The sequence below is a fragment of the Mugil cephalus genome, chromosome 3, assembly GCF_022458985.1.
Source record: "Mugil cephalus isolate CIBA_MC_2020 chromosome 3, CIBA_Mcephalus_1.1, whole genome shotgun sequence".
NCBI lineage: Eukaryota > Metazoa > Chordata > Actinopteri > Mugiliformes > Mugilidae > Mugil > Mugil cephalus.
The window spans coordinates 12966618-13080977 of NC_061772.1; the positions used below are offsets into that span (position 1 = coordinate 12966618).

Genomic DNA, 114360 nt, shown 5'->3' on the forward strand with positions numbered 1-114360 from the left:
TTTTGATTACCAGTAGCAGCTTATCAACATATATAATTTGCTGCTTTTTACAATGGGAGAAAATTAATATTGAGCAGAATTACGTTCAAGTTATCGTTTGGTTTAGCCTCCAACACAGTTCAGATTTTTCATGTGGCCCCCTGTAGAAATTAATTGCCCAGCCCTGGTCTAAGGGGTGGGGCATTTCCCTGAAATCCCTCTCTCTCTCACACACACACACGATTTTTACTTTTTTAGAATTGATTACGATTTCTCGTGAAAGCGGACTTGGTATCGACATTTTGATGTGAAGATCGTATCTAAAAAATAAACACACGTCTACATAGGAAGTATCGACGTTCCCGGATCGATACGCACATCCCTACTACGTGCGTCGTCGAAAGTCTACCGGCCTCACGTTCATTCATAAGAACAGCAGGTACAGCTCCAGGGGTCCCTGTTCGCCGCCGTAATCTACTCATTTGCAAACATGGCGGGTTACCTCAAGGCTCTGACCAGCGTCTCCAGGAGTGCGGCCGCTGCACTGTCTCAGACCCCCGCGGCGGTGTCTCCGGCTGCCAGCGTCTGCCTCCACAGGCTGCAACAGAGGAACTGTAAGTCAGCGTCGACTAAAACCACAACTACACCACTCAAAATGTACCTCGGTGCGCTTTTTCCTGCTCGGTCAAAAACCATTAATGTGGTTACCACGCAGTGTGGACGGACGGAGTTCGGGTGTTGTGTAAGAGAGTTGTGTGAAAAGGCATGTGACCCTGGAAACAGGTAGCGAGTTGAAGTTGGCGTCATGCCATCAGTGAATCATACATAACGAGATCCTGAACATTTAAATGTCCCACCGTCGGCCTGTTGATTTAAAGCAGCTTAATTCACCCCTAAATTACAGATATTCAACAACTGGCAAACTTTGAATAGAAAGACATGCTAATTTGTTCTATAAATCAGTATTTGTGCATTCCAGCTACAGCAGATCTGATACTGCATGTTCAGAATGTATAGAAATCTCAGGAAATTGCAGCAGGCGCCAGCTTGTCTTGGCACGTCCACGTTTTGTAAGGTACAAAAAGTGCTTGGCGGGTGGTAAATGTTATCAAAGACCTCATAAACCCAAGGCCGACGTCTACAGACAGCTAGGTGTCACTATCTCAGTGAGAGGGGAGCCGGAGGTAGCTGAACCAACCTATGGGTGTGGTGTGAGTCATCATCAGACAGGTGTCACAGGTGCGACAAGGCAACGAAACATTGTCACATCAGGTCGTTGATCAGGTTTTCTAAGTGGCCCCTAGTTGGGAGACAAATCAGTGAATGCAGCCTGCAGCGACGGAAACATTAAAAATGAAGAGATTCATCCTCCGGCTACATAAAAGGGAAATGACCTGACTGTGTGCAAACTTTGACCTACCTTTTACCAATTTCCAATGTGCTCGCCTGCCTGCAGCTGTAAACTACACTGAAAGTTAACGCACATGTTTCAGATGGAACGAAGCGGATCAAGGTGGACCAGCCTGTGGTGGAGATGGACGGAGATGAGATGACTCGCATCATCTGGGAGTTCATCAAAGAGAAGGTACAGTAAATCGGACAAAGTGCTAACGCTTGAGTGTCTTTTCAGTGACTCAGTCCTCCACTTTAACAGCTATAATGATGCTCGTATCCACAGTTGCACATTAAAATAACACATTAATATCTTGTGCAGCTCATCCTGTCCAACGTGGATGTTGAGCTGAAGTATTTTGACCTGGGTCTGCCTTACCGGGACCAGACGGACGACCAGGTCACCATTGACTCAGCTCTGGCGACGAAGAAATACAACGTGGCGGTCAAGTGTGCCACCATCACCCCCGATGAGGCCAGAGTTGAGGGTAGGACTCGCTGTGTGCAGTTGCACGCCGGCTCCTTGGCATTACAACATTTGCATCGATACCAATGTTTTGCTTCTTCAAGTAAGCGGAAGCTGATCTTATATTCTTCTCCATACATTTCCTTGCAGAGTTTAAACTCAAGAAGATGTGGAAGAGTCCAAACGGGACCATCAGGAACATCTTGGGCGGCACAGTTTTCCGCGAGCCAATCCTCTGTAAAAACATTCCCCGCCTGGTTCCTGGTTGGACACAAGCAATAACAATCGGCAGACATGCTTTTGGCGATCAGGTAAAAAGAAAGAGAAGAAAAAGAAAGGATGTGTGTTTTGAAAAAGGTACAATCTCTAAATATATTTCTTGCTGCTCCTTTTCAAACTGATCTTTGTATAGTCTTTCTTTTTTACTTTTTGATCAAAACAAATATCCATTCATTCTCACAGTACAGGGCCACGGACTTTGTTGTTGACAAGCCAGGGAAGTTTAGGATGGTTTTTACACCAGCTGATGGGAGCAAGGCGAAGGAGTGGGAGGTGTACGACTTTCCCGCAGGAGGCTGTGGGATGGGGATGTACAACACTGATGAGGTACGGGTAGAATTTATAGATTTAATCAAATCTGTTTAGACACAAAGCATTCTCAGGTGTTACTAACATTCTGTGCCGTCATCTTGTTTAAAACCTTATTATTTTAACAGTCCATCAGTGGATTTGCTCACAGCTGCTTCCAGTATGCCATCCAGAAGAAGTGGCCTCTGTACATGAGCACCAAGAACACCATCCTCAAGGCGTACGATGGCCGCTTCAAAGACATCTTCCAGGACATCTTTGAGAAGTGAGACATTCAGCGCACGAGTATTTGGACACTTGACATTACACGAGGAAAATCCTCATTTAATTGTTATCTCATATCTCCAGCTTTTTTGTCTTTTCTTTTTTTTTTAATCAGCTCATTTAACAACCATCAAGCTGCTAAATTTTAGCTGCCATGTGAAGTCTTTGTATATTCTGTCTGTTTTAGGGAGTACAAGCCAGAGTTTGACAAGCTGAAGATCTGGTATGAGCACCGGCTCATTGATGACATGGTGGCTCAGGTCCTGAAGTCGTCTGGAGGATTCGTTTGGGCCTGCAAGAATTACGACGGAGACGTCCAGTCAGACATTCTGGCTCAAGGTAAGTGCTGCTTCACGCTGGACGTCAATGCCGCATGTCCTTCGCTGCGTGTGAGCTTAGGTGCTTGTGTGTTCTCCCTCTAACGGCACGGTTTTTTGTGTGTGTGTGTGTTGTGTGCAGGTTTTGGCTCTCTGGGCCTCATGACCTCAGTACTAGTGTGTCCTGATGGTAAGACTATTGAGGCAGAGGCTGCACATGGAACCGTCACCAGGCACTACCGTGAACACCAGAGAGTAAGGAGCACTAGGTCACTCAGCGAGACAGCGGAAGAAATAGGAAAAAATACTATGTGCATGTTTTGCTGTGGACTCATTTAATGCTTTGATTTTCCATTTACAGTGAGATTTTTAGTTGTTTTTGAGTTTAGTGGTGGTGATTAAAATTAAGAACTAATTTTAACAACCAACATTTACTGTCTGATTGCAGGGAAGACCGACCAGCACCAACCCCATCGCTAGCATCTTTGCTTGGACTCGGGGATTGGAACACAGAGGAAAACTGGATGGAAACCCTGATTTGATAAAGTATGTTTTTTTTTTTTCTTGTTAACTGGCCCTGTTCCCTTACGTGACATTTCCATAGCATCATATTTATTTGCACCATTGCTCCCCAGGTTCTCCCAAACTTTAGAGAGAGTGTGCGTGGAAACCGTGGAAAGTGGTGTGATGACCAAGGACCTTGCAGGCTGCATCCACGGCTTGGCCAAGTGAGTGTACAGTTTCAGAGCTGGTGTATGTGGTGGACGATGTTTTTGTCTGATGCTTTTACAGAAGGACAGATTTGATGATTTATGATGTATCTAACCCTTGCACTGTGATCTTACAGCTGCAAGCTGAATGAACATTACGTCAACACGTCAGACTTCCTGGACGCCATCAAGAACAACCTGGACAAAGCCCTGGGAAATTAAAACAGAGGACACTCTAGCCAATGAAGAGAGATGAACCCTGTCTGTTGGATTTTAGCCCTTTTTTTTTTGTTTTGTTTTATCCTTCACTTGTATAAACAATTGGGTCCAGTTTTGAAGGAAGCAACTTCAGGTTTTGGTGCCATTTTTATATTTGTATAGCTCACTCACACACTACTGCGTGCCTTTGCCTTTCCTATTGCCATTTTTGTCACGCACAAATTGAATGATTGTACTGTATGAATGAATATTAACGATAATGTTAACTTATGATGGCATTTTCAAAAAAAAGTTTTCACGTATTTTCACGTCTTCATGGAACATGTACAGATTAGAACAATAATGTCATGTCTTGCACAGTTAATAAATAACATCTAATCACTTAGTAACAGGGAGAGTGCAGAGTTGCTTTTTGGAACTTCACTTCAGTGCGTTTATCTCAAATTTTAGCCCCGTTATCAGCACAGAATTATTCGGGGTGCGGTTAGATTCGTGTGTCCTTCGGGTGGGTGGGGGACCTATAGCGGTTCTTCAGTTAAATGGAAAATCCAGATGTCAAACTGAGAAGCACTTGGAAGAAAAGACGTCCACACGCAGTTCCAGTTCTCCTTTTAATTTCATGCACTTGCTCACATGAGACCTCCTGTCCAGCTGTGCATTCATGCAGCGTTGTGTGCTCATTTAGTAGCCATTATATGCACCCTGCAGTGCATGACAGCGAGTAGTGTTAGCGCCAGCAGGAGGGCGAACCTGGTGGGAGTTTTGGCAAAGCTTTTAGCTGTGACAGCTACAATGTGTCACCAGCAGATGTCGACAAGTAGTCGGCCAGTGGGGGTATGGTGGTGCTTATTCTTGTTTTTATTTTCAATAGATATACCGCCTTAAACATATTAACTATCTGTGACTGACACGGATTGTGGCCTGAATTCCAGCCGCGGGTTGTTACTGGTGGTTGTATCGATGTTTCTAACGCAGAATAACCAAGACATTCAACAGTCCAGCAGGTGGACTGTCAATCATACGTTACCTGAACGGACCTTCCAGCGATGACTGCCAGAGTAATTAATAGGATCTCCTCCAGACCTCACTGGTGGCTGCCTAACACTGTAAAGCTGAAAGAAATGTGAGCATTCGATGACGTAAACACTGACTTATTATTACTGACTGTTCATCCCCTCAAAAGTCTTGGCAGACATTAACTTTATAACCAACCCCTGACTAGAGAATGTGCTATTCTCTTGTCTTTTCTTTCAGTCACTATAAAGTCAAAGAGAAGAAACAATTTTCCTACATCAAAAAAAAAAAAAAAGAATAGCAGAAATTAGCATTTAGATTACTCTTTTCTAACTTTTAAAAATTTCCTCCTGGAAGAACATTCATGAAAGAACCTCACGCTTAATACCATGCACGGCCTTAAAAGAGCCATGTACAGGGGCCAAGAGGGCAGTCTAATGTTTTTTTTTTAACCTTTTCTAATGTTTTTGTTTGAACAACAATGTGTCGTCTTTCAGTCTTTCAGCAGAACACTAACAGCAGCTGACCTGGTGAAATGCTGAAGCAGGACTTGTGTTAGTGATACGGCATTAACAATAAATTCCACACATACCTTTTTGATTTCTGACTCAGTAATGAACCAAGAGGTTGTTTTTGATTTAATAGTTTTTGTTTGTTGGACTGTATGTACCTGCATACTGTATGTCCAATGATATTTCAGTTGTTAACATTCACACTGAGAGTCATGTAAACAACATAATCCATTTAGGACATTTAGGATCTATGACATGAGGAATAAACTGAAATTCATCTTAACTTGGGCTTTTTTTGTGTAGCTTGCGACAAAGGGCTTATTCACAATCAGTTGCTACATAAACCAACTAACCCACATATAAAAAGCAATTGCATTTGCACAAATATCAAAAATATAAGATATAAGAGGAAGAGTCCATCACTAAGCCGGGGTGCATCCTCCTGAGACAATGAATTTCATAGCAATTCATCAAATAGTTGAGACAGGCAGAGCTGCGGTGGCACGAGTGTGGCTAAAAAAAAAAAAGAATATGAGGATTACCCCTAAACAGTGACAGATTAAAACGCCAGTCTTCATCGTTTAAACTAGAGAACCTTTATTAAATAATTCATGGTCAATTTCCATGAGGTCTCCGTTTGATATTTCTCATCTCAAAAAAAGAACTAGTAGACCATTCCTCTGGTTTAGTGTGCATATCAAGGCTGACCTGCATGGCAGGACAGGGGGAACTGACCTTTTTCCCCAAAACAGAACATTTCTGAGGAGCAGGACAAGCGTCAGTCCACTATCAATTCAATCCGTTCAACATCTAGCTAAGCAGGACTTCCAAATAATTCATTTTCATCTTTTGTAACTACAGACTGAGTTTTGTTTTCACAGTTTCTTTTTTCCATTGAGGGGATTTTTGTTTTCTGAATAAACTGAATCAAAAGTGAAGTGAACCTTGTCCTGGATTTAATAATGCTGTAACTATAAACAAAGAAACTCCAAACTGCTGATTCTCCGCACAAACTGCTCATTCTTCAACTTCTGACAACTGTCAAATATCCAAAAACTTACAGAGAAAGTACATCTGTTTCGAGTTCAATAATATTGCCATTACGGGGGTTTGAGCCCACGCTCTTCCTCCCCCGCCCCAGATCCGAGCTCTTCTCCTGTAGGCAATTTAGTTCACTTTTACTGAAAACAAGCCTTCACAGGAAAATAACAAGTTCCAATGAAAAAGTGCTTTGCATTGTTCACTCAGTAATTCAAAAAAACTAGAGCGGTATATTCACTACACGGGGTCAATTGTTAATGTGAAAGCAAAAAAAAAAAAAGGCGGGTAAACAGGCTGCATGTTGCAGAAACATTTGTACAATGAGAGGGCTTTACATGCCGGCAATGTTGTCTCCAGGTTTTTAGCCGACATGGGACAGTAGCAACTTTGGTAGCAAGTGCCCTGATAAAAGAAAAGGCTACAATGTCCTGTGCAAAAAGCACAACTGCACTGAAAGCTGGACCTGTGTCAAATATGAACTGGGGACGGGTCACTACAATTAGGAATTGTTAAGAGCATCCAAACCTATGAATATGTTGTGACTATGTATCAAAACTTGGATATACAGTGAGTAAATAGCTGACGAGGTGGAAGCTTAGTTGCAAAAAGTTTCTAGCTGGCACTTTCAGTCAAAAATATAAGGGCATACATTGGTTGTGAATGACAAAAATGGTAAACGTATTTCTATCACATCAAATGTAACCGATGGATCTGCAACTCTTTTTTTTTCTCTTTTTTTTCTCAGATAACATGATACATACACACAACATACAGATTTGACTGTCCGCCAGTGAGAGTCTTTTGAGTCAGTAAGCTTAGCGATCCCAAAAAAAGGAGCTCCAGACAGCACCAACAGTTTCAGTGTCTCCGTTACGAGCAACAGAGTTGAAACGTCTTTGCTTTCAAGTGCTTCTCCTTCCTGGCCGCCCATCATAGTTCGTCAGGTCTGGCTCTTCTGGAAGGAGGCCAAAACGAAAAGAAAATATCCCCTATCCCCGAGTCTCCCGAAGCCGTCGAAACAATGCTGTAATTTCCTTCTGCCTTCAAAATAAAAGAAAGTCAACACGTTCTCCGGTTCAACCAACACTCAAGGTGTAGCGTAGCTGCTTGTATCCTTCCCAAAATTGTAATACTCCTCCATGTCGTCCATGTTGGCTGTAGTGAGTTTGGTGAGGTTCTGGGAGCCACCATTGTCCATACTATCCGGTGATGTAAAGCTGAAGTTCTGTCCTTCATACTCCCCCTGGCTTTCCATTTCCGGAAGAACTTCTGAAAAACACGAAAAATGTTTTAGATTACACAAACATTTCCAATGGTACCTTTAATTAAAAAAATATTCTTGTTTTGAATTTTTATTTTTATTATGGGGATGTCGCAAATTCGTTTTGGGAAATCAGGCAGCGATCGAAGCGACAGAAAGCAATGTGGAAAGCAAGAAGGAGAGCCTGAAGAGCAGTCGTAGTGATTAACTTTACCCTATGGAGGGCAGTAATATGCCCTGTAGCGCTTAGACAAAAACCCAGAAAAAGAAGAAGAAAATATTTTATTTACAATTATCTGCGTTTACTGCTGATATGAAATGAGTTACATCCAAATCACACACACGACGCAATGACTTTTATGAACAGCTGAGATGTTGATAAAAGTAATAAAATATCTCTTCCAGGTTCATTTAAAACAGATTAAACAGATTAGTTTGCAATGAGTTGAACAATTTATTTATTTTCTTTCAGTTTAAATCACTCTAGTATTTGGTTGGTTGGTTTGAAAATCTACTCATGTGTTATTAATTAATTAATAATTTATTAATTACTGTTAAGCTGTCTCACCATTCAGGCTCCTCTGATTGTTGAAATCATGTGATACACAAAAAATACTTTAAATTGGATGGAATTATTCACTGGATTTCTACATTTAAAAAGCCTTAATATAAAAGCAAAACACCTATTTGGTTTACAGACTGTAGCTGCTAGAGACGCCCTCTGGATGATTGGTACAAAACAATCCATCAAATTTTCATAATGGAAAGAATCATTTCACCATGAAGCTGCAGGAAACTAAATTTGAGGAAACGAAGGGGAAGAACTACATTTATCCCAGACGCCCTTCCTTTGTTTAACGTTTTATTTATTTCTAATTTATTTTATGTTATTATTTTCACAGTATATTGTTATTTGTCACACCGTCACCATCAGTTTATCGTTTATTGTACGTTGTTTATTTTCTCTCGTTTCTATTTTGTATATAGCTGCTGGAAAAACAATTTCCCTGAGGGAGTCATTCCAAGGGATCAATAAAGCTGAGTCTAAGTCCATTTGTATGTATATTAAATTTCATTATGGCGAATATGCCCCATGTTCTGTTCAACGTTGCAGAAATCCTTGGCACAAACCTGTGCGTGCACGTAGTTTTACACTGCACGTACTAAGAGGTTGATGGAGTGAAAAGATTTTCAGAGCCTGAAGACATTCTTGTACCACTCAATGTAATTAAAAAAAAAATTCTGAAACAGGCTTTGGCTAAAGTTGGCAGCATGATGACTGCAGTGTCAATATCTCTGTATTCAAACCATAGACTGTATAAAGACGGACAGTGGAATAGCTCCTCGTAAGTGAAGCTAAAACTATGAGAGCTCCCCCTGGTGTCTGGCTGCAGTATAGGTCATAAGCTCCACCTAAAACACTGAAATGCACATCAAATTTTTTTCCAAGGATGGTTTCTGTGATTTTATGTGGTTAATATAAAGTTGATGGATGTTCAAGGTTAAATTTTTTGGTTTTACTTGACGATATAGTAACAAGATGACATACTGGAAACCACCGGTTGCTATGCCAACCGCTCCATGAAGCGCAGAAGTACAGTGTATAATCGTTGTAGCTGGTGGAGGTAGAGTAGAGTGTAGTAGAGTTAATTAAACAAAAACGCGAGTGAGTCTAGAGGAAGTGTGGTCGGGTTATCGATGCCGCGGCTCCGTGTGGCTCCACTCTAGGACCACAGCGCGAAAACTCTGGCTCCATAATGGCAAGATGCCGCTGCCCAAATCCCCGGGAAAATACTGTCAGTTTGGCCAGTGCAAAGAAGTGGGGACACACCGTCCATATTTAAACAGTCTATGGTCCAAATAAAAACAGATCTTACCTTGTCCTTCTGGAGACACGTCCATTCCATGTTTGACCTTCATGTGCCTGCTGAGGTTTCCCTTCAGGTTGAACTTACTGGTGCAGTAAGGACACTTGAAGGGCTTACTGCCAGCATGGAGGTGCATGTGGCCCAGCAGGTTGTACATTCTGTTGAAAGACTTGCCACATACCTGGAAAAAATACACAACAACAACTATTTAAAACGAGGACACTTGTGAGCACAGACACGAACAGAAACAACATACACTGAAAAATGTACTAGTAGATGGTAGTTAGTGATGAAAACTGCTCTTTGAGAGCTGCCACGAATGCCTGTGATTTTTCATTTTCATTTTTAGCAAAGTCACTGATATCAATTTGTTAATCCCTTATGAGCTGCCTCTGGAAGCATTTTCACATAATCCTGTCACATTAAATTAAATCCAACAGAACTCAGACGCATCAGCACATCTCATTTCACACCAGTTAATAAGAAAGTCGTCCAGCGGCTCCCGTCGCTTACGAGTTCAAATACCTTGCATTTGAAAGGCTTCACAGGCAGGTGGACGATCATGTGGGTCTTGAGCGTCTGCTTCTGGATGAAGCTCTTGAAGCAGACGTGACACTGGAAAGGTCTGACGCTGTTGTGGATGAGCATATGCCTCTTCAGGTTGGCGGACAAGGTGAACTCTCTGGAACACACGTCGCACTTGTGGCCTTTCATCCCCTGCAGGGTGCAAACGAAAGAGTGAGGGGCAGTCGAATACGCAAATCACTGCTGCAATATTTCCTTATTTACAAAAAAAAGTGAGACAGAAGTGGATTGGCTGCTTCATTAACAAGTTTTCAGACAATGAGAGAGATGAAGTGAGAAACGTGGAGGGAAAATACTGACAAAAGCACTGAGAGCTAAGAGCGACAGGTCACACCAGTGTCTCTCATTTGTCCTGTTTGTCCACACAGTCACAGCCCATGGAGACAAATCCAACTACTTCCGTCGCATGAATCTGCGTCCAAACGTGCACTGTCCTCAATCTCATATGCTTATATTTAGTGTGAAAGACACCGTTATCTAAAAGTCCATAAACGTGCTAACAAATCATACAGGTGCTAGAATTACCACCACGTGGTCGTGTGCCTCCGTCAGCCAGTCAAACTGAAGTTATGACAGTCTTTCCAGACTCGTACAACTAATGTAGTGAAAACTCTGGAGGAAGAAGTGGAAGTTATCACTATATTGACATGGATGATTCCAGAGAATGATTTCCACTGACAAACACGCTGTCCACACACTGAGAATATTTATGAAGAGGAGTGATTAAGAGCTTCATCACAGCAACAGCAATCACATGAAGGAGTCCATCCACGTGATGGATGTGTTCCTGTGGTGTTCACTAGAACTAGTATGAATGGTTAACACCAAAACGAAGCTTTGTATAACTACAGAGGTTCCTTGAAAAGCATTATAATCCAGTGCTTGTTGTCTTGGCATTATCCAATAAATAAATACATATTGGAAATGTAGCTCAAGCTCAAATCACATCCCACAACTATCAGGGGTTTATTTCTCCATAGAAAGACTACAACTGGTTTCTATCTGTAAAAACGCCTAATTTAATGTCATCTATTGCAACGTGGTAGATTTTTTTTTATCCATAAAACAGCAGGAAATGTGCCACTTTCCGGTCCAATGTGCAGGAGAAATAGCAAGTCAAAACTTTACTCTAATAGACAGAACAGCTGGTTATCAGCTGATATCATGCCATGCACATACCATGAGAGGTATAATGTTATTCATATCCAACCCGTGAGATCATTTCTTTGACCATGTCAAAAACTATGGCAGCCATTTTAGATCTAGCCAAAGAGATTACTACCGTCCAGATGAAAAAAAAAAAAAAAAAGCCCCTTCTGCTGCCATGATATTCTCAACCACACGCCACAGGAAATATTTAAACATGGAGAAACAGGTCACAAGAGAGGACGGCTCACAAACATCTAAGGCCTTGAGGCTTGTCTAAATGAATGCTGCTGCCTCATACACTGCACTCTGCAGTCAATGTCAGCGCAGGAAGACATAGGACTCAATTAGTGGATTCTGGGTTACTGAGAGGCACGAATATGCACTACAGGTCAGCGGTGGGTCGAGAGATGGTGTTTTTCTAAGCCGGTGAACTGGCAGACTGTCCGGTTGCCCCACTGTCTGCACAACAAATGGTTGTGTTGCTGTTGTCCACCAGGGGGAGCAGTGGGCAGCCAGGAAGCTCAAATACAAGCCAGGGAAGAAAACACTCCCCACTGAGAAATGCCCTCAACACTCCCGCCTCGACGATGAGCTCTGGATTTGGTTGCCCCACTAGAAATGGAATTTAAGTAAATCCTCATAAAGAAGCATTTTCATTTGTCACGATGTGGAATATTTGTCTGTCCACTATCTCTTTGTCCATCTGCAACAGTAAATACTGGAAAAGACAAGAGTTGCACTTGTAAAATGTTGCACGTGTAAAATTAATTGTGCTCTCCTCCCTCCTCACCTGCATGAATGTGTGCAGAGCAGGGGGCACTGAGCAATTACAGACATTTCATTCTGACGAGGGCTATAATGAGGGCTACACGAAGACGCTCAGCTTCGAGGATGTGCAGATTGAGATTTTTGGTAAAATGCAACACTCAGCAGACAGATTTATTCTGCTCCTCATTTCCCTTGCTTTTTGAATCTAAATGTCTCTAAATGAAGATGATGCTTTTTTCCAATGATGAGGCAGAAGCACCTGTGCAGGAAAACGGCGCGCGGTGCAAAAACACATTCGGAATATAATTTATAAGAGAATGAACACAATTTGTAGAATGTCTGAATGCTCAGTCCTACTTTGTTAATAATGAACAAACCTCATTCAAGAGCTAGAAACTCAATTTTCTTGATGATGTCCTGGGGACACACATCCTGGAGCTCGCTCTATTGAGTAGTGAACGGGTGATTAACTGTACTCAGACTCCCTCCATGCAAAAATCACATTTCCTCGTCAAGACCTGTTAACACTGCAATGATAAAAGCCTCATACTGATGAGAAATCTATAGCAAAGCCTGTCCTTTCTATGTTTGTGATGAAGCGGCATCCATATTTTTCCGGATTAAAATTTAGGCTGGCTGCTTAATTTGTCTATGTTCCACAAGGACATTTTGTTGCATCTGTTGTGACCTCAAAAGTTTTTGTCCAAACAAATATTCAACAAAACACGCAGGAAAAAGAAGCACAGAGGATGAATGCCTGCTAGGCTAAGTGCTGTTACCTTTCTGCCCGTATTTCAGTGAGTAAATGACAGAAGATCAACTGAGGTGAGGCCTTTGGTGAACACATGTCCTTCCCTTTGATAATAGCCCATTCTTTGCACCCATTTGCTTCATCTCTCCACTATCATTTTCCTTTAATCGACAGTTTAATGATCATATACAGGTAACATTTAAATTATATCTGTAACTCGAGCGGTCAGGAAGATTAAGGTTGGAGTGGAGGTGTCGGACGGTGGTGCTAGTACCTTATGAGTGAGCGAATGCTGACGTAGGTGGTGGAGCTGCACAAACTCCAGGCCGCACTGGGAGCAGGTGTAAGGCCTCGGGCTCTGGTGCTTCAGGAGGTGGTTCTGGAGCTGACTGCGGTAGGCAAAGGACTTGTTGCACTCGGTGCACTGAAAGGTGTGGGGGCCCTGGTGGCTGGCCTGGTGGCGTTTAAGGTGGGCGTAGGTGGGGAACTCCATGCCGCACTGCGAGCAGACGTGGCAGCGGCCTCGCTCGTGCTTCACCTCATGCGCCCGCAGTTCACTGGGGTAGGCGAAGCCGCGGCGGCAGAAGCGGCAGCTGTACGGTTTGACGTCGGTGTGTTGGAGCATGTGCCGCTTCAGGTGGCTGGTCTGGGTGAAGCCCTTCTTACAGACCGTGCACTTGTGGGGCCGGGTGCCTTGATGGGTTAGCAGGTGGGTTTGGAGGTGGCTGGGCTGCTTGAAGAGCTTGCCGCAGTGTGGGCAGGCGTGCGGTTTGATGCCGTTGTGGCCCAGGATGTGTGTGACCAGGTTGTACTTGGAGGTGTACGACTTGTCGCACATGCGGCACTTCCAGCGCTTCAGACCATCTCCCACGTCCACGCAGTAGGACTCGTCGATCTGGATGTTGATGTCCAGCCGGTCTACTCTGCGGCCTCCGTGTCGACGAGGGGGCTGGTGCTGGGGAGGCTGCTGGTGCTGCCCTCCAGCGGTTCCATCTGTCCACATCATGCTCTGGCTGCTGTCTTCGTACTCGCCCCCCATTCCCATTTCCGTTGAATCATAGCTGCCCACTTCACTAGTCTGGAAGTAGCTGCTGATGGCTTCCTCCTGCTGCGTGGGTTTCATCATCGCGTTCCCCTGGTGCTCTACATCCTCCTCATCCTCTCGGCCGCTGCGACCGTGGGCCCCCATCGGGCGCTGCCCCGGGAGCCCTCTGTGGCCTTGCTCCGCCGGTCTGTGCGGCACCTGGGGTGGAGGAGGATGGACGTGTGTGTTGGCTTGCTGTTGGTTGGTTGCGTCCCGCTCACATTCTGCACAGTTCTTGTTGGCGCCTCTCAGGGTGGCCGGATCAACTTGGACCAAACCACCCCTGGGAGCCATATTGTTCAGAATGTGGACACAGGAGGACATTCCAGAGTTCACCCCTTCCCCTTTCACGTGGGACGAGGACACGTCGCCGCCGCCTTGGAGGCCGTGGCGATCGGGGCCGACCATTTTCGTGTCCGGGTGCTGGGGTGGCCCCTGCTGCCACCTCCTCTGACTGCAGCTGGGTTGCATTTGACCGTCTTCTCCCAAGTTGTCTCCTAGGTAATCTCCGTTGGCTCCGATAAGCTGGTCCGCGTACTCGTAGTCGACTCCGTCTACTGGGGGCGCAGGGGACTCTTTGGGTTCGCCGGTGTAGAAGCCGTTGGGTGCAATGGTAGCTCCAAACACTTCATTCTGGGAGATGAGACCTAGCACGGCGGCCTGGGCCAAGGACAGCACAACTACTGGATCTGTCTGTGTGCCTGTGTCCACCAGCCTGGCCATTACCTTGGGCTCACATCTACCCAGGCGCCGGCTCGCCTCCTCCTGCAACAGAAAGACACACACACGCACAGATTATAGAGACTATATATTCGACGGGAAGGCAAAGGTGAAGATCTGTTTTTGTTGGGAGCCAGTAACACTCGATCAGTCAATACAGTAAATCCTCCGCAAGCCTGAAACGTTACGATAATAATTTCTACTGAGAATGCACCCTACATCAAAAAGTGGGCCGATAAAAGAGAAGGGGGTGCTGAGGCTCATCATCCGATCAATTTTCTTTCTTTAGTCAGCTGTCCAGAGAGAAAGAAACACAGATTTCGATTTTTAAGGAGCCATTTATTGTATCACTTGGAAGGACGTGCAAAAACAGACAACTCCCAAGGACACAAACCGATTCCAAAATCAGTCTTTCTGGAACAAGAAGTGATCCCAGATGAAGCCAGTCCAAAGGAAAACCTTCAGATCTGGTGACTGACACACAGGAACTATAAAAGACAGCATCCTAATCCAGCACACTAACCATGTATGGTGTGTGTGTGTGTGTGTTGTGGGGGATTAGATGGCCTACTGATCTGAACGCATAAAAACACACACACACACACTCAAACACACATTCAAGTGCAAGAGGGGGGCAAGAGAAAGAAAACTGAGCAAGATTAAGAAATGAAAAAAAAAAGAATGGAAAAACAGGAGAGGAGACAAAAACAGAGGAGGGCAGAGAGAACAGAGGAGGAGAGGAGAGAGCAGAGCGAGGGAGGGAGAGAGAAAGAGCTCAGAGCAGACAAGAGTCTCATGGAGGGGAGGGGGGGAAGAAAAAAGAGAAAATGAAAGGTAGAGGGAAAGTGAAGGGGAGATAAGGAGGAATGGGTGGACAGGAGAAGGAAGAAGGCTGAAAGAGAGAGAGGGAAGGAGGGAAGGAGGGAGGGAGGGAGGGAGGGGAGGGATGAGTGAAAGAGTGAGAGGGTGAGACTGAGGCAGCAGGCGAAAGAGAGCAAGAGGAAGAAAGAGGAAGAAAGATATGAAGAGACAGAGGGAAGGAGGGGGGAGGAAGGGAGAGGCAGTCAGCAACCAGGAGACAGAAGGAGAAAAGAAAATGCCAAAATGAAAGCCAGACAGAATAATGAAAAAAAAATAATGATAATAAAAAAAAAACAAATAAAGTGAAGTGAAACCAACAAGCAAGAGAAAAAAGAGAGCGATGAAGAAGAGCAGAAAAGCTCAAAGAGAGAAGGTGATGTAAACCAGTGTCCATTCTTAATTTGGGAGAAATAACAAACCCACTGCCGGCAACTTTACAAACAAAGAAAATCTAGAAAGAACCAAAGCATCTCTGACGGCAGTTTTCTACCCCGTCTACCGGCTGCAGTGGGTTCAATCCCCCACCACCACTTCCAATAAACTACCACTTAACATGCTGTGAGTGAGAGCCAATGAACTCACCACACTCCTCCTGCTGTGAGGTTTCAGGTGCTTTAAGGATCTCATTCTTCAGTGCGAGTGTTGAGTGAGAATAGGCTATGTTCGCCTCCTATTTATACGTGAGGGATGAGGGGAGGCGGGGCCAACGCTGCCCTCCTCCTCCTCCTCCTTCTTCAGCACAGTTTCGGTAGTGACTCTGGTCACACCAGCACAAACAGAGAGCAGACAGAAACAAACTAAATATGCCTCCGACAAATGAGCATGTGGCCGGTGGGTTTAAAAACAAACAAGCAGCTCATGTTGATCCTCGATAGTCTGGTGATGAATGGGCTAAGTCACCTCCAAGACCCACACACTCGCACACATCATCAACATCAACAAAAATAAAACCAGTCTGAAATCATGGATCCACCGGACTGCCTCTCGCTTCACTCTCCCTCCTTTCTTCCGTCTCTGTCTGTCATCCTTCCTCTTTGTTTCTGCCTCTCCCTCCCTGTCTGTCTGTCTCTCTCTCTCTCTCTCTCTCTTCCTTTATCTGCTGCCGAGTCCTCTTCCTGTGTTTCATCTGTGCATCTCTTTCTCTCTGCACCTTTTCACTCCCCCATTTATCAAGTGAGGTTTATGAGTACGGAAAAGTGTTGGGAGATTGTTTCGTGCACAGACTCGGATGCAAGTGTGTGACAGGGGAAAGAGGAAGAGATGGAAGATGGAAGGTGACTGACAAGGAGATGAGCAAATGGACAAAAGAGACAGACAGAGAGAGACAGAGAGAGAGAGAGAGAGAGAGAGAGAGAAAGAGAGAGAGGAGTGAGCGGAAGGAAAGAATACTCATGGAAAAGAGAGGGGAGGGGAGGAGGAAAGACAGAGAGAGAGAGACAGAGGGGGATGGGAGCAGAATGCGGTAAAAGAATAAGAAGAAATGGACGAAGAGAAGAAACAGAGAAAACTAGACTTAAAGGAGAGAATAGAGGAATTATTCAGCCCTTAATGACATGTCAGACAGTCCAATGAATCCATTTTCCCAATACGTCAATCAATCAAACACACACACACACACAGTCTAATGTGAAGAAGTTTCTCCTTTAATGTCAACGCTCGATTGGTGCACCTCCAGCAAAATTAAGGATCAGATCGACACAGAGACTGGGAGATGGTGCTAATGATCATGGTCAACCATGTCCTACCAACTATGAAACTGACGCAAGCAGCAAAATATGGAGGGCAATGAGAAATTGGACAAAATAAACATTTGGATTAATGCTCTGGTGTGACTAGGGATGGGCATCGATAGGATTTTATTGATACCAATGCCATTATCGATTCTGCTCATCGATCTGATTCTTAACCGATTATCAAGTCCTTCCTTGAATTTTTGGTCTAGAAAAAGTAGGCGGTTGTGATTTTGTGTAAACAACAGCAATTTTATTGAGCTTCTAAGCAAGAAATAAGAGCTTGTGTGAGAAAACAAATAGGAAATTGGCCACTGGATCCTCACTAGCACTGCTCTGTCTCTGAGACTTAGCGTTAGCTCCACTTGTTGACCAGAGATTGTCGAACACATGGCTCTCTCTGTATTTAATGCCGTGCGTCGTCGACAAATGCTTGGAATTACTGTGCTGCATATGCTGCACGTTGCGCTGTTACAGTCCCTTCTGGAGAAGCGAAGCCACACTTTCGACCGTTTTAGTCTCTCCGCCATCGCCTCTTCCTCGTCATCATGTGATGTGAATGACGTGCTTCGACTGGCGTAAAGATTCTTCTTCTTTTGTTTTATGGCGGTTGGCAAACAACTTTTAGGTGAATTACTGCCACCATCTAGACCGGGATGTAAAGATTACAAAAAGTATCGATAAGGAGATTTGATAAGCATGGAGGCTAATGATATCCATGAATTGACCCAGTTGGAATTAGTTCTTTAGAAGAACCGGTTATCGATGCCAATCCTTAGGCGTGACTATACTTGGACGGTCTCCATCACTACTATGTGTGATGTAAGTAGATGCTGATAAATTAGTATTTTCAGAACATATCTGCCAATATTCTTCGTATGTAGTCACATGCTAAAAAAACATCACTGGCTAGCTACATTTCTTGGAAAGCAAGATAAACCCTTGCTTGGTGTCTGGGTCAAGGTTATGTTAAAGTTATATATTGCTGGGAAGTTAATCAACAATGATCCCATCATTTTCAGTATATTTCACAAGCTTGTTAACAACGTGTCGTGAAGACACCACTTGACTCTGTGTCACCATCTGTGAGCTGAGACACATACTCTGCTACATATGCCAAGACTGTTACCAACAATTAAGTTGGAGCGCACCGTCTCTAACTCACCGTCTCTAACGACAGTCCACAACCAGGGATAATGTCATAAAAAGCAATCAAAATCAGTGAATCTACAGCTTGTGTCGGCTCCAGAATAAAACAAACAAAAGCCTGATTTTAAAGCCAAAAATGAATTAACAGTTTACCTCTGTGGAGACTCTGGTGTGGACTATCATGAGTGTCTGAGCCAGTCTATGTTAAAGTGTGTTCTCTCAACAACATAATGTACACACACAACATTAACAACACAATATTCATTTCTATAAAGGGACTCTCTTTGCTGACAACAGTCACTCCAGTTGATATTACAACGTAAAGTGCAGCGCTGTGTTTACTATGAGAAACCAGATACTGATTGATGAGCTGGACCAGTTTTACGTGGTAATCTGACCGAGCTGAAGTATATGAAATATGAATTTCCAAGCACGGACAATTAGGAATTAAAACTTAACCTGGAGAATGACATAAACACATTATATATAGAACTAAAGTGTTAGTGAACACCCAGAGAAAGTGGGTGGGGCTTAGCTGGAAGCAAAACAATTCACAGGAAAACGTTAACTCTGACAATCATTTGACTGTTTTTTGATGCTGGTGAAAGAAACTTGAGTTTTTTTTTATCTTAATACTAGCACTGCAAGTGTTACTTGAATAAGTTAAACATTAACCGACGGGACCAGATTAAATAAAAAAATAAAGATATATCTGCATGTTTGGATAGTCCTTCAACCAATCAGAGCCATTTATTTATAAGCTAAATCTAATGACCTACATTCAGATAACCTGAATGACCCGTCAATGTTACTTTCTAGGCTAATATTAATTCCTCTGCTATAGTTCCTTTTTTTTTTTAGACTGAGCAACTCTGTAGGCAACTTTTTATGAAGCAAGTTGAGCATTTGAAGACACAGATGGAGCTTTTATACAGCAATTCTGTTGTGCACGACAGTTTATGAAAGAAATTCTGAAAAACTCATCTGGCTCGTCCTTATGCTCTGAATGTGCCGCCTCCAAGTGGCGTCTTAACTTGTTTGGTTTCAACCTGTCAGAAGCTGATATTTCTAGACACACAACACACTGCGCTCTCTCCTCGTTACCCACTGGCGAAACCGAGGGCGATGTGTGCCTCGTCATATTTCCTTTTCTTTGCTTTACAAGTTGTGTTTTGAGCCGATAACAACTCATCATCTGCTGTACGTTTAGATGGAAACCTTTTCACAGACCTTGTTGACCTCATTCCACTCCCTGATTTTGGGACCCACTGAGTTGACTAGTGTCCCAGGTTGATTAAATGATTAGTGATTAGTTTCGCCAGAATATTAAACTACACACAAAATGTCCCCAAAATGTTCACTTATGTCCTTTTATGTCCTTTGTTGAGGTGAACTGCACAAGTGATGTCATGTATGATCACAAATCTAAAGTGAATTCACTTCGTTTGTGGCTGTTGTTGATTGTGGGTGTGGTTGTAAGTCTGTCTCTATGCTATTATTCATATCCTATTAATTTTATTTTTTTTTTCAATATGCTGCTGCTTTTATTTCTAATTAATTAAGTCATAACTGATGTTTATATTTTATCTTTGCACAATGCTTTAAAATACAATTAAAATACAATTTATATATATAGTGGTTAGTCTGTGTCCTTAAACCAGACAAGTCTGACAGAGATGAATTCACTGAATACAGTCTGCAAGTGAAATGAAGTTTCATCTTTAAATGATCAATCAAAATACCATTACTTGAATATGCAAAATGTTTCGATCGTCTTTAAACTGATGTTATATTTTACATTTATATTTTTACATTAACAAGAAACTAAGCAGATGATTTCCCAGTGAAGATGGACACTAAGAAGAGTTGTGCCTTTTATCTCAACTAATCTGCTCAGGTCGGCAGCATGAAAGCCAAGTAGCCACATAAACTTTACAGTGCATATATACAATACAAGAAACCTTCCAAACAAATATAGACCTGTGACTCTGAAACTAATGCGATGCACACACGTGAGTCAGTGCAAACCTCTTTTCTAGCAGTCAAGAAGAAATGTTTTCTGTTCCGTGGCCATCACTGTAAAACTGATAAAATCACAAGGCAGCATAAAGTGAAGTGGTGACCAGAACTGGTGTAAACTCCTAGTTTGATCGGGATATATGCAGATAAGAGAGGTGGGGCCGAGTCGACATGTCCTGGACAGAGCTGTCTGTCTGTGACATGCACAGTCCATCAAAGAGAGAAAACAGAGGTTAGTGACATTCCTGGTAGGAACGTGGTTAAATATGTTCAGATTTTAAGTTAGATCGTTTTTTTAAGCATAAAAGCATATCACCATAATGGCAGCTGGGTAAATTTATCAATAATGGATCAATAAATCAATCAATCAGCTGGTTACCAGAGGACCAAGTATCTCATTCTGTGCCTTCATAAATAAATTCAAATTTGCTGGTAGACTAATGAGATTAAAAAAAAAATACAAATCCAACTTTATTATTCATAGTGTTCTTTGGTTGTTTTTTGATTCATTATTTTTCTAATTTCCACTTATTAAAATTAAGAATCTTGAGCTCAGGCTTTCACAACATGTATTTTATTTCTTTAAATTATGCTCGGAGCAAATAATGTTAACACGGAAACATGACAAACCTGATTATTTTGGGAAACCTTTCATTTAAAATAAGATTAGATTAAATCAAACCGGATATTGCTATTTTCGGCTAAGCCAGCAAGATGCAAAGGACTCATTGCTGAAGCAGAGATAAACTAGAAGTGGTATCATTTCTGTTGGATTCAATAACAAACTGAATTCAGAGAAACAAAGAGAAAGATTTGTGGTTCTGAGTCAATCTGCTAACATATGATAGACTTGTACGCTTCACACTGATCTCTGTGAGGAAGATGTTTATGGAGACAAAGAAGTTTCAGAGTCAGACCCAGGAGTCAGACTAATATAGATGGTGACACTCTGCAGACGTAGAAAATAGACACAATTATAAACAATGCTGAGCCCAAGCAGCAACACTTGCACTTTACATGCAGTAAAACCTCAGTGAACTAACAATGGTTGCAGCTTCCAGCTGTGCAGATGGAGCAGCTCGGCTCATGAGGTCGTCCTGTCTGTAATCCTGACAGGTGAGGCCTGGTTCATCTAGTTTACATTCCCCTGAGGCTGACGACGCTCATTTGTGGTTGTTTTGTAGCCTGGGAAGTAAGCCACTTGTTGAATGTAAGCAAGCAGGAAAGCAACCACCATAGTGGGGTTCACCCTGGTCTCTGGGCCACAGTGTTACAGGAGGGGGCCAATTATATTTAGGCTAATGAGAATAACATGAGTCCAGTAAATGGCACCAAGATGGACGGGTTAAATAAGACACGATTATAATTGGGAGGGAAGCTTTGTGCTCAAGATGAGGCTTTTATTCTGGAAACCTAATGGCCTCAACCCTCGACAGGTTTTTGTTTTTTTTTCTGGGGAAAAAAAAAACATTTTTTAAAATAAAGTTTGTATCATAAATGTCCTGGAGAGGTAAACAACAAGATGGAGAGAACATGGACGAAAGAGGGAGGGAGGGAGGGAGGGAGAGAGAGAAATGGCAGAGGACAAAATGGGGGACGTAATAGAGGAAGAGAGAGGGAGAGAGAGAGAGAACAGATGATTGCGTGGAATGAAAGAGGGATTGAAAGGGGAGGGAGGGGAGGAGATAAAGAGAGCAGGGACGGGAGGTGGAGTGAATGAGCGAGTGAGGGAGGGAGTGAAATGGTGGAGTGAGAGGAGATTGAGAGAAGGAGAACGAGAGAGAGGGAGGGAGGGAGGGAGGAGGGAGGGAGGGAGAGAGAAAGAAAATGAGAGGCAGCGTTGGGGGAGGGGAGGATGTAGAGAGAGAGAGCAAGAGAGGGAGAGACAGAAAAAAAGACTGAAAAAAGAGAGAGAGATGGGGCAGGGAACAACGTGAGAGTGAGAAAGAGGGAGGGAGGGAGGGAGGGGCAGTGTGCAACGTGAGAGAGGAAGAGAGAGAGAAAGAGAGGCAAAAAGGAGAGGGAGGGGTAAAGCGTGATGGAGGGAGGGAGGGAGAATGAAAGAGGGAGAGAGGAGGAAAGGGAACAGAAAGAGGGGGAGGGGAAGAGAGCTGGAGAGAGAAAAACAGAAAGAGGTAGAAAAAAAATATGGAGCGAGGGAGGGAGAAAGAGAGCACAAAACCTGTCTCGCTCTATTTTGTGGTTTCACAAACATGGCTGCAGCAAAAGAAGAAAAGGAAGAAAAGGAAGGATGGAACTGTGGGTTTTCACAAGTCCTCTCTAACACATAAACAGCCAGTAACATTATAATATTCTACGTAGAAACAACCCCATTCAGATAAACTCAACCTTTATCAAAGCTGACAATTAACAGCTGATGTATCAGTCGATTTGATGTGATCACAGATGCACTGGTGTTGGTGTATTTCAGGGGTTTTCACTGTCTGACATGTACCCCTTTCACATCAGAAATACTGAGTTGACACAGGATTTTCAGACCCGGGTCGCCTTTGGTGTGCTTTGACACCACCAGCAGTCCCGGGTCTGACCCCCCCGCTGTGAGAGCTGCCTGTCTGTTTTTTCCTCCCTCTCATACGTCATCACGGGCTCTGGGCTCGAGTCTAGCTCGGGCCTTTCTGGGTGGAATTTGCATGATCTCCCTGTACTCCGGTTTCCTCCCACCTCCAAAGACATGCTCGTTAGGCTAATTGGTGACCCTAAATTGACCCTAGGTGTGAGTGCGAACAGTTGTTTGTCTCTGTGTTAGCCCCGCGATAGGCTGTCCAGGGTGTACCCCGCCGCCCGCCCGATGCCAGCTGGGATAGGATCCAGCAGCCCCCGCGATCCTAGTGAGGATTAAGTGGTATGTAAAATGAGATGAGATGAGATGAGATTGAAAAAAGAAAATGGACAAAAATCTCTGCCCCTCAGACATCAGTGTCTTATACGGGAGTAGATCAAAACTTTGATCTGTTTTTGAGCTGCTCGCAGCCCTGGAGCTTCTACAATGACACATTCTGACAGGCCGTCCAGTGACAAAATCACAATGTGACAGGCTGGTACATCAGCATCATCGTGTAAGTTAGAGTGTTTTTCGTTCGACGTGAAAGGGGCTATAGATTAATCCAGTGCGTTTACATGCACAGCTTAATTTGAGCTATGTTCTAAATCTGACTACAGTCCTTGTCCCAGGTTTCATGCAACAGAGAAAATCGAACAACTGACAGGAACATGTCCCTCTCCTCCACGCTAGGTGGCAATATGCATCTTTACAGCGGGTTTCTGGTTGACCTACTACATCATATAATAAACGAGAGTTGTTCATGGGGCAGACCAGCATTTCAAACAACTAGATGGTTCTTTTTCTGCGACCGACTTTCTTAGATATATTTGTTCCAGAGAGAATTCAGATTTTAGTCAGAGTAACGTGTTTACATGCACTTAAATTGTCCAGTTAAAGTCGGATTAAGGCACATGCATGTAAACCCATTGAATGAGTTACGCTGTGGGCTACAATGACAATATTTGTTGATAGGCAATGAGTTGAATTAGCAGTTTATTTTTGCAATGCATGTAATAAGGTACAAATACTGCTGCATCGCTTACAAAATAAACATGCTCTAATCCTCAGTCGAGCTCTGGAGTCATGAGGCACGTGTTGTTGTTGTGACTGCTGAGAGAATGTAGTCAACTTCATTCAGGAACACAATAATATAATGACATTGCAACTAAAAATAAGTGTGTCCATTTTGGCTGAGTCAAGACACTACTTTTGACACAAACGTTTCCTCTTTTAGTAACAGCGACAATAGGACACCATAGGGCATCTAGTCTATGTTTCTTGCTGGTACAGGCTCACAGCATCTTTCACCTCATATTACTCCAAGATAAGTATATTCCACTGCCCTCCAAACAATGAGGATTACTGATTTAACCTAAAAACACCACTGGTATCTGCTCTGTATCAGTGCATAACCCAAGCTGACATCATCAAAAATGTTCGTTACATATATCTGATTATACTGATTTTTTAAAAAAAAAAAAAAAAAAAAAAATCTGACTAATAGGTTTAATAAGAGGCCATATTTTGAATTCAGTGGATAATAATACTTATTATTAAACTTGGAAGGCAGACAGAGGAGGTATATTTTACCAGAAAGGTAGGAGCATATAGAGATTTTGGTATTTGGTTGAAATATGCCTCAAATGGTTCAACATCAGCACTACAACACACATTTTACTTTTCGATTTCTTGCACATGTGCCTCCTACAGCGAGAGTTCAGGTATGTACTAGGTGTGTAAATGTCAGCGGCCCCGCAACCATATGGTATGGGTGTGATTGACCTTATGGTTATATGTGACACAAAAGTTCGCCGCGTTAACACCCTCACACTCGCTCCGTTCTGACCCGGTTATCTGAACGTGTCCTGAGTGATCAGGGGACAAGTAACCCACCTAAAAATACATGTTCACAGCTGACATTTTACAGGCGTCTCCCAACGTGTCTCAAGATCCGATCATTGGGTTGCGCTCGGTATGCAAATAAACACGGACGTAATTTGGTTCACAGCAGAATATTTTAACAGCTGCCGTCTCTAATGGCTGTATCTAAACCACAGAGTGGGCATGTCCTGGTGTGGGGACTTGGAGTCTCTCTACCGCACTGAAAACACATATTGAGTTATCATTTACTTATTGAGATCTGTGTCCATACACACAGTAATCCCACCAAGGTGGTGTTTGCATGAGTGAAAGAAAAATCTCTGTTAATAAAGGTAAATAAATACACTGGTGATTACTGAGGAAAAACAAGTCGTAAACTGCCAATCACTACTTCACCACAACATCACCACAACCCTAATTAACATGACTGAAATGTGTTTTATTAAACATGCAGTACATTTGTGTGTTAATCCTTATTATATTTATTATTTAGTTAGTTTACCACAAGAACAAGGCACCAGTGGTTGTGTGTTAGCAGTAGGTGACCCTTAATGTGACCCAGAACGACTTGGATATTCACACGACTGAAAGAACTTGACCAGCACATTCTCCAACTGTCGTATCAGATCTCAAACGCTACGTCAATGTGCGTCGACACCTGTAACTTACGCGGGCCCGTCGCAGTCGGATTGCTCAGGATGTAAAATCAAGGATTTGAGAATGAGAATTCAAAGTGCCTCCATACAAAGGGTCACTTAGTGGTTGGAGTATAACAGTGGAGTCGAGAGATTCATATGTTACAACCTTCACCCATTCACCATGAACACATCTCACCCCAGCTGAAAACCTGGAATATTCTGAAAAAGTCACAGCAAGAAAATCCTTGTCAAGGAGCATTAAAGCTTCTCTGGAAGCTTGTAAGTGGTTAGGCAACGCCCAAAACATGTTTGCACAAGAAAAACAATACTAAAAAAAACTGTCTAACACTATTTAGACAATTTGGCATCTTTCTAATGGCAGAATCAAAGCTATGGCAGCCACGGTTGTGGTCCACAGGCAACAGGTCAATCTGTATTGACCTGTATTTCAGTCGCCCTTAAAACTCTCACTGTTTTCTCTGCAGCATTAAGTTAACCTACTTGTAGCGCTTGAAGCAAGTATACAGTATAATATATTTATGAGGAGCTGTTCTTTGGGAAATAAAGTCCCATGTTCCCAAACAGCTACACAGCTGGAAATAAACATTCACATACTGCCCTAGACTTGAACTATAAATGATTCTGGTTTTGTTTTTTTACAAGGTCATCAATCACTCCCAGATTAATTTTTATTCCAGCCATGCTTCACGCTTATGTTACAAATTCCTTCCTCCTCCTTCATTTCAAGCAATGAAGCTATCAAACAGAGCAGAGTTATGACAGAAGGCACCTTTTAAGAGTCCCAATAAATGTCAGCTCTGCTGTTGTGGGACTACAATTTTGTTCCCGTGTGTTGGATTTCAAACTACTTTCATTTCTTTCCCTTGCCCCCCTCTTTTTTCCCTCCCCTCACATTTTCATCACTTCCCTCTTATCTCTGTCTTCCAGTATCAACTTCCTCCTCCTTCAAACAAGTTTTCCTCCCAGTCACTTTTCTACTGTAGCGCTAGCTGAATGCATGTCGATCAGTTTATGATACTAAAAGTAATCCTGTTTTTAAAACTTAAACAACATGGTCCGTGCTCTCCTGTTGCATTGATCCCTGAAGGGGAAATTGCCCCTCTTGTTCTTCACCAGGTAGATATCTGCTGCTACACAACAGCGCCCCCAGAGATGACACTGAGACTGAATGACGTGCAAGGACTTGAAGCTCTTATAAAATGAAGATTTAAACTGTGTAACCTTAAATACAGAAACTAAGTTATTTTCTCCTTATTATTATTATTGATCAGTGCTTTAATATGAATAGAAAAACTAATATATTCGTTAACGACATCGGGCGCAACCAGCCTGTCAAACTGCAGCTACATGTGTACACAACCAGGTTGTACAGAAGACCTTGAAGAACTTGCTCCGCTGCTTCTTGCTCTTCATGAACGCAAATGATTCCATAGTGTGAAGATCAGCGTTCAGTGGGTCACACCAGCTGCTGCAGGACTCCTTGTTCTTCTTGTTAATGAATACAAACACTCACTTGCCAGTTCATTACGTACAGGGGTGAAAATTAATGCATTCTAATGTAACAATCGTCCACTGAGTCTTAGCTGTGGTATTCAGCATCTGCACATTTCAGATTCAGTGTCACTTGCACTGTCCAGTGGAAGTTGTTGTGACGGCGCCTTTTAAACAGGAACTGTTCATAACCAGATCAGCATACTTGTTATGGTGCCAGTTAGTCAAAATGTAAACAACTGTGGCTCAAAAAACACAACTCAAACTGTGTCCCACATTGCGCCGTCTAGTGAACCCATGAAAGGCTTTAACTCTCCCACATCACCGTGAGCTGATACAAACACACTGTTTGGAACATTTTCCCACAGTTCTCACAGAAATTATTAATGAAATTAAATTTCTATCAACAATCATCGTTCCTATTTCATATGAGCTGTACTATTGCACTGTTACCTAATTGCATTCTTGATTCTTAAAATCTTGCACACAAACAGTGACACAGTCAGCACATCATCACCGTCTGAAGGCTAAGTAGAGGCACTGGTAAAAGGATTTGACGGCCATTAAGATAAACAGCTGTAATCGAGAGCAGGATGAAGGCAGCCAGACATACGTCTGTATTCAGCTTATAATAAGACACATGGCATGATATATAAAGCTACAGTTAACTTCAGATTTTTATTATTCTACACATAATCTCTTCACAAACTAAACTAGCGCTCACATTCTCTGAAATCTGAAAATCTAACAGGACATTTTGACTCAATTCCCCGGCAATAATGGCTGAGCAAGTTGTCAATCAGAGCAACACTGTAAAATGGCTGTACAGTCTCCAGCTCCTTTGAGACTAACACCATCCTTCCACAGGGGTGTAGCAAAGCTAAACATACATCCACAACAGAGGGCACTGGCTCAGCATCACAGACCTGGGTGCTGCACAGCGTCGAGACTAAAGTCCCGTCACCGAGAGACACCGAGACGGTGTGAAAGGACAAAAGAGGGAACGAGAAGCAGAGACAGCGAGAGAAAGACACGGCGTGCGCATACACACAATGCAAACTCACTCACGGCTAAAATTACACCGTGGAGGGCATGAACTAGGCCACTCCTCTGCATTATACTGGAAGGTGGAAGTTAGCTAACGGCACAGAGGCTAACACCTGAACACTGTTGCGAGAAGCCACGAGCGCTCGTCTTCCTGCACAAGGACTCGTGACTGACAGTGATTTGAGCCATAAAATAACGAACTAACTGCTAGCTTGCTGTGTTAGACTGTGGCAAAAGCAGTTTAACACCAGTAATCTTTTTCACTCTGAGATTTTGGCAGGACTGCGGTTCACTGACAGGCTCAAACCAACTCACCAGACAACGAGTAGCAACTTCACACAGTGAAAACTGGCAAGTACAGCATTTAGGCAGACCAGCAGCGAGACCACAACTGACAGGCACGACTCGCACCTAATAAGCATTACATACTGGAGCAGTCCATCAGAGACAGAGCACACGCGAGAAAGCATATCTGAACTTCATAGAAGCATGTTGCATTAAAATGTCTAATGTATGATGCTGTTCTCTAGGTCAGAACGTGTGCAGCAGCTTACAAACAGACATTGTTATTCTGTCTGCCGTCTGTTTTCAGACACAGAACAAATACAATTTCTTTCTAAGCGTAGAAATAACAAGATCAAGAGCCTCAGCCACGCTAACGGCGGAATGAGGCACAATGGTTTGGTGGCAGGGTGCAAATACAGCCTGACTGCAAACATGCAGATGTTCACCAGCTTCACCGGCAACAACATCTTAATGTTCGAAAAATGATTCACGACTGGGAAAGTTCAGCTGAAAGACCATCTCTCACAAGAGCCTTAAACCATACATTTGAGCATATTCAGACATTTTTATCGTCCCCTGCTCCGTTTCCTTCAGGCTGTGTTGCCACACATACACCGATCTGGCACAACATTATAACCACCGACGGGAGAAGTAAATAACATCCACCAGCTGTGAGAATTCAGTGTTCTGGTGGGAAACTTTTGGACCTGGCATTCGCATGGATGTTACTTTGACACGTACCACCCACTTAGACCAGACCAGGCACAACCACCCCATAGCAATGAAGATTCCTTGACAAAAGCAGCAGTTTCTAAATGACAAAAGCTGTCAGGAACAATTCACATGAAAAACTGCGCAAGGTGTTGACCTGGGCTCCAAATTCACTAGATCCCAAACTGATCACGTATCTGTGGGATGAACTGGAACAAGTCTGATCCACAGAGGCCCCTCCCTTCAACCCAACAACACAACTTTCTGTTGTCAGACACCACAACACACCCTCAGGCCCATGTCATTCCCATGTCATGAATCACAATTATTTTGGAGGCACAAGGAGAGCTACACGATATTAAGAAGACAGTTATAATGTTATGCCTGATCGATGTATATCAGAAACAGCCATCAACTTGGTGCTTAAATGCTTAGAGGACAAAAACACAACACATCTAGTTTGCAGCATCGACGTTGCTTCAACATTTCAACTTGAAACCACATGAACACACCAGAGTCGGAAAAACAACCTCCCAAACTCGGGAAGTGAGACCATCAGAGGAGAAAGTGAACAGGGACTAGGAACAATTGTGCAGGTCAAAATGTTTACATGTCATAAACTAAAGCCTTGGATACAACTACAGTCAGTCCCAATAATAGTGATGGATGAGAAGCCAAAGGATTATAAAAGTCAACCTTGCAGTGGGGATAGAGAAAAAGTCAGGTGATTGCCAAAGTCAGTAGTATTAAACCTCCAGGGGTCGCGAATGTCTGTAAAACATTTCCACTCAGTAGTTGCTGAGATATTTCAGGCTGACACTGCAATCCCTTGAGCCACACCACCAGCCGGAGAAAAAAAAAAAATCACTCCTGGCACAAATGAGTACAAGATTAAAACTAGACCCATATTTTGACTACTGTCTCGAAACCTGTATCTGTTTCTCATAAGCGATCGAACTCTGTGTTGTTTTGTTCCGGTCCACAGTCAAGTCAGATGAATGTTACAAACAGTGAAACATTCAACCATGAGCTTGCCAAAAATGCAACCAATGGCACATTAATTAATTAATTAATTAATTAATTAATTAACAAAGCCGTACACAGTCAGCTGCCGGCTACCTTCAGTTAAGCTAAATTTAGTTTTAACAGTCCAACACCTTTTATATCCAGAGGGTCTTTCCAGAAGCATTGTGCCTACACACCAGACTCACAGAGCACATACAAACCAACTGGCACACTGGAGGTCGTTCAGCATGGCTGTAACCAACAGGCCCCACACATTAGGCCTCCTTTGTGCTCTGAGAAACATCAGCCTCTCTCCCTCTCTCTCTCTTTTTTTTTTTTTTTTTTTTTTTTTAACGGTGCCTGCAGCACAGCCGAGCGCTGCAATGTGCTGACACCATCATCAGCTATTCTAAACCTTTTCACCACAGCTATATTCCCACATCTTGGTAACGGAGAAAATAGCGAAAACCCTCATTTTCATTTATCTTCATTTACAGGAGATGTGTCCAGTATTTCAGGGCCTGGTAAGATAATTGATTCAGAGTTTGTTTTTTTAAGGAACACTGTGGATACACTTTGTGCTCAGCGCCGCTGGACAACACAGCCTCCATGTCTCTGATGATCCATGAGCGAAACGGCTTAAGATCCCCTGAGTAGCATACAGATTGTGTAGTCCCGGCAGCAGTGTAATAACGCATTATAGATCCAAACTTCAGGATATTCATTTATCACCGTGTGACTCAGACTGGTCCAGAAGTAAAAAGCTGCACTGCTTAACTTGTAGACAGAGCAATAACTCTTCACGCTCAAAAATTTTTTGGTACACTATTATTAAATCAATAACTACTTTTCTATCATCATCCAAAATTTTTATACTTCAATCAGAGCCGGGGCCTGTCCACATACCAGCTCACCGCAGCTGTGTAATTCGTCACTGAGTGCAATAAATGGAAATCACAAGGCAGAGCAGATTAAACACACCATCAACACAAGGTCTGCACATGAGACAACAAATATGGCAGAGAGCCGAGGGAAGGCATGTTTGAGGAGAGAATTAATATTTGGCTAAGATGCCTTCCAGCAAGAACAAACAGGGGAAGTTTTCATCAAACAGCGGGTGTCAAAAAACCTCAAGGCTGCAATCGATGCGCCCGAGAGTGGTCGTCGGCCGGAGAAACTTCACAGTTGACGGGGGAAAGTGCAGACAAAGCCAAAAGATGCACTCTTTTGAACGGCAGAGGCGGACCTCGACGTTCGGGACATCACTTAGACACTCGCAAGACATGGGATGGGATATCAGACTGTGGCTAGAGGCGCTCTACAGCAAAAGTAGAAAGATCTGAGTTCTGTCGGATGGCGGTGGTTGACGCCCTGCGCTCCCCTGGGCGCCGAAATGATCACATAAAGCTGCACTTCGCCACGGGAACCGGGTCTCTTTCAGGAACGCAAGCCGCAAGTTCTGCAGCACGGCGGCTATACCTCAGCGAGCGCGGCTGCTGCTGAGTCATTTGAATATTTCCATCTAAATAACCATCAATCAGATGACCCACAGACCGACGGCGGAGGATGTCTTTTTAATTACTGCCAGCCACTGAAGTGCAAACTGACACTGAACTGCACCAGAGCGCATCTTTTAGGCCCAGGGGCTGCCAACTGGTATGCACAGTATGCAGCTGCTTTGCTGCACGCAGTGCACCACCCCTCATTACATGATTAGACGCTGCTCGGCAGGTATGCGAGGGGTCAGCGGCGGCGTGACTGCTCGCTCCGGCTTCGCTGTCCGTGCCATAAAATGGCAGTGAGACGGTGGGAAACGCATCGGGGCAGCCGCACGGGAGCCTAAAGAGCCAGCGTGGGATGCCGTGTCCTCATTAGTGCGGCGGAGGATACCTGTGTGGCCTATCAATGATCCCTGACAGCCCTGAGAGGAGTCAGCCAACTGGTGGTGGTGGCCCGTCTCCACCCCCCCCCCCCCCCCCCCCCCCCCCCAACAGCAGCCCGGGCTACAGGTTATCTGCTGCAGTGCATCTCCCCGGTGCTTTGCAGTGAAATATCCCCCGTACGCAGGATTGTGACCAAATTGTGTCCCTCCACTGTGAGCTCCCGGAGCCGACACCGGCGTTATCTCAACACCGTGGACCGTGGACACTTCAGCCTGCTCAAAATAAACCATTATCAAAAATTAACTAGGGGTGTATCTTCAAAAGACAGAGGGGTGGGTAGAGGAGAAGAGAGCCCCGACAAGTTGACTGCAAAAAAAAAAACTTTGTTGAAGACAGGCCTACCCGAGACATGTTGGCCTCCGGTGTGCTGGCATGGAGGGGTGGGCTGCGTGTATGTGCGGGGTGTAGATTAGTGATGGGCTAATGTGGCCTGGTGTCGCCCCTACTCCTTTATGCGCCTCTTTCCCCCATTCTCTCCATCCCCCTCTCTCTCGACGCCATCTGTTTGTGGCATGAGAGAACGTGGAAGTAAAAAAAAGAAAAGAAAAGAAAAGAAGAGAAAAAAAGACGACATTTTGGCTGTAGTTGCTGACCTACATCGCGCATTGGTTTTTTTTGCGTACGGCACCGCGAAAAGCCGCGCGGAAAACGCAGACGTCCCGAAGCCCCACGGGCTGTGAAATTTTCCCCTGCAAAACGCGCAGACATTATCATGGCTGGACAGGAGGAATTTAATAAGTTACGGGTGAAACACTCCTCCTCCTCCTCCGCCTCGCCGGGCCGGACAAGTCAACGCTCCTGCACCGCGGACACACAGACACAGAAATGTACAGAAATATACGTGCACATCTACATTTGTTCGCCGCATTGTCTCCAGAGAAGAGAAGCGTAAAGGCTCGACTCACCTGATTCCAAAAGCGGTTTATGGTGGCGACGTGACTGTGGTTAATTTTAATGTGGGAAAAACAGTTACAACGGCGAGTCCCCGTTGTGTGTAGCAGGAAGGAGGGAAGGGAAGGGACGAGGGGCTGACGTGAATGAATAAACAACTGAGCTCCTCCTCAACGCCACTAGTAAAAGCGGAATGTGGCTGACTTTAGTGCAATTAACACCACGCATTCAACGCCGCTTTTCGTGAAGCTTTTATGCATTAATACAGATGTCTGGGACTGCGGTTACAACATTAAATGTCCGCCATTAAAGGCACGAGGAGTTAAGTTCCGGATTTAAAAACACTATTTTTTTTATATACATATAGTGGAAATTATCACGGCTATATTATTGTGTCTTATTTATTTTAATATTTTTAAATATAATATTTATTTTCTACTGTAAAACAGATGATTTGGAGGATGTTAATAAAATCCACCAGGTGGCGCTGTGCCTGCAGTCTGGCCACATGAGGAGGGAAGCTGTTATGATGGATAAACCCACACCTTGGCACAGTTAAATAGCAGATTTGGGGGATTGTTTGTTTGTTTTTGAACTTTTTTTGTCTTTTTTTTTAAACTAATGAAGTTGAAGAGAGTAAATAAATGTAAATCACAGTGTTTTGTGTTTTGGTTTCATATTGTTTCCAAGGTGAACTTGGTTTTAAATGTTTAGCATATTAAGTTTGTTTTTTTACTCATTCCTCTAGCATTTCTTTTTTCTTTTTCTTCCCTTTCCTTTTCTTTTTGCAGTACATTCTTTAAGGGCGAGATTTAACAAGATCAGGGAAGGGTTTCCCCCTTTTGCAGACAAATTTGTAAAAAGCCATCATCTGGGGTCGAAGCCTGGTGTCATATTTTGAAGGTCAGACATCAGAGTGAGCTAAAAGCAAAATGTGTTCTTCATATTTCCACTTCTTGTCCTCGCTATGGAGATAAGATAAGATAAGATAAGATAAGATAAGATAAGATAAGATAAGATAAGATACAAAATTATTTCAGTGGTAGAGGGATGTGCATGTGGTGTCAAAAATACCAAAACACATCAGCAGCTATTTATTGTATGCCCTGAGAGAAGTGCACAAATTGTGACACTAGAGGGCACAAGCACTCCACTTAACCCCTCCTTCATGAAACACATCTCTCTCTCTCTCTCTCTCTCTCTCTCTCTGTCTGTCCAGCTGATTCACATCTCATGTGATTCCTTAATTAATTCATAGCTGTTAATGTGCGAATAACGACATTAGTGTTCCTCTTATAAACTGCCTGGGAAGATCAAGGCTGGTCCCGTCTAACAGTATTAGACCATGTGACAGAAAGATTCTCACTTGGACACGCGCTCACAGTGGAGGAATAGATTTTTACGGCATAAAAGAAAGCAATGCTCAATTGAACACATTTGTTGCTGACAATCAGAAGATGATGGAAGGTTTCGTGCCGTGTGCAGATGTGCTCTTGGCATTTGTCTGTGTCACAATAGAGGCTTCCAGCCTTGTTCTGTGCTGTCACTCTACCCAGAAGGCTGTGCAGCCGGCCCCCTCTGCAGCCTATGATTATCCAGCGTTATTGACAGAATATGCTCTTTTACATAAAGATGCTCCTGTGCCCTTCGGTATTCAGACGCCCGTCAATACAAGTGTGTTGTGCATTTAAATGTTTGCGGGTCAGCCGACTGAAAACGTGGGCTCAAACTATGTCGGCAGAGTGAGATGAGTTTCTATAGATTATTTAGTTTGATATGTAACAGATTCAAGGGTAGAAACGCTGCACAATTAGTCAGAGGGAAAATCCGCTTATTCTCCCACAAGGTGGACAACAGCACTGGAGAATACAACAGACAATGTGGGGGTGTTTGGAAAGCGTACAGGGTTACAGCTCATACTTGTTAGACACTGGCCATCTGAGGTTGTCTCACAGCCGTTGCCACAGCATATGCCTCTCTGTTATTTTTTTTTTTTTTAGCTGCAGTTAATGGACGGTATGTAAAGTAATGCACTCCCTTTTTTTTTTCCAAGCAAAGTTATTAGTATTCAAGTCTGGCGCTGTTGGTTTATCGCGATGAGCCGCCGTGATAATTTGACTGCTTTTTGCTTTGCAGCAATCTGTGCTGCAGAGTCTTTAAAAGCGGCTTGAAAACGTTGTACCTGTGGGTGGTTATTTAACAGCGAGGCCTATCTCCCCCTCGCCTACCTCCTCACTGCCCTGCCTGTCTAGACTGTGATTACCATCTGCTTCATCACTCTGGATGGTCCACTGTTTACTGTGCTGTCTCTATATGCCTCTTCCACACACACACAAACAGCCTCAAACACAATAAAATTACACACAAAAGCATATTTCACTCAGCCCCGTCTGTCACCAAATCAAATTCTCAAAAGATTGGCAATACCTACATAGCATTAGAGGCTAATATCCGCCCTTTGCAGTATTTTCCGGGCTAACACAAGAAGGGTGAGATGAGTTTGTGGCTGTGTTTGTTTCTCAGGATGACTGTTGCACAATGATTCATGTGAAACAGGCATTTTCTAAAAGAGAAAATACATCAGGGGGGGAGAGACTTTGCCATGTGCTACTTGTTATGGCCTCAGCTAGCTGGGACTTGCGATCAAGTATAATTTTCTTCTATAACTACACATAGTGCCAGTGATGATGTCACCTGCAAGACAGTTGTGTAACTACTTACAGGGAACGTGAGAGAGTTTGTGAAGGAAAGACTGGAGCATGAAGTGGTATCCACTGTTCACCTGCTCAACATTACCATGTCAACATTAGCACTGTGACTGTGTTATGTAACAGTGTCAACTCAAGAGTGTGACGCACAAGACCCTTGTTTTATAATCATGTTTTAAGAGCTATCCAAATGAAGCATTGACTCCGGGTTATGAGGTCAACTGGCAATTCAAATCAATTCTGCCTCTTCAGCGCCATCTTTGGCAATGCTTGGTAACTGCAGGTATGTTTTTGAGCCTCAGCTCCTAGAGACTTTTGGAGTTCATCAATATGCATTCCTGTTGGTACTTGTGTGCTTGCGAAACATCAGTCAGTCGCTGCCCGAGTGCTGTTCCAGGTCAAAGTACTTATCTGACCGGGTTCAGTCGATATGGATGTGTTGCTGGCCTCATGCGTTTTATTGAGGATGCATCTGGAGGTAACTTGTGTAGAAAGCCAGGTATCCCAGAATGCATTTTGCAGGGTTGGGTTTAGGGTGCTGTTCCAGTTACAAGAATTATGGTAGTCCATCCTCCCTACCTCTAGAGTCTATAATTCAGAATAGAACTTGTCAACTCTGTACTACCAAGTACGCAAGTCCAAAGTTTTCATACTTGGTGTTGTCTTTGTTTGTACCGCCATGCGTTGCATCGCCAATTGTGCATAGCTACTGATTTTGTGTGATTCAGAATATTGTAAAGAATATTGCAAATACGAGGAGTGTCCTTTAATTTCTTCAGGGGTTCATTTGGGGCTCACTCACAGTCAGTTATTTAACTATGAAATCACCTTCTTTATTTTGTAATATCTAACTTTCCAAATTGAAGAAAATAAATATTAAAGAGCCCAGCATGCTCACTCTGCTACAGCGTTGAATTTCTTTGGAATGCCATGTGTTTGCTATCGATTCCAGGCGGTGTAGTACTCTGTTTTCCCATTCACGTGTTTTTATTAGGGTGTAACAGTATTACCTCACTGGTCCTCTGACAGCTCGCTCCGAGCTTTCAGTGCTTTCCAGAGATGTACGGGCAGGGCGTGTTGGGGCAACTGAAGTTCACATGTTCACATTCGAACCAAATCCCCAAAGAATGCTCAGGCCGTTGTGTAAGACCCTCTTTCAAAGAAATATCCTGTGTTGTCACGAGGCATTTAAAGCGGAGCATTCTTTGCCGTACAGCTGCATTGGATAAGGGGTTCGCACTCAGCTGCAGAGGTTTAGGGGCACATCAGAGTGTATATATATTATATGTCTTTCCATTATATTATGCTAAAATACGGTGCCTCATACTGACTCGGAGGTATTGCACGCATTCCACAGGATTGTAGGAGAAGCATGTGAACTATGACAGCAGTGTGAATGCCACAGCAGGGTCAGAGTGTCTCAAGAAGTTTAATATAGCCCAATTCCTTCTCACCCCCTGATGAGAGACCAGCAATTAACACAGGGGCATCGTCCTCCTGCTTGACATCCTGAACCCGCAGCCCCCACAGCCCCACGGAGCAAGCTAGCTCTGTGTCTATTTCCAGCCACATGTCTGCAGTTAGGTTTGTTCAGGGGTGCATAGCGCTATATGTGAGCTGGCAGAAAGACAGACCCTCCACAGGCAGACAAGACAGGAAGAGACGTCAACAACTAGGCAATAATCTCTTGTCTACTGTTATGGGGCTTTACTGTCAGGGTCACTACATCTGTGCTGCTTAGAGAAATAAATGAAAACTAAAAACTTAAAAACAGAGAAGTTGTTTTACTGCTCACCTTACTACTATTTGTGCTTAAAAAAATGGAGACTTGTGCAATGTCTGCTCACTCTGAATGTTTTTTTGTTTTTGTTTTTACTACTGTACCTGATTTGTCGGTGTGAGCGCAACAAGTGCTTGATTATCATTCTTCAGTGATCACATCTTTCAGTGGTGAGATAAATCAGCCCTTACTTACTGCAAAACACGGCATCCACGAAATGGGGAAAAACACATTAAGGATTTAGACAGATTGCCTGGTTTTCAACAGGCAGCAATCTATGTGCTATCCACATTTCATCTTTTCTTAATCCAGGCAAATTAACCAGTTTTTGAGTCACTGTAAGTATATCCAGAAATAAGCAGTCTGAAGTGCTCCAGTAAGCTGGCTCCCACTGGGGAATGTACAGGAGCGGAATAAAGACAGACAAGACGGCTGGACTGCTGTGTTCCTGGACAACTGTACCGCTGCTTAACAGCACCACTCAGAGCCCAGCAGCTACTCTGAGTTATGCAACCCGGAGTAGCTGCTGGTACGTCAGTGTTTCTCCTTTAAGCTTCATCCGAATGTAATTTGGCTGACCGTGGACGACTTTTTGAACGTGTGGTGCATTATTGAAGAACACCGCTGATGTAACAGTCTAATTGCTGAAGCACTTTGTTCGGTGCAAAAAAAGACGCCGAACAAGTAGAAGTCTGATCACTAATTGGTCCCACTTTCCTCCTGACTGTTCCTGCTCTCTGATCTTTTTCGTGAAGAATTCTCTGCGTGAACACGTCGTTCTCCTCTTATCAATAGTTACTTCTTAAATATAGCAAATTCAGTCTGTGCTACGTAACTATAAAATGCCAATATTCCAGTACTGATTGAATTATTATGGTATATGTAGTTTAATACTATGCAAAATGTTTGCTGTTGCTGCGATGCCCTGTTATAAATCAGTAGCATGTCCTGTTTACAATGAAACGTATAATTGTGAAGCAATGAAGGAGAACAATGATGGTGTTGTGAGTGAAATACAAGTACGTGCTGCACCACTTCCTGTAAATCCCTCTAGAATTTAAAAAAAAGGTGATTTCCAGCACGGGAGTGGAAGAGCCCGCCTCCTGCGACAAAAAATACACTCAGGTAGTTACTACTTAATACAATAACAACTGAATAAAAAATAAAAAAAATGACACACATAAAAAAATGTCAAGAATGACGTCCGGTTTCACAAAAATAAATAACAAAATAAAAGGGATAAGGACGCACTAAAGGTGTAGGACTTGATGGCATTAAGGGATGAAGCTGTGGATTGTAACCAGCTTAGTGCCACTCCCTCAGTGCTTCCTGTCCACTTAATGAATCACACGTTAAGTGTAAAAAGACTTTATGTCTGCACTGAGTTCATTGTCACCAAGTCTTGCATATTCTGTTCAGTAAATAACAAGCGGTGCAATGTTTTTGTTTCTGTTCGTGCCACAGCAGACAACAGAGAGTGGAACAGGAGTTTCTGCTTGTCCATTTAGGAGAGGCCGTTTCGGCTCAAAGCCTCTCTGCTAATGAGCTTTTCTCAATTCTGAACATCTTTACGGGGTAATTGACCATTAAAGGCTTGGAGCATGAGTGTGTCAAAGTGCTGATGATGGTTTTGCAAATGAAAACACAAACATGAGATTGATGTTTCTGTTAAACTAACAAGTTTGGGCGGCAGATATGAATTCAGAAAGTCACTATAGAGATGTCGTAAGTTTTGAATCCCTGCATTTATATTCCTTGAAACCGGCCACCATTGGACCAGACAGAGTGTGTTATGATACTAGTGGATAATGTTGCCTCGAATAGAGATAAGGATCGGCATCATAAGGATTTATTGCTCCTCGTCCATCTGAACACTTGAAGGAACCAAGCTCTTATGCGAGAAACAGATCCTACTGATCTGACAAGAAAGAGACTCTACAGAGGTTTTTAGTGTCCAGTGAAAAGCTTTGATTCAAACCTTGTGATTTTAGTAGATGGGAAGATGTAAGCTGTGCACCTGTTAGGGGTTTCTCCCTCCTTTCTCTGATAAAGGGAGCATTTTGTTTCCCAAGGTGAGAGGCTAGCGCAGGTGCTGACTCTGTTTGATGTGCGCACACTGACTCAGAAATCCACCCACCTGTATCCACGTGTGTTATTGAAAACTTTCCCCCTCCTGAATTCACCGTGGGCCTTGCAGTACATCTGGAATCAATGTCTGGCTCATGGCAGCAGAAGGCGTACATGGTTTTAAAACATGATGTCGCAATTCGAAGCTGAGATGACGTTCACCTGAGGGTTTCTGTCCTCCAGATGGTCACAACTAATGCGCGTTTTTCAAACTGACGCCGTAGCTACGAAGATAGTCCAGACTCTGCGCAGATGCTAACACTGTAGTCTACCTCCCCAGAAATGTAACTACGCAACACAGCAAGAGCTGCCATTGTTCCGCTTGGTAGAAGTGTATTTCTGCTTTAGTATTTCCATCTGCTGTCCTTCTTTGCGATTCTCAAATTGACTGTTTTAGTTCAATAAAGATTCACTGAGGAGGATCAAAGCTACAAGCATCTGCACGACACGTCTTTCATCGCTGACTGTGAAGCAGGAAGTTACCGACTAGCGTTTGGGTGGCCTTTGTGACTGATGAGCACACGAGTATAAATGGCTCGTAGGCTGTAGGTCATGGCGTCTAATCCTGCATAGGCATAAACCACACTTAAGGGTTTAAAAAAAGTTCTTCACACTGAATATCAACACTGGAGGAAGCAGACTGATCTTTTATTTAGGAAAAAAAAATCAATAACACAATTTTAAAATACTCTATTACAAGTAGAAGTCATTATTTCCAAATCTCTCAGAGGTCCCAGTGGCGATATCTGACGAAAATGGTAAAACCATCCGCACGTCGACCCCCAGGTGTAGTTTGGAAACACTTAAATAATAAAATCGGGTTTGTTACCATGTCTTTATTGTTTCATAAGTAGAGGGAAGAGGACGACTGGTGAGAGCTTGCAGCAGGCGAGCAGTGTGTCACAGAGGCCACATTCACCACACGGCTAAAAATATGAGACGGTGCTTTGAATTGAATGAATGCAGCTGCACTTCATGCTCAGGAGATCTAGTGTCTGAAGGAACTCACACAACCTGCCAGTGTATCATTTATCAGAAAGTAAAATAATAATAATAACAATAAACTATATAGGCAAAGAAATATTTCTTTTGAGGGTTTTATTTTTTGTCCTTTCATGTCCATTATTCTTCAGTCTCTGGCTTCTTAGTTGACCTGAAAAGAGTTTCACAGAGATGGGGCTTAAAAGAGAGAGAGGAAAAGGAAAGACTTTGACCTCTCCACTTCACATTATCAAAAAGCACATCCATTATAAGTCATTAAAGCATGACACCGTCCACTGACTCATATGTCACACGTTGCTGTGTCGCAGCTTCACGCGTGCTTTTATGTGTCAATTAAGTCCCATCAGTCAAAGGTTATGTGGTATCTACTGGGTCAAAAGAAGATGCCTCAGCACATCCTGTCACCACTGACTCACTTTAACACAGAAAGACCAATTGTATTGTATCATTAAAGGGAACCAAAAAGTCCCAGTGGCCTTGTTGGTCACATCTCCCTGCCTTTATTGTGGGCAGCGAAGGATTATTGCTCTTCTCCTCTCTCTGAGGTGCATTAAGTCATTTTAAGTCGAGCTCTTTACTGAAGTATAGAGTTCTTGACGTCAGAATTTGTTGCTTTGAAATGATGCTTTGTCTAAAATGTGATTTGTATTATTGTAACGAGAGAATTGTTTTGCATCTCGAGTCTAATACTTTTTTTTTTTTGATGTTTTTGGTTTGTTTTTTGTGTGTGAAATTGGAAAACCATATTTTTAGTGTGATGTTCCTGAATTACCTTCATTTCTTCATTCTCTCTCTGTCATGCCTCAAAACCTTTGGGAAGAATGTACTTAAAAACAAAGTATACTAGGACTCTTTTACTTGTTCTGGGCTGCAATATGAGGCCATGTATTCCAGTAACAATGAGCCTTTTGGCAAAAGTCGCCATTTCCTACTTGTTTTTAACAACTTAATGGTTCAGTGTCTGCAGATGTGCCGTGAATATCCAGTTAAAAACAAAGGAAGAGATCCAATATTCTAATACACTTCCTGTGATTGATGGAGAGAGGACATTCTTTTCTGCTGTTTTGTTGATCTTTAAACTCACTAGAGAGATGTTACAATATTCAGAAACTTTTGGAGTGGATTTTGTATAGTATGTCTCCTTTACTTCCAGAAAACATGTTATTGGTATTAAAGTGTTACATAAAGGTTGTTGAACTATATTATATGCACATATTATTTATCCCATCTGTCCTATTAGTGGTCTAATCCCAATGTTGCACTAAGCAGTCTATTCACATTAGCGATGGATTAAATGTCAGGGTGTAATGTGACTATGACAGAAATTTCAAACCAATCTGAACAATTCCTCTGTTTTTCATCCTCTTTAAGCTCTTAATTTTGGATTTGTGATATTCAAAAAATAAATAAATAAATAAATACTTTGGTGGAAGCCACATGTGGTGAACACGGTGGAGGATTTACTAGCTAAAGAGAGAGAGACTCCACATGACTCAAAACCGCTCTCTGAATAACAGCAGGTACAAACCCACAGTCTCTGGCAATAAGTGGAAGCGAATGCGTCGAATGACGACAAAGCTCGGGATATGACGAGTGTTTCTGGAACATTAGCCTGTTTACTGTCCGAGATGGTTATAATGCGTTGCATCATATCCTCCTTTTTCCCCTCCGGGCTGCCTTGTTTCATGAGTGCGGGGATGGGCTTGGTGGGGCTGGACAGCAGTGACTCTCCTCCTATCCTTTAGCAAGGTCAGGACTCAAGCGTGTGTTTGTTGTCTTCTCCTTCCTTGCCCTCCTTCTGTCTCGCCCTGCCTTCCTCCTCTGATGTGTCACTCCGCCAATGATTGATGTCTCCCCGTAGGACTTGACTCATCTTTCACCTGCAGCCTGCCTCACAGCTGTTCAGTGAGCTCAGCACCGGCCCACATGCGTGAACACACGGCTCTGAGCCACATACTCTAAGCTCCTCGGAGTGTGCGGTTTTTGGAGAGTCCAGCGACTGACGTATCGCACGCCTTAGCCTCCTCATGAATAACCTCACATCCTGTATTTCTGTCCCCGCTGAGTTTCTTCCTCTGCATGTTTATTTCTTCTTCATAAGGGAGAGTTTGCGACTTGCATCTTTGTATGTGAATCGAGGCATTTATTCAATATACGTCCCACCCTTTATGGCCATTCCCAGGAGGAAAAATAAAAAAAACTTTTCAGCTGCAGAGGCAGTAATTCCATGCTGTCAGAGCCCATTGTGCTGCAGAAGCTGCATCTGTTCTTGTCTTGTATTGTCTTTTGACGATGTGGGAGCGGCAGACGCCTCAACGGGTACAATTATGCAGCCTCACAAAACAGCAAAACTGCCTTCCCTTACTCGTGGATCAGCGTTTTCTTGAAGCCAAAGGTGAGGGGAGGCTGAATAAATATGTTTATCCTCCTCCCGCAATAGGCCTCTAAGTTTTATGCTAGCGCTCAGCTCCTCAGCGCCTGCAGTAACACATTCATGCAAATGAGCAGGTCATATACTCTGAGCAGTGACTTGGCTATGGTATCTTTTTTTCTGTTTGTTTGGCCTTGGTTTTCAAGTTTAGGGCACAGATTATGCTCGCAGGAAGTTCTAAACCTAAATCCTTGCTTTAAACTCAGACAGTGTGTTCGGAAAGGCTTTTACGTATTCTTTCGATGGGCTGCCCTAAAATGTGACACCTATTGACAGCACGTATTCTGTATTTATACTTTATGCTTCACAAAACAGCTTTGTAGTTACTGGAAATTGCAAAGCTCAACTATTGCGGTGATGGAGACAAATGACACAAACTCAATAAATGTATTTATTCATTTCCTATAGCTGCTTATCCTCTGGAGGGGCGTGGAGCCTGGAGCCTCTCCCAGCTGTCACCGGGCGAGAGGCGGGGTAGACACACCAGCAATCCATCACAGGGCTGAAACAGAAAGACAAACAACAATTTACACTCGCATGCTCACCTAGGGCCAATTCAGAATCACCAATTAACCTAACAAGCACAGGGAGGAACAGGGAGAACATCCAACCACTACAAGACTGTGCTGCCCGAGACTTCTCATTTTCGTTTCTTCATTTTCGTCCTTTGACTGCATCTCATGTCAATAAAAGAAAATACACTAAAGCACAACTTGCTACAAAGCAGAGTATGTGGCTTTACCGCTGCTAAAATCAGGCCCCAAAACAGTGATTCATCCTCCAGCTGCATTGTTCTTAAAAGCACAGAACATGTGGTTGGGTGTTACACAATGGATGTGTACAATATGCTAGGTGATTCATGTCGCCACAACAGTTGATGTGAAACAGGACACCAGCACTCCTGTTGTTTATTCCAAGTTCTTCCTCGTAGCCTTCATCTTCTTCTGTTTGGTAAAAAATCAAGGTTCAAAGACTGGAAAGCCGAGGCAATTTAGGAGTAATTGAGTTTCCCTGACAACAGCATGAAACTAGCAATCGAGTCAGAATTGCTTTACTGGAACTAGACAAACAAACATCAACAACGCATGTCAATTGAATTACTGTTCTAGGCGGCTGGTCTCGAATCAAGCGCTTCCTAGAAAACTGACACAACCCTCTTGGGCCAGCTGGGAAGAAATGTGCTCTGACGTCTGAGCTCAGTTCTCGGAGCCAAAGAAAATAAATAAATAAACGAATACAGCACTGCTTTACATTCCCTCCACACATGTCATTTCACATTGCTCATCCAAATTCGTGTCCAACCTATGGACTCTGGAGTCCTGATCATGTACAAAATACTGCATGAGCTTCCTGTGTGCTATGTGGAGGTCAAAGTTGAACCTTTTTTTTTTTTTGACTGCTTGACGTTGATAAACGCTGAGGACGTGACTCATTTGGCATTTTCTAAAGTAGCAGATGAAAGATTTGTAGAGATAATAAAACTGAACTATGGAGGTTTTGTTTTATTCGAAAACCTGATGCAAATATATAAATTTCCCCCGTAGTTATTTTTTTTCACCAGTAGATACATGTTTTTGTCAGGATGTCAACATCTTTCTTGTTTATTTTTTTAATTTTTTTTCCCCACTTATTAATTTGATTGTTTGCAGTTGTCAAAGCATCCAGCCTCGCTCGCCAAATATAGCTTTAATTGCATTCTTTCCCTTTGCACACACATGTTGTGTATGTGGAGGGTTGAATAAGGCCAAACCAAAACAATTTGCCCCGATACATCACATCAAGCCGCAGCACTGTTGGAATTTCATTTGTAAATCCAATAACGTGCCGTGCACATCTGTGTTACGGAGAAACAAAGCGCTGTGGCACATTAACCCGGCGCTGCTGATCCACTTCTGTCGGTTAATTCACTGGTGCCATTTTGAAGTTGAGAAAGTCGTCCTGCCAGCATCAACAGACCGGCTGAGCGCTGCTGCCGCATATGGCCGGTGCTATTTCTTGGAAGTGAATAAATAGCAGCAGTTGTAATTACACTTGATTGCTTGGAAATTGTCTCTTGATGACTTTGAGGCTTTTCTATTACGCATGTTATAAATTACCGCTGCTGCAGACTCACTTAGAATATGAGAGTGAAGTCCAAATAGCAGCCAAGAGCAGTCACAACCTGCTCCTACTCAGCCAGAGGGAATAGCTGACATCATGGGGAACCAATCCACCGTACTAACAATCCTTCTGGCACGTCTCAGAGTGTTTCCTCTGTGAGCCCTGAATCCTGTTTAGTGGGACAGAGGCAGAATGTGTGTACATATTCACCGCTGGACTGGTTCACATCAGGAGCATCAGCCTCGAGCTACACATGACGTCACATTAGCGACAGCAACACAGTCAACTAGAGGCCCCCACCCCCTGACTCACAGTGCTGCGAATGGACGTTTGCCACTGTTTAACGGGTCTTATTGGTTCTTGGGAGTTTAATGCTCTTAACATTTAACTAGGCCCAGTGTGGCTGGGCTGACATTTGCGCCTGCCCTGACAGATTGTACACAGCCAATCAAAGAGGAGGAGCAATGAGGTTTTCATGGAGCGTTTCCAGCTGACTGGAAGGTTCCCTGTACATGGTATCTCTCTTGTTATTGGTCATGAGGGAGAAAATTAGCTTTCAAAGTATACCGCCACCGTATGATTTCAGATTGCCTGGAAAATTTTATACGTGCAGGAAGAAACCGTGCAAGAGCGAATTTACACATTGACTAATCAATGTGTTAATTCATTCATTCATTCATAGCCATCTGATTTCTTCCTCTGTGCAGTCGTGCTGAACTCGGTAAAGTGCCCCACGTCCATGGCAATATTTGTCCTCGCTGAAAGAAACGCTTTCATCAGCTTTTTCCCCATTTCCCTTATGTTCCCACTATGCCATCAGTCTTGTGGATGACTGGCTGTCGAGCTGATTAATTAGCCGGCTGGCTGGCTGACTGGCTGGCTGCTCTGCAGTCTGACCGTAGGACGGACTGGCAGACAAATGACCGACATAGTGGTAGTGCATTCTTCTCCAGTGCATAAAGCACTGCCTACATCCGCTGGACAATATCCGTCCATATCTCAGGAATTGTATCTATTCATATCATTCTGTGAAATATTTGTTTTTCTCGAGTGCATTATTCTTACAGGAGTTGTCAGTATTCATGTTATTCATGATATAGTGTATATTCATCTTTCACCACATCTTTTTTCTCACTTAACTTTCGAATCTTAACTTAGTTTTGGAATAACAACTGTAAACATGTACCACTAATATATTCTCAGTTGTATACAGTATTTCTTATCCTATTTTTTTGTTTTGTTTTGTTTTGTTTTGTTTACTTTTATTTTTTTATTTTTTTACTATTATATTATACTTATAATATATTTTAATTTTTTTTCTCTCTTATCCTGCTGCAGTAATACCTATATATTCCTTTGGGCATCAATAACTTTGATTTATTATTTCATTGCATAGATTTCTCTCTTAATCTCTGCGGATATAACAGAAGACACGATGGTAAATATCTACACATCTTCAAGTCATGAGTAAATAACTTCCTAACTAACAACTGGAGTCTGTAGCAAAAGCACAACAACAACAGGAGGGTGTGTTGTTCTTGTCGAGGACTATTTTCAGCAGTGGACTGATACGTGTCCATTGTTGTAGCATAAAAGCAGAGCTGAAGCGTATTAAACATGTTTCCGGGCTCATTAGTCATTTACTACATTATATTCATCCCAGGCTTTAACCACGGCCCTTTTAGTATATTATTCTAGCATATTACCAGTTTTTCTCTTTTAATGAAGGTTACTTGCTTAAGACCTGAAACTGTGCATGTCTGGGCAAAAGACGATCAACTCATTAATGATATAAGAGGATCAGATGTAGATGTCAGAATCCCATATTTGGTCTGGGTCGTATCTCACCAAAGTTCCCTTAGAAGTTCTCAGTTGTTGTGAAAGATACGTCAAGCTAATGGAAGCAGATGAAAGAGGTTAGGAGGGGGCAGATTATCTCGTTCTCATATGGCTCTTTGCTCCAGTCATTGTTTTCATTTATGATTGAGTCATTATCTTATTAGGTTTTTGCTCGGGTGATTTGTGTCGTTCTTTTCCAGTGTCAACAAAGCAAAACCGTTCCTGAAGATCTGTCTGTGTGTCACCCTTGGCGGTCGCAGTCAGAGATCTCTACAAGAAAACTCCATATTTGTCCCTTTTCTACTCAGAGACATGCGGCCTCTCTTTTCCGTGCTTTATATATCTTTCAGCCTCTTGCCTCACTCAATCATTAAAAAACATCCGTTTGTAGCTGACAACTACTAAATGCCAACTATTTGCAGAAGGTATTTGCATAGTTGGATCTAGCACTAGTTGCATGCCAAGGATAAACCCTTCAGTGTTTGTGTATTGTTTCCTGAAAGGGCCGAATGCAGGATGAACTTCGGGCTGCACCTGCCTCTCATTCTTTGTTTCGCTGAGCTCTAAGAGGTCCTTGACCAGAGAGTCTCAGAGACTGGAAGATCTTGTTGAGAACAGAACATTTTGTTCAGCCGAAGCCAAGACTAAAGGTACTGTACACGCACGTAGTAAAAGAAGTTCCTTCACAACAAAACCAGGCAATTAAAGCTGATTTACAGCTGCGGAGACAAAGTGATAACCATTCTCTCGACACGTCATTAAATCCCTCGTAACAGAACACAGAGACGGCCCCTGGGTCAGGGCTGTAGCCTGCACAGTAGTGGTGGGAGTGGAAGTGATGGTGGGAACAGCAGCTGCCTTTGAGTTATCAACCTTTCATGTGTTTTGTTCTAGTTAAAGTCACTTCAGCCGTGGTGATCAAAATGAACCTGTTTGTGGACTTCAGCGCCACACAAGCTTGTGTTGTTTCTGCAAAAACGGTGTCAGACAAAGCAATCTGTGCTGATATGTAGCGATGCCACTTTTGAAGGAGGAAACCATTTTGCCGGCTGGACACTTAAGCGATATTACCCTCTAGGGTGTACTTTAGCGCCATTTGAGCACGACGGTGATGCGGAAGCGTCTATTTTGTAGCGTATTTTCCTGCTCCAGCTCTGACAGTTACAGTGTTACCATGGAGATGGATACAATGTTGCCACAGACTTGGCGGAGCAATGTTTTTAGTGATGACTCAGCCGTGCTGTAATGCTGATTTGAGCATGTTCTAAATGTCTCATTGACCAATCAGATTGCTTGGTCGGAACGACTTGTTCACATAAATCTGTCTGGTGACTTGCATTTGCGGTTCAGTTCCCACCGATTAAAACTAACAGAATTTCATAAATCAACATTTATCGATATACAGATTGTATTGTTTTCAGTATTTGTGCTTTTCTAACAGGCAATCGTGACACATTATTCATGTCAAACATGTGACTGCTGCTCTATGTACGGTGTTAGACACTCATGAGGGAAGGTCAAGCAGCTTCCAAGTTACAAAACTGTAACATTTGCCAAGCGTAGGTTAATAAATTTTCGCAATGTGAAAATTATTATTGTTAGCTTAGTTGAGTGTAAATACAGGAAACAGCATGAAGGAGCTAGTCTGACTCTGAATTTAACGATCAACACTAGTTAAGGTCCTTTGTCGAATCCATTCACTGATTCGCCTTCTGTACACACCAGCTTCATAAACGTTTGGGGACATGGTTGATATTGTTAACCTTAGTAACTTAAAGTTAAAGTTTGACATCTTGTACAACTGGCATTCAGAGATGCTGACGGCTTAATTTTTTAATATGAGGGCAGCTTCCTCTTGCTTCCAGTCTTTATGATGAGGTAGACTAACCGTCTCACTAGTTAAAAGAAAAGACATCTGACACACTTGTGGCACGTTTCACTACTTTACTGGACATTTTTTTCTGTGTTCTTTGAGCTTTTGCCGCAGGGACGAGACGAGACTGTGGATAACAGCTATAAAACACACATTGTTTGTGCTCTAATTTGTTGTAATCAGTACTAATTCTTATGAATGGCACAGCGTTGTTTCTCTCATCATTGGAAACGACTGACCTGAGACTCAGCGGCATTGAGCCTTGACAGTGTCTGACCTACTCCTCCGTTCCCACATCCCCTTTTCCTCCCTTTTTCGGACTATGTATGCAGCGATGGTTCCAGCCCCATATAAATTTAAAAAGGCCTCCTCTCGGTTTGGAGCTATTTTCCTGTGTGCGGTCCTGTGTGCGTCTCGCTGGAGACAGACCAAAGGGACACACATGTACCTTTTATTCTGCACCACCTTGGTGAATCCTTCTTCAGCTGCTCGGGGGCAAGAACAGAAGTCGCTGTGTATCCAGAGACAGAGAGGCCTGGCTGGCCGTAGGGTTGCCAAGGCAACAGGGAACATTGCAGGCATGGCGCTGAAAGAAGAGGGGGTCTAGGCTGATAGGGATAGCTGAGACGCCAGGGGACACCTTTGTGCATTAAGATACTCCACACTCGCGTTTGAAGGGGAAGAGAGAGACTTTTTTAAACCAAACTAAATTAAACCATAAATAGTGCTGGTTAGGCAGTGTCGGAAATTGAAGAAGCCAATATCAGGGAAAGTACCTCGCGGGCGGAAAAAGAACATTTTACGGTATCCAGACCAGGGTTAATGTCTACTTTGATCTGTTTATCATGTCTGTGTTATTAAATTTAGTTTGCTGCAGTTTACTTAAAGTGAATGCCCTTAAAATGATGTGCAGGTTTCTGTAACATTAATCTGAAATACATCCTGTAAGACATTTTTATATTAAAGATTTATCCACTGCAAATGATTCATTTATTCAGGCTTAGTAAAATACATACATGTGGATGTCCCTGTGTGCCAGTAAATGGTGACTGTAAGGCTGTTCTGACTCTTTCCGAGATTAAAACACAGTTTGATAAAATGCGAGAGACTGTTTAAAATACGGAATCAAATCAAGGCAGTGTCATCTCACAGACTACACAGACAGACAGATGGAAATTGAGGGAGGGAAATTCATGTTACGTTACAAGATATGACACCTGCAACCATCATCAGATAATCCCTTGATTGTCATACTTTCAGGCAGGCTCCATGGATGGTGCATGCAGGCATTCTGAGATTTAAGTTGTATTTGCTGCGTCCCTGGTTCAGGTCTCATGTTGGATGTCTTCTATTTTTATCCCCAATACACTTGCCAATTATACGTTTCTCTATATGCTGCGAGCTGTCGTGTAAATATAATAATCTTAAATTTTTGCAATGTCATAGGTAGAAAATTCGGGGAGTAATTAATAACACTGAAAACAAATGCATTAATTAATTTCCTGACATATGATAAGGAGACTTTCACCGCAACGCGTATCTGCACATACTGTCCTTTCCTAACCCCAGGATAAACTCCTGTTGCTGCTTTTTGGTTGAGCTGAATCACAGAGTATGTTTTCCATAATTACACATCACAAGCTAAGCAATAAAAGCAGTGGAACCTTTTATTTATTTATTTTTGTCATGGACACACACTGCCATTTCGATAAACCATCCACTGTAGCTTGGCATGCCATCCACATGTCAACGGTCTTGATTACTGCTTCGTCTCCAGAGCCTGGGAACCCTGCCACCATGTTGACTTTAGATGTGGCCCCTTCCCAACAGGGCACGGTTTTGTTTTTCTAAGACCAGGAAGATACAGCGTCACTGGAACCCAGTCATAACAGGCTGGGCAGAAATGACCATTCCTTAAAGTGCTGTACACAGCTTCAGGCTGCTTCGGTCCAAGTGTGTTTTTAACCGCTGTGCCAGTGAGAATGTAATGTGAGGATGAAAGGCATGTTTAAGGGGGCCTGATGTAAATTTTCAGATAAATAAAAACAATAAAATACTACAGTTTGCTTGGAGGTGTTCAACTGTGTCAGTGGTTATAGTATAAAGTGGTTATAGCTGCAGCAACATTAGAGGATTAGGGTTAGGGTTAGGGTTAGGGCCAAATCACAAACGTCTAATGATATAGATTTATTTCATTTAGCCCTTAATCCTTCAACTCATGTGGCATTCCTGCCAACTTCGTCACTGCAAAAGTCTTTCCAATCCACTCTAATGCCACAGACACTGCGTGGTATTCAGTAAAACACTCCCTGATTTTGATACTTTATCATTTCTCTGAAAATCATTCAGTGAAGTCGTCCACACAAGTGAACCATAAGTCAGTTTTTTCATGCTGAAGCTTTTTTGACCTCGGCTGCGTTGGCCTTAATTCACTAATCAGCCTTTTAGTTTACAACCACCGGGAGTTTTGAGATAAATGTAGATGACGACAAACACTAAGGATTCTGAGACAATTATAAACATGATTCAGGTACGATTAATGACTGGGCCAGGTCGGTTCCAGCTGGTTTGTCAGTGAATAAAATCGAATGATTATGATGTTAAATATTCAGTTGTGTTTATCAGTTGTTTATTTCAGAGATTTGAGTTATTTCCACCGTACATCTGATGACTTGTGTTGGGATTCATAGGGAGGCTCATCCCAAAGTTTCCTCTGTGGACTGGATAGATAGATAGTGCTGTTCACTTCTCCAAACAGGTTTCCAACTAAACAACGTACAACTTTACCTCACTCCTTAAACCATTAGAAACTGGATTTGCAGAACACTGCCAGAATCATGGCTGACCAACTGGTTAGTTTGTTGTCTAACGTACTCGTACTCACGTAAGTGAATGTTCCTTCTTGACTAAGAATGAGAATCTTTCTGCTGGAAACAGTCCTAATGTGGGACCTGTCCAGACTTAGGTTTCATCTGATCAAGACTTGTTTTTCTTAGGTAATGTGATAAAGCCCTCAGGAGTAAATGTGTTTTTGATCAAGCAGCCTGTGAGTAGGTCTGTTACGCAAAAGCCTGCTAAAAAAAAAAGTACATATTTCGACCTTGACGCTTTTTTTCAAAAGATCCTGCCAATTATTGATGTCATGAATCTTGCGTATTTGAGCCAATATTCTAACTTCGTTGCTCACTGATTGCATCATTTTACTCCTAATCTCATCTGGATTGTATGGCTGTGTTAAACAAATTGTCTTGAGCAAGTGGCACTTTCCCTCTCTCGCAGAAGCACCAGCATAGGAAGCGTACATGCTGTAACCAATATGTAGCCTAAATGATTCACATCCAAATAAAATAAAAGGCGAAGTCCATTTAGATCAGGCTGGAAAAGAAGGATTTGTGACACCTTAATCTTCTACATGTCAGTGTATTGATGAAAAAAATAAAGAGTCTAACTGAGCTGCGCACGATTGTCTCGGAATACACAAATGTTTGACAATTCTTTTTGACATTCCTCACATTTAGGGTTTATTAGATAGACAAGCTTCTCTGCCTAAAGGGTAAAAGGTTGGACCCACTTTTGCCTTCAGAACTGACTTAATTCTTCATGACGGATTTTGGTCCATATTGACATGATGGTATCACACAGTTGCTGCAGATTTGTTGGCTGCATATCTATGATGAGAATCTCCCATTCCACCACATCCCAAAGATAATGGTCTATTGGATTGAGATCTGGTGGCTGTGGAGGCCATTGGAGAACAGTGAACTCATTGTCATGTTCAAGATGATATGAGCTTTGTGACATGGTGCATTATCCTGCTGGAAGTAACCATCAGAAGATGGTAAACTGTGGTCATAAAGGGATGGACATGGTCAGCAACAAGGCACTTTTGTCCACACAACTGCCGCTCACAGGATATTTTCTCTTTTTCGGACCATTCTCTGTAAACCCTAGAGATGGTTGTGCGTGAAAATCCCAGTAGATCAGCAGTTTCTGAGAGACTCAGAATATTCAGTATGGCACCAACAACCGTACCACGTTCAAAGTCACTTAAATTCCCTTTCTTCCCCATTCTGATGCTCGGTTTGAACTTCAGCAAGTTGTCTTGATCACATCTACATGCCTAAATGCATTGAATTGCGGCCATGTGATTGGCTGATTAACATAACATAACATATATATATATATATATAAATATATCTGTATGTGATATATATGAATACATACAGTTCTCCTACTGATCTTTGACAGCCTCCTTCAGAGAAGAAGGCCGAAGCATGGACATCTTGCTGAGAATCGATATGACAAAGACTTAAGAGGAACCTTTTTCCCCTTCAGCCGGGCCAAAATCAGGCTCAACTCAAACAGCAGCAAGAATCATTAGGTCATCAAGTGGGTGTGAAAATGTTCGATATCTCATAAAATAATATTGGCAGGAGAAGCACAAGGCAGCACTTTTAAACGCCAGCATAACAGAGGTTGTGCCAAAAATGTTGTAAACACAGAACAATCATCAATCATTCCAGCCCCCTGTATTTGAGGTGTGCATTAGCGGTGCATTAACCCATGTAAATGTCTAATCGCTGTGCCTGTTACATTCAGACACAAAGTCCTGCTGCTTCTAATGGAGCCTTTGATCACATCTAAAGTCTCTGAAGGTGAAGGATCACAGTCTCTGCAGTTGTTCCACGCTGAGTTAAACTTTGGTGAACTCTGATGCATGTATTTGCACCACAGACCAACATCAGGCCATCAAGTCATTATCCATGTTGCACCACTTATGTTTATTGGGTCTCTTCTGTCAAAAGAAATAGTAAACCACAACACAATGTTGTGTAATAAAACAAATCAATTTGAAGAAAGTGTAATGCATCAACAGAAACGTTATACAAGAGATACAAATCACCTAGACATAGGTGTTGCAAAATTTTTGGTTGATTAGACATTTTCTATATATTTTAAAATTTTCCCCCACAAATTTAAATTTCTTTAAATACAGATTAACACATTAACATGACTCCAACATATTTTAGTAAAGGGATAAGGGATAGCTTAATATTGCATACAAAATACAAAATAATGTATATTTATAAATAGTTTCATATAGAGCAGTTGGTATAGGTAGGTATGGTTAATACCTACCTTAATCTCTCCATCAGTTTGGGGGTCCTAAAGGATGATGCATGAAAAATTATTGGCAAATTACATAATGCAAGAGATACTGTTTGTCTGACACAGAGCCCACCCCTTTTGGTTTAGGACAGTTTAAACTGTGTGGTGGCAAGAGCAGGTGTGGACGGGCTTCAGATAGTTAGCATAAGTGTGTTTGTAGTTTTTCCTGGATTGCATCCACAACTGTTGGTCTTTTGAAATGAGGCACTGGTCATATCACAAAACTGTGGATTGAGCGATAAATGATGGTGGTATCATAAAACGTTGCACATAAATTGCAGAATCATAACTGATTCTGGGGAAATTACTTTTTATACTATTATGAGGCTATGTCTCTAAACTATTCAAGTTAAATGCAATTATTAGGTCCAGGGGATCAGTGAAATCTCAGTCATGGCTCCTTCCTCATTCGTTTAGATACTGACTGTGTTGTTAACCCAAAATAACTACTCAAGGGCGTTACCAAGATGGCTGCCGAGCTAATTAATTTTAACAAATTTGCTAACTGACCATACTCAATTAGCTACCAGAGCAAGATCTACTTCCTTCCTAAAGTTTTTATTGAGCAAAATTGAATGAAACAGTGAATTAACCACCAGCTGCACACAGTGTAAGGGAAATTGTGAGTGGCTGTTCAAGCTAACCAGGCCGAGGAGTCACCATCGTCACCAGGCTTCTCTACATTCCCAGACATTTTGAGGAGTGACTGCTGCTGCTGCTGCTTTAGAAAGTGCGACATACACATGTGCTATAGGTCACAGCAAAGCCTGCAGGGCTGGACGTTGACACAACGTATGAAAATTGATGAGGAGAGCTGAGAGAGGAGAGTTCCCTGTCTTTGCGTTTCCACCACCTGCATCCCTCCGATCTCTTTCTCTCTCTCTCTGCCTGTCTTGTGACAGATTGGTGCAGACAGTGCAGAGGTGCCAGGATGACCCTGAGCTGTCATTGTTTTCCCACTAACGCCCCTTCCTCCTCACTCCCTTTTTTTCTCCCCTTCCCTCTCCCCCTCTGGGCCGTGCAGGCTGCACAAAAGCAGGTTATTTGTGCCCGTAGATGGTGAAAAAGTGTGTTATTTTCCCTTCCATTTATGTCAAAGCCAGCAGAAAGTGTTTGGAATCACTCACCTGAAATGTCAGTGACTTCCTAACAGGGTGTCCGTCAGTGCCTTTTCCAAACTGACAAGGGAGCCATTAGCCAGCCCTGAGTGTGTGTCCCGTGGTGAGAAGGGGCAGGATTGTGATTTTCTTTGTGTGTGTGTGTGTGTGTATGTCTAGAAAAGGGGAAAGAAAAGCAGCATCTGGAAGGCATCTGTATAGGAACGCTGTGAGGATATTTATTTATAGTTACCAAGGGGTTCAGAACATGATTCGTAAAACGTGCTTTGCACAGCTCTGATTATTATACGTTCTTGATTGTAGCTGTTGTTTACTGTATGTTCAGCTACGTCCACAACCACAGACACACACACACACAGGTGCAGGCACCATGACGACACTGCACTGTATGCAGCATGGACACAATCTTTAATCATCCAGTGGTCTGCTGCAGAGGGAGAATATACAGTGATGCAGACACAAACACAAACACAAGGACACACACATACACACACACACACACCTTCCCCCACCCATCGTCCACCCCCTGCAAACCTACCATTCCCTTCTCCATGATGTAATGCTATCAGACCCCTCCTCTGCTGTCTCTCCCTCCCTCCGTCTTTCACACACTCCTCTCTCTCTCTTCTTCCTCTCATTCGATTGGTGGCTCCCGCCTGCATCTGCTGGTTCAGCTCTGACTCCCTGCACACGCACGCACACACACATACACACACTCACACACACACACATATATGCAAGCACGCACACACACACACACAGACACACACACTCCCATGCTCCCTCTCACACACAGTCTTACACATACACTACCAGGGGGATTCCTCCGCCACTGCAGCCTCTGCTCGCTCCACCTGGCTCCTGTCTTCCGCTGTGGGGGGAAAACACGGTGAGTCCCTCCTTTCTGTTATGACAGCAGGCGACTGTGTTCCAAGTAAGACAAAAGGATGAGCGGACGTGCTTTTATTCTGCAGAGAGTGATGGGCAAACACCGGGAGGCAGTGCCGCCACTGCAGCCTGGGAGGAGAGGCTCGCAGCTGAGTTTGCGCTCGGAGTAATGAAGTGGCGTGAGGTTGCTCAGTTACTACAGATACCGGTCATCTCGGCGCTGGGTGCCATGGCAATAGATTTCCTCCAGTCAGGGTCTCGGGTTCATTGCGTGTCTGCGTCCTAGTAAGGTGCTGGAAGCCGTAGTGAGGTGCACGTGCGGGTGAGCTCAGCGTCTGTTGTGCATACGTGTGCGTGTGCAGCCTTAATTGGGAAGACTAAATATGCTCCAGGGTGTCGTGTGTGTTCTCTGATTTCCTCTGTGAGTAATGTCACTCACCTCTGAGAGAAGAGGGGGGGAAAAATGTTGGGAGGTGAATCACTTGAATGTAAAACCAAAGCTGCTACTGCATCAAGTTCCTGTGACGGTTCAGTTTGTGCTGCCAGCTGGACAGGGATGATGTGCTGGTCACAATAAAGCCCTGGCAGCCTCATTATGCACATATAGATTGTTTCCCTGATGACAAAACAGGGTGTGTGCTTGTGTTGTAAAGTTGTGCGCATGTGACATTTGGACACTCGCCTTTCCTGTCTTCTCCTTTCCCATTATGGGCACTGGGCTTTTTCACTGTGAGCCTCAGTGACACTGACCGTAATAAGAAGTCAGAAGTAATTCTATTATTGCCTCAGCTTTTGACTGCTAAATGACACAATAATGATAATTGAGTGAAATCAAATCACTGGTGCATTTCTCTTCCTCAGCCGAGGTTGACCGATTTGTTTTTGGTGTAACATTGCACTGCAACCTCACCTTTCATATCCATTGTGTTGAAATGTTAATATTTTATATGGCTGGTCTACTTCACATGTGGACACTCTCATAAGTAATTCATCCAGATGTTTTCCATATCTGTACCATATGGAGGGGGGGGGGGGGGGGGGGGGGGGGCAGACATGATTCTTTTCCATTTAAAAATAGAATATGGTTCTTTTTGAAGCTTGATTAGTACATTGGTGCGATCCATAATTCAAATAAATATCCACTATATCTGGAGACAAGTGTAATCCATCAAATTCCACCAGCTCACTGCTGGCTGCAAACCAAACAGCATATTTTCCAAGCTTGATCATCTGCATGCCATTCTTCAATTAAACAACAAACAAATTAGCCTGGCTGTGCCTTTCAGCTCGCTCATTATTATCAATGAATGCAGCCATAACCACACAGAAAGGAAGAAACACGCCCAAGATGCTCGGAAAGTCAGCTGTCCCTATTGACATTCTCTCTGCAGTCCCTCATGGCGAAGTGCGTGCAAATATGTTGGTGGATTTTTTAATCGATGATTAGCACATGAAACAGCTCTTGCTTGAGGCTGTTTAACTCATACGGAGCCTCCGTACCATGCATGAATGGAAAGTAATTAGGATGGTGGCCCAACAAATACTCCAATAAAGCAACAGGCAATGAGGAAATGCTGCACGGAGTCCGTTCCTATTGGCCGCAGAGGCATTATTTTGGTGCTTCAAAGGTTAGAGTGTGGTCATACTGAGATAGTTCATTGATTTCTTACTGTTTGAATCCCATTAGAGTCAACAATAGACACAGTGTTTGACCACTACCCCAAAGCCCTTTGGCAGTAAGTCCAGGAGCTAATATTGAAGTCATATACGGGATTTCTTTGAACTTGGATGAGACGTAACATGTTCATTTATCTTTTCACATTATATATTTTTGTCACCTGACACAGATTAATTTCCTGTGAAATGAAACTGAGCTTGAAGAACATAGTCTGCACGGTTTCATGCTAAATTAACTGATTAATAAGTAGCACAGTGGTGTGGTTTAATTGGGGCCTTCCTCTGTGCAGTTTGCATGTTCTCCCTGTGTCTGCGTGGGTTCTCTCCGGGTACTCCGACTTCCTCCGCCATCCAAAGACATGTTTGTTGGGTTCATGCTCGTTGATTCTAACTTGGCTGTAGGTGTGAGTGTGAATGGTTGTCTGTCTCTCTGTTTTAGCCCTGTCATAGACTTGAGACCCCGAGGCCTCTCGCCCAATGACAGCTGGGACAGGCTCCAGACCCCGCCCCCCTCCCCGTACACACACACACACACACACACACACAGATTGCGTACCGGGTCAAACTGATTAGATGATGAAGTAAATATACCTACAAACTAACTCAAGGTAAAACATTAAAACGCAATCAAATTAAACAGATCAATTATGTCAATATGTCATTGACTCCAAACCAAACGACTGTGTAAACAATATGGATTACATCACAAAGAAGGATTCACATCGCTCTGACTTGTTTCACTGTGGGCTCGGGCCCACAGTCCATATGGAGGCTTCCACACAAACTGTTTTTATCAGATTGTTTGATAGCTTTTTTTTCCATTTCCTCCAAACAGAAACACCACAAGTATTTCTAAGAATAAAACACGCGATGATGTGGAGCCTACTTATGGAAAATAACAAACCATGACAGCTGCTCTGGTTCTTCTACCCCAAACCAAAAACACTTGCGTTCTATGGGAACACCGAGGTGCTCTTTCACACAAACTGCCCAGCGAATGCCACCACAAAAAAATGTCTAATTTCCAACATTTACACGTGTTCTCTTGAACTCGTCTGCTGTTTAAATGCATTGATGAAAGTGGTGGGCTGTAAAAGGACACAGCTTGAGGCACAAGGATACCTGGCACGCCACAGTGGTTAGGCAGAGACTAAACTCAAAACAAAGGCTGAGAGCAAAGGAAAGTTTGGAGGATAATTCTTCTGTAATAGTTTAAAATATTGCACTTTCTCACTTTTAAATGTATCAGCTAAAATACTTGCTGGTATCTTCAATGTTGCTGAAATTTCATTGTGTTTTCAATGAGCTTTTGTTATTTCTTTAAATTCCCCAAACCTCCACAGAGCCTCACCGAAATCCCAGCAGCTCTAAGTTTTGTAGATCTTTAATTTCTAACTCTTTAATTTTAAGAAAGGACCTCAAACACCTTAACGCATAAACCTCCTACGAGACCCCAGAAATTCATACATTTTAATGTTACTTTCCGTTAACGCTGTGTCGTGTTAAATGTCATGATTAATGAATTTATTTGAAAGTAAAAATCCAAAACCTCATTAATTCCTTCTCTGTGCCCGGAGGCTTTCTTCCACGGCCCTCCCCCTTCCCGCTGTGCAGCTGTGCAGGACCTTCACCTATGCCCTCCTGCTGCGGCGCCCACAACCTCCCTGCTTCAGAAGCACGAGGAAAGAGCCAGACAAAGGAAATCTATGCACTGAGCAAACACCAGCCCACCGACGTCTTCATTTAAACCGCGCTGGCCGTCACTGACATGACTTCCCTTGAGCTCTCAGGGGGGAAACCAAACCACATTAAGGTGCATTAATCTCATAACGTCCTATAGAGCTGATATTAACGCCACATGTCAGCCCATCCCCCGACTCTGCCAGACAACAGATACTGCTTCTTAATCGTTAAAGAAGATAAAGAGGCATCTTTATCCGGTGCGTCAAGAGTTTGATCTTTGCCACATGCTGGAATTCCTTTATCTGTTTTGTGTTTGTTTTTCTGTCTTAGTGTGTGCTATTTTTCTTTGACATTGCTGTTTACTGACCCAAATATGCAATAAGGCTGATCCACCAATATAGGCTGCTGTTGCTCCTCTGACTCTGACACTTTCCCTAATTCAAGTTTGTCTTTTTATCAGGTGTGTTGACAAAAATCCGTACTGTTCACTGGTATCTTCAGTCATCCACTCCTCAGCATTTTCCTCATTGAGATGCACAGACGAGTCCTAGCTCCAATTACATTATTTGGATGAATTCAAAAAGCTCATTCAGATATGACCGAACACGTAAGGAATGAAAGCGGCAGCTCGCCATAAACACAGAGTTGGCTGTGGGGCAGGAGGGGCGGAGGGTGGTGGTGAAAACAGGGCGACACCACCTCTCTTGTCATTGATAAGCGCACAAGCTGCCACCTGTGGCAACCAAGTGATTTTCACTCTTTCTCTGTGACGCTGTTTGGTTTCATTGACATGACAACATTGCCTCCTTCCTAATGGACCAATTCCCTCAAATTCACTCCACTCACCTCTACTTGCATCCAGCCGCGTGGACAGCTCAATTTGGACAGATTTTGGGACATTTGTCATATTTCTACCTTGTCTTTTGAACAGTGGGGAGCGAGAGATTATTTTTGTGATGCTCTGTGTTTTACAGGAGCTACTGTGAAAGCTGAAGCCTGTTGATTTTCCGGTGTAATCGGCTCTTTCTGTCCGTTGTACTTTGCGGTCATGCTGGTGTGCTAGCTAGCAGAGAGGCAACACTGAAAGACTTACCATTTACCATGTGATGGATTGTCATGAAATTTGTTCCCCTCAACAGGATTCCTGTGCAAGGTTGACTTTTCAGTCAGCACCATCACCGGGTCAAAACTTCAGTTTGTCCCCTAGTTAAGCTCATGAACCTGCAGAACTACCCGATTTAGTGCCTTTCAGCCTCAGCTGTGCTCTAAAGCTTCCAAATCCAAACTGCATTAACAATGGTATTCAGTACGCACTACATACTAAACTGATTCAGAATAATTTATGCAGAAAGACATCAACATATTTTACCATTTCTCTCTTGCAGGAATGTGATACAGAAATTCAGCTTCACATATCAAGATTAACATGTTTGGTCCAGTCGGTTATTGTTCTGTTTTCCAAGATATTTTGGAACCGTTTCAACACCACCCACGAATTCTTATTTTTTTAGCTATGAGCTGCTACTCCATGTCCTCTGTGAACTGCATTGTACACACAGAAATCATCCATTCAATCTGCAAGCGGCCTGCTTAGCATCTACTCGTTGACACAGCACGTCTACCAAAAAATTAGAGCTGCTTGACATCAGCGCGTTGGCATTGTCAGAGTGAGCAGAAGCTGATATTAGCATTTAGCTCGAAGCAGTGTTGTGAATTATCTTGTCAAAAGGTGTTGTGGCTGCGTACGAAGCATTTCACATCCAGCTTTCCGTATGAGTAGATACTTTACGATTGGCACGATTGGTTCACTTTCAGCATGCAGAGAGGTGAGCTGTTGAGCAATGATGGTTTCTCTGAAAAACACAAAGAAATAAATGTTATTGCCATCCGATCTCAGAAAACATGTGGTCGGAAAAATCATAGTTTTTAATTTAACTTAAAGGTTTTAAAACAGCGAATCAATCAGCGAGTCTCTGATATATGACCGATCTGTCACAACTACGCAGCTCATGTATAGAGGAAGCAGTAGAAACTTTCGGATCCGAGTGTTGCATCATGAATCATCAGTGTGAAGAGAGAAGGTCTCCTGCGAAGAGAGAGGGTGAGTGAGATGAGGAGATATTTTTGGGGCCGACAAGGTGAGGACACGGGGATGAGTCGAGTGCTGTTAGCTGTGCAGGAGGCACCTGTGGCGGACTGCGCTGACTTAACGTGTCAGCCTGCAGCACAGCCTGTGCTCAGAGTTTGACCTTGTTGCTCGTCAACAACTTTTGAGTCCTTACCAATGAATACTGCACTTAATTTGTGAATTTAACATATATATGTAAAGTTTTTTTGTAGAATTGTCTGTTTTTCTCTGCAGGGTGAGGGAAATGCATCTGTTGTCAGCTAGCTCCAGCTGCACCATACCCAGCTGTTCTGTAAACTAAATGCTAACGCGCTAACAAGACACTCATGCATTTCTGCTCATGAACAATGTCAACCACCCTCTACACGACACCAGAGAAGCAAGTTCAGGGACAGGTTGCTGCCCCACAGACAGGTTGAGGATGTCGTTTGTCCCTCAGGACATAAGACTCTACCAATTATACTATTGTATATTTTTTATACAGCATTATATATTCATATTATTATATAACAAATGCGATGAATCTACTGAATTGTTTCTATGCATAGATAACAGAGCTCAGTTAATCACAACCCTGCCACATCGGCAGGAAAGAACGCTTCGCTAATAACTATTCATTTTACAACTGCGAGCTACAAGCAAAGTGGAAATTGTTTTGTAGGATTCCCAAAGATCCGGCAAGACGACTGATGTGGATTAATGCAATAAAACGCGGAGGAAGCATAAAACGGAGCAGTGAGATCCCTCAAGAAACAGATTTTTCTGTAGCGATCACTTCCTATCAGGGACAGAATCAAGCGTTTTCCAAGCTAATACCTTGTTAATGTTCAACACTGAGCACTAAAAGCACTTAAACTACTCACAATGGGAAAGAAATTTGGGAACACAGTACAGTACAACGCACTTGTATGATAAATAAAAATAAAAGAATAATTTTGTGTATGTTGCATTTGGATATTCATGTAAACTGTGTTAACGTCATAAAACACTGAAAGACTCTTTAGACTATACGTTATGCTGCTGTTGTGACAGATAACAGAGATGCTGTTTTTTAGCCGATAAACTCCAAAACTGGATGATTTCTACCCCTCCATACTCTCGTATGCTCTCGTACGTAGTTCTATATATTCGGATACTACAGGTCAGGAACATTGTCTTCACTGGCTGTTTTACTGCTCAAAAAAAGCACACCTGAGGCATGATAAGAGTCAGTGATATGCAAATCTGTTGAGTTTTGCCATGTAATGCTCATTTTGTAATTGTTTAAAGGGTAGTAAACTCTAGCGGCCTGAAATCCGCACTGATTCAAAGTCACGCGACACCCAGAGCTCTATAGGAACGTAGATTTTTTAGAGTTTACATTTTTGGTTGATACTTTGGTCATAAACAAAAGCCTCGGACAAGTTTGGAGTTGATTTTGGTGTTAAAGGTAAAGCTAGAGGATCACCATAACTCATCAGGGTTCATCCTCTGGCACCACGAACGTCTGCGTAGATTTAATGGCAGTAAATTCCACACTTGTTGAGACGTTGAACAACTGCCTGCTAAAGCGCTAATGTGGCTCAGAAAACACTCTTGTGGTTTACTCCAAAAGCAGAACAATTTCTTTTTGTTGCCTGAAACAAACTATGTGGGGCAGTTTCACAAAGAAGAAAATCGTTGATCCCATTGTTGATCTCAGTGACATAAGCTTGGCTCTACCGTGAGCTGCGACTATTTAGGGCTTTTGTCGGGTGGGTAAATCCTCAAAAGATTTAGGCAGATCTCCAAATCTGATGTTGTCTGTCATATACTTAACCCCAATAAAAGCTCCATGGGTGGGCGTGACCTCAATATGAATGGCTGCTGTGTGGGCTTCAAGCGTTCAAGTTCACATGCTACGACGTGGGGATGCAGTTCAGTGGCAAACTGAGGGCGATGTGGTCAATAACGGAGCTTGCTTCTTTCATCAAAGTGTAAATTGCCCCACATAGGCACCAACATGCTCATTAGCAGAAGGTATAATTCTTATCAAAGTGCTTCAACCAAAGCTGCGGAGCTACTATCTTCCCTTTGGGAGGGGCGATGTGTGGGGACTACATGGCACTTTTCTTCTGCTTTTGGAAGTTTGAGTTGAATGTGCAAAGGCTACTTTGCACATTTTTAATCTGTTTGATTTTGTAAAACTCAAAGAGAATAGGAAAAGTAATACAAATTCTTTAGAGGAATTTGCTGAGTGGTCTATCCACCCCCTGTTGTTTCAAGCCCCGAATTCTGCATAAGTTGGACGATTGTAATCTTCTCAGAAGTAATCCTTGTTTGAATTTGAGGGATTACAAAAGTCTCAACAGATAAAGAAGAACAGCTTTGATTGGATGTGCAGTATGTCTGAGAATATACAGCAAAGAGAGATTAAACCGATGGCAAACCTGTCAGAACAGGTCAACATTTGCACAAAGTAAGTGTCAGGGCGCCGCACGTCGAGCTACCTGAACGCAGCCTCGAGCATTCTGCCCTGACTGTGGTGCTGTCATCACATTTCTTTGTGTTAACACTCAAAATATCAGACAAATAGCCACACTGTCGCATGTCATTGAAAGCAAGGAGCTGGAGAATTGTTCATGCTATCTTCTGTGCACGTATCCACGAGCTTAATTATAATTTTAACGCGATGTCCGGAGCACAGCGGAGGGGATGGAAACACTGCCGGTAGTTTTGAACTCTAAAGGAAAACTAGCTGACTGGAGTCCACAGGACGTTCTTATGGTTTTCTGAGGCGCAAAAAGAGATTACATGAATGGCTGAGTCTGGCTGCGCTCAGGTCTTTGCCTTTGTATATAATCCCCTGTAATTCTCTTTGTGGTCGCGCTCTCAGGTGTCATTCATTGTTTGATGGTTGCAGGGTGACGCCAAGACAAGAGACACAGAGGAAGACTGATACCCAACACGGCAGAGCAGGAAAACGAAGAAATATCTGCCACTGTCTGAATCTCAGAGATGTTGAAATATATCTCATCCTCTCTAGAACCAGACACTCATTTGAAGCTAGTGCAACAAATGCATTCAAAAAAACACAAAACCTGCACTAAATCTTTGCTTCAAGAAGGTTATAGCATTCAGCATTTGTTTAAAATATCTGAGAGACTTGTTGATTGAACTGAGTTTTCATTTTGAGGCTGTGGTTTGCTGTACCCTCACATATTTCTGTTATTTTGACAACCCCATTTTAGTCAGTGCGCTTGACTAAATAACAGGTGTGTAATAATAATAAATAAGTGTTTAATTCGATACAATTAAACATCACCACAAAATAAATCCTCTCAAATCATCATAAAAGCAAATCACCACATTTCTGACGTAGCTTCAATGTAAAAAATGAACTTTATAACAGTCATAAAGGGGTAGTGTACCTAATGTTTTGGTATACTGCAAAACATACTCAAGGGCATGGGTATTCAACATTTTACAGACCATGAACCCCCAACTGATGGAGAGATTAAGTAGGGAGCCCCTACTATATGTGCTCTATATTAAACTCTGCCTAGTGCTATTTATAAATATACATTACTATTATCATTTTGCGTTCAATATTAAGCTATTCAAATAATACACAGGTTCAAATATTTTTTATTTATGTCAAACTTGTGCAATAGTATGGTGGCCAAACATAAACGTACCTGACATAAACATACATACATGGAATTTCACCTAAGGACTGAATAGACTCTCTTTAAATTTGCAGGGGAATAATAATAATAACAAAATGTATATATAAAAATGTCTAATCAACCAAAGATTTTGCGACCCCTCTTGCAGTACCTCCGCGGACCCCCTAGGGGTCACGGAACCCCTGTTGAAGACTTTCGCTCATGGGTATTTGTCAGAGATTTTAATAGAAATTAATAAACTACTCCCCCCTCCTTTGACACAAGTTGGACAGATGTTGACATTGAACATATAAATAATTAATAAATTATTACATAAAACGTTTTTTTCTCGATTTTCCTTTTCTTTTTTTCAAAATAAAAAAAGGCAACCGATCCTTTTACACTCACTTTTTTCCTCATGTCAAAAAAACAAAACAAAAACAAAACAAATATTCTCTGTTTAAATCTGCAGCATATATTATGACAATAAATTTGCGTGTGCATTTATCATTTCCTCGGACTGGACCCGTGAGCCGTGTCACCTGTGATGTTTTCTCTGGGCGATCCCACATGTGTGCTGCAGGCTCGAGACTGAGCGTGTGTGATGTGGGAGGAGCCAAAGTTTGGAGGCTTGAAAGCGACCAGGCTTCACTTTGTAGTGGAGGAGGCTCGCCTTTGCGCTCGGAGGATGGACTTTACCGCACGGACACGCAAATGGACTCGGTAACGTACGGGCTTGAGCGCACTTGAAGGATTTAGACGTTGTTTCGGTCCGTTTCTCGACACTTTGTATCCAGCCACAGTGAGGACTTCTGCCGGGGTGGAGCGTTTTCTCCGCCGCAGCTCGTGGATGGTAAGGTCTTTTTGTGTCTGCTCGGTGCTCTTTTGGTTTCCACGTTGAACACCTTTACAGACCAGCAGAGATAAGCCGCAGTAAAAACGGATTTTAAATGATTATGTTTACTATTTTTTTCCCCCCACCGGAATAACAGCTTAATTAGTGGAGCTCTTTATTTATCTAGTGCTGAGTCAATTTATCCTAAGACTGGATCATTAAGGAGCAGGCTGCTATGTCCTATTTTAGTTAGTAAAAACAGGATATTTTCTACATATGGTTTGTGTTCTTGCTCAACTCAGAGCTGCTTAGTTGTCATATCTACCACAGATGTGCTTGGTTAAGGTCTAATGTACATCCCCAAAATGAAAACTCATAGATCAGAATGAAAACTAACATCCTGCCAGCTCTAGCAGTGATTTACAAAGCACTAGGTTGTGTGTAGGTGCTTCAGACAGACCAATAGACTTGCCCCTCTGTTTTTCCCGACTGCCCATGTGGGCAAACAGCTGCTGTTTGCATCCAGCTCAAAAGGAACAACAAACCAGCCCTGATGCTCTGGCTCTGCTTTGTTTCTTTCCACCTGATTTGAAGAAACATTGGGTGCAAGCGTGCAGCTGCTGAGCCTCGATTAATCATTCATTCCTCTGAACGCGGTGGGGAGTCTCTGGGAATTGATTCTGCCCAAACTTTACGCTCGCTTAATGGCACTGTGCTTGTTTCCTGTTATTCTCGTCCAAATAGCCGTCCCCTCTTATCTCTGCTGGCGTGTTGTAAAATGTGTTGACACAGCTCCCATATCACTCTGCATTTCTACGAACCAGACGCAGTTGGAGCTGCTGGACCGAATCGGGTGGTTATGATGCACATGGGAAGACTCTTGGTGTTCAGATTGTGTTGATATTTGGAGTCGGACTGTAAATGATCGGCGGAGGGGATTTTTTTCCCCTTGAAGTTTGTTTAGTAATAAAAAAACTAATGGTTCTTACTGTAAAAAAAGAAAACCTCCTTACGAAACATTTTCTCTAGAATCATAATGCCTGATGCGTCACCCCATCGTCCCTCTCTTTCTCACACACACACGCACTTATGCACACACGGACCCCCACCCCCTCCCCATCCACACGCTCAAACACTCAAAACAAACACACAGTCTCCACCCAACACTCCACCCGCTGTAACAACTTCAGAGGAATGGTCAGCATGTGGAGAGGTTGTGGTAAAGAGTCGGAGGGGAAGTGGAAACCGGGAAAGGGGAGACACTCGACTGCTTTTAACCCCCAGAAGGTTAGTGATATCCCATGCAGTTATCCAGTGGGATAGGAATTAGTCATTGTGTACTGATGGGAACTTGCGTGTCCAGAATCCCCCCGTGCAGCCTCCTATCCACTGCAGAGATGTGGGAAAAGAACATTTTGCTGGGGTGAAGCCAGCTCACACCCAGGAACGCAACAGGCACAGAGCGAGCCACGCTTCCAGCTCCATCAGCTGAGTCGAGTTTGTGCAGGAAACTTCAAAAAGTGTTTGTTGTTCATCCCAAATAGAAATAAAAGCGTATAAGGAAAAAAAAAAAACATGTTTTCTCTGAGGTTTCGCCTCAGCTGAAACATTTGGCAGCGAAGGCGCCTCAGTTTGAGGAGTCTGCGAGGATCGTTTTAGCGTTGCTGCAACCTAAACTGTGAAAAGTCACACTTCGCCTTTACACACTGGCGTTAAGGTTTAATGGTTCACATTTGCATTCAGTAAAACTTGGCCGCAGACCCGTTTGCTGACTGCGTCTGCTATGCTCTTTCGCATAGCTTTGTCTGCCAGTTGCAGGGCCATTCATATTCAGTGCGACCTGCGGGTCCTGCAGACGGGCTGGCCGGGCCCTGCAGGGGAGGGTGGGGGGGGGGGTTAGACGCCGGGAGGACTCCGGGTACAGGTGATGTTTCTCCGAGGCTGTCCTGATGAGCCTGGAATTCCTTTACAGATGGGATTTTCTACATTTTAGCGTCGCTTTCCGCTCTGGCAGGTCTTTCACAAACAGATCTGTCTTTGATAGCGAGAACATGTGTTCCACACAGGACCTCCATCTGTAGCTGCGCTTCATACTTATCACTGCTCGACCGCAGAATTACACCACTCCCAACAGGCACGCTGTGAACTTGCTTAACTCTGTCTGAAAGAATTTACATAGCGCACTGAGATTTGTTAATGTGGTTTCTGCGCTGTCTCTTAATGTGATTCATATTTCTAAAGTAACTCTACGGTAATCCCATAGTCTACTACAAGTATTTGTATTTTTCATGCTGACTAATTGACATTCAGCCGTGTTTGGGAGCGGAGCTGCAAAAGCAGGTTTGATAACACGTGTTGACCCTTTTGGGTTTATTTTAAAGGAAGGTTTATATATCTTGGCCGCATCCGTCAGACAAGTATTTAAGCTGACCAGAAGTGCCCCGTGCGCCGCCTCGGATGAGTGCTTAACTAAGGTGGCTGCTGTCTTTGGATGGAAACACATTATGTAACGTGTTCTTCTCCAGAGAGAAATGAACGTCTCCTCCGTTTTCACTCTCTCGTGTTTTGAAAGAAACGTAGAGAAGAAGATAAACTGTGACGTCGTAATGGAAAACAGACCTGCAACGTGCCTGGAATGTTTTTCCAGGAGAATCTGCTGATAACCTTATCTTATATTTCATTAGAGGGCGATATGGAAATGGTTATTGTGTTTTCTTGTTTGCCTTCTCGCGACCGAGTGTTTACACGAGGAAAGTACAAAATGGACCCAAATTATTTGGTTATGGAAACAAAGAACAGGAGGGGGAGCTCACCAGGCCCATTCGGCGAAGGGAACTGCTGCAGTTTTATTTTTATTTCTTTTCGCACGTTGCCTGTTTCCAAAGTGGGCCTTGCTTCCATCTACGAATTATAGTTCTGCTTTGCACTTTTACATGAAAAAGCAAACTTTATGTGTTGATATAAGCAAGACTAGGTGCAGAAGGGTTATTTATAGTAGGGACTGTTTGAAAATTATTATGAGGGAAGGTGGTGCGGTAGAAGGGGAGTTTTTTTTTTTTTTTCCCTCGCTGTTTTGTTTTTGTGAGACAGCTTTTTCTCACCGTTTTAAGTCCGCCTCTGCTGAAGTCTTTTTCCAAAAACATGCGTTTTTGTCCCGTGTGTGGGTTCTCGTTCTGTGTGTGCATCGCGCATGAGAACTCCAGTGGATGGTGAACGACAGGTGGCAGTTGCGTGGCCAGATCTGCTGCAAGGCCGCAGAAAAGAAGATGGCAAACAGGTTAACGTGGAGACTTTAGAAATATTTACACCACAAACCCTTTCAAATGTGTTGATACACACTGTTTTGGGGAATAAAATTGCATGTTATATCCGCATTATGTGAGCATTTGAGACTCCAGAGCGACGGGAATATGTGAACATTTACAAAAACTTTTTTCTGTTTCCAATTTGGCTTGAATGTGGCTACAGGTTATGCAGTTGTTGCATTAACATATTTAAAATGAGTGTTTTTTTTGTTTTTTTTTGCTCTAAAGTAACAATTTATTGCACTATGACACCTTTTTTAGACTTTCTCCACTGGCAACTCATTTTTGTACACTCCCTTAACTATATATATATATATATATCTATCTAAAAAAGCCTGGTTTTGACTTCTATTGAAGTGTCTCTAGAAATAAATTCATCATAATGTTAACAGTGTATCTGATCATTTCCAATTATTTCCCTTTGTAAATGTTACAGAGGACAATAAATGAGTAATGACACCGTTCCCTGTCTGTGTCATGTATCGGCCGTTATCAGCAGGACTGTTGCCAGCAGGGACCACGCTGTTGACTTATTGCTTCCTTTATTGGCAGCGACTGCTCTCAGAGACAAAGACGGAGCCCGTACCTGACAGTAAACAAGGCAGAAGGGCTTCAGCTGTTCCTTTTGAAGTCGACGCGTTTACTGAGAGTAAACAGCCAACTGCCTTGAAGCGGCGAGCCTGACAAATGACTCGGGCGAACTGTGTCGCGTTTCCACTTGGGATGAGTAATGCGAACGTTTTTGTGGTCAAGGCTCGTGGCGGCGACCGATCGACACTCATACCTGAACGCTGAGGTGACCGCGGCTCGGGTCTGACAGGGTGAAGCGGGGACTGGGAACAGAAAACAGTCATCTGATACGCTTGTAAATCCTATTGCACTGCTTGTCAAGTCGCGTAAAGAAATGAGTCCTCACATCGGTTTAACTGCGGGGATTAATCGTGCCCCCAAACTCTTATGTGCGAGTCATGAGATGAATAGCCCACTATGGATACCCAGGCCCTTGGGTTTGATGGAGTAATTAGCAGATGAACTGTGATGCTAGCACAGCATGATCCAGACCTCACAAAGGCCTTTTATTGTGCGATTGCATGACTGTAAATCTGCAGCTCTCCTTTGTCACGCCACAGAGTTTGTTCACAGTCTTGACTGACATCACCATCGAGCCAGCTCACAAATGAGACGCTGTGTCCATTCGCAGCTTTCACAACAATAGTGTTTCTTGTACATCTGGCCGAGGAATAAATGAACCCGGTTGGACGATCGCTGATTTCAGTCAGTCCATGCAGCCCTAAGCTGAGTAGTGGAAATTTCAATTCCTTTTTTGTAATTTTTCCACCCAAGGCTCCAATCACATGGATTTCCTGATTGGTCAGCGCACGTCATTAATCTGAACAGGTCGTCACGGTCCAAGCGTGGCGAGGTTTTCGCTCCAGAATCGCATAATAAACAAAAGAATATTGATGTATTTTCCAGTGATCCCGTAACCTAATCGAAATCATTTTTCAGCAATGTGAAGTTATTTCCTGAAGTCGCTTTCACGTCTCCGAAGGTTGCCATAGTTCCTGTAACGGCGCTGTGTTGAGTGGGAAATTATGCCTCCCCTCACACTGCGTTCTGACTGACACGCGGATCATTATTGACGCTTTCCGAGGTTTTTCAAGAACCGATCTCCCACGGTTCCCCCGTCGGGCTTGCATAATTCGAGGCGAGGGCAAGGCCGTATCAGACGGAATAAGGTGACCCCGGCTCTCCTTTAAGCACTTATCTCCTCCGCCAGTTCTGCTTCACTCGCTCGTTTGAAATGATAATTGCAGCTTCCTGCATGGCGGACGCTGAGCAGTATGTACACTAATGTAAAAGGGAGCTTGGATATTCCTCAGAGCATATTCGGGCTCGGGATCACACTGAAAGCGGTGTCGCAGCCCGCTCTTTGCTCTCCATTACAGCTCAGTGTGGATGTGCCATGTTGGAATGAACCTCACAGACGTCCTGGCGCTAACCTTAAAGTTACCACAGAGGGATCAATGCCTTTGACACGAACACACGTACACGTACTGTAATTCAGGGGTCTTCAACATTTTTCAGGTCAAAGAACCCAAAACTGATGGAGAGATTAAGTAGGGACCCGCTACCTACTATATGTGTTCTATATTAAACTAGTGCTATTTATAAATATACGTTATTATTATCATTTTGCATTCACTATTAAGCTATTCAGATAATGCACTGGTTCAAATATTATTTATTTATTTATTTCAAATATGTGCAAGAATAGAGTGGCCGTGCAACTGCCGAGAATATAAACATATCTGGCATAAACATTCATGGGTTTTCAAATATGGGACAAAATAGGCTCTCTTCATATTTGTGGGACAAAATTTAAAAAAAAAAAAAAAAAGTTGAAAACCTATGCTCTAGTTAAACAATGAACAAGGTCAGTCTGGCTGCTCAGGGTCATGTAAAACCAATTAGGACCTCTGCAGTAGCCAGCATGGTGCCTGACTAAAATGGGAGAAGGAGGTTTAATAAGGTTAAAAAACATTAGTATGTTCTTATGGATGATAAAATGACACAGAAACAGAAACAGTCGTTACATCATTACTGGAAACTAGTGGAAAGACGACACAGGTCTACGTTAAAACCGTATAAATACTTGCTAATGGTTCCATGTGAAATGGAATACAGTTATTAAGCATTTTTAACACTTAACCTCTGTCGGATGTGATGTAACGGATTTATTGCAGATTAATAGAATTTCCGCAACATATGTCATCACTGAATGTTTCTGGGTTGAGTCGCACACTTTGATCCAAATTCACTTCCACCCCGTGACCGGTTGAACCCTGGCTGAGTGGATTTGGGGTCAGGAGAAGTGACAGAAGGAGAAGGACATTAATTTTGCCCTTTTTTTCCTCCAGTGAAACCTTGAGTTCTCTAAAGCATCCCTGTCATGTTTTTGAAGGCAGCAGGGACGTATCCACGGGAGGATACATTACAGAGAGTCATCAACACAAAGATGATTCTCTGAATTATTAATAACGCGTGCCGCAAAAAGTCATCTTGCTCATCAATCTGGGATCACACACGTGAATAAATAATTGAGCATTTAATTGAGTTTCAGATCTCAGAGAGTTTCCCATTAATATCGGATGACAAATCCCGTTTTGTCCAGGATATGATTCTCAACACAGTGAGATGGGGACAGGCACTGGATTACAACTATTAGTATAAAGTTGTTTTTGTTAGTTTATTTTTTCACAAACTAAGATGTTAATGAATTTGTAAAATATATGAAAAATACACAGTCTGAATGGCGTCAAGTAGTTGCACCTTTTCTCTCCGACCACATTTTCATAGTCGTAACGGAGAGGGTTCCACTAGATCAAATAGATGGATTAACATTGAGATTAGTTTTTTGTGCCGTTTGTGCAAATTTGTCTCTTTCAGAGCAGCGTTGCCTTCAGGCGTCAGGATCCTGAATCTTCAGTTTGCAGCTGTTCCACATTATGGAGTTGAAAGTTGGAGCATGCATAAAGGCTTTTATTTTATTCCGGGTTAAAATCTTTTCTGCTGTGTGCTGACACAGAGACCTCGGTCAGTTTCAGAGCCAAGAGAAAGTCACGTCACCTGCAGGGTAGGAATCATGTTGGAGAGAAAACATCAGAGCAATTCCTCTCTAGGTTTGTTTCGGATGTTTGTGTTTCCTTCCAGACTTTAACATAAGACAAAAATTTGAAACCACAAGTCAAACCGTTTCATGTTCAGACTCTGTAGCTGATGCCATATTGATCCTTCTTCTTTTGCACTCGCTTTAGAGCATTTACATTTAATCAGAATTTTATTTCCTGCTTCACGGGAATTTCCTTTTTTAAGACGCAGAAATCCTGATGGAAAGTTGTTTTTCCAGGGCTTGTTCTGCTTGTTTTGAGGAGATTGTTCATATTAAAAACGTCTCCGAGGTTTCTGTGAGAGGATATCCTGGAGATTGGTCGCTGATGGACTTTTTGCCAAGAAGGCAATCAGCCCTTTTACTAGCATCACTGTAGATGTTTCAAAGCGTTATCTTGGCGTGGACTTCCTGTTTCGGAAAGAAAAAAATCAACAGAACTGTTAGCAACTGTTTGAACTGTCAGCGTTAGACCAGTACGGTGACCTGTGATGAATTTGGGTCACCACAGTAAGTTCAATAAGAAAAGGTGTAGATTAATAGGTCGTATATTCAGGATTGGACGTGGTGAATAGTAATGAGTAATGTCTGCACGCTGCTGTGTATGCTAGTTGCGCAGTCATCTACTCTCTGTCTTTGTCTAACACCTTCATCTCTGAGTGCCGTCATCCCGGCATGCTGATTCATGCTTTGACGCTGCATAAACTCGCCGCGTCACTGTGATGATGAATTTACTATAAGCTCAGCCAGCTAAGGGAACAATTGCCGCTGTCTCGACTGCTGCACTGAGTCCTTACAGTTTATTTTTAACACAGTCGTGATTTATTTAGGAGCCTGTTTTTGTGGTGCTGGGAGCAGCCTGCTCAGCTGAAACACTCACTTCTATTCCCAGGTGGACAGGGTAAAAGTTCACATGGTACCCCGTGTTTCCACAAAGTACTGTACTTGCTTTGTATTCGCGTGTGTCATTCCCTAATTGAAAAGTTTTTTTTTTTGTTTCTTTTCCGTGCGTGGCCTCGGCACCATAATGTGTTGCAAAGAGCGAAGTCCAGAGGCTTTAGGGTTGTTTAAAGCCTGCACAATATTAGGAAGGTGGTCATAATGTTATGCCTGATTGGTGTAGGCTGTGATATGACGGATAAAGGTTTTCTTATATTATATACTAATGACTGTGCACATCCAGTGAAGAGACTCTTCATCTCAAACAAGTGAAATGACATCAGAGTCACTGGGCTCGTGTCATTGAAGTCACACAGTTTGGTAAAAGATGATGGTTTTACAATAACTCCTCATTCACATGATGTTGAAATATTTGGGGAAGTGGTTCCAGGCTGCGATACATACAGAATGGAGGATCTGAATAATCCCGACGTATGCTTGGCAAATGTGACCGTTTCGTCCATCTGTCCCAAGGACCCAACAGCATCATTTTGTGCCACCTCACACGTCTTTATGATTACTTGCACGTGTTTGAAATTAACCGCATGTCACTTGCTCTCCATGTCTGCTACTTTTACGCTTTGTTGTCGCGTACAAACTGGAAACAGCCAATGAACAAAGTCAGAAAAAAAAACAACTTCCCCACTTGAGAAATGAGACACTGTCCGGGAGCAGGTGAATGCATTATTAGTTAACAAACACGTCCCAGTGAGCAGCTGAAAGACCAGCCATTGATTTCTTTTTTCTTTTTTTTTTCTCGGGGGTACCTCCCCCTACATCCCCCTTGCTTGATTTTTGTACCAATCAAGCACTGCCCACTCGGCTAAGCAGGCAGCTATAAGTGTGAGTTATAATGACAGACACAGCAAGGAGTCCCTGCCCTGTCAGTCACCAGCTGAGGTCTTTTCTGCCCAACATAATGGCTCCATAAATCTTTCTGAATGGTGATCTGAACCCATAGGGTGTTTTTTTTTTTTTTTCTTTTAGTTTCAGACATTGGGGGGAAAAAACTTATTGAAAGACAAGTACATTTATTTGACCCAGTAGAAACAATTAAATGTCTTGATGGCCCGATTCAGATACAGGCTCCCAAAGTCACCCTTAAATCTGGGGAAAAAAAAAAAATGAAAGTTTCCAGATTTGATTACAACTGCGCAATTAAAAAGCTTTTATCGTTCCCTTTCACTTAGATGTACTCAATGATACTGTTAATGGATTGGACCGCAGCCCGGTCTGGCCTCATGTCGAACTCTGCGACGGTACTCTCATCACAGGGTCCTGCCCGGCCAATGATTATCTCTGCAAGTGCCTCGATCCGTGCCAAGGACTAAATGTGAGGCAGGTCACTTTGCAGAGAGGAGTTATTGGGAGCTGGTAGTTGAACGCAAAGCTCAGTCCTTCATACAAAACTAGTCAAGTTGTTGGCAACCATCCAGCTCTTTGTCCAGCAAACTCGCCATGTCCCGACTGAGTGTTGTTGTCCAGTGTGTCTGTCACATCCTTTCCCTCTCTATGAGCAGATGCAGGTATTAATGGAGAGCCTCGGGGGAGGTTGAGAAGGTTAATGAATCTGTAGCTTTAAGCAATATGGCACCAGATTCACCCTTCACAGATACAAGGGGCAGCAGACCCTCGCCTAGATGAGCAGATGGGTCCACTGGCATTAGCTGGTCGCTCACACTTTAACGGCTCTGGTTGAATAGAGCTCTAATCCTATAAGTCCTATAATAGTTGCTTTTAATAAGATCACTCTCTTTGGCTGAGGACTTGTTGTCAAAAGAAGAATGTAATGCTTATTAATATTTAGTACTTCTGTTGTTCTTCTGAGTGGATTAGGACACTGCACAATTGGCTGGACTACAATGCGTGGCCATGGCGTTCAAGAGAAAAAGTGGGAAAACGAAAGCAGCAGCATTACATCAGTTTACTCGGCCTTCGAACCCTTGCTAAGCCTGAACAGATCTGCCCGAGGCGTGCAGCTCATCCATCCTCTGCTCCTGAGGTGCTGGCCCCAGTTAGATGAACATTTATGAGTCATCATGTACCTAGTTCTCCCTGGATACCTTATGCTTCCCAGTCTGCTGCATGGGCCTCTTCATACCAAAATAACTTGTTTTTGACTGAGCTCGCCAACCTTTTGGAGGAGTCCAATGTCGTTATGAGGAGGTGGAAAAAATGTATTACAGATCTCACTGATGTAACATAAATTACCGTTCATCTTTTCTTAGTTTGAAGTAAAAGCAGTTTACATTTGGCAACCAGCATAGGATGCATTTTGGACCAACTTGGTTGGAAACAAGTGACACATTGTGTATAAGATCTTATCTGACTGACCAGAGAAAGTTTCTACTCTTTTAGGCAGTGGAGTGTAGAGGTACTCCTTTATCCGTTGCTGCCTCAATAGAATTATCCAAAAAGCTTCCTCATTTGTCAGAATAACAGGAAGGCCTGCTCACAGCAACTCTCTACTTTCATTAAAACTTAACAGACCTCTCGAGTTACATAAGGATTCTTCTTGGTCTCCTTCATCTACTGAATGAAATGAGTGTTGTCAACAAATTTGCAGATTATTTTATTTAGAGTTTGTGTATGAGAATACATAATTCCAGAATGAAGTGATATTGTCTATGTATAGCAATCAGCCACAACATTACCACCACTGACAATAGAAGTAAATACCATTGAACATCTTGTGACAGTGCAATGTTTTGCTGAGGAAACATTTGGATCTGGCATCTGTGTGGATGGTTAGACATGTACCACCCGCCTAGACCAGACCAGGCATCCCCTCCACATAACACTGACATGGGGTAGCAGTTCCTCAGTCACAAAAACAGTGTAGGAACAACTCAAAAACATGAAAAACAGCACAAGGTGTTGACCTGGCCTCCAAATTCACTAGATCCCAAACTTATCCACAGAGGCCCCTTAATCGCCTTAATCACACTCTTACTGGACACCTTAAGTGCATGTGAACACGTAAAATTGGAGCTCTCCGATGAAGACACACAGATAATGTGACTGGAATTCGGTTTTCTCCAGCATGTACATGCAAGATGGTCAGTTTCAGAAGACGAAGGTAAACAGAGCCGGTAGAAGGTCAACCGGAAATGGGGCTGTATTAACGTGGTACGATCCTGCTGAAAAAACACATAGCGCCACCTAGTGTGGAGGAGGACGGCATGCTCCTGTCAGTTTTCGCTGTTGAATGTGGGACAAGGACCGCATTCACAAAGTCGAATTTCGAGCATAGCTCGATTAAGCTGTGCATGTAGATGCATTGAATGTCCTGATGCCAGACACCACAGGACACCATCAGAAGGCCCATGTCCATTCTCTGATGAGTCACAACTGTTTTGGAGGCACAAGGGAGACCTACACAATATTAGACAGGTGGTCATAATGTTAAGCCTGATTAGTATAAACAGTGAACTACCGATTCAGTATGTGTGTCCAGCCTTCAGACGACAGTTTTCCTACATTCTGTTGACGTATGTTCGACTCGATCAGGACTTAAAACCGCTCCTTCCCAGCAGGGCCCTGCCTCACCAGACAACCAGAGTCCAGTCACATATGCTAAAATTGGACTGGTGTTGGATCTATTGGCCACTGTAAATATTTGAATGAAGTCTTCTGGGAGTCGTTGCAGCGACAGCGTAGACGTCATGCGCTCTCCGGTGTTTACTTTCCAAACGCTACCACCAATGTGGGTGCTTCGGGGAGACATCCAGCGCTGTCAGGCAATAAGGAGCAGCGAGTTGTCTCATATCACAGGCACAAGCTTTATTGTGTTCACTCAGCTGAGGTGTCTCTGCTCTTCTAAGGGGAGGGTCACAAGAATCATGCAAGAGTTTCTGCTCCTCTGGCTTTAGGTTTAGGTTAGGTTTGTCAAATACTTCTCCTGCTGCCTTTTTTATGAGTACAGTGTGTTTTTCGTCTCGCTGACAGCACAGCTCGAGGAATGTCGGCCAGTTTGACAGGCCATCACTGAAATATGTCAACAAATATTGGATAGGTGCCATGCAAGTTATTACAGACTTTCATATCCCTGTCAGATGAACACGAATCTATATTTTAATCCATCTTCATAATGGCTGGATGTGTAAAAATGCTAATAGGTTGACTTTGTGTTGCAGTCCTAAAATACATTATAGCCAGTCTGACAGTTATGAAGACACACTGTGGTTTAATTGTAGTGTTATGCAGCTTATCTCCAGTGTTTATTTAGCGAAGAAGGTAGGAACAGATGGGAGTTGTACCTACTTCGAGTGCTATCCAGGAAAGTTTACGCCCTACTACTAAATAAGAAATATGAGCATACATGTTGTGCGTTAATCTGCACACTCACATGGAGGCCAATAAAAGCCAGGGAGCTGATCCGTGCACTGGGCCGCTTTGTGACAAATTAAAGAGTTGTCTTGGGAGTCACTGTTCTTTCATTTATTTCCCCACACGGCCTCAGAATTAGAGCCTAGCTCCCATTTTATCTTCCCAGGGATCTTTCACCAATTGTTGATGACAGCATAATTAAAATTCACGGATCAAAAAAACATCTCGTGGAGAAACTCGGTGGGCTGCAGCGCAAACGGCAAATTGGACATTTACTTAGGCTTAAAAGTTTGTGAAACCCTGCAAGCTACCACACGATGCTCCCGTCAGCTGGCTGGTGTTCTTAATTATGTGTTTAGCAGATTAGTTTTTCTTCGGCGCTGCGGTGAAAACGTCAGCGGTGGAAGAGCAAATAGTCGCTGGTGTGTGTGCTACTGTTCAGCCTTAGGACCGAGATGAGGTGGGTCATTTCTGCGTGATGCTGCTGTTGCCGTCAAAACTGATTAACACATGTCTCAAACTCTGCAGTAAAATCCGCACCATTATCCAAACTGAACTGGAGCCAAGCGATTCGGTCTTTTTGCTTGTGTAGTTGTTGGTTGTAGCGTCAGAAAGTTGGATATGGATCTGTTATTCTAGCTTGTGTTTAATCTTCTTTTTTTTTTTTTGTAAACCATGTTTTTGGATCAGACATTAAGAACAAACTTCTCTCTCTTCTCTCCGCAGATCTTAAATGATTTTAACTAAATGGCCGATGGTTGGAGATTTGTGCTGATCCATCACAGTGCTCCACGAGTAGACGAACACCAGCAGCCTTTAATCTGGAAAGGATTTCTCTCTCCGTGCTAAGAGTCTACTAACTGTGTGTAAGGACCACTGGGAGTACAAGAATCAAGTCAAGGACACGTTCACTCCCACTCAGCTTGCAGGAAGATGGGAGTAAGAAAATAAAGATCTGTGGAATCGAGAGGAGCTTAATGAATTCCAGGGAATCTTAAAGCGAATGCTGTGCGTTGGTTTGTGTCCGTGTTAGAGAATCAGGCAACCATGTGGACAATAGCTGCGACCGTCCACTGTCTTCTGGCTTGCTGCCTCCAATCGGCCGTCGCCACCGAGGACGACGTCCTGCCGCGCATCAGTTTCCCGTACAGTAAGTGAAAACGGACACATGTCACATTTAATAATATAAGGTCTATCATTCTTGTCCATTTATGGAAATCATGCAGATAAAACATGGAACTGAATTTAATCTCAGCAATACCAGTGGAAAAAGCAACAAAGTACAAGCACTTGATGACTCTACAACATCATTGTAGCTGAACACACTTTCCGATTTCACTCAGTTTGTACGTAACGCTGTTATATTTTCTCATCATACCAGCTGTATGATACTACACATAGATCTCCACTGTACTGAAGGATTTTTTTGGCATGCTCTTTGAACCTTGGTCTTTTATTATGATGTAATGTTGATCCAGTGCATGTTTATGAGCCCTTCAAAACTGAAACATGTCCAGTGTAATATTTTGCTAGCTTGCTACAGCTCAGACAAAGTGATCAGTTAAAAAAAGAGGAGTGCTTGTGGTTCTGTTATTATGCACGGTTTGACAATTTGGCACAGTAACCAAGTGTTGTGGCATTGGAAACTCGACAGTACCTCGTAAAATAAATCATTTTGGTTATCGTCAGGAAACGCAACCAAAACTGTTGCAACAAGCGTGGAAGCAGCCTTTTGTTACTGTGTATTCACACAAGCTTCTAAGAGACAACAAGTGTCTGCAGGCCCAAAGGCGCACAACTTAAAAAGACACCCACGCTATAAACGCCACATTTCAAAAATGCATCCAATTATGAGTTTTGTTCCTTCTGGGCCTCCCTCAAGATGAGATGTCGCTTTGCAGGTAAATTACTGCCTCTGCTGTCGTGTTTAACCCTTAGACGGGTCAGAGTTAACTGACTATACCGAGCAAATAAAAAACAAAAAGCAAAAAAAACAACAGTTTTGGACCTGGTATCTGTCCTGCTGCACATATGGCTTCATGCCTTCATGAGCACTTGGCACCTCCTCCCTGTTTGTGCCTGATTGACCTTTTTGCTAATGTGCGGCTGAGTGCGACAGTTTATCTCCCAAATATAAACGTAATGTCCCTCCTGGCGAATCTGCTGATTGAATGGAGGACCTCTTTGCACCTGACTTCATCGTTGTGTGTAATTACTTCTCACACACTGCAGCGCTTCTTATTATAATAACTGTGGATTAAGCTCTTGCCATTTAAAAACACACGGCGCTGTTTTTCAGTATTTGTTCAGCTGACAGCCTTTTGGTAATTGATTGATGCATTATTGGAGCTTATGACAAACGAGGTGGCTGTTCGGAGGCGACTCAACAGGGGGAAATTGACTACTTTTCAGGAAAGCGCCTCTAAACACCTACTTTTCAGCATCCTGTGTTGTAGTTTGCCACTGCTGAAAAGAGGGTACCCGCTTAAAATAAGCTCCCCGCTTCTTGCGGCGCATTTGTGTTGTCACCCAGACAAACGCACAGCCACCAGAGTATAGGTTTATATGAATGTAGGTGTGTGTGTGTGTGTGTGTTTGTGTGTTGGCTCCTGAAAACACTACCTGCCTGAATGCGAAGCTCCTTCCCATGAAAACACATTATGGCGCTCGTCTGATTCGCTCTCCAGCCAACTCGCTGAGGCCTCATCCTGTGATTCACATGCACCACCTCAAATTGGCATCGCTCGTACCCGAGAGCAGCCTTTCACATACTTGAGCCATTTAACTTGTTTCTGAAAGAGCTAAATGGATTAAATTGGCGAAAGGCTGGTTCCCAGCGAGGGAGTATTTTGCAAACCACTGATGTTTCTTTTTCACCACCTCCCCTCACTTCGCTTCACTCCACTCGCCATTCATAATCTAAATTTCATGTATTTTGACACGAGCGGTTGGTGATTGAGGTTGTCAGCTGAAGAGCATAAGTGGTTCTGTGAGACAACATGCTTTTCAGCCTATAATATGGTGTAGAGAATCTGATTTAAATGTCACTGGCACTGATTGTAACCTATTCATTAAGAGCGGAGCTTTGCATAAACAGGCGCATGCTAAACGCTTCGCACGCAAGCTAACCTCGGTTCAACCTGCGGCATTGATGCAGAACATGTAAAGCGGGTCACCTCCGTAAACCTCCGTTTTTGGTGTTCATTGTTTGTTAGAAAAGAGGGACCCGGGCAGTTTTCTCGAGGGAGGACCCTTGCCCCCTTCTTAGAACGGCGTCCCCTTTTTCTATTTGTCCTTCCTCCCTCTCCTCTCGCTCCTTCACTCGCTCCTAATGAACAGGCTAATCTCTCATGTGTAGTGAGTGGAGGGTTTTTGTGTGTGTGTGTGTGTGTGTGGTTGCTGCAGTGGGAGAGCTTGACTGTTTTTCATTATGGCTCTTGTGCAGAAAGGCAGCACAAAAGATCACGGGACCCGAAGCAGTGAGCGTCGTGGAGGCATGCAGCACGCACCGATGGTAGTTATGAGAAACTTCGCAAGCAAGATGCTGCTGTCTCTCTACACAGATGCTCTGAGGAGCTGGATTATTTCTCTTCTCTTATTTATTGTTCACTTGGAAGAAGAAGAAGAGGAAGAAGAAGAAGAAAAACATAAAGATCTGACCAGAGTGCCTGAACTGTATTGAATATCCTGGTATTACTGCTGTGGGTCTGGTTCCTCTTAGAGAATTGTGCTTAATTGCTGTCTTGCCAAGACTCGGATGAGATAATTGTTACCACATCTGTCCGTTAAACATAAAGCTACAGCAGAGGGGAGCACGTGCTGCAGCCGGGGATATGCCTGGAAAAAATAGGTTTTTACATTTTGTGCAAACTTTCTTAAAGTGCACTGGGCCCCACAAGTACCTCCCAACCATTTGCTTCATTAACCCTGGTATTTGTTGTTCCTGAGGCCCTGATCGATCCAGCAAGTTCTTGTTGCTGCCTGTAGCTCTTTTCTGGTGAAGTTTGCAAATTTCCTGGACTAATGGAAAGATTGAGTAGGGACCCCCTACTAACTATATGTGTTCTTTATTAAGCTCGGCCTAGTGCTATATTAAAATATACATTATTATCATTTTGCATTCAATATTAAGCTATTAAAATAACACATGTTCAAATTTCAAACATGTGCAACAGTAGGGTGACCGTGCAACTGGCAATAACAGACAGTCCGTTAAACATAGCTAAATGACCAAAACATTTCGGCCTCACTATTTGGCTGCTGGGAGTGGCTACACTGTTAGCTTCTCTTCTGCTGCGTTCATCTGGATTTCACCTGGGAACTGTAAAATGCGGCCTCATGATCGGATCATCAGCGATAGGGGCGGGGCCTGCTGTGTACAGGAGGCTTAGATTGACAGGTCTCGGCTAGTGCAGCGCTCTGCGTGAAACCGTGGGCTGTTGAGACAGCTCCTGTGATTGGATTCACGTCAATGTGCATTTAAACAAATTTAAATTCTTTGGGAAAATTTTTTAAAAATACATGAAAGGATGTGGGATTTTAAAGCCCCACGGCACCACAAGTAACATTTCCATCCGTCAAAGTGTGCGTGTGATGTACAGTGCATTGTGTAAAACAAAGGAAACGGATCTGATCAGTCTTGAAGAGGAGCAAATGCCCCTTTAAGCCGACCTGCCCAGCACGCTGTGTGTGCTCGGTGTACACAGTGTCCTTTCTTCCTTGCGTTTGGTTCATGTTCGGTGAATATTGTCCGCCTTCTGTCATGCATGCTAATCCACTGACCTTGGCAGCGTGTGGATCGCAGTTCAGAAACAGAGGAGGGGCGGTGAGAGGAGGAGGAGGAGGAGGGGGGGGGGGTCAGACTAAATACTCGTGAGGTTTTAGACATGCTCCGGTGCCCACCTAAAGCCCGACAAGGACACGCCCACTGATCCTGAAAGGAAAACGGTCCGCGGCTTCCAGCAGAGGTGGCACTCACAAGTGCCTGCATATAAAACCATAACAGTCGCCACAATGGAGCGTAATTACAGCGCATCTACGCCGTCTGTTTCAGACGTCCTAATGGCTTCGTCGCTTTGCACGCTCCAGGGAGTGCTAAGAAAACTTCAGTCTTGGCCTATTTCGATCAGGAACATTTGATTTGAAGAAAAACGGCGCGCAGCGAGACATAATGGTGTAGCTGGTAATTAAGATGGACAGAGAGGAATGCGAGGTTAAAGAGTGTCATTAGGAGAATTTGTTTTGCTGTGGCGCGGTGTTGATTTTTGAAAACAATAATGCGGCTCGCCTCATCAAACGGTTTCAAACGGTTTTATTTTTACTGACACAAAAATAGTTTCTTCTTCTTTTCAAATGAACTGGAAGTGACTTGTCATGACACGGAGAAGCACTCATGTGGTGGTGTTGCATGTACTCGGTTGTGCTCTGGAACTCAAACTCATTTGCGTCCACATCAAAAAGTTTCTTGTCTTCATTTCCATCACATTCGACATTAAAATGTGGAATAAAGATATAAACAGCTTCTATCACAGGGAGTTATATTTTCCTTTAAGAGGGGAATACATCACGGAGTTCATTGATACTCTGCACACACACACTCACACCTCAATGCATTCATCACATTTTGCTGGTTTAGCCTACAGTACCACTTGAACACATCTGAAGTCTCCATTGTTTATACTCTCTGTGTATAGTGGTTGAATTGTATACAGCAGCAAACTCAACAGACTTCACCTTCTATAAGCAGAGTGGACGTATGACTGAGTGTAGAGTTTTTATGGATCCTGCCAACGTACAGTCGGACGTAGTAGCTTTCCTGTAACACATTATCATCATGTTAGATTATTTCATGCTCTAAAATAAACTTGGCATGTTGTTTTCCTTCATTAACTCGTCACGTACCGACAGTGTTTTCCTTCGTATCTAGAGAGCCCGAACGCTCTGCGAGCAGGAATACGCCCCGGTAAGGTTTGGAAACTCTATAGTCATGTGATCGCACGTTTAAAGTTCTGCAGACCACAGTAATTTAACTGTCATACTGGATATTTAAAGAAAAAATAAGGCACTTATACCCTGGCGCTTTTCAGGGAGTACTACAGGTTCTGAGTGAGAGATGAGGCAGAGCTGAAACAGTTAAATTAAAAGTCAGAAGTTTCCTGAGTCGGTTCCAGTACGTTAATACACTCCACATGCCTTTGATTCCGACTAGCGTGTGAAAAGACACACCGAGGTGTGCGTCCACACAAGATCAGATTATCGTATCGTTTCATTTCTGTTTGCACTGATGAGGCTTCAGGTTATTTGACCGCGTCAGAGTGACACTTTGTCAAATATAGAGACTATCGCAATTGATCCCGATCTCCTGATGCCAGGTACTTGACTACAGGAAATAAACGCGGCCGTGGAATGGAAAGAGTAAAATCCCACAGCTGTTGGGATGAAGAGTGCGTGTGCGTGTGTCCATTAGCAAAGCGTGTAAGCCGCTATACTTGACCACATCTCATCCTCAGTCACTTTGTGGTGGACGGGTGAAGAGCAGGAGACTCGGTCCGACTCCAGTCTGCTCTTCTCATCAAGGGCCTCTCCAGAGATCCACGTCCATTCACTCCAGAGGCCTGTGTTTGTGCGCCGTGGTAGCACTTTAAAGACCTTCGACACATGACATGCCAAAGTGAGCGCGCTCACTAAAGTGCTGGCAGCTCCACCGGTGCCCTAAATATCGACATGTGTGCAAACTCAGAAATGGCAGCGTAAAATGTATCGACATGTTCTTTAATGGGATTCTAGCTGCAGAAGGATCCATGTGTGAGCATGTCAAAGCCAGCGTGATGGATGTTTGTAGCAACAACACATGACTCTTTCTTTTTTTTTTTCTCCTTCTCAAATCCACTTGGCTGAGCTGCAGACTTCGTGTAATTCATTAAGCCAGTGTTTCATGGTGTGCATGTGTTTTTAGTCATGCTAGTGCTGTTCTCTTTGTAGATTTAAATGTCAGTGAATCCACCACTTTGGTTCAGACAGAAATGTCTCACAGTGTTGTCGTAATTGTCATTTAATTTAAAACATTCACGATCCCCAGGGGGTGAACCAAAAATGACTTTCATGATCTGTTCCAGGATGAGAATGAGGAGTTTTCGTGAAGTATCTCAACCGCTTTGCGTTGCAGTGTCATGAGATCTTGTACGTCATTGCGTTGAGATTTTCCAGGTTTTGTTTGGTGATGACGAACCTAATACTTGTTTAACATGACTGGAAAAACTAGTTTTTGTAATTTAATAGTGAAGTTTTTGTCCTTTGAGCATATTTTCAGTATAGTGTAGTATCGAGGGTAATGCATTGACGTCACTGCCGCTCAGCGCCACACCCCCTGAGTGACAAAAACATATGAAACGTGTCAGTAAATACAGAGAGACTGGGAAAAAGATCAAATTAAGGACAACTGGACTCAACAATGATCCATACAAACTAGTATGGATTTGGAAAAGTGGATTAGCCTCAGTTTCAGTTAGTTTTAGGTCATTTAGTTATGACAAATGTAGCTAAATAAAAGATGCCACTCCTAAGAGCTTTACTGAGAAGTAACGTTAACCATAGCGTCCAACAGGGCGTTAGAAGGATGACGAGGAGCTTCACCGTCTTTTTTAAATTTGCGGCGAAAAATTAATTTACAGTTAAGACACTATTAAAGCCTATGAAAATAATTAATGGGGCTAATCTCCATGTTTACTTGCTTGGCACTCGCTGTGACGTACCAGATTTAAGTGACATCTACTGTAGACTTCAGAATAGAGGGAGAGCGTGATTGCTACTTATCTTTATTTTATTTCCACAGTTGATACCAACAAAAATGCGTTAATACCAAAACATGTACTCATGACGTCTTGAGTCTTGCCATTGACACATAAATGCTGTTTTCAGTTCAGCTAGAATTTTGTCTCGTATCTTCCTATTCAGCTCTGATACTGCCTTCATTTAGCGCCTCCTCAGCATTCACCACTGTTCAAACCCTAAAACTTCCTCTCGGTTTCTACTGCAAACACTGGTATCGCTTGTTTTTTTTTTTTTCATGCGGGAACGTTGCATCACCATGTCAGCAGTACCGCATCTTTTTAACACGGTGCGACTATCAACCCACCAACCAGTCTTAAAACAAATGCACGTTTCATTCTGATGCTAGCAGGCAAAGTGTAAACACAACAGGATCTTCTTTCCCGGAGCAGGGCACGAACCACATTTCATTGACACATATGTTAAATTACGTGGTGTTGCCCACCGCTACAGAAGAGAGACGGATGGGGAAAAAAAAGAGGCTGAAGAGGCACCACATACGACAAGCACAGGCACGTCTGTTTTGAATAGCGAGTGAGGATGTTATACCAACTATATGTCGCCCTTTCTGTTTGGTTTCAGGTTCTGTTTGAATAACTCGTTCAGACATCACACAGAGCCTCTCTGTGTCTCGCCGAGCTTACATCCAGGGTTTTGTGAGCTTTCAGCTGTGATGGAGCACTGCGCTTCCATCGCTTTGCTGCTTTGAGCGTTGGGTGGGTGCGTGCCAATCCCGAGTGCATCAGGATGACACCTGAGAGCTTTTAATTACAGAGCAGAGCGCCACGTCTGTCTCAGCCCCTTGTTCTCTGCTTTTAGAGGCATGCTGTGGTGTACGCGCTGACCTCATCCCCTGTCACATGTGTGGCGGAGGTGAGTTGTGTTCGGAGAGGGAAGGAATCATCAACATTTCCAGCTCACCAGCCTGTCATTTCCTGGTCATATGTTGGCGCCTCGATGTTTTTCTGCACCTGTAACCGTGTGGCGCCATTAACACTTTTGTGATGCATAATCCTCACGTAGAGCGAACACCGGACTTGCACACTGTCAGGGTCGCTCATTATCTGCAAGGTCCAGCTGTCAGCTCGGTACAGTGTGTGCGCACTCACACACACACACATGTGAACAAAACAGGGGAAAAAATCACATGAACCTGCAGCGTATGTTGACCAGAAACATTGTTTTTTTTTTCTGTCACCGGCTTCATTTTCCAAACAATGAAGTCACTTTAGCTGAGCCCAGATTTTTATTTGTTTAAATGAAGATTTCCAGTAATTAATGACAAAAGACAAATGTATGTCTGTCTAACAATGACCATTTAACTAGAACATAAAACACCAGCGGCGCTCCAAGCTCCTTCTAACTCGTTGCCTCTTCATCAGAGGTTCGTATCCTTCGACAAACCTTTCGGACGAGCACTGCTTCTTTGCTGTTTCTTTTGCTACTACGGCAGAACAGAACCAGTCTGCTCTTAGATGCAAAAAAATAAAAAATGAAATAAGCCTCACTTTGCCTAAACATCGGGAGGAGCAGATGACCTTGCAGTGACTCCTGTCAGATTCTGTCAGCTCCGCAGCAGCGATCAAGCCCTTTGTCAAATCATGTCAAGCAGGGAGCCTTGAAGCTGTGCACTGTTGTTGCATGGTAAAGGCGTGAGATGGTGTTTTCTTTTTTTTTTTTTTCTACAGTTGTATCTTGCATGCTAGATAAGCTGTGCCCAGTGTGAGATTAATATCAGCTGAGCTGCACTCTCCTCTCCATTTTGGTGTACTCAGCCCCGCTGCAAGCGAACCCCTTTGTCCCCGTTGCCCCCTTGCCTTGTGACTTGGCTCACGCTGCTGTAGTAAATCTGGGCCATGTTTACACTCAGGGCTTTTAGGCGTACACCTACCGAGCAGCCAATCAGTCACCCCACCCGTGATGTACTATTAAACCTTGGAGGGGGGGGGGGAAGGGGCTGATCCTGCTCCATTTTCTCTGAAATATGATGCTTGCCAAAGTGCTGGCTTGAATTTGTATTTCTCAGCGACATCAAGCTGGCACCACGTGATGATGTCTTAGTTACTTGAGCGGTGAGTAAGCCGAACATGCTCAACCTAGATGTGAATGAAAGGATTCAAAGGCATTTAGGTCTTAATTAATCCTAATGTGCTATTTTGGCAGTCTGGTCTGTCAGCTCTGATACACTAAGCAGAAATATATTTTTTTACTGAAAACACAAACTGGGATGTATGTGTTATTTGTGCATACTGAAATACATTCATTCTTACGTTTGTCTTCTGTTAAAGCTATACATGTAAGGGTTTTTGGTCAAGTTATTTTAAGAAAGATGCCACTTTAATGTATGTACTATAAATATGCTGCAGGTTTATTTATCTTTGCGTAGAGACAGGAAACAGGTGGACTGCACCCTGCGATGGGTTTGCATGTTTGCAAAAATAAATATTTGCGGTTTAATTGGGGTTAATGTGCAGCACTATTTCCTGTTTTCTTCACCCTTTTTTGTAAAAGTCCCCAAGCAGACGAGCTCCTTTTAATTCTGCACATATAGAGATCTTTGCATTAAACCGGGTTAAACTGATGCACGCGTCTGTAGACAGGAAATAGTACGTGAGGTTAATAAGATGAAAATGGCCTCAGCAGTAAATTAATTTAACACTCGCAGAAGAGGAGATGTGAGATGCACAGGGGCCTGCAGAAATATCTCTGCTTTCATTCAGGACGTTTGTAGCTGTTCATTGTGTGTGTGTGTGTGTGCTCACAACTCTCTCGCCGTGAAGCAAGCAAACAGTTCTGTGATCACAAGCATCTGCTCCCTGAAATCCTCAGTGATCTCATTTCTTTCTGCCATCTTTAGCTCCACTGATTAAAAAGAAAATAACAAAGAATGAATACAGTGAATCCTCCTGCCAGAATTGAGTTTCGCGTAATTAATTGCTGAGAGGTTGTTGTGTCTCAGTGGGGACGAGGCATTCAGCTCTTGGATGTTGCTACTAGCGCGCGCAGACCTTGTTCTTCCAGCTCTGAAGTGTCCTCGGATGGCGCGTCTTTTGAACCCGTCCGCGACCGTGGAGAATTTAGGCAAATGCACTCAGTTTGACTTCCAGGCTGAAATTCAAAAGACCCGCGGCGCTGGCTAATTCAGCATGTTAACACCGACAATAAAGCAGCCGTATTGATGGTAGGTGCGATGTGATGAGCGCTGGCAGAGGTGGAGGGCCCGACTCGGTGACAGCCAGCTGATTAAACAGGCGGGTGATGAATGAAACTGGAGCCTGGCTGTGAAATTACCTGCAGTTGCTGCTGCCGTCTGAGGACGGCCCCGCATTCTGCTGCAAGCGCTAGTCAGGACGGTGATCGTCTGCATTAAAGAGTATAGAAATTTCCCCTGAAGAACCAACCTCTGCCGATGGGATAAAGAGAGACAGGCGCGGTATTCTGCTTGCAGCTTGACACAGACATGAACCTTGTAACGTCTTGACCTTCTCTTATCAGAAATCCATCTTGGAGTGCTTTGAAAATAACATGTTTTCCCCGAGTCTGCATGTTTCTTCATAGGTCAACGTCTCTATCCAATCTTCCTGGTTACCACAACTCCCTCCCAGTTCCCTGACCTCAACCCTCCCCCTGCTAAGTATCCTCTGCCTGCTCTCAGAGTAAAACTTTCATGAGTTTGCTCTCCCCTGCTCGTTATTCCTTTGTCTGTCTAAGACATTGTCACTGTGATTTATGTCAGAGACTTTTTAATTTGCTGAGGAAAGGCTGTTTTTCGGTCCTAGCGAACGTCAAAGACCCAGGGGAGACGTGACTATCAGGCTATGATATGTCCCCCTGTTGAGACTTGAGATGACACTCCTTTGTCTGCCAACTGCGGGGTCCACTGGGACTCAGAATACCCCCTCTCTTTTTTCATGAGCATTTAAGGACATTTTAACTGACTCAATTTACCTTTAAATTAAACCGCTTTTTCCAGTGCACAGTTTCCTTTTTCATAGGGAAACTTTTTCCTGACCCGAGTGACCTACGGACGACTATTGGAAGGCGTTTCGTTTCAAATGCTCTATCCCCTCCCCTGATTTTAATGACAGGCCTGTCTCTTCATTGACTCCAGATGTCACAATGTTTTAAACAGAGCGAGCGCTGTTGATGTGGAAGGGCCTAAGATTTGATTTTGGACAAGATGTGGCTTGTGCAGCTGGATTTCACTCCCACAAGGGGAAGACGATCAGCTGCCAAAGTGCCTTGAGTGTTAGATGAACCATTTGTTTGTGAGCACATTGAGAAGTTTAAGTCATGGGTTGTAAACATTTATTGCTCTTTACTGGCTCCATTTGCATCACAGTCCAACGCACCACCTGGAGGAGGAGTGCTGCAGATAAACGTGCTGCCCGTGTCTTTTTTTTTTTCTTTTTCTTACTGTCACAAGTGTCTAAATTTGAATTCGGGTTGCTGGTTTTACATGGGGTGGTGGCCGTAAACGATTTAACTGCGGCAAATATTAGTGTTTACAACAGCAGATCCGAGCCAGTAATCTTATTTGGACAAGCAAATGGAGTCCGTGACCCCCCCGCGTTTTGGCTTGGGAGGGACACGGAGTGTGTTTTAATATGTTTGGAGCGGGAGGCAAAAGATAAACATTTACAAAGATGGTCAAAAATCTGCAAGGAGCGAGAAGTATGTAAGCAGTGGAGGCTCAGATATCCTATTGCAAGTCTCTGTAATAGATATAAGTTGATAACATTCACCCAAACAACCATTTTACAGATCTTCTTGTTTTCAGCCCTTTTGGGAAGTTGGTCATACGCGAAGGAAAAACTGTAAAGCGACCACTTGTCAAGACCTCAAAGAAACTTGCTCCACAAATCACTCCTTTACAAATTGCCTTTTCTCGCAGCAGACGGCGGTTAAAAAGCAGCTGCCGATGTCGCTGTATAGGACGCGGAGCTGTTTGTGATGCTAAGGGAAGTTCTGTAAAAGGAGCAAAGCGTGCATCAAATCTGCACTTCATCACAAGAACTATTAGGAGCTGCAGGAAAGGGAAGCGATGTGGGAAAAAGTAACTCGCTTGACTTATGGCCCACTACTAAAGAGATCTGTTTGAAGAGGCAGCGGAATGAAAGAGATTTAGATTAGTGTCGAGAAGAAGAGGAGGCTTTCACCCCGCTGCCAGCGCCAGAGCAGAGCAGAACCGAGGAGCCGGCTAGCAAAGCGGGAAAGTGGCTCATTGTCCAACGTATGACATGTTCTTGTGAAGCTACCGTACCTGCTGTCTGCTGCTGTGATAAGGGACGGAACAAACTCGATGAGGGTTTCCCACATTGTGTTGTAAAACGATTTAACTGCTGCGTTTTAACTCAGTTTCTGCTTGATTCCCTTATTTACTTGGATTGCTTAAAACAGTAAAGCAAGATTCCCGGTGATTTAAGGAAGTATTGCTTCCATAAATCCCTGCTGATCTTACTCTGGGCTTTGGATTCCCTACACAAAGCAGCGGTGGTCATTTTATGATCATTCCTAGCGGTCAGTGGTGAGTTTTAGCATCGAGCACACGTGCAGTAATGAGCGCGCGCATTCAAAGCCGAGCACGTTTTGCGCGTGTCCCCACACTTTGAGCGTCACAGGATGTTCCGTAGCCATCTGATTCTCCTCGGTCCTGTCCTGTGATAATAATCTGCCGTGCGTGTTGTTTCCAGATGCGAAGGAGAGATCGGCCAAGAGATTCTCGGCGGACGGCGTTTTCAATTACACCTCCCTGCTGTTCAGCCAGGAGGACGACATGCTGTACGTCGGAGCCAGGGAGGCGCTGTTCGCCCTGAGCCTCTCGGACATCAGCAAGACCAAGCTCCAGAAGAACGTGAGTGCGACCAAAACGCCAAAAAAAAGATTATCTGTCATAGTCAAAATGCAGGTTTATAACCAGAATAGATGCTTCAGAAACATCTGTGTCTTCCTGTATTTCACATGTTCTTTCTCATCTCCAGCTGACATGGGGCACTCCTGCTGGAAAGAGAGAGGAGTGCAGTTTCAAAGGGAAGAACCTGGAGGTGAGAGGCATTTCTTCACAGCTCCAAGAGAACACCATAAAAAAAAAAAAAAGGTTGCGAGACAATAAAAAGCGCATAGACGTCTGTCTTCACGAACACCACTTACGAATAGATTCATCAAGTGTGTAGGCCCCGTCAGGGAATTTGACTTTCTTCTTCTCTGCCTGTCTGTTACCGCGTTGTCATGCCAGCTCTCGTATCCCTAGGCGACAAGCCTCGGTAATCTGTGTACTGCAGTGTACGACTGTGGTCTGTGTATTACAGAAAGCTCACCAGGCAACCGCCGTGTGATGCTGGGAGGTTTTCCCAACAGTGTTAGAGGAATATTTTTCTAACGGTTACTACCGGAGCAGTTTCTGAAATATTTTCTGTCCTCTGAGAGATTAACTTGTGATTATTTTGGGCAGAGACTTTAAGGAGCTCTCAAGGAAATCACGTTCAAGTTCTAAGAAGTTCTTGTGAACGTGTGGACCTCACACTCTCTTCATTTGTTCCCATCCAGACTGATTGCTTCAATTACATCAAAATTCTCCTGCGGCTGAACAGCACTCATCTCTATGTGTGTGGCACCTACGCCTTCAGCCCGGTGTGCGCCTACATAGTAAGTACTCTACTCTCTGCTCGCCTGCAAGAGCTGATTTCTCTCCTGTCATTAGAAACTAGTCTGAATTTTATATATATATATATATATCATTATATATATATATATATATATATATATATATATATATATATCTTTGTTCTCTCTTGAATTTTCATGTGTTTTTTGATGCTCTATCGAAATCCAGCTCTTTTATCCTCCATGTCAGCGTCAGATCTGTTGTTATCCAAGCGTAACCAAATCCTGCTGAAGCACTTTAGCCAGGCAAGTCAACGGGGGGTACACAAACTGCGTGGCTTCCAGAGAGAGGGTAGCGATAGACATGTTTATCTAGCAGAGAAGTACATCTGGAGCGATGGTAACCGGCGGCAGGATGACATTGATTTCAGTGATGGGGGGGCAATCGAGCTTGGCAGCGGTGCCGCTCTTAAAGGGTGGCATTAAACTCTCCCGTTGGACGTCACCGTGAAAGAAAAACACGGGTCACCTCGGACTGAAGATGACTTGGCAGGACGTTGGGTCCTGAACCGAGATTCCGAGCAAGTCTGAGCCCAGTTTGTCTGAGTCAACACTCGTCATGTTGACAGAGTCCACGGCTTTTGTGTGCGTATGTGCGCGTGTCAGCCCGAGCATTCCTGGAGGCCAGACGATTAATATTAACACTGATATATAGTTTATTTTTCTAGCACTTCTCAAAACACAGCCACGGAGGATTTTTTTTTACTGACGATGTAACAGGACACTAAAGCCAAGAGGACACACAAACAATCCTATGACAAACACCGGTTTAAACAAACTCTTAGTAAAACAACATCTCATTATGAAAAGAGGCATGGGAAGATTTCACAAGCAGCTGAGAGGCTCCATACTGTCCTGTTTTATTTAACCATCAGCAAACGGAAACAAGTTGTCACTGTCACTGGAAGACATCCACTTGATTTCTCAAACTCACACTACTGAGGGTTGACATTATTTTCATTTGGATTCGAAGCTGTGGATTTATTTCCCAGTCACTTGGAAGAAGAAGGGAGCTCATAGGAGCCAGAGAGGACAGAGGAAACAGTTACAGCCTCCAACAGCTGTTTCGCAGCTTCCATGTATCAGAGATGAGGACGGGAGTCACTGCGACTTGCACTCGAGTCGCTGTTTTGGTGACTTGTGACTTGACTTGACAAAGTATAAAAAACTTGAGACCCGACTTGGAAGTTTAAGACTCGCGACTTGATTGTTGTTCATTTCACGTTTTCACTTTGTATATGAAATATAACCTATAACTCAAGTCCGTTATATTACCTGAGAGTATGCGAGTGCACGCTGCCTCATGTTTTAGAGAAACACTGAATATATCAGTAATTAACATGTCATACTTTATAAACCGGTTGGATAAATTGGGCAATAATATCATTTGACAGTTACTAATATCTTACTGTATATTGTCTCTTTATCAAGATTGGATTCTGCAGGTAAGGTTGCAATAATGTGACTTGACGTGATCTATTACAGGACTTGACTTGCCCCTCCAAAAAAATAATTTACCTGAGACTCGCACATGAGTGACTTGATCCCATCTCTGCCATGTATAGTTTACCTCAGGGTGTTTTTGAAGAAGTAAGTGTAAGTAAATTATGTGGTTAGTAAAAGGAAAAAAACAAAAAAAAAAAAAAAAAACAAGAATTATTATTAAGATATTTTATTTAAAACAGTTCTGTAGTGTTCTATATATTTTATACCCAACAAATCCCATAAAAAGACCAAAACCATGTTAATACTTTTCTGCCTTTGCAGCTTTGTGCGTGACATTCTGTTTGTTTGCATAAATCTTTAATAATGTGTTAATTAACATATTAATTAAGCTGTGGCTTTTATTAAATGATTGCAAAATATTCAGCCGTCAAATAGTCAAAATGCTACATACGTAGAGTTTAAGATGCATTTTAGAGACTTATTTTAATCAAGGAATAAACACAAATTAGCATTAGCAACATTTAAGGGAACAGGTTTGCGTGTTTGCGATAGACTCAGAATAGAGTCCATTATTTGTGTTGAATGTGCGTAGTGAAGCTGGGATGTTCTTTTGTTTGTTTGTCTGTTGTGAAACTCAGCTGTGCGTCAGACTTTGGCTACGCTATTTGTTAAAGGGACAAATCTATTGTGTTCGGTCTTTTCAAGGAATTTTTCGTCAGGAACAAAATACTGAATATCAACAGAGTTGTCCTTAATCATCTGCTGATCTTGGGTCTGTAGGTCATCATGTCTAGTGGGCTGAGAAGTGTGTCATTGACATGAATGGGTCTTAGATGGATTCCTCCTCGCTATAGAAACGACACAGAATACTAGTCAGACGCAGTTACAGTGAGTGAATGTCCATAATGCCACTGCGTGTATTGTACTGGAGAGGCTGAGCTGGAGGTTGATGAGCTCGCTTTAGCTCACTCTCCTACTATAAGTAGAATTTAATTGGACTGTGCCTGAGGGACGTTTGCTGTTTGCGTCTGTGCCCAGAACACGACGACGTTCACGCTGGAAAGAGATGAAGTGGGCGAGGTTGTGATGGAAGACGGGCGCAGCCGCTGTCCCTTTAATCCGGAGTACAAATCCACTGCCATCATCGTCGGTATGTAGCAATGCACAGCTCTAAGACACGCGCACACACACGCATACACACACACACACACACCTGTTGTCAAAGGCTCTGGAAACAACTCCAGCTGTTTGTGAAGCTTCTTTGATGTTGTTTCCGTCTTTGATTCAGTAATGAGCCATGATGTGCCCGCTAATGTGGTTTGTCTGCATCAGACTGTCTGATAAATAACCGGACATCAACACACCCTGTGTGTGTGTGTGTGTGTGTGTGTGTGTGTGTGTGTGTGTGTGTGTGCGCGCCTGTGTGTGTGTGTGTGTTCTTGAACAAGCAATTAGTAAATAATTGAGCTGGATATGAGGGGGAGGAATGATTTGTCTAATCCCTCACACACTGTTCTGTTGTGGTGCTAAGACTCCACTTTATTGCTGACTTAATCTCCAGCTCATAATGTCTTTGTCATTATGTTATGTTCAGGCTTTGTTTTCCCCCTTTGTTCTCTTCCAGATGGCGAATTGTACACTGGTACTGTCAGTAACTTCCAGGGGAACGAACCAGTCATTTACAAGAGTTTGGGTCAGGGAACTGCTCTGAAGACAGAAAACTCCTTAAAATGGCTGCAAGGTAAATTTATACCATTAAATGGCCAACTGTGTTTTTTCTCCCCACCCCCCCCGTTCCACACATCTTCCATCATGTACCGAGCAGAGGAGATAAGCCCAGAAAAGTAGCGATCATTAGCGGGGCGCATTCAGACTAATGCATGCGGATGGAGAGCAAAGACAAACCCCGGTAGATTGCGTGCGCTCGCTCCTATCAGCCACCACACATGCACATCAAAACCAGCCTTAGCCGGCTGCCACTGTTTCCACCAGAGAAGGCTGCACTTTGCTCACAATTAAGGCCTCTCTTGTCTTTTGATCTCCATGTAATTCATGCAGAGTGCTCCTGATGAGACATCTGAGTATAGTTATACAGAAAATCCTGTTTCCTCTTGCCTGGCAGGATCCTGTGACACAGTTCTCTGGTGTATTATTCCAAATTTACAGTGATACAAACGTGATGACTGGGCTGGAAAATAAAAATAAAAACTGTTTCCATGTGTAGATAGTAAAGTTGCAACATATCTCTCTGAGCACACGTTTATTTTTGCGCTTTCCTGTTTTTGACAGATCCGGTGTTTGTCGGCTCGGCTTACATCGAGGAGAGCCAGCCAATAGGAAACACTGTGGGTGACGACGACAAGATTTACTTCTTCTTCAGCGAGGCGGGAAAAGAATTCGACTTCTTTGACAACACCATTGTGTCCAGGATCGCTCGCGTGTGTAAGGTAAGACAGGCCGGGTTAGGGTGAGGAAAAGAAAGAGGCACAGCAGGGCTCTAACTTCCTGTCCTTAAGCCCGATACAATTACCTCAGAACAAGACGGGACGCTCCCATGTTGCAGCACATTCAGTCATTTAACTGTACATCATGCCTGTGTGGATACATTGGAAATTTGTCACTGGTGCCTTAATGCCTTCTCTATTTTACTGTGCAAACATGTTTTCAGAAGATTTGCTTTCCCCTCGCCTGAATCATGGCCTCCTCCTCCCTCCCTCCCTCCCTCTCTCTGACTGCCTCTGCAATGTCATATCCCCCTCTCCTTCCATCTCTCTCACAATGTCAGCTGCACTCGTCCATCCCTTCAGCTCCTTGCCTTTCTCCACCCGCCCTTTGAGCTTTGCAGGCATTATTAGTATTCAAGGGTGCTTCGCAGCAATATGAAATGCTCTTTTTCTCCCCCCACTCTACTGTATGCCCTGTTTTTGTTGCGGGTAAAGCGTGAAAACAGTAGGTACTGCAGACTCGGATCATTTAAACAGTCTACGTCATTCCTCCTCTTCCTCCTCCTCCACCTCCTCAAGAGTTTAGTTTGGTCGATCAACCTGGATAATCAGCCACTGACTTTATCCCCTTTTCACCTGTCATCTGATCAATTAAAAGGCTATGAAGCTGCCTGATATACATGCACTCAGCGTCCCCCCCTGACTGATGCCTCTTGTTCATGGAGGCAGTAATGTGCGTAATCGTGGGGACAGCATGTAATCTTAAGTGACAGCCTAATGACTTAGTCCTGCTAGGCTCTGGCACTCGGTGCTGCGACACCTCTCCCAGCCGGCAGAGTTCCTCCTGGGTTCTATATATGGAAATCATTGACAGAAAGGCCCCCAGACTGTGGCAACTTGCTGCAGATGAACTGTGCAATAGAGACAGAAGAATGTCTCTCTCTGCTCTATAAAGCGCCTTTATTTCCCCGGAATGTGGCAGCTCTCTTATTCCGGGCTGACGTCTTTTCAGATGCTATTCTGTGGTAGTGCGGTGGTGCTGCATGTGGGTTATTCTCCAATTTACTGGCCAAATGCTTAAGTGATATTAACAAATCACAATGAGTCCCGAGAATTCCCCTCACTGCCCAGCCGCTGTTAAAAGAACTGCTTATTTTTGTGCAAATTATTGTCTTGCAAATGTCGCTCTCGTTCCATAAAGGCCCTCGTGTGTCGGCCCTCGTCAGTTTGTTGCGAGCGAGCAGCTGGTGCAGTGAGATCTGAGGCTGGTCTCATGCAGATAGACGTTGACTGTGGCTTAGATCTAGCGAATGGGGAAAATGCAAGTAGACGTCTGCAATTATCTGTTGCGCAAAGCTGTCTGATTCTGCAAAGTCTCGAGTTAAGACGGCAGACAATTCAGGCTCCCACTCACAGAAAATGTTTGCCTCCTGCAGCACACAGGCAGGTTTCACGGAGGATGGCACGAAAAAATCAGCTGGCAGACATTACTCTTACTTCAGAGTTAGGCTGGTGCTTGGTTGCTGCTTAAATCTCTTTTTATGTTTCCTCACTGACCCGGTTTAGACTAAATTAACAGTGTGGACTGTACAGTGTTGCCATGGATTCAATTAAGTTATGCTCTGCTCTACAAAAAATGCATAAGAATATAAATATATTTCAAATGTATTTGTTTACATCTTGGCAAATTTCAAATTAGCTATTAGTAGTTTGTATTTGCAAGAGCTCAGTGAATGTGCAGACTATTCCTGGATTACTTGTTGAAGAAAACACGCTAGTTAGCGCTGTCGCCTCACAGTAAGACAGTTCTAGGTTTAAACTCATCAGCAGGCTTCTCCTGTCAGTGGTCATAAAGTTGTGGCTGATGTTGTTAAAAAAAAAAAGTGTGTGTCATGCCTATAAGTATTAATTATTGTACCCATATTAGTTTTAAGTAGCTTAATTGCACCCGTGAGCTGTGAGACACTAGTGGTTTCTCACCTTCAGCCCTCTGGAGAAGAGCACCTCACAATTTGAAAACCTCAAGACCAAGAATAAAGCCGGCTTAACGCTACAAGCCAATTTAAAATGTCTGGGAGAAGAGCGCTCCTGAATGGCTGCAGGCTTGTTTCCTAAATTATTATTCACCTTTTTTCCCCCTCAGTATATCACATGTGAACACACGCCCTGCGTCGTCCCTCTCTCTGAGCAGAAAGTGCTGAACTCAGGTTAGGTGAAGCTGAGGTATGAAGACCCCTCCCTGGTAGCAGTATCTAACGCTCTTCTGCGAAATGACAGAACGTGGTCACTATTGCCATGTCCAAATATACTGGTATGTGGTTTTATTTAACATCTGAATCACGTTACTCCTTCGTTGCCAACACTTGGAGGACATGCATTCTTGTCCGATAAGATAAATGAGACAGTAAAAGTCTCCTTTATTTATTTATTTTTTTTTTTTTTATTCTAACTACTGTTGTACTTTGGTTTGCCAAGTAGTTCTGGTTCCAAGTTTCTTTTTCTCCCCCCTCCCTCCTTCCCATCTGTCCTCCTCCCTTCGTCCACTCCCTCTTTCTTTTGTTTATTCAGGTGTGCACAGTGAAGGACTGTGGAAAGCAGGCAGATTATGAACACTGTGTGGCACCATTTGCCTCAGCCGACACCCCCCCCCCATCCTCCTTAATCCTCAGGTTGATAAAGAATCCCAAATGTGATAAACTACACAAGAGCTGACAAGTGCAGCCCACAGAAAGAAGCGTGTGTATTCATGGCGGGCAGCTATAGGGGGGAAGTGGTCGATGCGATCCCGGGTAAAGGCTGTGCAGCGGAGCACAGCAGCAGCCGCCGTGGACAGCTGAGAGAGCAGGAATGTGGTCTCCTCATTATGCGCGCAGGCTACTACCGCAGCCTAGTAATTGGCTCCTGGGCCCTGCTACAGTCCCACAAGGGTTCACCTCGCTGTTGAGCAAAATGATTGTTTGCGTGTGATGCCACACAGAGGAGGACGAAGCGGAGGTAGTCGCAGTTTGGCGCTTTTATCTCCTCGAAGGCGGTTGGCTCCTTGTGCTGTTGGAGTTGTTCTGGGTTTCGAGGCCGCGCCGATGGGAGAGTTTGGATCCGAGGCAGGAAGGCTGTCTCGAGATTGGGCGAGGCCACTTGTTTTGGTCCCGCTCTTCCTCCTCCTCTTCCTCCTCCTCCTCCTCCTCCTCCTCCTGCGTTTTCTAGCTCGGGAGGAGTTTCTTTTTGGTGTGTGTGTTTACAAGCTCTTTGATAATTGCCAGTCCTAGCAAAGCCGTCTGATAACTGTTTATGTGAATACCTCGCGACAGCTTGAAAGAAGAGTGAATGCCTCCTCTGTGTGTTGGAGCAGAAGTAAGGCGTGAACCGCTGATCTCGGCCTCAAAGCTATAATTAATATCTAACCATTGTTTGTTTTCCTTTTTCACCATCTCCTCTCCTTCAAAGAGCGGCCGAGGTTTTTGCTCTGTGGCTCATTTTTAATGTGGAGAGGGTGTTTTTTCCGCCAGATTTTATTGCTTAAATATCCTTTGTGATTCCGTATAAATTCACATCACACATATGCAGCGCCCACAGTAAAAGATTTCAGCACATGGAAACATGAGGACTTCGAAAGTCCTGGTTGTGATTACTGTGTTTGACCAGCTCATTTCCATGCGTTCAGGCCGCGTATGGTCATAATTTATATATTAATCTTAGTTGAGACTTGAACCCTCAGGCGTAGGAGGCGTCAGGTGTTGCGCAATTAAAACACATTTAGACATTTTGAAATGTTTAAGGCAAAAGTTCTGTGTGAATAACCGTAAATGAATGCAATCTGATATGTTCCTACACTAATTTTTAGGATGTAAGATATTTAAGATATCGACTGTTTTCATTTTGAAGGCTGTGATTTATAGAACTGTTGCACTGACGCACGCTTCTTTTATTTTGACCAACCCATTTTAGTCAGCGTGCCAGTAGTAGATATCAGTTTAAAAGCACCTCAGACCGATCACACAGTTGAATCACCACCTTTCCACTGCTGCTCCAACATAAACTGAACATTATAGCAGCCATGAAGTTAAGTACTTAATGCTTTGTTGTCAGGGTGGGGCCCTGAGAGGCCTAGCCTTCTCATCACCTGTTTCCAGAGGTGACTCAGAGGCCGCAACATCCAGCCGTAGCCATAAGCTCTCCAGCTGAGGACAGATTTTTAGTCATAGTTAAGACAAACTTCCTGCTCCGGCTACTGCTCACCTGCCACAGCCTCGCCTCCTTGTGAGAGACACTCCTTTGTTGTGACTTCAACGTTTTCCCACTCTGCTCCTTCACTGTCATCGACCGTGCAGTTTCACAGAGTTATTAATGGAGCATAACGTCTGTCCTATTAAACACTTTTGTAACATACTGGATGTCTTCCCAGGGTGATAAGGGAGGCGAGCGGGTGCTGCAGAAGAAGTGGACCACCTTCTTGAAAGCTCAACTGCTGTGTTCCCTCCCCGACGACGGCTTCCCCTTCAACATCATCCAGGACATGTTTGTCCTGAAGCCCATGGGAGACAGCTGGGAGAGCACCGTGTTCTACGGAGTGTTCACTTCTCAGTGGTGAGACGCAAATCCAGACAATAGTTTAGACTGCGTGTGTGTCAGCAGCGGCATAAATCACATTGTGTGTGTGCGTGTGTGATTTACGTCGCTGTTACAGCTGATGTTTAAAAACACAAACACATGAATCTACACAGCTCACACACTCCACCTAGAGACTGTTCTTATTTAATATCTGCGCTCACTCTTGGCGAGTTGCCTTTTTTTAAATTTTTTTTTTACTTGGCTCCTCTGAATTTAGAGCAGCTGTAACGAGCTTAAACACTAACATGAGCTCATGCCACCCCAGTGTCTAATTAATGTAGCAACAAAATAAAGGTTTTAATATGAAAATCATTCAAGCGCCCGCTCTGCGACTCCGTCAAGAAGCGGCTGCTCCGGTTTCCTGGATAACATGGGCACAAATGAAGAGAATGAGCGTAATACATGGTAACGTTCTCTAAGAAAGGATTTTGCTAAAGCTTTCCGTTGCACAGGTTACAGCAGCGGGTCGAAGATCATTTTTGCAAGTATTTAAGTATCAAGTGGATGTAGAAGGAACATTTATTGAGGAAAATGGAAATCTCTGTCTGCTTTCAGGTACAAAGGTGCATCGGGCAGCTCAGCGGTGTGTGCCTTCACCATGGCCCAGGTGGAAAGAGCCTTCAGTGGGCGATATCGAGAGGTCAACAGGGAGACCCAGCAGTGGTACACCTACAACCACCCTGTCCCGGAACCACGGCCCGGGGCGGTGAGTTGAGAGCAACAATATCCTGTGACAGACTAATACAATTCAGTGCAACAACGCGACTTCTTTCGGCCCAGTCTGTGCATCTTTACTAAAGGAGCATCATTGAGAGGAATGCAAATTCTCAAAATGCATCAAAGAGGAAATGTTGTTTTTTTTGTACTATCTCAAATACCGGCTTTGTTGTCACGTGTACAGAAGCTTACCTGTAGATTTATTCTGGGCCTGTTCAACAAGTGAGCATGACTTAAATCAGATATTCTCTATTTATTTTCTTTGCCTGTTCAAAGACAGTGCATGAAATTGCTGATGTGCTCACAATGCAAGTAGAATCACTACAGATTTAAAACTTTCTGTATTCGCCAACAAAGTAGTTTCACGCTACCCGTTGTCTGTGTTTCTAGAGCTCAGGATCATAGTCTGTATTTGGTCTATATTTAATGTGTTCTACCTGATGAAGCAGGGGTTCATTTTTTATTTCTAACTTACTTTCCACCAGTGCGTGACCAACCACGCCAGGCAAATGGGCATCCAGTCGTCCTTGCACATGCCCGATAAGGTGCTCAACTTTGTCAAGGACCATTTCCTGATGGACAGCGTGATCCGCAGCTCCCCCCTGCTGCTCAAACGCAGCGTGCGCTACACGCAGATCGCCGTGCACAAGATCCAGGGCATGGAGAGGGCTTACGACGTGCTCTTCATCGGAACAGGTGCCACTTACTGCACAGCAACAGCAAATCATTTTTACAGCGCAAATAACATAAGAGTCTGCTGCTTTGCGGGGCAATGTAACTCACTGCCACTCGTTCTCTGTGTCTGCCAGATGATGGAAAGCTCCATAAGGCCATCAATGCCAATGATAAGATGCACATCATAGAGGAGATGATTCTGTTTAAGGAGCCTCAGCCCGTGCAGCACATCGAGCTCGATCCTCAGAGGGTAAATCACTCAACTCTTATCATCACATTGTTAATGATATTTAATACAAAAACAAATTAAAAGGTGCTTGTTGCGGTTTAATATTCCTCTAATGTTTATTGCCGTACTGTTTTACATCAGCTTCTATTTAATGTGTTGTCATTCACTTTAAACAAATAAAAATGTGGAAGAGCCAGCTTCGCCACAGCACAAACCGGCTGTCTTTCTGCAGAGGCCATTCCTCTGAGTTTCCCTCCAAGTTACAGCTCCGTGTGGAACAGAGTTTACGATCCTCGCTGGCTTTTTACCCGGGGCTAAATTTCATTACCTTTTCTCTCTTTATTACATAATGGCCTCTCCCCAGGCCAAAGCAGCCGAACTGCAATCTTATCAGAGATTACGTAATTCTAATAAAGTCTGAGATGGTTCTCTGAGTTTATTCTTAGCTCCAAATAGGGACATGAAAGACTAAGACAGGATCCACATGATGGATACTGGCAGATATGCTGTTCTAAAAATAGGCTGTATATTTGGGAACAGGGTTTTACTCTGTGCATCCGTGTGGTGGAAATGAGTTACACACTTGTAGATATGAAAGAGAGTGTTCAAAAAAAAAAAAAGAAAAGCATAAAAAAATTAAATACTTTGTTGCCAACACACAAATTGTGCATGAATCTTCAAACACATGTTCGCGTTACTCTACGGGCATCACGAAAGAAAACAGCTGGCCAGAGCGCTCTTGCTGTACTCTTCTGTTTATCTTAAGTAATTGTTCTAGCATGGTTTCCCTTTTTGAAATCTGAAATCTGTAACCAAAAGCAGATGGCCCGCTCTGCCCTGCGGTCACCTTGTGCATCGCGCTCACACGTGTTTTTTCTTCTCTGCAGGGTTTGTTGTTTGTGTCTTCGTACTCGGGCCTGGTGGAGGTTCCTGTGGCCAACTGCTCCAACTACCTGAGCTGTGGGGAGTGTGTGTTATCCAGGGACCCCTACTGCGCCTGGACCGGGCGTCTGTGTCAGGACGTCAGGATGGCGCCACCTGACAGGTGAGAGACGCTGACGTGTACCTCAGTGGTTTGAAATACTGCGTTTAAACTTTTTGACTTGGCTCATGGTCAGTTTGGCTGTATTTCCTCATGAATTAAGTAACTGAACAAACAGAATTTGTGTAGCACTAGATGAAAACACTAGGACGGGGAATACAGGGGATTATCCATCCAAACTGTTGTTAAACCATACTATAGCATTGAGTAATTAAAAGCCATATTGGCAAGATTCATCATGTGGCCTAACTTGGAAATGAGACCCACAAAAGCTTTGTGGCGTTAAATTGGTTAGTCTTCATTGACACTGTTCAGAATAGCTTATCCCCTTACAAAAAATCTGCATGGACAATCAAATGTTGGCCGTGATGGACAAAAGAGTAGCACAAAAAGACTGTCTGTACAGAAACAAAGGGGAAACTATGCAAGGTTATGAATTCATGTGTTTAGGCTGTGTAATTTTGTTGTGGTCATGTGCTTGTTTTCAAAGTAGATTGGTCTCTTAGTCATACTGATGAAGAGGCACTCATAGGTTTTAAATGAAAGACTGCAGAGCATCCATATAAGGTGCCTCTCATTACAGCTGCTAACCTTCACCCTGTTGTTCTCTTGGGTCTGGTATGTTCTGTCTCAGCCACTGGCAGCAGGACGTGGAGGAGGCTGACACATCAGCGATTTGTAACAGGACCTCTCCCATCCCCAGATCTACCAGACCAGCAGCTTCTCGTGAGTGTGTTCTTTCCGTGTGGTGGTCTCTAATTTGAGTGCTGTTTGTGGCCTCACGCTCGCCACGCACAGCGTGCACTTAGAAGCAGAAGAAACATGTTGTTAAATCCAATAACAAAGCCAGGTAACAAGTCGGTAAACAGGTTACTCACACTCATATTGTGTTACGCAAGGTGTTTTCGTTTAAAAAAAGGAATTAGATGCAGTGACATGACAAGCATATTTACAAGCGCTGCACTTAATTACTCTTGAACGAAATCGTCGTTTACACATATTCTTGTTTGCTTTCAAGCCAAGAATTACATGAGATGAGAATCCTGATTTAATATTTCTCCATTAAATAGTAAATTGCAGCTTGAAGACAGTTTGCTTGGCATTGACATAAAAACAACTTCTATGTCCACAAAAAACAAAAAGTACATAAGTTTAATTTTATTTTTTCTTCCATAACTTTGTGAGATCTATGTGGTTTTTGTTTAGCTATGCCACCTATTTTGCCCTGTTTACAGTGTTTATGCTAAGCTAAGCTAAGCTAAGCTAACCTCTCCTGGCTGATGTTCGTATGAAAGAGATAGACATAGTGTGAGATTTGGAACTTCTCCCAAGTTAGACTCAGCCCTGGTGCAGTAAAATGTTCCTCCAAATGAATCTTTCAGGGTTTTGAAGCAACATTCTTCTTATGTTTTACAGGAGGCTCCCATTGCCAGCTCATCATAATCCCAGCCAACACATTCAGAGTCCTGCCTTGTAAGCGGCGGTCCAACCTGGCAAAGAGGAGGTGGCGTTACAGTGACAGCGCCAGCCAGTTCCTCTACGCCACCCCGGAGGGAAACCTGGTAGTGGTGGCTCAGTCCGACAGGATGGAGACCTACGAGTGCTGGTCAGAAGAAGAGGGCTTCCGCCAGCTGTTGGCCAACTACTGCGTGAAGGCAGAGCCCCGCCAAGAGAGCACGACTCTGATTGGTCACTCACGCACGCCCCACATTACGCGGGAGGAGACCATCATCCTGCCCGGCGAGTCCCGTTCTGAGCAGGTCCACACCAAGACGTACTGGAACGAACTGATTGTGGTGTGCGCTCTGCTGGCCTTCTCCCTCGTCGTGTTCTCCTTGTTCGTCATCTACAGGAACCGCGACCATATGAAATCCATGCTGAAGCAGGGCGAGTGCCCCAACATGCAGCAGAAGAAGCCGAGGATAGTGGGGAAGCCCACCGAGAGCTTACCCCTCAATGGTAACACCATCCCTGTTTCCACTTCAGATCACAAGGGCTACCAGACGTTAAATGACAACTACATCTGCAGCACACCCACACACGAGTCATCACCAGACAACAGCAAGAGCTTCTCAGAGTCGTCCGACAAGCGGCCGCTCAACTTAAAGGAGAGCCATGTGGAGTACTCCCCAACCTGTCCTCGGCCCAGAGTGAGACTAGGCTCAGAGATCAAAGACTCTATAGTTTGAGAGCGCTGCATTCGCTAAACAGTGACAACCTGCATCTCCATGAGGGATACAGGCCACCATGCAAAGGAGAGGAGACCCTGACATCCTCCTACATCACAGCACATCTTTTATTTTAGTCATCCTAGTCCTGTGATCAGTGCGGAGGTCATTTTGCTAAACCATTTCCACTCCGAAGCCAGCGGTTGGTCCGGTTAACTGTGTAAGTCAGCGAGCAAAAGCAGCACAACACTCTGGTTTTAACCAGGATCACGAATCATGGCGGCTGCTAAGGACAATTATAACACAGTCTTTATTTGAGTCATCCTCATGGCCACTAACACCAAATGTGCGTGAGCACAGGGCTGTGCAAAAGAATAAAAATGAATCAATAATCACAAAACTCTGCTCCAGTATCGATATTTCTCCCAGCAGATGTCCATCACATCATATCATTACCGCAGATAATCTGTGCTGATATTTTACCCAGCCCTCATAGAATAAACTTGCACATTACCTGCAGAAGGTGGCTGCCACATTGCAGCTATTATGCACTCGCCACAGTTACATGGTGACCAAGAGTTCAGGTTTAGGTGAATATAATACATGTAATACATATCCCTTATGATCCACACATCCTGGGAGAAAGTCAGAAGCACATTTGTCCCCTTCTTGTGAATAAAATTCATGGCTGCATGAGGATAAATGTGATGAAAGAAGAGGTAGAGCAGGAGAATGGTTGGAAACATAGGAGCCACAATGAAAAGGACTGCAACATGATGAAAAACGATCAAAAGGCGTAATTATTAATTATGCTTCACGGCCTAAATAATGACTTTTACCTCCTGAATGTATGTTCTCGGAAGAAGGTCTGTTTCACTCACACAGAATCGCACCCTGGACAATTTGCGAGCATTTCTGCCCACCTGAGAAAGACTTCAGTATCGACCTACAGGAGTGGGCTAACAAAATGGACTGAGACGCATAAGCCTGTTTTTCTGAGGTGAAGTGGTTGGGGGGAGGGTGAGGGGAGACCTGACTTTACAAATGCAGAAAGGCAAGGCAACAGAAGAGGGGACATCCACATCTCCACCATGTTCAGGGCAGCACCGAGATCATCATGTGCGCTGTGCCAAATAACAAAGATAACTTGATTGTCTGATCTAAATGCAATAGTGCCATTCTGTCATGACCACTCCCATCTCATGCTTTGTGTTAGCATTGATCACTGTCAAAGAGCACATGGTGATGGACCCAGGGTTGGGTTTCACAAAACGTATTGTGGCACTAATAATAACAAAATGTGAAGTGCAAAGTTGGGAACTTCTCTAAGACTGTTAGCTCAAAGCAGACGTTACACACTGCGTTGAGCAAAATAACTGACCTTTGTGTACAATTTGTACTGGGGCCAAAGGACATGGCTTGGAGATGACTTGCCATGTGTTTGTCAGGTGAGGAAATATTCCAGTTTGTTACTGCTTCTTACTGAGGCGTACAGGTAAAACTGCTTGGAGACAATTGAGGGTGACGGGCGCTGACAGTACAAACCTTTTGGTTAGTGCTGATGAAAGAGTCACAGAGCACCTAATAACTAATGTCGCTGTAGGAGGGGAGATGTTTAAGATATTTAGTGGTCTCCCACCCAGACTGCAGCTGCACAGTGTAGTGAGGCAGATACACAGAGCCCCCAACACCAGGTTACATCTTACATACTCACCAGTCAGAGGTCAAGGTCACGTTAATGTGAAAGCACAAGTAATCAGGGTGTTGAATACTTACATGTTTGCACATTTCAGTAAAACGCATGTTCTAAGAAATGCAACTACTGAGACAGAATGTGTAGCTGCTAAGGAAAACAATTTTCGGAAATCAGTCATCACAGGGACCAGTGCAGCCATCGCGAACACTCTTGCGCCCGCATCGCTTCGACTTTTGAGACTTATCAAGCAGAATTTTCCAAAGACGCAGAAAGCCGATAGTGTTGAACTGAACGACAAACATAGGGACAACATGGCACCATATGTCTTAGAGTACATCACCAGTTCACTGTATTGATTGACTAAGCCTACAGTATAATATATTCCAGTATCGTACAGATCAACATTTTGCTATTTCGAACACTGAGCAGATGATGAAATGCTATGTAACTGCTACAAGGTGACAAAGTAACTGCACAGCATACCGCGCAACAGTGGTCAGTGTTTCCTTTTTCAGTTTTGTTGTGTATATAGAGTACCTGTGCTTAATATTGTGTGTTTTTAAGGGACCTTGTGCAAGATGTGTTGTAGATATAGTCTTGAAACTAGAGTGAACACTGCTGATGTTATTATTTTTTCCCATAGTGCTTTACTGCCTACTTCAGCATCCATTTCATTGTGCTGTTAATTCAGCACCTGGACTGGTTTTCATCAAGCACGTCAAAGCAGGTGAAATATCACTTTTTATTTTTGTGCTATACCAATTTTAAGTGATAGTTTGACATCGAAAGAAATGGGCTTCTATGACCTGTAAGTCTGACAACACTTTCATGTCAGCATGATGAATATGAAGCTATGACACACAGCTGCTTAGCTTAGCTTAGCTTAGCTTAGCTTAGCTTAGCAAAGTGAAACTGCTTGTCTAGCCTTGTCCAAATGTAATTTGCACAGAAACTCCCCTTGAGGTAGCTTATCAACCAAATAATTGAGAAATGTTCATCCTTCAAATTGAACCGTTGAGCTTATGGTTACAACATGGTTAGTCGCGTACACAAAGTGCTTAGCGCTCAAGTGGTAACCTCAAGTTGGGAGAACACCCACTACTAGACAACTTGGCAAATAGAAGCCGCTCCGGCTAACAAACCAGACCTTTGGGAATATCAACCTCAGACATATTATAATATTTCCACACACACAATGAATGCTTGCTTTTATGAAGTTATTGTTACCTGTGGAATAAATCATCTTTTTTTGGTCTTATTCCCCTAACCTAAGCAACATATTGATAACCAATGTAAGTCAAATTCTTAGTGAAGAGCATTGTTCCTCACACTACCTGTTTTTTTTTTTTTTTTTGTTTATTTATTTTTTTTTTTTTAACCAAAAAACGTTTCATTGAACCTGCTTTGAGGTGCTTGGTGGGTAAACTTACAACATAAAATGCCTTTAGATATCAAGTTATTCTGCCTTTAGCCGTGTGCCACATTGTACACCACCCAGCAATGAGCATACCAACAGAAACGTGGTGAATGACGCGATTGTAGTCCTTGCTGGGCACGCTTAACTCCACATCACTACACGGGTCCATAGTAGATCTACAGAGTCACCCAAGTTACCATTAACTTTGCCTGCAAACAATACTGGGAGCTGCTCAAAATTGTGTACCATTCTGCAGTCTTTGCTAATGTAAAAAGTGAAACTGAACTCATGGAAAACTCAAAGTCAATATTTAACAATAATATTACTTCTTAAAGATGTAAAGAAAAGCTGATGTTACAGTTTGGCCTTACCAATTAATAATCACTAAAAGTATTAATACTATCATGGCATGACAAGCTTTTTTTATTTATGAGAAGCAAACCATAGTGGCATGGTAAAAGTCCTTTTGAGCAGCTACTCTGTAATGCAACATACTGTAATGGATATGAATGTAGCCAACTATATATTTGTAGAACATCTACAGCAGTCTATTTTCCTAAAATGGCTTAAGTAGGCAATCCATTGCAACATCTCTTCGGGATTCAGTTTAAATTGTCATAACAAAGACACAGCACAGTAGTAAGTAATGGATCATCTGTGCTGCATGATGTAGTACTGCAGTGAGACGCGAGTACAGGCCCAAATCCTCTGTATCGACTCAAACATGAGACACAGCGACAGCTTTGCCTCGGCATACTCGACACCATAAGCTTAGTTGACTGAATAACTATTAGACAAATGTGGTCTTGCCTGCATGATTTCTTTTTTTAGTTGTTGTGTACAAATAACATTGTGAACTGTATTTTTTGTATCATTGAGATTGTGACTGTTGTTTTTATTATATTGTACATAAAAAGCACTTTATTTTAATTTTTTAAGATAAATGAATAAAATACATGTTTTGACACATGCATGTGTGATTCAGCTCTGTCCTGTCGGTTGTTTCTGAAATATATGTCCTGACCTGAATCACAGTGAGATGCTGTGATCACGCATTCTTCAGTGTGGCCGTCATAGAGCAGAAAAGAGTGGAACAAAATTCCACCCGAACTACGTTAGAGACTGATGTCCAGTTATCAGAAGTGTTTCATTGCACCTTTATACTACTAATATCATATTAAAATCATTTTGTGTTCCTCAACTTGCCTTTTCGTTCCTATTCGTTGTTAAATGTAATCTAAAGTAGCTACAGTATGAGTTGCACATAAAAATCAAATATATTAAAACGGGGTTGAATTCTTCTCTATTTTATTCTTTATATCCAATGACCTGAGCCATGCGCAAGCACGGTAGTTAAGGACACGTAGGATTTATCATCACCGATTACCTATCAGTGTGCATAGGACCGATGTCCGCACGTTTGATAATTCCGAATTTACTTGCATTCTAAGTTTCAGCAAAATTTAGAACATTTAGAAAATTCTATGCACGGTTTGATAAATGAGGCCCCAGGAATCACCTCTAGGTCTCCTCTTCAGTCTTAACAGACATTCTCGGGTCAGTTAATCACAAAAGGAGATCACGAAGCTAATCGAGCACCTGTAGGATGTGCTGGAGAAATACACGGAGGCTCCACTTTGCAATTTGCAGTACTTAAAGGATCTACTGTTGAACGGAGCCCATGTCTCGATAATGTTTTGTTCTTTCTGTGTGTTTTTATCTTTTCTCAATAATCTTAGTACGTCAGACAGACCAACTAAAACATCTGTCCTCAGGTGACCTTTTGCTGCCCTTGTCCAGGATCTCAGCAGCCCTTGTTGCTAGGCAACATCAAAGGCAAGAATAACAATCCAAATGTTCTTTCATCTCTTGTTGTCATCTATGGAATGTGACATCATCGCATTAGTTAAACAGCCACACAGACTCAGACAGATACTTAGACAAACGAATTATCGAATTATCGGCATAGGCTAGTCAGTTAGTTTCAAAACAGCTAAACAAATTTAGATACACGTTTTTTAACTGGTTGTCGACAATATTTTCTCGCGTAATTTCAAGTCACTTACACAAACGTAGATAAACAAATATTCGCTCGTTTAAATTTTTTAAAATTTAATTTGATCGATGGCTTCTAAATCCTCAGAGGAGATGAAGTCTCAGGGCTTTGAGAAACATGAAAGTGGGTGTGACTCCCTGCAGGATAATGCTAAAAAACGGACTAACAAGAGGAAAGCCAGTCTGGATCAGGAGTCTGGCAAGAAAAGAAAGAGGGGTGATAGTGATAGTAAGAGTTGTAATCCCTGCAGCACAACCTTAGAGGGTGCGAGTGTGAAAGGGAGAAAGCTAAAAACCAATGCTAATGAAGATAACCCACGAAAAAAGATAAGGGGAGATAGTATGTGTGGTAATTCATATAGCGACCCTTTAGAGGGTACTAGTGTAAAGGGAAGAAAACAGAAAGCTAAAGTTAATGTTGAATTAGGAAAAATTTGTGCTGATGGTAAGAGCGTTATTGAGAGCTATCCCTGTAGCATAAAGTTAGAGGGTGTTAGTGTAGGGGGAAGAAAGCGAAAAGCTCAGTCTGATGTAGGTAGCCCTGCAAAAAAGTTGAGAACAATTAGTGGTAGTAAGCGTGGTTATCCGTGTAGTGTAGCCGTAGAGGACCCTAGTATGAAAGGGAGAAAACGAAAAAGTGAGGCTGATGAAGATAGCCAGCGAAAAAGGATTAGGGGTGATAGTAAGAGTGGTGATCATTGCAGCGTCACAGGGGGTGCTAGTTTGAAGGAAAGAAATCAGAAAGCTAAAGTCGATGTAGATAGCCCACAAGAAAAGATTAGGTGTGACAGTAGGCGTTTTAATTCATGTAGTGACCCTTTAGAGGGTACTAGCATGAAGGTAATAAATCGGATAGCTAAAGTTGATGTTGATGGCCCAAGAAAAAAAATTAATAATGATACTGAGAGTTATTCCTGTAGTGGAAAGTTAGAGGGTGTTAGTGTAGGGGGTAGAAAGCGAAAAGCTGAGTCTGATGTAGACAACCCTCCAAAAAAGGTGAGATCTGACAGTGTATCTAGCAGTGGAGAGTTTGTCAGTGTGACTAGCATCAAGATCAGTGACGCAGACGCACCCCAAAGGACAGTTGAGGGCCTCAACACTATGGTGTTTAGTAGCACTCCTTTTTTCTCTGTCGGAGACATACCCCCAGAGTTGTGGCGCTCTGATCACGGCAGCAACTCTTCATCTTCTGATGAGGAGGGAATATACGATGGATCCTTCTCTGTGAAAACCAGCCATGGTAAGTTGATCAGTTAGCTTCAACAAATAGTCCCACATTTCTAGGCATATTCTTCTTTACCATATCATGATGTACCATAAATATGAAGCTAATTTGGCACAGATACTAGAAACTGGAGACAGTCACCTGTGTCTCTCGGACGTTAACAACATCCACATGTGGTTATCATTTATCAGTGTGTTAATCAGTGCACTGGTGTGTGGATTTAGTTTCATTTAGACAAAGCTATATGTAAACTTTAATGTTCAAAGTGATATTGGGAAGGCTCAGGGGTTTGATATGGTATTGTATAATCTAAATGTATCCCAAACTTGACACTAATATGTCCCTGTCTGTGTTTCTATGCAGTTGAATTTCAAGATAAATATGAAAAGCTGGGCAAGCTTGGACAAGGTGGTTTTGGATCCGTTTATGAAGGCTACAGAAAGACAGATGAGCTACCAGTAAGTCTCCTTACTCTGACATTCTCTCTCTCCTCCACACACATACAAGTTTCACAGCTTTTATATGTAACATGCTTGTGTTTCTGTCTTGCAGGTTGCGATTAAATTTATTCCCAAACATTTGGTCAAGTACAGTCAGATAGTAAGTGAATACATTCAAAATACATTTGTTCACATTTACAGGTTGTTATGCAGCTTTTCATATTTTTTGTCTGCATTGTTTCCTTCAGGTTAAGAATGGAAAGACGCACAACGTCATCCGGGAAGTGTACTTCATGATTAAAGCAGCAGGTGGACCAGCAGATATCCCATCTGGGAGATCTGCAGCTACCTCCCTTCTTGACTGTTTTGATCTGGAGGACCACCTTATCCTGGTTATGGAAAGACCACGCAACTGCAAGACTCTCTTGGATTACCGCCGTGACAAAGAAGACCACCTGGCGGAAGATGAGGCCAAGGTCATCATGGAGCAGATGATAGATGCGGCCATTGACATGCACTCGAAGGGAGTTTTTCACAGAGACATCAAACTTACCAACATCCTTGTTGAAGTTGATCCTCCTGGATCTGAGGTCCCACGGGTCCGGGTGATTGATTTTGGATGTAGCTGCCAAGAGGAGCTGGAACCTTACGATAGATTCAGTGGTATGATGTTTTGCTCTTTGTGTTAAATCAGTTTCTTTAAAAACTACAGATTTCATCTTAAAGCTTTAGGCTTTAACACTCCCTTCTATGTTACTGACTTACCTTTCTCCCTTTGTCTTTGTACTGTAGGAACCTTATGTATAGCTCCCCCAGAGTGGTTCACGGAAGGACAGTATATGGCCAGACCCACAACAGTGTGGCACCTGGGAGTACTGCTATACAATCTGCTGGATCACCCAGGTTCATTTAAAACATCCACATATATTGCCAAGAAGATGACACTCAACTCCACACTATCAACAAGTAAGATATAAGACATACACAGACTTTACATACAAGACAGAGAAGATGCTGAGGCATCATGTCTACATAGCAGGACACTTCAATGACACGTTTTTATCTGAATACATTAACAATTCTCTGCTTCCTCTTTGTTCTTTCCAGGATGCAAGGATTTTTTAAGGCAATGTCTGACGCCATATCCACACGACCGCATCACCTTGGAGGAGCTGAAGCACCATCCCTGGATCAGAGAATAAGCGGAAGACTGTGTGGTAGGACCACTGTGGGAAGCATGACAACACCCCCCCACCCCCACACCACACCCCACCCACACACACACACCCCCCCCCCCCCCCCCCCCACCACCACACACACACACACCCAGTCATCTGTGGAGAGGAGATCTCTCTTAGAATTGCCTCTCCCAAGGTTTCTTCCTTTTACCGTAAAATTTCTAGGGAGTTTTTCCTTGTCTTCTAAGAGAGCTTAGGTTGGGTTAGGAGTTGCAAAGCATCTTCCAAATAATCTTAAAGTAATTTAATGTGCCATTTAATTTAGATAGACTTAATTTAGTTTAATTTAATTCAATTCAGATTTAATTTAGTTTAATTTA

General features: G+C 43.3%; 5 protein-coding genes across 8 annotated transcripts; 4 read left to right on the top strand and 1 right to left on the bottom strand.

The window, feature by feature from the left end:
* Positions 1–243: 243 nt before the first annotated feature.
* Positions 244–4324, top strand: LOC125005664 (isocitrate dehydrogenase [NADP], mitochondrial-like). Its single transcript, XM_047581182.1, has 11 exons — positions 244–593; positions 1473–1564; positions 1694–1859; positions 1988–2148; positions 2300–2443; positions 2554–2690; positions 2877–3028; positions 3149–3261; positions 3455–3552; positions 3642–3734; positions 3854–4324. Exons 1-11 carry the CDS (start codon positions 470–472, stop codon positions 3936–3938), a joined length of 1365 nt encoding a protein of 454 aa, XP_047437138.1. The 5' UTR covers positions 244–469; the 3' UTR covers positions 3939–4324.
* znf710b (zinc finger protein 710b) lies at positions 4008–33280 on the bottom strand. 3 transcript variants are annotated; one of them, XM_047581181.1, is made up of 5 exons: positions 32938–33280; positions 13159–14733; positions 10157–10348; positions 9641–9812; positions 4008–7771 (listed from the first exon to the last, which is right to left on the bottom strand). In XM_047581181.1, the coding sequence occupies exons 2-5, from the start codon at positions 14689–14691 to the stop codon at positions 7590–7592; spliced, it is 2079 nt and encodes a 692-aa protein (XP_047437137.1). In that variant the 5' UTR covers positions 14692–14733; positions 32938–33280; the 3' UTR covers positions 4008–7589. The 3 variants fall into 3 exon arrangements, with proteins under 3 accessions (XP_047437137.1, XP_047437136.1, XP_047437134.1); XM_047581180.1 differs by lacking the exon at positions 32938–33280 and adding an exon at positions 32375–32899; XM_047581178.1 differs by lacking the exon at positions 32938–33280 and adding an exon at positions 16132–16200.
* A 22421-nt stretch (positions 33281–55701) lies between these two features.
* On the top strand, positions 55702–110049 carry sema4bb (sema domain, immunoglobulin domain (Ig), transmembrane domain (TM) and short cytoplasmic domain, (semaphorin) 4Bb). 2 transcript variants are annotated; one of them, XM_047580270.1, is made up of 15 exons: positions 55702–55959; positions 78877–79300; positions 91671–91831; positions 91959–92021; positions 92524–92622; positions 95125–95236; positions 95711–95827; positions 96376–96533; positions 100933–101114; positions 101694–101844; positions 102341–102551; positions 102665–102780; positions 103647–103804; positions 104436–104527; positions 105218–110049. In XM_047580270.1, exons 2-15 carry the CDS (start codon positions 79198–79200, stop codon positions 105988–105990), a joined length of 2496 nt encoding a protein of 831 aa, XP_047436226.1. In that variant the 5' UTR covers positions 55702–55959; positions 78877–79197; the 3' UTR covers positions 105991–110049. The 2 variants fall into 2 exon arrangements, with proteins under 2 accessions (XP_047436226.1, XP_047436225.1); XM_047580269.1 differs by lacking the exon at positions 55702–55959 and adding an exon at positions 65712–65925.
* A 921-nt stretch (positions 110050–110970) lies between these two features.
* Positions 110971–112929, top strand: LOC125005630. Its single transcript, XM_047581087.1, has 2 exons — positions 110971–112377; positions 112726–112929. Exons 1-2 carry the CDS (start codon positions 111207–111209, stop codon positions 112923–112925), a joined length of 1371 nt encoding a protein of 456 aa, XP_047437043.1. The 5' UTR covers positions 110971–111206; the 3' UTR covers positions 112926–112929.
* Positions 112921–114056, top strand: LOC125005631 (serine/threonine-protein kinase pim-2-like). The gene is made up of 4 exons (XM_047581088.1): positions 112921–112962; positions 113051–113465; positions 113595–113768; positions 113910–114056. Exons 2-4 carry the CDS (start codon positions 113096–113098, stop codon positions 114002–114004), a joined length of 639 nt encoding a protein of 212 aa, XP_047437044.1. The 5' UTR covers positions 112921–112962; positions 113051–113095; the 3' UTR covers positions 114005–114056.
* Positions 114057–114360: the final 304 nt, after the last annotated feature.

What these genes read in the sequence shown, in the direction of transcription:
- LOC125005664 (XM_047581182.1), top strand. Translation starts at nt 470, where the DNA reads ATGGCGGGTTACCTCAAGGCTCTGACCAGCGTCTCCAGGAGTGCGGCC. An exon ending in CGATGAGGCCAGAGTTGAGG is followed by an intron (nt 1,860 to 1,987) that starts GTAGGACTCGCT and finishes ATTTCCTTGCAG; the next exon opens with AGTTTAAACTCAAGAAGATG. An exon ending in TGCATCCACGGCTTGGCCAA is followed by an intron (nt 3,735 to 3,853) that starts GTGAGTGTACAG and finishes GTGATCTTACAG; the next exon opens with CTGCAAGCTGAATGAACATT.
- znf710b (XM_047581178.1), bottom strand. Translation starts at nt 16,176, where the DNA reads ATGAGATCCTTAAAGCACCTGAAACCTCACAGCAGGAGGAGTGTG. An exon ending in AGCATTCGCTCACTCATAAG is followed by an intron (nt 10,349 to 13,158) that starts GTACTAGCACCA and finishes TGCACCCTGCAG; the next exon opens with GGGATGAAAGGCCACAAGTG. An exon ending in CGTGTCTCCAGAAGGACAAG is followed by an intron (nt 7,772 to 9,640) that starts GTAAGATCTGTT and finishes CGTGTTTTTCAG; the next exon opens with AAGTTCTTCCGGAAATGGAA.
- sema4bb (XM_047580270.1), top strand. Translation starts at nt 79,198, where the DNA reads ATGTGGACAATAGCTGCGACCGTCCACTGTCTTCTGGCTTGCTGCCTC. An exon ending in GCGCATCAGTTTCCCGTACA is followed by an intron (nt 79,301 to 91,670) that starts GTAAGTGAAAAC and finishes TGTTGTTTCCAG; the next exon opens with ATGCGAAGGAGAGATCGGCC. An exon ending in AGGATGGCGCCACCTGACAG is followed by an intron (nt 103,805 to 104,435) that starts GTGAGAGACGCT and finishes GTTCTGTCTCAG; the next exon opens with CCACTGGCAGCAGGACGTGG.
- LOC125005630 (XM_047581087.1), top strand. Translation starts at nt 111,207, where the DNA reads ATGGCTTCTAAATCCTCAGAGGAGATGAAGTCTCAGGGCTTTGAGAAA. An exon ending in CTCTGTGAAAACCAGCCATG is followed by an intron (nt 112,378 to 112,725) that starts GTAAGTTGATCA and finishes GTTTCTATGCAG; the next exon opens with TTGAATTTCAAGATAAATAT.
- LOC125005631 (XM_047581088.1), top strand. Translation starts at nt 113,096, where the DNA reads ATGATTAAAGCAGCAGGTGGACCAGCAGATATCCCATCTGGGAGATCT. An exon ending in ACCTTACGATAGATTCAGTG is followed by an intron (nt 113,466 to 113,594) that starts GTATGATGTTTT and finishes TTTGTACTGTAG; the next exon opens with GAACCTTATGTATAGCTCCC. An exon ending in CAACTCCACACTATCAACAA is followed by an intron (nt 113,769 to 113,909) that starts GTAAGATATAAG and finishes TGTTCTTTCCAG; the next exon opens with GATGCAAGGATTTTTTAAGG.